Source organism: Ostrea edulis, chromosome 1, assembly GCF_947568905.1.
Source record: "Ostrea edulis chromosome 1, xbOstEdul1.1, whole genome shotgun sequence".
Lineage (NCBI taxonomy): Eukaryota > Metazoa > Mollusca > Bivalvia > Ostreida > Ostreidae > Ostrea > Ostrea edulis.
Window position 1 is genome coordinate 69,013,213 of NC_079164.1, and position 144,179 is coordinate 69,157,391.

Below are 144,179 nucleotides of genomic sequence, written 5' to 3' on the forward strand. Positions count from 1 at the left end.
CTTGCTCATATCATGTTCTGCAACTGGATTTGATTCCGGTTTAGATTTCTCTCTCTCCTGCATATCATTTAGAATTCTTCCGATATTGGTAACGGTATATTACATGTACAGATTGAAATTAAACATTTAGGATATATTTTTTTTTAAAAATCGGTTTAAATTGACCAATGGTATGGTGTGTTCCTTTGATGTTCAGCAGCTGATATACAGGTAGCGGTTTTCACACTTTTGAATACTAATGAAATCCATTCCCTATACATGTATATCAAATGGAGAAGAAACTGTTAATATTCAACACTTTAAAAAAGGATAGGTGTTTGCCCTTATTCTGCCATAGACAAGAACGAAGTCTGCAGATATTAACCGCCTTTTAATATTGCACGATGAAAGTGAAAGTGGTAAAAGGTTACAAACAAAACAACCATAAGTTCACAATCATGACAAAACTCATACACATAATTATATAACATGTAAATACATGCATGGTATCCTCCAAATGAAATATGAATTCATTTGATATCTTAATAATTTCAGGTATCAAAATATGTAAGGGTAATTATGCTGATACATCTATGTCACTAATGGTGAACCGTAAAATGTAGGAATTGAATCAGTAAATATTTTACAAGAATGAAGTATGTTAATTGCAACTATACCATTAATTTCTTGTGACTTAATGATCATTAAGTTGACTCATTAACTAGATACATATTTGTATGCGTTTGATTGATACAATTCGATTCGATGGGCAATAATTCGTAAATATAAACAAGAGATCATAATTGAAAATACAGATAAGTCAGGAAGATAAAAGACGTAAAATTTACAAATAAATACAAATATATATTTGCACCGTGGTGGACCAAAAAGAAAACATGTATATACAAGAAAAGCTCCAGTTAACATTTCTGGCGCGAAAAAAACCCCATGTAACTCCAAATACAAAAGAGTTCTATACTCGATTATATTAGCTCGGTTGAAAATGTTACACGTATTAATAGATTTTACTATGAACTCCGTGATATCCATGAAACATTCATAACATTTATAACACCTGATTCCACCTCTGGTGTGTCCAGGGGTCCGTGTTCGCCCAACTCTTAATTCTGTATTCCTTATAGGAGTATGAGATTAATCACTGTTCGTTGTCTTCACCTTCTCATGCAATACGTATGATGAATAGTAATTTATTTCCATCAGAGAACCTTCCCCTACTAAGAGTTCCAGTCATTTCTTTATTACACCACACAAAGTCTTATACACATAGATATAAATGACAAATAAACAACTCAATTTTATGATAAAACGGGATGACATTCCCATTGTCAACTTCCTATAGTGTTAACAGTTTCCACACCAATCGTTAGGTTATTATTTTTTATATTGATTTTGATTATGGATCACTCTGTTTGCCTGAATTAGACAAAAGGGTTCATGACATGTGTGACCGGTAAACACAATGTTGAATGCTTTACCCCTCCTAGACACCTGGTCCCACATCTGGTGTTTCCTGAGGCCCATGTTTGTCCTGTTCTCGACATTGTTTTGTTTATAGGCTTTATGAGAATTTATTTGAACATATTTTATTATATATATGATCAATATACAAAAGGATGGATTGGATCTAACAAGGTACACTGTACCCGTTCCTCTCCTCATACTATTAACTAATATTATAGTCATAGAATTACACAACGAAAGGTGAAGATAACGAACAGTGATTTATCTCATAACGCCTAAAAGGAATACAAAATAGAGAGTTGGGCAAACACGGACCCCCAGGTATACCAGAGGTGTGGTTAAGTGTCTAGGAGAGGTAAGCATCCCCTATCGACCGGTCACACCCACCGTGAACCCTGTATCTTGATCAGGTAACAGGGTTACTGGAGTCAAAATAAATGTGCCAAGAACGGCCTAACAATCGGCATGAAAGAGGTCAGACAGCATTTAACCCAATGATAGATTGTCTTGGCATACTAGATCATCTTAACGGTCATAGGATTTGCGAAATGCTGACTTTAAACAATACTATTGAACCCCCATTTAACATCAACTTGTTTGTCAGTAGCTTGTCTCGATTTAAAGACTGGCCATACGTAGAACAAGCTCTTTGGTATCAAACCATTTGAGAGATATAAACATCATCTGTAGGTAATAATGGAATATTGCTATATACACTGTAGATGTAGATATGGAAAGTTGACCATGGAGAAGCTGAAATCATCCCGTTTGTCATTAAGATGATAAATGAAGTAGTATAAAAACATGTCATTAGATGTAAAACTTATACGGTACCAATTTTGATGCACCAGATGCGCATTTCGACAAATAATGTATCTTCAGTGATGCTCAGCCGAAATTTATGAAATCCGAAATAACAATTATAAACTTGTAAGAGCTATTTTAGGGAAAACAAAGTGCCAAAAAGGGGAGTCAAATTCGTCTAAGGATAAGAGCTATGCATGACTGGGGGATAATCCTTAATTTTGAAATGAATTTCTAAATTTTATCACAGCAATTAAATATACATCCGTATTTTCAAGCTAGTAACGAAGTACTTAGCTACTGGGCTGTAGAGACCCTCGGGGACTAACAGTCCACCAGCAGAGACCTTCGACCCAGGGGTCATAATGTAAAACATAAAGTGACATTACTCCATGATACAAGATGCGTGTCAATTATGATAGCTTCATGAAGTCTTAGACTAGTTAATTTTTCAAAGAGGGTGTTTCTAACATTTGAGTATCGTTTACATACAAAGAAAACTTATAGACATATTCTTTCATAACGCAGGTACAGTTGGGAGACACTATGATATTTTGTCTGTACATATTTAGTAAGCACTGTTTTCATTTAGTGTGAATGAAATTGATACTGCGCTATTCAAGTAAAACGTATTCTGTAGGCTTCCGTTTGGGGGTCGCACCGCAAGCAACATGGAAGAAATAGAACAGCGTATAAGTACTAGAAAATATCAAAGTCAAATAAGTATTGCATATCGGAAAAGAAATTTCAGGAGGCAATGCAAGGGGTTCGTGGTCGATGAGTCGTAACGGCAAGCTGGTGTTGGACGACTCAGCACTGGAAGACGCTACTGAACAGCATACACACCCAGGAATAAACAAAACGTAAGCGTAGAAAAAAAAAAGGGTACATATACATGTAACGTCGATTTTAAAAAGAAAGTTCGAGTTGACACAATCTAAGTTGTTCTTGGTACTCTGAAGAGTTTCTAATGAGAAGACCTTTGATGTGGGTGTGTGTGTATGTGTGTGTGTGGGGGGGGGGGGGGGATAAGCCTGGCAGAATTTGAAAATTCATTGTTGTGATATCATATTCAAAATGTCAAAATACCCGAAAAGTATCTTATGATTGCATCATTTTGTAATGCATTTCTCAATAATGTTCTGGGGAGGACCCATACCTCCCTCAACTTATTACTTTAAACAATAATGAAATACACATAGATCCCCCGACTCTCCATCCTAATTTTTGATTAGCTTCCAATGTAGTCGTAGAATCTACTAATAATTACACAACACGATGTGTGGTGAAAATTAAACGACGTCTTGGAATAAATTATCTGACCGAAACCATGCTAAAAATGAATAATTCGTCCCCTCAAAATTATTTTCGAACAGGAAATTTATTTCTTAAATGTATATTTACATTTTATTTCAGTTTTATTTTAGATTGATAAACTGCTAGGGCTATGGTATACATTCTATAAACATATAATTCTTTAGCATGGTGAGCTATATTTGTGTTTTAGTGTAATACCTTGGGAGATTGAAAGTCCGTTGTAGACTTCTTTAGGAGAGCGAGGGACATTTTGAATTTTTAATCAGGACGGCGAGAGAAAATTTGTAGTCGTTTATCGCCATTCAATGATACGATCCCGAGTCTATGTGGAATGAAACTTGTTAATCAATCAACCCTTACATTTTGTCTCACTTTCACATTGCAAAGCTAGGAATTATGGGGATATTTTTGATACCAGAAACAGAAATGGATGCATGGAATGGAATATATATATATAGGGTTTTTAAAAGTTGTAATAAGTATATATATAAACTTTCCAAGAAAAAAAATAGAGGACTTGCTAATTTTTTATACAGTTGACATATACATTTGTACACCCATCCCTCCCTATATAACTTTGTATAAATTTTCTTCATTATTTTGGACTTAATTGAGAAATTATGGGAATAAATTATAATCCATACGCTAAATTGTATTCATTTTACTTGTAAAACCATAAATTTAGTTTTCATTTTCATCATTTTGAAGAACAAGTATGTTAATAGCAAGTGGCATTAATGTTGCTTACTCAAATTATACTTGTAAACATTTGTTATTGAACGAAGTGGTCAGATGACATATATAATTATTTGTGCTATTGACTATTGGTATACGTTCTGTAACACATTGCGAATATTCATGATTATTTAGTTTGGTGGTTATTTCACAAATTGCTGTCCAGTTGCTGAATTGGAAGGTAATTTATATGATTAATATAATTTTTTAAAAATATTCATTTTTCTTATTTCATATTTACATGTAATATGTCAAAATTTGCAATTTATTTGAAAGATATTTATGCGCTTTAATTGTATCAGTATTCTTATAGGCGCGCATAGTCAATTGAATACAAACTAGTTTTAAAATACATGTATGTGAGAGTCCGGTTTGAATGTTTTGTATTGGTCGTAAATAATTATATGTCTAGTTTAACTCCGATCAATGGTCTGAGTTCAAAATACTGCGGACCAATAGCATTTACTGAATTCTAATTAATTATGTAAGTCTTACTACATTTGTAACCCGTGCACTATATAAAGTAAGAAACTCGGCCAAAATCCCCACTCAAAGCTTTATATAGAACAGTCGATCTTGGGTGGTTTATTTCGATTCCCGCGATGTAACGATATCTTTCACTTATAATACTGGGTGCCTGGTAAAATTTACATTTCATTTCTCTTGTTAAATAAATGTACAGGTAGTCGTATCAATATTCTTATGACCATCGCTTACCGTAAATGTATATTGGCTTTGTTTTGTGTGTGTGTGTGTGTGTGTGTGTGTGTGTGTGTGTGTGTGTTGTCTTGTATGCATGTTTGTAAATGTATTTTCGTATTTTCTACGTTTTTATACGCCCCGTCTTAAGACGGGACGTATTATGGTATGGCGTTCATGTCCGTCCGTCTGTCCGTCCGTCTGTTAGCTTTTTCGTGTCCGACCCGTAACTTAAATACTACAAGGCCTAGAATCATCAAACTTTGTCTGTAGATACATCTTGGGTAGAAGGTGTGTCGCACATTAAAACCAGGTCACTGTGACTTTTCATTAAGAAGATATCCGTCTGTCCGTCCGTCTGTTAGCTTTTTCGTGTCCGACTCGTAACTTAAATACTACAAGGCCTAGAATCATCAAACTTTGTCTGTAGATACATCTTGGGTAGAAGGTGTGTCGCACATTAAAACCAGGTCACTGTGACTTTTCATTAAGAAGATATCCGTCTGTCCGTCCGTCTGTTAGCTTTTTCGTGTCCGACCCGTAACTTAAATACTACAAGGCCTAGAATCATCAAACTTTGTCTGTAGATACATCTTGGGTAGAAGGTGTGTCGCACATTAAAACCAGGTCACTGTGCTTTTCATTAAGAAGATATGGCCATATATGGCAAAAACTTGTCCGGCTCATAACTTGAAAACTATTAGACCTAGAATCACCAAAATTGGTCAACTAATGCATCTTAGGTAGAAGGTGTGTCGCATCCTACTTTAAGGTCACTGTGACATTTAATTAAGGTGATATAAAAAAAAATGTTTTAATGGGTACAATCTATACTGTTAACAATATGTGACGGGCGTATCATGTGCCGTGGCGGTGCACTTTATTTCGTCTTCTATTCTTCAAATAATTAATTTGTCAGACCCCGAGGAAGTTTAGTGTTGTTATTGATTGATTGTGCACATATATTGTTTAACGTCCATCTCGAGAATAGTTCACTCATAGGAGACGTCACCATTGCCGGTGAAGGGCTGCAAATTTAGGCTATGCTCGGCGCTTGCGGCCTTTGAGCAGGGAGGGGTCTTTATCATGCCACACCTGCTGTGACACGGGGCCTCGGTTTTTGTGGTCTCATTCGAAGGACCGTCCCAATTAGTCGCCTCTTACGACAAACAAGGGGTACTGAGGACCTATTCTAACCTGGATCCCCACGGGATATTTGTGTTCAAACTCCGTACAGCGTCAATTTCCCGGCATAATCATGTTATTCGCTCCGCGGAACGAATTAGCATGTATTCTACGTACTTAATTTTAGCATTTATTCCGTAAATGTGAATGAATGATTTATGCTTTTATAAACGGAATAAATAGCATGATTTAAGAAGTCAATAGTTAACACGTAGAAACCAAGCATGTCAAACTAATTCGCTCCACAGAGCGAATAACATGATTATACCGTTCGCTCAGGGTGTTATGATCCACCTGCAAACATCTGGTACTATTTCTAGTGTTCACCACTATATATATTATCGCGTATGTTCTTTGTCTTGTATATTGTATCATTTGTTTGTGTTGAGAGAGAGAGAGAGAGAGAGAGAGAGAGAGAGAGAGAGAGAGAGAGCACCAAAGGGATAATTATTTCCCAGGCAAACAAAATTTAATCCCTCAAAAGAATTTACTGTCCTTTCCTTCGTCTCTCTTCCCCTGGAGATTAATCGTCTCTGGGCTACAATGTATATATAACTTTATCAAGATAACAAGAAGGGTTTTGTACTGTCCAAGTAAAGAAATTGCCAGTTCAATAGTACATTGAATGTAAAAGTTGGGGAGGTTGCGATTTAGGAAAATATAATCCCTCCCAAACGTAGTAATAATCGAAATTAATTTTGATAATCATTATGCAAAAGAACAATAGAAAATATTATTGCAATTAAATATTCATCTCATAAATCACTTAATGCATTATGTAGAAATAGAATGATGAAATACAAGAAACCATGATTTTATTTTCATGAATTTTGGCATTTAAATTTATTCATTATCCAGAATAGTTCCCCTCTCATATTGCTATGTAAAAAGCGAGAAACTCTCCGACAACCACTGAGTCTGAGTAAATTGATGTTTGACATGCAAAGTCTTTTGAAAGCATTTTATCCATTCAAGAATATGATATGAATAGTGATCATGATTTTGGGCGATTCAGAGCTGGAAGAAGCACTGAACAGCACACACACTCAATCGTATGGTGGGCACTTAGGAATAAACTTAACATAAGTGAAAAGGGGGGGGGGGGTTACAAAAATTGATCGTTAAAGAAAGTTCGGTGTTGAACACAATCTAAATTGTACTTGGTTGTGTTAAATCTGAAGAGTTTTTCAGGGGAAGACCATTTGATTTGAGGGGGGTTAAGGTTGGTGGTAGAGGTGGGGTTTAGGTTGGTGGGAGTGGGTGGCAGAATTTGTGAATTCGTTGTTGTGGTATGATATTCAAAATGTCAAAATTTCCTAAACGTATCTTATCACTCTATCATGTTGTACTCCGTTTCTCAATAATTTTCTGGGGAGAACCCATACCCCCTCAACTTATTCTTTTAAACAGTAATAAAATACATATAAATCCTCCAACTCCCCACCCAAATTTTTGATTAGCTTCCGATGTAGTCTTGGAGTCTAGTAATAATTACAGAACAGAATGCTTGGATCTCGTCCATAATCCACATTCTCCAACCATTTGTATGCTTGATTAAGTTGGTGATTAAGCTGCTGTTTATAATGAATAATTAATTAATCTGGTCTTGTACCTGGGAATACATTATCTGACCTAAACCATGCTGAAAACAAATAATTCGTCCCGTCTAAATCCCCACTACACACACCAGGATCAAAAGTTCATCCTTAATGCTTTAATCGCCCTATTTTGGGAACATGGCCCGCGACAATGGAGTTTGAAATTTTGCGACAGTGTACCTTCCCTTTGGGAAATTCCCATACTTATTATCTATTTTAACATGACCTAAGATGTTTTCCCTACTCTCCCAATACAAAGGTCTAGAGCCACGAACGACAAAAATCGGCTTTGCTACATAAATTGAAAATTTTCATCTATTTTAAAATCAAAATATGACATTTGAAATTTACAAAAATGTATAATTTATCAAGTTCAGACTATTCTGCACTATAGACTTTTGAAGAGACGTAGGGTAGAAATGATAATAGATGTTTTCTACGTCAACATCACGTTACATATTTGACAATATGCAGATCAACGTTTTATGGACTTTCGAAGAGGCATAGGCTAGATATAACAAGAGTACCACAAACGGTACTTGTAACATACGCTCGTTGGACCTGTAAGCACATTATGCCCCCTGAATTGATGTCAAATACATTCCTAATAGAAAAGCCTTAAAGTAGATCCTGGTGCACCAACCTATCTGACATGTGCACTAATTATGTGTTTCTCTGAGAGGGATGTTGTGACAAAATGTTAGTACAATATCTGTATATATGATGAGAAAAAGCCCAGAAAACTATTTGTTCTACTTTTATCCTTAAAGTATGTCACGGTACACCAATCAAATTGAAATGTGACTGAGTATGTACTTCTCTGAGAGGGAGGTTGTGACACAATTTCAGGGCCATATCTGTATTTATAACGGAAACAAATCTGGAAAACTGTTTGACCTACTTTTACCCCTACAGTAGATCATGGTGCACCAATCGAGATGAAATGCAAACTGAAGTTATATTCTTCCGAGAGGAGGCTTGTGACTAAATTTCAAGGTAATATCTGTATTCCTAATTAAAACAAGGTTTTGTCTACTAAGTGTGTCACTTTGTAGACAAAACAGTACGGCATTGTGAAACAATAGTCACCCTCCACTTGGCAAAAGGTGTATGTGTACCAAGTTAAACGGTCCTAACCCCAACAGTTCACTATGTGTTGATATTACGACCTTGATCTCTGACCTTGATTCCCGTAGGGATCCGGGTTAAAATAGGTCCTCAGTACCCCTTGCTTGTCGTAAGAGGCGACTAAATGGGGCGGTCCTTCGGATGAGACTGATAAAACCGAGGTCCCGTGTCACAGCAGGTGTGGCGCGATAAAGATCCCTCCCTGCTCAATGGCCATAAGTGCCGAGCAAAAGCCGAAATTTTGCAGCCCTTCACCGGCAATGGTGACGTCTCCATATGAGTGAAAAATTCTCGAGAGAGACGTTAAACAATATACAATCAATCAATCTGACCTTGACGAACAAAAGGCGTCCTCCACTTCAAGTCTTGGCATGAAAAGTATGCTTACAAAGTTTGACAGTCATAGACCTAATTGTTTGGACCATATTCTGCCTACAAGGTTTTCGTATTAACTGATACTATGACCTTTGACCTTGAACAAACCAGGCATCTTCCTCTCATGGTGATCAAAAGTAACAAGTTGTAAAAGATCCTGGAGCTGACGGTTCATTTTGCAATTTTGCCAACAAGGTTTGGACAGACAGACCAAGCCATACCACAGTACGTACCTCCCATCTTTGACGGGCGAGTAATGATAGGCCTAGATGTTTCCAACGACAACATGTTAGATATTTGACAATGTGCGCATTATACGAAAACCATGTACAAATAACTGGTAATTTACTTAATGATATTTCTACGAGTGTATGTAATGGTAATAATTATTAGCAATCTGATTAAAACTAATTATGCTCTCTTTTACAGACATCTGATGACGTTCCGATAAAGTTCATGTTAGGGGTCAACTGACCAGTGAAAGCGCTAAAGTCAAAATTTCAGAATGAAACCTTGATTATCATTAACATTTCATTTAAATTTTATGATTATTTCAAATAGGAAATTCATCAATTCAGTTTATATTCATTTATGCATATTTGTAAAAGCCATAAAACATGAACTCTAATCGATAGCAATCAGATTTCTATTGGAATAAAGAGATTTGTGATATAATAAGACTGTGTATTTGCCAAATACGTCATTACAAATGATCGTTTAAATTATGTCTCCGGTCAAGCGACACGTGGGTTCACTGTATTTGAGAAACATTTTGTATAATTTGGGTAATTTATTCAATGTTGAAATATGCCCCCACCACTTGACCTAAATATGGACTGAACGGAAAACCTTGTATATTTGGGGCATTCTTTTTTTAAAATGATTTCTAAGGGTCATTTTGTTAATAAGGATAAAAAAAAAACCAATCACGCTTGGGTCAATTTTCAACGTTAACAATTTACCAAACATTCGTTGAAAAATGACCCCAGGGTTGTTTGTCAATGGGGTCACTATTTAATGTTACACTGGTAGAGAAAGGGTTTGGCTAGACAACTCTAACATTTACAGTGCATCACAAGGTTGACAATGTATAAAAACGATGTTAAGGTAGTACTCTACATCGTCATAATGGCTGACTTCCTTTAAAAACATGGATGAAAAAATCGATATCAGCAATATTTGACTTTTCCTTTTCTGTTTATATACCTAGCCGAGTAGCTCAGTAGATTAGAATACCGACTGCTGAACTGTAGGTCGCAGGTTCGAGTCCAGCTGGGGTTTTAAATTTTTTTCAGATTACCTTCTACTAAAACTGTATTTTTTGACAAAATAAAGTAAATTTGAACTCAAAATATTGTTGTACATATCCTTCACTTTTCATCTACATCAAATTTCTCTGGTGTAGCATACCTCCTTAAAAATACATGTATTGAAGCGTGGCGATTTAGATCATTTCTATTCAAAGACAATTAACAGTCGTGATACGTGTATGTAAACATACTTAACACAACTTAACACTTGGTATTTGTAGAGGAAGGAGAAGGTACGCTTAACATATGAATTTGGCCTAGTAAAATCAAGAAAAATAAAGTAGATGACAAACTTTTACCTATCGAAGTCATGTGGGGACCCTCTCTTTACATAAACACTCCCAATTTTACCCGCATCTTTATATTTTTGTAAAATTGCTCAAACACAAACCTTGAAGTTTCCGTGAAGATGACAGAACACAAACAACAGCTGCTAACAATTTCTTTTTTCTTTTGTGTAGATATAATATGTCGAGATCAGAGATAAAGCAAACGGTAAGTTTCTATGTATTTTAGTTTTACACAATCCGATTAATCTTGGGATTGTGTCTGGTACAACTACAACTGTGTATGTACTAGTGATACATTCTCTCCTATTTAGTACGCATAATTCAAATAAATCACATAGAATATGTATATGCATTACTTCACTTTAAAACTGGAACTGGAGGTCAACAGTTTAACCCTTTCTCTACCGGCACATTTTAGAAGTTTTTAAAGACTAAACGACAATATTTTTACATCGAATAAAATCTGCATGTATCACGATTTGGGATGGGGATATGACATATAATTTTGTTAGGAATTGGACAGGGAATAATTTCTTATAAAGTTTGTCAAGGTATCCCATGACCTCAAAGAGATCTACGGGGTCAAAGGTCATATATGTGCACATTTTTGCAATATTTTTTGTCTGAAATATATATATTACGACCCCTCTCACTAGATTAGAGTCAAAAATAGGAAATTCTTAATGTATGACCTGATGTGCCTTTGAAAATACTACAAACGCATCACAATCAAATTAATAAATTTCATTGACAAACAAATATTTTTGGTTGCTAAGTAACAACACTCATAGTACAATTTTGACCATAATTTGCCTTTCTACATACATTTGACACAATTTAAACACAATTACATTGAGTGATGATTAGTAAATGTCACATTATTTTAAAAATATAATCTTTAAATAAATCTTAATCATTTTAAAAGGTTTTTAACAAAAAATATGATGAAGAGAATTAAGGTCAAAGGTCATAAAATGGAAACTTTGTACTTTATATACATTGTACATATCCATCATTTTCTAATAATATGACGTTTTGCCATTATGTTCCACTAAATAGAATAAATATTGCAACATTAAAACAAAGATCTTAATTGTTAATCTAAAATAATTTAATTTTTTGCATTCAAATATATTTGGTTGCTAAGCAACAGCAGTTACAGCACCTTATCAAATGTTATCAAAAAGTACTACCCGTTTTTCCTCTGTAAGTTCAACGCATACGAATGTTCAAGTACTTACTTTCAATCACTAGATTTAAATGTACTTGCATCATATTTAACAAAAATGTTCTTATATTCAACCTCTTAAAACTTATTTCTAGACATCATTCCTGATACACTGTACTGGGTTGTTCCAAAAGGGGCATGCATTGACCAATATCTGTCTATCGACTGGAACTTCACAGCAAACATGTATAAGATAATGCACAAAAATCTGGAAAAAAAGAATTTCTTAATACTTTGCCATAAATACTAATGTATTGTCAGAGCTTTTGAATGCTCAATTGGCTCTGTAATTGTTTTCTATAGCCAAGGCCCTCATTCTCTCACCAGAGGGGGCGTTACGCAAGCTTCACATACACTTCTCAATCGGAACACCTCGCCCTTTCCTCTGTTTCATAGCCAACTGACACTTTAATATGTGCATATTTACCATTTAGCTGTTTGTCTTTTATTTCACAAGTTTTATCGTATTTTTACAGCCTTTCTTACTTTTGATTCCATGTTTACATTTAAATCTCCACCACGTGTATATCCTACATTCATACGCATATTATGAAGTAGTTCCAAATTTATGATCAGAAAACGGCGATTTTACACAATTTACAGTAAGCATCAATTTGATTGCACCAAAAACATATCAAAATATGACTAAATATTTAGTCCAAAACATAAATGTTGGATCAAAGAAACTTTTACAAGATTTCTGTAAAAAGCCGTTGACAGAGGTGTAGTGCGAGGAGCGCACGGAACTCTTGGTAGAGAATGCCAAGGCCCTCTGAAAATCACTAGTATGCATTAATTACTTATGAAATTTTATCAGAGGTAATTGTAGTACACATCTAATAAATGTGTTAGACGCACAGCAAGATTAATTTTGGTAAAGATAATCTTTTTATTATGCATTTTATTATTCGTTTTAAACTGAAAATCACCGTCACAATATCGGTACTTTAAAACTAGTAATACCTGTACAATTCCTCTTCAGTGAGAGGATGCGAACTTCCTTGGGAAGTATAATGACAATCTTTCCCCCTAGATATGACCATCTCAGCATAATGGTTGGTGGCAATACAGATGGAAAAAACCAAATCTTCTGTCAAAAACAGCTTCCTAAAATCTGCAGTTTTCTGAATAATCGGGTCCAATATCTGCAAGGAAATTGCAAATAAAATGAGTATTGGCCACCATACCTTTTTTGTCAGCATTTAGAAAACTTGTCATACCTTATAATTAGAAACAGAATAATAATTTTCCATTTTTTGTCTCTTTTGTATGTATGTGATACCTAGCTAGTAATGCCGTAAAAAAAAAAACCAGTAAAACATGCATTTCAGTGTACCATGATGCTGTGATTCCATTTGTGAATGTATTATCTGGATTTATTTATTATTATTTATTGTTAACCAAATGTATACAGATTTAACCCTGTATTCAACCTCAAAGAGTCATACCAACTGAATGTCAAGTTGTCACTCTGAATGAAATGTCACAGTTCTTGGATCAGGTGTCCCTGTGTCCTTCACATCAGCATCCTTCCATCGCATGCCGATGTAACATTGTCAATAGGTGTTTTATGAAGTTACATGTAGGTTGTGTAACTGTTATACACCAATATTCGTTTTGCTTTTTAAAAAAAGCAGAAAATACCTGGCTGATTATTTTATACATATGTGTATATTGCTTTAGTGTATCAAAAGGTACTGAATTTACTAAAAGATGACAATAGTTTTCACCACTTTATTGTGCGACGCGCGTCGATCGCTTTTAGCGACGACGTTTTGTCGCTAATTTTAAAGCAAACCGCGCAGCATGTCCCAATTTTATTTTATCGTAATATAAAAACTACCGAGAATTATAACACGAATAAGGGCCCATCAAAATGGAAATGTCCTCTACTTTTACAGGCTGTATTTACTTTCCCCTATTTCCATATATAAATATAGGTAAAACGCCGATATGTTTAAACATTGAGAAATAAAATCGTAAGAAAACGTACATGTGCAAAAAATTGCTATTTTCTTAGAACTTTGCCAGGCATTAAAAATAATTTTATATCTTCTGAAAGCAGGGAATATATGCTTTTCAAAAATATAAAAAAAAATATTGAATTCATAAGGAAAATAAAAAAAATCATATCGAGGGGGAAAATGACCTTGCGAAAAAGCGTTGCGTCATATTTAGACGAAACCATCCTTCACTTTAAATGCTTTTTTTTTTTTAATTTAATGGCTTTACTTACTTTATTGATTTTTACATAGTCAAAAATTAGAGGAAATTTCCAAAAGTATGATATATAGATCATATATCTTATGACCGTAGTTTCAAAGATTTAGAGGCACTCCTTTTGCTTTGCCCTGTTTTTACGCGCCACCGGTCAAATTGACCGGTACGGTAGAGAAGGGGTTAAGCTATGTATACCTATTGAAATCCCATGCTATCACCTTCCTTCGTTATTCACAGCACTCGAAATGTGTGCCCCGTTTTCCCCTCCCTTTGTCTCTTGCACCTGTCAAACTTCTCCTACCATAAAAGGTGAAGATAACGAACAGTGATCAATCTCATAACTCCTATAAGCAATACAAAATAGAGAGTTGTGCAAACACGGACCCCTGAATATACCAGAGGTGGGATCTGGTGCCTAGGAGGAGTAAGCATATCACATATTATCGTGATAATTTCTATAAGAAAACAAATCTGAAACTAAACAATTGCTTGATTTTTTATGGCATTGTAATAAAAAGAGCCGTTGCACAACCTCTAGCGTACATACTATGATTAATCTATAATGTTACTATGTCTTGAAAACATTATGGTTTTAAGAGATTGATCACTGTTCGTTATTTTCACCTTTATAGGAGTTATGATATTGATCACTGTTCGTTATCTTCAACTTTCATAAGCGATGTGAAACCGGATGCTATGCGAAAAAGTCAGCTTCCCATGCATAGGTACACCGGGGCGAATAGGAACATCGCTCGTCCTTATCCGCCAAGTAGAGTAAAAAAAATCAAAGTACTGGAATAACTGAAAAGCGCGAAGTCTGTCTGTAATGTTAATCGCATTTTATCACTATATTGTGATCAATGAAAAATGAAAATAACGGTACAGTGATCAAATTCATTACTCCTATAAGGGATACAAAATAGAATGTTGAGCAAACATATGGATATACCAGAGGTGAGATCAGGTGCCTTGGTGAAGTAAGCCTCACCTGTCACAAACGTCGTGAGCCCTATATATAGATCAGGTAAACAGAGTAATTCGTAGTTAAAATCAGTGTGCCAAGAACGACAAAATTTGTTATGAAACACGTTAGACAGAATTTTACCAAATGATAGGTTGTATTGGCAAACTAGATACATGTATGTACAGTGTAGATCATTATAACGACCATATAATTTTCGAAATGATGACTTTAAACGAGACTGTTGAAATCCCTGTAACATCAACTTGTTTGTCAGTAGCCTGCCTCGATTTAAAAACTGGTCATACACAGAACAAGGTCCTGCGTATCGAATCAGTTGAGAAATATAAACACCATAATTATGCAGGTGATATTGGACTCTTGTTGACGATTGAGAAGCTGAAATCATCTCGTTTGTCAGAAAGTTGAGTTGTTAGTTTTCTGTTAATATTTATTTTCAATAAGATATCTAAATATGAAGCAGATATGGAGAACTATGTGATGTCTTTTCTTACGTGTTCACAAGGATATATCGAATCGACAAATGACGGAAAACGATTATTGTTAATCGGTATATCTAAATATCAGGTTGAAGGCTACCGCAAGATATCTTTCTTCTTATGAAGAAGCTTTTAAATAAACTGCTTAATAAGAATATTGAATTAGGTCAGCTAACAAAGGAGCAAAATTGGTGTCCATGGGAATTCCAACATACTGTTGGAAGACCTGATCATCAAAGACTAGGGACATACTGTCAATGAGGAACTCCAGCATATTTTTTTCAACCTCAGAGTATTTGTTCGTGGAATCAGAGTGGTGTTTAACAAAGTAATTTTTGGGATGACTGATCACAAGATACGAATATTTCTTATTTTCATTTTTGCTGACAAAGCAACTGTCTATGATGTCAAAGTCTAGTTTTGTCGAATGCTTTAAATGCCAGTGCAATCGGAATAACCCTTGTATCATTTACGCTGTAGCCAAACCCTCTTTTGAAGGTAATTGGTTGTGTCCTATAGATGTGCGATTATATTTCAGAATTTTCATTTTCATCCGGGGGGGGGGGGGGGGGGGGGGGAGGGGGGCAATTATGGGCCAAAAACGTTTTTCTGTAGCAAAACCTTCTCCCCATAACCCCTGTTACAATTTATGTAGTGTTCAAATTATCTTTTGGGAGATGATTGATGGTATCTTGTAGATGTGGAATAAGTGTCGGAATTTTCATTTTCACACTGGGGATCGAAAATATTTTTCTACAAAATCCTATTTTCTAGAACTCTTCTTACATGTGCATAATACACAGTAGCCAAATCTTCTTTTGGAAGATGATTGGTGGTGTCCTGTAGATGTTCAATAAGATTTCAGAATTTTCATTTTCAATCTGGGGCCCGAAAAACATGCCTTACAATTTACATGTTCGCCAAATCTTTTGTAACATGATGTCGGCGTCCTGTATATGTGCAATACATTTTTGGAATTTTTATTTTCATCTTGGATGCTAAATGGGAATACAAAACCATAGTTCCCAGACCTCTTACATTTTACGCAGTAGCCATAGGCATATCATCTTTGGAAGGTAAATGGTGGTGTCCTATTGATGAACAATAAGGTTTCAGAATTATCATTTTCATCCTGTGGGCTAATTGGGGGTCTAAAAACGACATTTGTCTTTAGAAAAACCTTGTTCCCATAACCCCTCTTGCATTTTATGCAGTAGCAAAATGATCTTTTGGGAGATGATTGATGGTGTCCTTTAGATGTGCAATAAGATTTCCGAATTCTCTTTTTCACTTTTGGAAAAACGATGAATAAAAATCTGGTGTCCAGTTGCATTGAGTCGTGTGCAACAATAATATATTTGTTTTAAGGGTTGAAATCGCAACCATTTTAAAGACATTTGAACAATAAAAAATAACGAGTTGGGATGAGCCCCGGGCAGTTGCCCATCAGAATACATACTGCATTTTGACATACATGTACATGAATGCAGCAAAAATATACATGGTATATAGTAAGTTATGTGGTAACTATTGTGACTTCTTTGCTAGTTAAACAAATACGACGGAGATTTTATTTAAGACAAACGCTTGCGTGCGGGTATTACTGTCTGATGATAGCATCTAGTTATAAAGCTGTTTAATGCTCTCTAGCGTGTTTCATATCAATTGTTACGTCGTTCTTTACATACTGGTATTCACTATGAATTACTCCGTTTACCTGATCAAGATATAGGTCTCATGGCATGCGTGACGGTCAATGGAGGATGCTTACAACTGCTGGGCATCTAAATCCCACTTCTGATGTCTCCAGGGTCCGTGTTTGTCCTTATGAAATTGATCACTGTTCGTTATCTTCACTTGTTCACAGTATCTCTGTACTCGACATACATGTATTAGTATTATCAATATAGTGTGTTTAAATTAATCTATCAACTGTTGTTTGGATTAGAAACCCAATTTTATATTTGCAGAGTCCTGACAGGGGAAACAAATCACCTACATGTACCGACCAGGAGTGTCATGAAGAGGTAATATATAAGTATTTACATGCAACACGAGCCTCCGAAAGAGAGTCAACCTCAATATTTTATTAATAGCGTCATTTCCATTTTAAAACTTATCTAGTATTCCCAAATTCATATCCAGATGTATCTTAGAGTGAAATGAGCTTTTATTTCATCTGTCATCAACTTAATTGAACCCATTATTTCCTTGTGCAGATACATTGAATACATGTGATATATTTGGTTTGATGATCTTTTCATACTTTTCTTTTATCAATACATGTATATGATAGGCAACAGGAAACTTGCTCCCAGCGCAAAATGACGGAAAACAACAAACATGGAAATCGAATAAAAAGCATTCGAAGTGCTACGAGTTTTTGTCTCGAAATGGACTTGTTATCAGTGTGTTGGCCGGGGTGGTAGTTGGAATAGTCTTTGGGCTGAGTCTTAGAGTGGTGGAACCTTCAGATGATGCCATCACTTGGATCGGTATGTTCGAAAATGAATATGAAAATCAAACATGCCATATTTTTGTTTCAAAATGCCAAAGGTATGAACAAAAGCACTATAGATATGGTATCATATGTTCTCCTTTTTAAAAAAAATAACTTGGTGTACGACAGCTCTGTGTATGCTATGTAATATGCAATATAAAATAAAACACACATAATCATGTTACTTAGATAATTAAAATATATTCTTTGGTTTGTTAAATAAGAAAATATGAAGGTCGCAAAGAATGCCCCCCCCCCCCCCCCCCCCCAAAATGCATACCCCATTTAACAAACCAAAGAAAGACATTTTATTATCTATATTTTCTTTATTTTCATTTGAATTACTTTCAAGGACTCAACAATATATTTATTATTGACCTGTAATTTTTATTAAAACGTAACGGCTGAAAAATCACCTGACCGTATTTGGTAATGAGTTCCATATTTGGGCGATGGTAAATGGAAATAGTCCAAGAAGGAAAAACTCTTAAGGTTATAAAAATAACATTGTGTCGTAAATTAATGCGTTTTCAATATTTCTAAATTCAATGAAAATGTGAAAAACATTTATCCGAAAATATTTTCCTACACTTTCAACAATGCCCAATGCGATGAAAATAGTTCGTGGAATGTCCATATTAACATACTAACTGAATTGAAACAGAATGTGCCCTCATATTTACAAATGACAAGGATATACAACTCACTTGTTTATTGACCACTCACGGTATCTTTTTAAAATGAAAATATTTAATATTTTTAAAGGGAGCAATAATCTATATGCCTACGTTATTGGAGTAGTAATTTGATCAGAAGAGCTGGACCACTTCGAGTTGACAAACGCGGATCGTTGATTCTATAATGTTAATTACCGCAAAATAAAACTACTGCAACTTCTTGAAATACGCTGCGTTTTGTCTAAAAGAAAAACGTTCTTTACTACATTAGGAAATATGTATCCTTAATCTGTGCAAAGCCTAGGTGGGTTTATATAATGTTCGGGAGTGTACATTTCATGTAACTGCCTATTTCAATCAATTCTAAACAATTTTTATTTTCGAAGGTATACCGGAAGAAATCTACATGCGATTACTGAAAATGACCATTCTTCCTTTGGTAATATCAACTATTATCACAGGTATAAAAAAACTATACACATTGTAAATCAGTTGATTAATACCAACTTTAACATCAGTTTAAAACCTTGAATATTGCAATGAATAACTTTCTTGAAATGAGGTAGACTTTATCATTTGATAAAGCGGGCATGCAGTAGCACAAAAGTACATGACTTTCCATGTCGCCTAGTAAGAAGTTAAAGAACACTATAATTACAACAGAAGACATCCTTTGGTAATGATGTCTGAGTATGTATCTCTTATTGACATTAACAGGAACAGCCTCCATGGATCCAAGGTCGAGCGGTCGGATAAGTGCCATGTCCATTGGTTATATTGTAATCACGAACACAATAGGCGCCATTATTGCCATAGTAGTGTTTTTGGTTATTCAACCAGGTATGAAATATCTCGAACATTATTGCACCTTTTTCTTAGGTTGAATGTGCCTGTGTGTGATTCCTTGTATTTTGTTTGTATTTTACAGTGTATCTATGTTTCATTTCTTAAATTTGCACTCATCTAGTGATTCCCTGCATATACATTATTGTTTGTTATAAATACATTCTTGTTACAGATGCATTATTGTTATAAATACATTCTTGTTACAGATACATTATTGTTATAAATACATTCTTGTTACAGATACATTATTGTTATAGATACATTATTGTTACAGATACATTATTGTTATAGATACATTATTGTTATAGATACATTATTGTTACAGATACATTATTGTTACAGATACATTATTGTCATAGATACATTGTTACAAATACATTATTGTTTTTATGGATACATTATTGTTACAGATACATAATTGTTTGCTAAATGGGTAAATTGTTTATTTGTGAGACAGGTCTTGCCGTCCGAAATATTGTTTTGAACATATCGATAGTATATAATGAATTAGAACCATCTCCGATATCAATACTGTTGACTATTATTACATAAACACGTAATTCTACTAAAGTATAATTTATTGTATTATTTTGTAAGGGTTATTAAATAATGAGACACTACATTCACTTCATATTTGAAATACTATCACAAGTAAGCATTCGATGATAACGATATACTACTTTCAAGGTCAGGATATACAAGTTTCCGACACTGAGTACAGCGATCTTGTTCAGACAGACATACAGACCAGCGACATGTTTGCTGATATGATCAGGTAGAGACCATGTATATGATGTGTTTGATAATGATATTGAATTTTGTTATCGTTTAAGATTTGGCTCCACAATTACTTACCCTCTTAACGCGCAAATTGGAAATAAACTCACACACAACCATAGCGATAAACCTTTGACATTGAGCATAGAAAGGTCAAGAAATTCATATAATTTTTATCTTGGGATATCATCATAGTTTGCACATTAAAAAAGTGAAGATAACAGTCATCAATCTCATAAATTCTATAAAGAATACCAAAAAAATTAATTTAGGGCAAAAACTTAACCCTGGCAACACCAGAGGTGGGATCAGGTGCCTATGAAGAGTAAACATTCTCTATCTGTTGTACACATCTGACATGAACCCTATCAGATATCAGATTACCAAATACTGCATTAATAGACGTGTAAAAAGTCAGAAACATTCACAAGCCAGAAGTTACATGACTAGTAATTTACTAATACTGTAGCACATAAGAAGATATCATCAAAACAGCAAAAAAGTAGAAAATTATTTCTTTGATAATCATTGTATACCGTTCTTTCACATAAGGCCATAACACTAAGAATGACACATTCTCGTTACAGTATCTTCTGTACTGTACGATATAGCATCTCAACATTACATCGATAATTCAGTAAACATACGTATCTCTAGTTATTGTAGATGTAATATACAATAACTGATACTTTATATCCATTTTAATTACTTACATTACTTGAATTGTGTTTGATTTCAGGAATTTGTTTCCAGATAACATAGTTACTGCATGTTTCCAAAAGGTAACTTCTTGATATATTTTTCACATCAGTTATTGTACATTACATCAGTCTTGTAGACCAATCAGCGTGTGAAGTGCATAAATGCTAGTAAACATTTTTAAATTATTGGTAATGCAGAAACAATTTCACTTCCCCTTACAATTTGATCAATGATTGTTTTGAAAGCTATCACAGGTTGTATCAACTATCACAGTTTGTCTCAACTATCACAGCTTGACTCAACTATCACAGCTTGTATCAACTATCACAGGTTGTATCAACTATCACAGCTTGTCTCAACTATCACAGCTTGTCTCAACTATCATAGCTTGTATCAATTATTACAGCTTGTTTTATCTATTGCAGCTTGCCTTTGATATTTCAAATTGTCAACACTATAGCAGTTTGTCTCAGCTATTACAGTTTACTTTAACTATTGCAAATTGTTTCAGGTGTCACAGCTTGCCTCGGCTATTGCAACAAGCGTTTGCTATTGCAGCTTGTCGTAAAAATATTGCAGTTTGTCTTGGGTTTTACATGTTATCTTTGCTATTACAGGTTACCTCATGTATTGAAGCTTGTTTCCTCTTTCACATCCCGTCTCATCTATTGCACCTTGACTCAACTACTGCAATTTGTCTTAGCTATTCAAGACAATGTTTCTGTTTACTCCTCAATTACCCAACTCTAAACTGAATCTGCGATCTTTGGACATAACATAGACCTCGAGACCGGCTGCTGGTAACGCTTGCTACAGTATAGTATGTAATGTGATGTTTTTCTCCTTGCATATTCTGCAGACTCAGACAAAATACACCCAAACCACTCGAGTCGTCATCGTGAACGGTACCAACAGTTCTATCCCGGTTATCCATAAATATGTTTCCTCTACTGGTGGATCAAACATATTGGGTTAGTACAAAGAGGTTAACGACAAATTTTGTTTAACGCAACTATGATACGGATCAAACTGCTGGTTTCCGTGAAAAGTTTGCTGATAATCAATTTAACGTATAGATGAAAATAAATAATCCACCCCTAAACGTTTGTCTGTAATCATACTTTACCTCCAGATCATGTCATTTGTAACTTTTATCTTAATTCTTTTTTAACATTTTGTGAAGAGAAAATTATATAGAATAAATTTGCTGATGAAATATGGATGAGAAAAGTAAAGGTTCACAGTCATAACAAAGGAAAAAAGAATAATAAAAGTCATAGTGAGTGATATAATCCTAAATAAGTACTATTCAAATTCTTATTATCAAAGTACATGTAAATCGTATTGCGTATGTTGCAATGGAAATTACTTTTGAAAATAAAACAACGATTTTACAATTAATGCAATTGTGTTGTAGGAAAGTATAAACTTGCATATATTTAGTGACAGGTATATATATTTCTACCACACACAGGGCTTATCATTGTTTGTGCACTGTTTGGTATTACCGCTGGCAAGCTAGGGAGACGCGCAGATCCTTTCACCGAGTTCTTTGACACTATATATATCATGATCATTCATCTCTTAAACTGGATCATTTGGTGAGTTCAGTGCGATCTTTCATGTTGATCCAATCTAATGTTAACTGGGTGAATTCAAGTATGCATGTGATTATGTTTAGTTATCTATATATATGCGAGTCCATTATGAGTCCCACGTTTATATCTTCAAGATACGTGTTTTATAAGATTAGATATTGAACGAGTTTTGCTATGCCATTATAACATCATATTTTCTATATCGTCGATTTCCTACCATTAAGGTTTTGTGTGGTCTTTAATACATACGTATATTACTCATGAATGAAGGGATTGAAATGATTAACTTTTCGCTTCCCTATCTTTTTCCCATAGGTCAACTCCGGTTGGAGTTGCAAGTCTCATTGCTAAAGCGTTGCTGAGTGCGACCGACATTGATAATATCTTCAGAAGTCTGGGTATGTTTGTGCTTGCTCATTCCATTGGGATCGTTTTTCATCAACTGGTCCTCATTCCCATCGCTTATTACATAGCAACAAGGAAGAACCCTCTCGTCTTCCTCGGCACGTGCCTCCGACCCTGGTTAACAGTTTTTGGACCACCAAGCACGTAGGTTTTTTTTATTGTTATCGTTTAAATGACCACATCTTTATGCGACTTGTTCACAAAAAGTCGGCATATTTTATCATACTTGTAAAGTTAAGTTTAAAGTGTTTAAATCGATTGTTTGTATATTGTCGTCCCTTTCGAGAATTTTTCACTCATATGGATTCGTCAAAGTGTTAGAAGAAACTCCTTTTAACCTTTATTATCTTAGTCTATAAGCTAATTTCCCCCATCTTCAGTGCTTTGTTGTGACAAAGTTTCACAAAATGCTATCGACAAACATTTTGTTTAGTGAATAAAGATGAATAAAGATTTTAGCACTTCGAGGAATGTCACAACGCCCGTACATACAATAATACAAAACGCGTAATGTTAACAAAATTGGAATTGAAAATTTGATTTTGGGAAAGTCCTTTCTCGATACATAATATCTTGTCAAATAACGGGAAATGGTTTTTTGTTTTACATTTAATCTAATCAGTATCCTATTTTGCCTTTTTCATTAACTTTAAAATCATATCTACTACGGGAAGATACCAAAAAAATAAAACTCCAGATAATTGGATCCATCCTCTTTCTATATGTATTTATCTCTATCATTCAGTTAGTCAAAGTTCCAGATGTTAACTTCAGAAAATACATGGTGTGTCTTCATATTTAGTGGAATATCGTTTTAAAAAACATAAAGTCATAAATAACATAAGTTCATGACCTTTGGTTTAACATGTGTCAAACAAAATCTGCTTCTAAAGAGTAAGTAAACTCTGCTTTGTTCAATTCAATTTCTTTAAAACACTATTACTCTGTAAACATTGATCCCGCATATAAATGTTTAAACTAATTCAAAATATTATCTCACTTTGCAAATTATTCATATAAGATAAAACGTTTTAGAAGTTTGATAAAAAAAAATATATTTGATAAAAAATTCTTATATGAGATGAAAATTGATATATTATCATTATATGTTGTTAGGGCAATCGGCATCCCAGAAATCCTTAGAACCCTTGATGAAAAACTACATGTGGACACCAGAATTTCCAATTTTCTTGTACCAATTGGAGCCTCCCTTGAACGTTTGGGGAGCTGTATGTTTATCTGTCTATCGGCTATGTTTCTGGTTCAGCTGGAGGGAATACCACTGGGTGCATCTAGAATAATTTTCATGTACATATTCACTATTCTGTATAGGGATGAGATCTGTTAAACTTCAATGAATGAAAGTAAGTATACTCATGTTCTGCCTTTCCTGAGCTTTCGCTATGTAGATTTTCATTAGAAAAGCGGATTTCCTGCAAACATCAGAAATTGACTCATTCCCATGCGTTTGTCAAAAAAACCAATTCCCGGTCACGTGACGTCTAATTCTCTCCTTGTTTTAGCCATTGAAAACGTTCAATAGGATGGCTCAGCAAGATATATCGAGCGAGAGGACAGTTGAAATAAAAAAAGAAAGAGTCAAATACACTATATAATCATAAATACTGATTGTTTTATTCATGCCAGAATTAAGAAATATCCCATCAGGCACATCAAGTTTGAATCATCACTGATTCAACATATTCATTCCAACGTCGAATGTTAAATGTTAATAACGAGGTTGGTTTTGGATGCAAGGTGAAGACAACGAACAGTGATCAATCTCATAACTCCTACAAGCAATACAAAATAGATAGTTGGGCAAACACGAACCCCTGGTAACACCAGAGGTGGGATCAGGTGCCTAGGAGGAGTAAGCATCCCCTGTTGACCGGTCACACCCGCCGTGAGCCCCATATCCTGATCAGGTAAACGGAGTTATCCGCATATAATCACCTCAGAATTGATGTGATTGATGTGAACTGTTTATGTCAATATATATATATATATATATATATATATATATATATATATATATATATATTCAAACCTCGTTACTTCGAACTCGATGGGACTGAGAAAAAAATCGAGATATCCGAGGATTCGAGATATTGAGGGTACAATACTTAAGTTAAAGAATAAGTGGTTGAGACTTCCGAATCACTTCGACATATCCATGGTATTCGAGATAACGAAGTTCAAATATACACATATGCATGTATATAAAGCACAGAGAAATTCAATTTTTAAGGATGCCCACCCACTTCCGCCCCTACTAAGGTTGGACTCATGACTTGCTGAACCAAATCTCCAAGCAACATTAAATAGCCCGCTAGACCATCTAGACAAGTCATAAAACTTGATTTCGATGACGATGGAATTTTCGTCATGCTGCCACACGCCACATGGTCAGAGAGAATGGAAATAAGATATAGTCATTTGACGTAAATTTAAGAGGATCATATAAAATACACTCTGCATTGGAAATATTGTATAAAGGACAAAGAATGCAATGAACTCTAAAATAAACATAACTACCCTGGGGGGTCGAAAAACTACGGGTTTTTTTCTATTTAAAAACCCTGGTTTCCAGAACTCCTCTTAACGTGGCCAAATAATCATTTGAAAGATTATTGCTGGTATCCTGTAGATGTCCAGTAAGTTTTCAGATTTTTTTTCTTCTTGGGGGCAAAATGGCGTTAAAAACAGACGGGTTTTTTTTTTTACCAAAAAAGTCTGGTTTTCAGAACTCCTTAAATTTTACGTAGTAGTCAAACCGTATTTTGGAATTCATTTGTGGTGTCCTACATGTATAAATGTTCAATACGGTTTCAGAATTTTCATTTTCACCCTGGGGACCAGTTCGAGGATGAAAACGACATTTGACTATATAAAAACTTGGTTCCCAGAACTCCTCTTATATTTTAAGCAGCAACTAAATAATCTGTTGACAAATGATTGGTGGTGCCCTTCAGATGTGCAATAGGTTTTCGGAATTTTCTTTCTCACCTTAAGGGGCAAATGGGGTGGGAAGAAGATGAACAAAAATCTGGTGCTCTTTGAATTGTGCCATGTGCAACAAGAATATATTTCTTATCCATGGAATCTTAGCCAATTTTAAAGATTTTTTAATAATCAAAAAATGATGGGGGTTAGGATGCCTATGGAGTACTTGCCCATCAGAATACTCGATGCATCTTGATCTATGTCACAGGAATATATATGATTTAGGGGTCAGGATCTCAATTGTTTTAAGTATATTTCAACAATTATGAAATAGGATTTTGGATTACCACTCTGAAGTTGAAATAAAAAAAATATGCTAGAGTTCCTCATTGACAATATTTTGGTGGTCTTTGGTGATCAGGTCTTCCAGCTGTCTGTTGGAATTCCCATGGGCACGAATTGTGCTCCTTTGTTAGCTGCGCTGTTTCTACATTCATATGAAGCAGAATTTATACAAAAACTTCTACGTAGGAAGAAAAAAATCTCTCGCTGTGGCCTTCAATTCGCCATTAGATATATCGATGACGTTTTGTCTATTAACAATAATAACTTTCATTCATATGCCGATTTGATATATCCCTGTGAGCTCGAAATAAAGGACACCACAGAGTCGTCCACTTCTGCTTCATACTTAGATATTTCATTGAAAGTAGACATTAACGGCAAACTGACAACTCAACTGTATGACAAACGGGATGATTTCAACTTCTCCATCGTCAACTTCCCATGTCTATGTAGCAATATTCCATTATCACCTGCATATGGGGTTTATATCTCTCAACTGATTCGATACGCAAGAGCTTGTTCTGCGTATAGTCAGTTTTTAAATTGAGGTCAGCTACTGACAAACAAGTTGATGGTACAGGGGTTTCAACAGTCTCGATTGAGGTCAGCATTTCGCAAATTGTATGGTCGTTATAACGATCTAGATCATCAATACAACCTATCAAATGCTGTCTAACGTTTTTCAAACCGATTGTTAAGCCGTTCTTGGCACACTGATTTTGACTGCGGATAAATCCGTTTACCTGATCAGGATATAGGGCTCACGGCGGGTTTGACCATTCGACAAGGGATGCTTACTCGTCCTAGGCACCTGATCCCACCTCTGGTGTGTCCAGGGGTCGGTGTTTGCCCAACTACAGCTGTATCTATTTTGTATTGCTTGTAGGAGTTATGAGATAGATCACTGTTCGTTATCTTCACCTTTCATACTAGAGTTCCTGATTGACAATATATTCGTGGTCTTTGGTGATCAGGTCTTCCAACAGTCTGTTGGAATTCCCATTGTCACGAATTGTGCTCATTTATTAGCTGACCTGTTTCTACATTCATATGAAGACACCACAGAGTCGTCCACTTCTGCTTCATACTTAGATGTTTTATTGAAAGTAGACATTAACGGCAAACTGACAACTCAACTATATGGAAAAACGGGATGATTTCAGCTTCTCCATCGTCAACTTCCCATATTTATGTAGCAATATTCCATTATCACCTGCATATGGGGTTTATATATCTCAACTGATTGAATACGCAAGAGCTTGTTCTGCGTATAGTCAGTTTTTAAATCGAGGTAAACTACTGACAAACAAGTTGATGGTACAGGGGTTTCAACAGTCACGATTAAAGTCAGTATTTCACGAATTCTATGGTCGTTATAACGATCTAGCAATTGAGTCTAATGCTGTCTGATGTGTTTCATACCGATTGTTAAGCTGTTCTTGACACACTGATTTTGACTACGGATAACTCCGTTTACCTGATCAGAAAATAATTCTCACGGCGGGTGTGACCGGTCGACAGGGGATGCTTACTCCTCCTAGGCACCTGATCCCACTTCTGGTGTGTCCAGGGGTTCGTGTTTTCCCAACTATCTATTTTGTATTGCTTATAGGAGTTATGAGGTTGATTACTGTTCGTTATCTTCACGTTTCACAAGACACTTACCCAACAGAATACCCAATGCATCTTACATGTAATATATGACATTAACAGAGTATATCATTAGGTTTCTATTGTGGCTTCTTTGCTACATGTAGTTACGCAAGTACAACATAGAGTATATTTCAAAGCAAAACTTGCGTGCGGGTATTACTGTCTTATTACAGCATCTCTTTTACAATGTCTTTACTACGTTAAAGATTTATTGATCTATTAGCGTTTGATCAACAGAGAATTATGGCTGTTTAACGTTTCAACCACAATGTCACTTGTTTTCAATGGTGTTTGCATATTGAGAGCTTTAGAAGTTGGAACTTGGCATCAATATACATGTAATGTATACATTTAGTTGAAGCATATCACTGGGAAATATAGTTCTCGTCTCGAGGAACTGGAATCTTCCTACCTTCCACAATTATGTACATGTATATTTGTATATGCTTTTAATTGTATACTGACTTTTCGAAAATACTACACTCAATCCTTATGTTGTTTTTAAAGATATTTGATAAACGCTGTATATTGGTATTTCGAAATACGTTGTATTGTTGACTTAAAAAGAGAAGAAGAAAAAACGTTGCAATACGAAAAATCAAAAGATTCTAATACATTCTTGTTCTAGTTTATTGTCAACCTTGGGTTCCCTGGCAGTTCCCGCCGTCCCCAGTTCCAGTATCGTCTCCATTCTAGTGGTTTTGTCCTCACTGGAAGTTCAAGTCCACAGTATAGGTCTACTGATGGCTTTGGAATGGTACAAGTAAGTCCTTGGTTTAACTATTAATCCTTTTCGCAAATGTGCTTTTTAATCCTCATAATTTATTATGCTCTTTCCTATTTCACTAATTATCCATGAATCCATTATCTGTACATTTTAGTGACCGTATTCGGAGTACCAGCAACACAATGACAATCATCGTTGGAGGTGTTATAATTGACAGACTATGCAAATCTAGTCTGAGATCAACTGCGTTCCATAGCTCGAAGGAAAAATATACCCGGGAATCAGAGGTCCGCGTACAAGTTCAGAATGGAAATAATTCCACAAAATTTTTAAAACAGGGCTCATCTTTGTGAGAAGAACCAGTGAAAAACAAAATTCATTAAGAATGAAATGTATTATTTATTAAATTGGTAAATTGTCAACACTGTTTTATACTGGTAGATTTGAAAGTCTTTTGACCTTGTTCACCCCCATGGAATCAAGTTTCATGCTAAGTGCTGTGGATACGAAGGAATATCTAAAATCAGCCGTAATGTGAATCATTACCATGTTTTCTTTTTTTAACATTCATTATCAAATTATAATCACAATACTAGATTATTACATGTCCATAAACATTTTCATAAAATTAGACCTACCTGGAAAAAACGTCGATACTTGTATACCATAAAAAAAATAAAACCACTCATTTGGTCTAAATTAGGATTTTCCTTTGTGGTAGGCCTCTCTTAAGCATTATTTTCTATGTGGTAGACATCTATTTACGCATTACTTTTCATGTGGTAGGCCTCTGTTTAAACACTATCTTTATGTGGTAGGCCTTTAATCAAGTATTATTTGTTATGTGGTAGGTCTCTATTTAAGCATTCAATTATCATATCTTGATATCTTACATGTGTATATCTACTGTGCTATCAATATACAATTATTGACTGTTTAGCAGGGAGACATAACAAATTATCAGGTCTGAGTAGGGTCATCACCCTCGGGCGCATACACAACTGTCTAATACCTTCAGAAAGATTTTTTTCTAAGATTCTACAATTTGCAAATAATCTCTATATTTTCATTCCGAAATTTTAACAAAACCCAGTTGAAATTTTCTTTTCCTCATAATTGTGGGTGAACATAGGTAAACTTAAATTAAGATGGCAAGGAAATAGAATACAACGTCATGTTGAGCGCCGTTGACTAAAATCAAAATCAGTGTGCACATGTTTAGGCATGTATTGATAAATTCGTCTATGAATAATGATGATTAATGAACACCAAATACTGCAGAAGGATTTGAAAACAGCAGTCTTTCCCCAATTCCCATATGTATTGTCAATTTAATGTGGCTTTCAATTCCTGATTACACCCGTAAACATTTTACAGAGTCCACAAGCACCTGGCGTTTATTCCTAATTACACCGATAAACATTTTACAGAGCACACAAGCACCTGGCGTTTATTCCTAATTACACCGGTAAACATTTTACAGAGCCCACAAGCACCTGGCGTTTATTAATAATTACACCGATAAACATTTTACAGAGCACACAAGCACCTGGCGTTTATTACTAATTACACCGGTAAACATTTTACAGAGCACACAAGCACCTGTCGTTTCGACCAACACTCCTTTTGATCCTTCCCCTTTTCTTTACAATGCAGAACAAAACCATTAAGAATTTTTTCCTATAAATATTCATGGATTCTGTATCTATTAAATTCATTTATTTTTCAATTCCGAGTGCTATTTTGTGCTGGGTTCTATACCTATTAAGTCCATTTTTGCAATTTCCAATGCCTAATCAAAGAAGAAGTTGAGAAACAAATTCCTATTAACAATCCGGGGATACTCACGTTAAACAGGATTTTCTACGTAAATGAGCTCTGATTACTTTCCGGTTGACGGAATTCAAGTGTAGCTCGATTGGTCGCTTCACTTATATCCCTGTGCGAGTTCGACAAACTATTACGATCTTGCATTTTATCTGTCCATGCTATAACATTCTCTCCACTCTCAAACAAACACTTAAAGAAAGTCGAGATTTACGGATTTAGTGCGTCCGTCCAACTCCCGTCTGTCAGCGCCATTTGGGCCAAACAAATTGGTGTGGATAATCCAACCCATCGTCGCAAACCATGGTTTTGAGTCCACTCACGTTCTCGATGATGGAGAGAATCGAATAGAAGCATCGAATAGAAGCACCCGTGGGTAACCGACGATGAATCAAACTTGGTACACAGCTGGTTTCTAATGATTCGAGGAAGAAACATATTATCCATGGCAATAGGACATGGTCGAACTTAAAATTCATATTGGATAATGATAATTATGTAAGCACAAAACAAGATAAAAGCAATACTGAACTGGCTAAAATAACCAAACTTCATACACACATTCAACCATCATAGATGGGTTGTATAATATGGTATGCTGTTGTGATTCTGTGTCTGCCTGTTCCTTGTGTGGTTATCAATCCTCAACTTGTTGGGAGGGATGTGATCGGTAAACAAGGCATGCATACTCCTCCTAAGCACCAGATTCCACCATGTATGCTCCACTCTTAATTTTGCGTTCTTTATACATGTAGAAATTATGGGATTGATCAATGTTATTTTCTCTTTTCCATAAAGAGTATTATATTAGTCCTAAGGCTTGAACAATCTAACCTGGTATACATGTTTCACGTGGTGAGAATTAAGCGCCTGTTACATGTATTTCTCAGGGTTGAAGGTTAAAGTCATACTTTCGTGAGTACTGTTTGTTTTTATGAAATGCTTTTTCATTATTTTCTTACATAATATGTACTACCATAACCACTTTTGACAAAAGAATAATTCATTCATTACAGTACAGATTGGACGGGTGTACACAACTGTAGTTTGCAGCGTGAGCGTTACTCTTATTGAAGCGATTATTTGAAAATAAATATTTCATTACATATATGATTTAGTGTAATCACAAGAAGTTTAGAATTGATATATACAATTAGATGTCCTACTAACCAGTTAAGGGAGACAAAGACGCAAAAACAAAGAAAAGGGGTTTCGGTGACATGCCAAGTCCTTGCAGTAAGGTCATACAATCTTATACAGCACGTATGTGTACGTGGTTCTTTATCTAACCAAACTCTTTCTGACCAATGTATTGTAATGGCTAAAATAGATTGAACGGAGACCTCAGTACAGGGGGTTGATGATGAACACATCCATCTTTGCACCTATTTCAATATCTAATTAAGACGTGGAGAGTATTATAGAAGTTTTAAATTATCTTTATAGAACGAGATTCAAACCCGGTCACGGTAGCGCAGTGGTATACCGTTCGCTTCGTAACTGGAAGTTTACGAGTTTGAGCCCCGCTCGCGTCATGGCCGCGTCAAACCTAAGACGTAAATAAAGGTAATGATTGCTCTTTCGCAAAACGCCTGATATTTAGAAGCGAGAATCACGGGTCTTTCAAATATGACCTTAAAAACGGAGGTTCCGTGTCGAGACAGGCGTTGATACGATAAAGAACTTGAGCATTAAGCATAGCTCAAAATTTGTGGTAATTCACCTACCGTTGGTGATGTCTCAATATGAGTAAAACATTCTCGAAGGGAAGCAAACCAATAAAACAAAACAAAACGAGATTCAAAATCCTGTCCAAGTGAAGACGGTAAAATTAAAGAACCACTTCATTCAAGATAGATTATACTTGGGGAAAAATAATACAGATCCTTTTTAAAGAAATGTATGCTAGAACAATACGGGCGGGGGCCTCTAATCCGCGTGCCCAATGTTCCCGAGGGAAACAACGTGGGTACTACGGATAAAATCATGGGAACAGTCGCTGTAGCAAATATTCCTCTTGAACGTGATGATATAATAATCACTCTCATCGCATGGGCAACCTCAACAGGAACCGAAAATGTTCGAGATATAGGTCGCCTCAAAGCCATGGATTTATTATTTCATCTCGTTAAAACCTCTTGCAGATTCAAGCATGCTCCGATGGCAATTGATATAGCTTATCAACGGAGATTTGACCAAATACTGTGACCGTATTATGCTTCACGGGTGGTAGCTGTGCAGTACTTGTGAAGAAAACTTCTTCCAATGTCGAAATCAAAGTGTGGTACTCAGACAACCACGTACACTTTATTCATAAGGAGACAGAGGTCATGTGATGTAGGATCTTCAAAACGCCGATCGGTGTGTACAGTCCCATAACACTACAAGGTATGTACAGAAAATGACACCTTATGAATATAGTTTGTGTATATCCACGTTGTCTTCACACTTTTCAATGTTGTTTTCACATTTCTCAATCATTATGTTGTTTTCACACTTTTCCATGTTCTTTTCACACTTTTCAATCGTGCAGATGGTTATTATATTTGTGTCCTGCCTTTGTTTGAGTATTTTTTGGGATCAAACAATTTATGTGCAAATTTACTTTTCTGTGCGGGTACAAATTAAGGTATTCCATGTATAATGAAAGCATAATGAACAATTTTGAAGGATTTAGATCAACATAAATGTTTATTGTTAAATAATGATGAAAGTGAAGAAGATGAAATTTACATGACTGGTAAATGATTAGAATCTGACCTTTTTGCACTTAAAACTTTTTGGAAGAGTTATCTGCCCTTTGTAAAAATTAGAAACATCTAATTTTCTAAAAATGTGTGTGGTCAATGATTAATTGTATTTCATATTTTCATTAAGAGAAAGTGTTTATAACTTTCTACCAAGAGATTTGTATGAAAATTTAATTTCTTTTTAAAATATTGTAATAAAACATGCTTTTCCCATATACTTCAATGTTAAATTCTAGGTGAAATAAATCAAGCAGTAAACAAAATTTTTCAAATTCCTATGGTGGATTATTTTTATTTGATGAACCCTTCAAAATGATACCATTATTACAAAAATTTCACCATCCATTTATTAGATATGAAATATGGTCAGTATACATTGAATACCTTAATTATACTTTTTGTCACACAGAGTAGAGATTCTGAACCCAGTTGCCCAGTATCATAGTGCATCCTGGCTTTAAAAAACGTGTATGCTAAGTTACTTCAGTTTTGTTTACTTAACCAAACCGGTAATCGTGAAGTGGTAACAGAGGCATGTCCGTTATCGGACAGGTTAATGAACGGTATTCTTCCCGGATGTCTCTGTGTATTATATAAGTAGTGTATGTAACTGAAGATAACATTGAACTATTCCACTCCGAGAAACCATTGTCAACTGAGATGCAGCTATTTGGACATATATAAGTAATTCATGCACTTGTCACAAACAACTCATTTTAGAATAGTAATGCCTACTCAACATCGTTTTAAGTCAGCATCTAGCAAATTCTATGGTCTTTATTATATTGATCTAATTAGCAAACACAACCTTCCATTGGGTCGAATGTTATTTGACGTGTTTCGTATCAATCTTTAGGTTGTTCTCTACATATGATTTTGACTACGTATTCTTCTGTTACATGTAACCTGATGAAGTTAGTTGACCCATAACCCATGTGACTGGTCAATAAGGGATACTTCCTTTCGTAAGACACCTGATCCACCCCTGTTGTGTCCATGGGTCCCTGTTTGCTCTGTTCTCAATTTTGAATGTTTATTCGTTTTATGAGATTGGTCATTCCCTTTTCATTTAACAAATCATTTGTTCCCCATACCAGTAAAACTGGTAACCATTGAACTTAAAACCAAGAGAGGTTAACCCTCTTACTAGATTGTGTTCTGTGAAGACAAAATACACCATATGAAAAGCAAGAGGACGCGCATCTTTTTTTGTTCTGTGTAAATATCATTTAAGTACATGAAATTAATCATATTTCTGACAAAATATTTCAATTTGATGGTCTAAACACGATTGATTCCCACCTCTTGCTTCGGAGCATTGACTCATTCATATTCGAAATGAATTGTTTAATTAAGGAAGTTAGCTCCTGGGCTTTTGAGCACAAGCAGGATGCTACAACTAAGTATTTACTGGTTCAATGTTAATCCCATTGGTGGAAACATATTGCATATCTATTACTGAACTCTATCCAGATGGGGAAAATTGATGTCAATTCAAATTTTGAAAGGGTTTGGCAGGAACTATATTCCTTGGTGAAAGGATTAATTAATCAAAAAGTTCTAAATCTGCATGATATTACAGTTTCGGTTTCATCCAATTTACACTGTATCCTCTATTTTTATACTCCTATACGTGTATTTCAGGTTTTGGGTTTGTTTTTATTTTTTTATAATTTATGATGCAAGTAGTTCAGACTAGAAACTAGTTTAAATGTTGTAATTTATTAATTTGGTTGATATATTTTTTCCAAACAGAACACCGAATTATAAAAGAGTTTAAATTAATTTACTTGAAATGTTTTATTTAAAAAAATCAGTATTTTCGTCAATAATTTCAGAATTTAAAAAAACCCACACTTTTCAAAGTTCCATTTTAAATTTTAAAACAATACCTTGAAATTATGTGAAATTTTAGAAATTGACATTACTCCTAATATGTCCTTTTAAACTCTCAAATTTGATAACGTGTTTTTCGTATATCAAGTGCAAAAAGGTCATTATTCATTTCCATTACTGTATGATTGATTGATTGTATCTTGCTTAACGTCTCTCTCGAGAATTTTTTACTCATATGGAGACGTCACCAAGACCGGTGAAGGGCTTCAAAAGACCTTTGCTCGGCACTTACAGCCTTTGAGCAGTGAGGTTCTTTAGCGTGCCACACCTACTGCGACACAGAATCTCCGAGGACCCGTGACATTCACACCTGACATTCACACCCGATGCTGAGCGTTTGGCGATGGAACTGTCACTACCTGTTTAAACGACTAAGGTCTGTCACGGCCGGGATTCGAACCCCGGCCTCCCGCATACTTGTCGAACGCTCTAACCACTTGGCCACCGCGGCGGTCATTACTTGTATGAAGCTTGTTTTTTTTTAATCTGTATTGATAGTATCTATTTTATGTAATGATTGATTTGTGTTCCTTATGTTGTGTTGACACCAACAGACAAATCAAGTTTAATTGAATAAATCTTGAGTAAATTTTAAGTGCAAAAAGGTCATGTTTAGAACATTGTAGCTCAATAACAAGCATTGCAACTCCAGTTTTTCTTTTTAATTTCACATTCTCCATTAATACTAGCTGTCATTTTGGTGTCGAATTATTATTATTATTTTTTTTTTTTTTTTTTTTTTTTGCAAAATTGTGAATTGCCATTTCAATGACAGAAAAAAATAAGGTTTATAAACTTTTGTTATCAATAATTGTGCTAGAAAACTTATCCAGAGGCTCTGAATGAAGTAAAATTACATTGTCTTCCCGTACAAAAATTTATTTCTATGTACTAGTAATGCTATACTGTAAACCAACTTTTACTCGCGGCTACTTTAATTTGCGATTCACATGTGGTAAGCTGATTCACAGCGAGTAATTTTTGCGATTGAGCCTTTTTCGAGCCTATGACAAACATTCATGGACTAGTTCGCGACGAGAAATATTATTTGGACGTAAAATAAAGTTAGAAGAGAAATAAAAGTTGGTTTACAGTATATTCAACAGAATCGAAATCTTTATTTTGATAAAATTGTAAAGTTAGTTTTAATTTTATCAATGGCTATGGTTAAAGTTACATACAAAACTATCACTACAGCACATTTTTAGAGCAAAATAAATTTTTCCGATTTAGAGCTAATATTACTTTAATCTTTGCTGAAGTCACTTGTGTTGGTAAGTAACTAATGTATGTCCATGTTTCATGTACGTTTCCAACTGCCAAGTATTCTGACATGAGTTATACATGACAAATGTCTCGATTCTGTAAGTTGTAAAACTTTCTTCTGGTCCTTTAGATTTTATCAATAAGATATTTTCAAATCCTTAATTAAGTGACAATTTTACAATAATGCAGTGAAGGCTTATCATTGGTATATTACTTTTGTGTAGTCCATTATGCCCGATCATCATTGTATAGACGAACTTAAAGGTATATCACATGTTGAATATCTATCGGATATGTACACAATGTACGCTCGATCTTCTGAAATAGGATCTCAACCATCTATTCAATATCAAGGTACGTAAACTTTAAAAAGAGTTTTTATTCAGGGACGTATTGAGGGCCGGCTAGATGACTCTAACATTCCAGTGTATCACAAGGCTGTATGAAAGCACTGATAAAAAAAATAAATGTTTTGAAGCGTGGCTATTTAAATAATTTCTATTCAAAGACAATTATCATGTCATAATAAGTGTATGTGAACATACAATTTAAAACTCTTTTTAGTCGTTCAACTGACGCAGATTTTTATTTTGGTAAAATTGCCCAAGCACAGATAAAGCTTGAAGTTTCTATATAGATAACGGAACAAAAACAGCAGCTGCTAACAAGCTTTTTTCTTTTGTGTAGATATAATATGTCGAGATCAGATTTAAAGCAAACGGTAAGTTTCTTTGTATCTTAGCTTTGCTCAATCAGATAATGCATGATTAGTCTTGGGATTGTGTCTGCCATAACTACAAGTGTGTATGTATTCCATTTTCTCCTATTTAGTACGTATAATCTGAATTTTAGGACGTACATGTATAACTATATCCTCATGACCATAACAGTTTATGCTGGAAACAGAAATTGAATTAGAGAATATGTATATACACTATCTGGAATTGGAGGCCAACAGTTTGTTTAGTTATGTATACCTATTGAAATGCTATCACATTCTTTCGTTAACTTGTGACCCATGTTTCTATCCCTTTCTTGCGCATCTGTCAAATTTTTCCTACCATATCATATTTCATCATGATAATGTCTATGAGAAAACAAATCACAGATTAGATATTTGCTTGATTTTTATGGCATTATACCTTACAAATGGATTCGGTGCACTAATTATAACGTTAACAATATGATTAATTCATAATGTTACTATGTCTTTAAAACACAGTTTCAGTTCTAATGATGTAGATCAGAATTATATATAATTGTGTAAGGAGCTTTTGCATAATATTTTATTTTGGTTTGGTACATGTAGCAATTTTCGTTTTGCCTTTGTCGGGCAACTACGGTAAACAAAATTTTCTGAATTTTTTTCAATTGTATAACATGTAAAACTTATACGGTAACAATTTTGATGCACCAGATGCGCATTTCGACAAATAATGTCTCTTCAGTGATGCTCAACCGAAATGTTTGAAATCCGAAATAACAATGAAGTTTTAGAGCTATTATAGGGGGAAACAGTGTGCCCAAAAAGTGGAGTCAATTCGTCTAAGGATAAGAGCTATGCGTGAGGGAGATAATCCTTAATTTTGAAATGAATTTCTAAATTTATAACAGTAATTGAATATACATCCGTATTTTCAAGCTAGTAACGAAGTACTTAGCTACTGGGCTGTAGAGACCCTCGGGGACTAACAGTCCACCAGCAGAGGCCTCGACATTCAGATTAACATTACATTGAAATTAACAATTTATATCAAAATAATTCTCGTCTCAGCCCAGTAATGTTTATGTTTTCAATTTTCAAGAAGAAAATCATTATTTAATGTCCTATCGATATCAGTTAGGAAATATCTTAGTAAAGCACCAGTATATTTTGTTTTGATTATACGAAGAAAAAGACTCACTTATTAGTGCATTCTATTAAGTAGCGTATCTTAATGAATGGCGTTGCATATTATATTGCAATTTTCTAAATTTTGTCCATAGATACATGTATTTAAGACCCCCACAATCCGTCTGAATCAAATTTCTCTTCTCGTGAATCATTTGAACTTTTTATCATTCTCTGTCATTTACTAAATTTGGAAGCCGTAGTGTAGTAATAGGTCGCCTCCCGGGTTCGATGGATATTCTAGTGCAGTTAAATGTCACCTCCTGGGTTCGATGGATATTGTAATGTAGTTAAATGTCACATCTCGAGTTCGATGGATATTTTAGTGTACTTAAATGTCGCATCTCGAGTTCGATGGATATTGTAGTGCAGTTAAATGTTGCCTCCCGATTTTAGTGGATATTATACTTTTCGGGTAGCTAAAACATTGTATTGACCTCAAAAATTAATCTCCATCATTGTGCATTGTAAGCCATTTGAATTTTCATTATATCGCACTTTCTAAAGAAAGTTCGGGTATGTTGTTGTTACCCGGGTCCGTCCGTCAATCTGTCACACTTTCTTCTTCCATAAACTCCTCTTTTATTTGAAGCAATAACCCATTAATCTTTTGAAAGATGTTCTGTAGATATGCAATAAGGTTTCAGAATTTTCATATTCACCCTGAGCCCCAAATGGGGGTCGCAAACGACGTCATTCCACTAAATCTTGGTTCCCAGAATTCCTCATATATTTTACACAATAGCCAAAATATCTTTTGCAAGGTAGTTGGTGGTTTACTATAGATGTGCAATAACGCTTCAATCATCTTTTTCATTTTCACCCTGGGGTCAATTGGGGTTGAAAAATGACGTTTTTCTATAGACAAACTTCTATTATGTTTTATACAGTAGCCAATTTTATCTTTTGGGAGATATATGATTGGTGACGTCCTTTCAACAAATTTTCTGAATTTTCTTTTTCACCTTTGGGGACAAATGGTGTGTACAATGATGAACAAAAACCTGGTGCTCAGTACATTGTGTTATGTGCAACAAAAGTATATTTGATTTAAGGTTTGGAATCTCAACCATTTTAAGGATATTTAAACAATAGAAAAGTGGGGTTGGGATGACCCTTTGACAGTTGCACATCAGAATACTCAATGCATCTTGATATATGCAGCAATAATATATATGGTATAGGGTATGTTATATGGCAATTATTGTGGTTTTGCTAGTTACACAAGTACGGCGGAGAGTACATGTACATGTATATCTAAAGACAAACACTTACGTGCGGTTACTGTCTTATGACAGTGTCTAGTTATACATGTACAATGTATTTGCAAATACAAGTTGTTTAATGCTCTGACGTTTTTCATACCAATTGTTGGGTCGTTCTTTACATACTTATTTTGACTACGAAATACTCCGTTTACCTGATCGAGATTTAGGCGGGTGTGACGGCCATTAGGGGATGCTTACAACTCCTGGACATATGATCCCACCTTTGGTTTGTCCAACAGTCATGTTTGCCCTTCTCTTAATTCTGTATCTTTTATAGAATTTTTTTAAATTGATCATTGTTCGTTATCTTCACTTGTTCACATTTTTCCAGTACTCGACATTTTAGTATTATCAATAGTCATGTGCATTGATTAAATTAGACAATATTTATTGATGATATAGAATCTATTAACTGTATATGGGATTAAAGACCCTAACTAGAACCCCAATGTTGTATTTGCAGTGTCCTGAAAGGGGGGACAAGTCACCTACAAGTATCGACCAGGATTTTTGCGATGAGGTGATGTATAAGTTTTTACATACGAGCCTCTGCAAGAGGGTATCTTATTTCAATTCATCAGAAATGTATAAAGACATTCTTTGAAACGACATTAAAACGGTCAACTTCAATATTTAATCAAAAGGGTCATTTCCGTCATTTCTATTTTGGTTCCAATTTGAATTGTCCAGCTTTTCCAAAATCATATCCATATCTATCTTTAAATGAAATTAATTTTTATTTCATCCTTCTACGAATATTAAGTCAATAAAATCCATCTACAACTTACAAAGTTAAATGAAACCATTATCTCCTGGTGGGGATTCATCGAATACATGTGATATATTTCGTTTGATGATCATTTCATACTTTTCTTTTATCAATATATGATAGGCAACAGGAGAATTGCTTCTGACACAAAATAATGGAAAACAACAAGCATGGAAATCGAATAAAAAGCATTCAAAGTGCTACGAGTTTTTGTCTCGAAATGGACTGATTATCAGTGTGTTGGCCGGGGTGGTAGTTGGAATAGTCTTTGGGTTGAGTCTTAGAGTGGTGGAACCTTCAGATGACGCCATCACTTGGATCGGTATGTTTGGAAATGAATATGAAAATCAAACACGCCATATTTTTGTTTCAAAATGTCAAAGGTGTGAACAAAGGCACTATTTTAATGGTATCATGTTCTTACTAATTTATTATATGGCAGTCCTGTGTATGTATTACTGTGTAATATGTAACATAAAATAAAACATGTATAACCGTTAGCGGGTTAAGTAATTCTTTCTACAATGTTTGCGACCTCATCTCTCGTTTAACAAACCCAAGAAAGACAATCAATTTTTTTGTTTCTGCATTTTAAATATGAATACTTTTGAGTACCTAAATTTAGATATTCTTAACCTGTAAGTCATTTAAAGAAGCACACCAGAAAACATATTTTACTACACCGTAAACAGTACCGCGATAGGTCACGAAGTTCTTAGAATGTCCATATTCACACGATAGTAAAACTGAAACAGAAAGTGCCTTCATACTATAGCAAATGACATGCAATTAATTTCAATAGAAATTAGGTAGAATACACGCATTTAATGAATATGGTTAAATGATTTTAAAAATAGATATATATGTACAGTCCCTTTAAATGAAAAGATACAAATCAACATTGCAATCAAATAGCAAAATGGATGATGTTTGGAGTCGTTATACCCAGTTAAAATAATTGAGATTTTCCGAAACCAAAGCAATACAAACTCTCTTGATCAGACATATATTCGAATCTGAATCCTATAGAAAAAATATGGTCAAGAATTACTCTGGAGATATCAGATAATGCCGATACAAAATATAGTTTTGGGTAAACCTATACAAAAGCACAAATACTCGTTGACAAGAAAGTGTTGCCTTGACATTACAAATAAAATTTTGATTTTAAAGTAGTGAAAAAAGAACTTAGTTACTGATGCAATACCTTAATCAGAAGAGCTGGATCACATGGAGTTGACAAACGCGGATAATTGATTCTCGCAAAAATAATTAAAAATAATGCAGAGTTTTGAATTGCGCTGTTTTTGTCCAACAACAGGTTTTATGCTTCATGTAGCAAAATTGTTTCCTTAATCTGTGCAAGACTTTTGTGGTTTTATATAGTTTTTAGGACTGTACATTTCATGTAAATGGCTGTTGTAATCAATTCTAAACAATTCCTTTTAATTTCAAAGGTTTACCGGGAGAAATTTATATGCGATTACTGAAAATGGCTATTCTTCCTTTAGTAGTGTCAACTATTATCACAGGTATGAACATTAGATACATTGTATAGTAGTTGATTAATGACAACTATAACATAGTTTAAACACTTCCAATCTTACAATGAAATAATTTTCTTGAAATAAAGTAGACTTTTATGTTGTGCTTATAATTACAAGAGAAGATATCCTTTGGTAATGATGTCTGAGTATGTATCTCTTATTGACATTAACAGGAACAGCCTCCATGGATCCGAGGTCCAACGGTCGGATAAGCGCTCTATCCTTTGGTTATATCGTAATCACGAACACAATAGGTGCTGTCATCGCCATAGTAGTCTTCTTGGTTATTCGACCAGGTATGAAAAATCATAAAACCTTTGTTTACTAGGTTGAGTGTGCATGTGTATGATTCCTTGTATTGTGTTTGTTCGTTTATTATTTACATTTATGTCCTAATGGATCATATTTGCACTCATGTACATACGTCTAATTTCTCGCAGATACGTTATTGTTTGTTACAGAGACACAATTCTGTGTTAATTGGGTAACTTGTTTATTTGTGAGTCACCTTCATTATGTAAGGGTTAATGTACCTATATCTCTAATCCTTAAAAGTAATGCGCCGAGGCCCATTACTTTTAAGGAATGGAGCTCTGCAAGTACAATGCACCTTAGTATTAAACCTGTTTAAAATCCACTTTTACTGGTCCCTTGCTGTAAATGAATGGACACAATGGTCGTTCAGTTGTAAAGAATTGGGGAAGTCTACGTGATGTTTTGAGTGTAAAAGTAATGGAAAGGTAATTCGAACCGACTACCAAAATCAATAGTCAGTTCATGTGTGAATATCCTCATATCAACCAAGCAGTGATGAGGACATTTTTCTTGATTTAGCGTCATTATAAATCCGATACTACAGAGATTGATTATGATAGGGATAATTTAATATCGGATATACTTTGAATTGCAAATTTCAATACAACAATCAAAATGAGTCGCAATCGCCCCAGTATTAAGTTATAAGCGATGTAGACGATTTACTTGTTTTGACGGCAGGGAAGGTTGAAAAGGAATGTCGTGTCCGCAAGCCAAAAACAGAATAGGAGATCTCAGACCTACAATCAAAATAGAATATCGTGTCTACAAGCCAAAACAAAAAGACAATAAGATAACAAACGGTGATCAATCTCATAACTCCTATAAGCAATATAAAACAGATAGTTGGGCAAACACGAACCCCCGGACACACAAGAGGTGGGATCAGGTACCAAGGAGGAGTAAACATCCCCTGTCGACCGGCCACACCCACCGAGAGCCCCGGTCTGGAGATATCAGAACTACAATCAAAACAGAATATCGTGTCTACAAGCTAAAAACAAACTGACACGGAAATCTCAGAACTACAACCAAAACAGTTTAGAATAATCATAATTCTCATTTTATTTCAATGATTTCTTTAAAAATCTAAATAAGATATAAAACTGGATAACTGACTGTAAAGGAGGTGGAAAGAAGCCGTGATATTAAATTTAATTGTATAAAACATATAAATTACTGTTGTGTGTGCTTTTCTTTTCGAGTTTGCACCCGGAACTATGTCGCAATAGCATAGACCGCAAATACATTTAAAGAGTGACAAACATACCGCAATGAAATGTCTAAAAACCGTGTCGATATAAGTCATATTATTGTTGCTATAGATCAAATGACGAAGGATGTCATATGAAGCAGAATTTATTCAAAAACTTCTACGTGAGAAGAAAAAAGCTCTCGCTGTGACCTTCAATTCGACTTTTAGATATATCGATGACGTTTTGTCTATCAACAATGATAGCTTTCATTCATATGTCGATTTGATATATCCCTGCGAGCTCGAAATAAAGGACACCACAGAGTCGTCCACTTCTGCTTCATACTTAGATATTTTATTGAAAGTAGACATTAATGGCAAACTAACAACTCAACTGTATGACAAACGGGATGATTTCAGCTTCTCCATCGTCAACTTCCCACATTTATGTAGCAATATTCCATTATCACCTGCGTATGGTGTTTATATATCTCAACTGATTCGATATGCAAGAGCTTGTTTTGAGTATAGTCAGTTTTTAAATCGAGGTCAGCTACTGACAAACAAGTTGATGGTACAGGGATTTCAACAGTCTCGATTGAAGTCAGCATTTCGCAAATTCTATGGTCGTTATAACGATCTAGTTCGTCAATACAACCTCGCATTGGGTCAAATGCTGTCTGACGTGTTTCATCCCAATTGGTAAGCCGTTCTTGGCACACTGATTTTGACTGCGGATAACTCCGTTTACCTGATCAGGATATGGGGCTCACGGCGGGTGTGACCGGTCAACAGGGGATGCTTACTCCTCCTAGGCACCTGATCCCACATCTGGTGTGTCCAGGGGTCCGTGTTTGCCCAACTATCTATTTTGTATTGCTTGTAGGAGTTATGAGATTGATCACTGTTCGTTATCTTCACCTTGCATGTGACGTTTATTTTGAGAAGAAAAAAAGTCAACGGATCCGAATATTCCCAAGAAACGTGGTACAGTTTTGTTATTTGCTTAAAATTGAATCTGGATACCCTAGGACATAACCACAAAGTCTTGGTTGATAATGATTTTTTGCAAATTAGAAACATTTTGGACAATGCAATGTAAACAAAGGCAAAAGGCAATATCGGTGATGCAAAGAAACAGGTGTTACTAATAAAGGAAGATGAAGAAAACATTCTGTGGTTCAGCGGGGTCTTAGGTGGAGAAAAGCTCCTGTATACAACATTGTACCAACATGTTGCATTATGTGAAGGCCAGAGGATCGGAATTAGCGAAGATGGGACCGTTTTCAACTAGGTGTGTGTGAGAATGAACATGGGGAATTTCTATACATCAAAAAACAATCAAGGAGGAATCAAAAATAGAAGCGTTGCCAAAACGGGTATTCGAGCGTATGAAAAAAAGGAACTACCTGACCGATGTATCGTTAAATATCATGAAAAATATGTGAGCAAGTACCCCGATGTAAATCTATGTGACTCGTTTTATCCCCGTCCACTTTCCATACCAACAAAAATCCAATGGTATTCTGCATAGCCCCTCGGCAGGCATAAGCTTGCAAATGTGTCCGACCTTTGCAAGCAAGGAAGTTTACATGGATTTAGAACAAAACACTTGTTACGGACATCAGCAGCTACTCGACTTTATCATGCTGGTGTAGACGAGCAACTACTTTCCGAGGCGACTGGCCATAGATCGAATGGTATCCGCAATCGTAAACGTACAACCGTGACACAGAAACGGAATCTGAGTGAAGTTCTCCAAAGACACAAAGACAGTGGTACTGATAGCAATGGTCACAAATCTGATGATAAACTTCATGTCACTGGAAAATTAGTGTAACAGTAAATAAAAACTAAAATTTGTGCATTTATCAAATTTGTATCAATTACGTCTTGCTTTTTGTACTTTAGAAGCATATCTACATAGAAAGATTTACCTACTCTCCGAACGCTCCATTCCTGACAGCTGATGGAACGTTCTACTCTCCGAACGCTCCATTCCTGACAGCTGATGGAACGTTCTACTCTCCGAACGCTCCATTCCTGACAGCTGATGGAACGTTCGAACAAACGAATGGTGTCATGGGTGGATTTTAACGTGGAGTCCGAAATATCGTTTGAAAAATATCGATAGTGTATAATGAATTAGAACTATCTCAGATATTACTATTGTTGACTATGATTACATATGTATATGTAACTCTAGTAAACTATTATCTATTGTATCATTTTGTAAGAGTAATTAGAAAATGAGACACTACATTCACTCAATATTTGAAATACTATCACATGTAAGCATTCAATGATAACGATATACTACTTTCAAGGTCAGGATATACAAGTTTCCGACACTGAGTACAGCGATCTTGTTCAGACAGACATACAGACCAGCGACATGTTTGCTGATATGATCAGGTAGAGACCATGTATATGATGTGCTTGATAATGATATTCAATTTTGATATTGTTTCAGCCTAGATTCGGTTTTACAATTACAATATATTTACCCTGTTAACACGCTAATTGAAAATATACTCACTCACAACAAGAATGATACACCTTTGACTGTACGTATAGAAAGGTCAAGCAATTGGAGTAAATTTTATCCTGAGATATCATCATAGTTTGCACAATGAAAAATTGAAAATAACAAACAGTCATCGATCTCATAAATTCTAGAAAGAATACAAAAATAAAGAAGGGCAAAATGACCCCAGGCAATACCAGAGGTGGATCAGTTGCTTATGATGAGTACTGATTGATTGATTGATTGTTTTACGTTCTGTTGAGAATTTGTCACTTATATTGAGACGTCACCAGCTAAAGCTGAATTACCACAAATGTTTTAAGCCTACAATGTGTGCTTAGCGCTCAGAGATGTAGCAGTGAGGGCTCCTGCCGCGACCGAGGGCCTCTGTTTTAAGGTCATATTGGAAAGAGCCGTAATTCTCACTTCTAGCGTTTCACGAATAAGAAATCTCTACCTATGTTTTATGTCTTCGCGACCATGGCACGAGCGGGGCTCGAACTCACGAGCACCCATTACGATGGGGAAAGCTCTACCACTGAGCTACCGCGTCCGGTCCCTTGTGAAGTCTTCCCTGAATGCCGTATACACTTGGCGTGATCCCAAATACTGCATGGATAGACGCGTGAAATGTCAGACACATTCACAAGCCAGACATCACATCACTAGTGATCACTAGTGATTTACTGATAAGTTGTATTACATAGGAAGAAAGCATCGAAACAGAATACATAACTTGAAAATTATATTTTTGGTATTCAGTCTATTTCATTATTTGAATTGTGTCTGATTTCAGGAATTTATTTCCAGATAACATAGTTACTGCATGTTTCCAAAAGGCAAGTTTTTTGTTGCATTTTTCACAACGGTTATTGTACATTACATCAGTCTTGTAAACAAAACACCGTGTGAAATGTAAATGCTAGTATACTTTTTCAAAATTATTGATAAGGCAGAATCAATTTCATTTCCTATCAAAATACAATATTTATCTCAATTATTGCAGCCTGCATAATTTATCACACCTTTTGTAGAAACTCTTACAGCTTGTATCAACTATTGCAGCTTGTTATCAATTATTATAGCATGTATAAACTATTACAGCTTGTATCAACTATCACAGTTTGTTTCAACTATTGCAACATGCATCAATGCAAGGTGAAGATAACGAACAGTGATCAATCTCATAACTCCTATAAGCAATACAAAATAGATAGTTGGGCAAACACGGACCCCTGGACACACCAGAGGTGGGATCAGGTGCCTAGGAGGAGTAAGCATCCCCTGTTGACCGGTCACACCCGCCGTGAGCCCTATATCCTGATCAGGTAAACGGAGTTATCCGCAGTCAATCACTACAGCTTCTTATAACTATTGCAGCTTGCCTTTGGCATTAACTATAGCATTTTGTCCCAGCTTTTACAGCTTGTCTCAGCTACTGCAGTTTATTTAAACTATTTCAAATTTTATCTGGTGTTGCAGTTTGCCCAAGCTATTACAACTAGCGTTTGTTATTGCAGCTTGTCATAAGTATTGCAATATGTCTTAGCCGTTTAAGCGTGTCTCGGTTATTGCAATATTGCTCTTTACTTCTGGAATACCCAAATCTGACATGAATCTGTGATATTTTGACATAACAGACGTCAAGGCCGACTTCTGGTGACGCTTTCTATGAAAGGTGAAGATAACGAACAGTGATCAATCTCATAACTCTTATAACCAATACAAAATAGATAGTTGAGCAAACACGGACCCCTGCATACACCAGGAATAGGATCAGGTGCCTAAGAGGAGTAAGTATCCCCTGTCGACCAGTCACACCCATCGTGAGTGCTATATCTTGATCGTAAGTTATCCGTAGACAAAATCAGTGTGCCAAGAACGGCCTGACAATTGGTATGAAACACGTCAGACAGCATTTGACTTAATGACAGGTTATATTGGCAAACTAGATTGTTATAACGACCATAGAGTTTGCGAAATGCTGACTTAAACGAGACTCTTGAAACTCCTGTACGATCAGCGTGTTTATCAGTAGCCTATCTCGATTTAATAACTGGCCATACGTGGAACAAGCTCTTGCTTATCGAATTAGTTAATAGATATAAACACCATATGCATGTGATAATGGAGAATATTGCTACATATACATGGAAAGTTGACGATGGAAAAGCTAAAATCATCCCGTTTATCATAAAGTTGAGTTGTTAGTTTACCGTTAATATCTATCTTCAATACAATATCTTTCCTGTGGGATCCGGGTTAGAATTGGTCCTCAGTACCCCTTGCTTGTCGTAAGAGGCGACTAAATGGGGCGGTCCTTTGGATGAGACCGCAAACGCTGAGGTCCCGTGTCACAGCAGGTGTGGCACGATAAAGATCCCTCCCTGCTCAAAGGCCATAAGCACCGAGCATAGGCCTAAATTGTGCAGCCCTTCGTCGGCAGTGGTGACGTCTTCATATGAGTGAAATATTCTCGAGAGGGACGGTAAACAATATTCAATCAATCAATGCAATATCTATGTATGAAGCAGAAGTGGAGAAATATGTGGTGTCTTTTATTTCGAGTTTATAAGGATATATCGAATGGACATGCATGTATGAATGAAAATCAATGTGAGGTTTCCTGCAGACTCAGACAAAATACACCCGAACCACTCAAGTCATCATGGTGAACGGTACCAACAGTTCTATCCCGGTTATCCATAAATATGTTTCCTCTACTGGTGGATTAAACATACTAGGTTAGTACACAGAGGCATACGCAAATTTTCGTTTAACGCAATTATGATACATATCAAACTGCTGTTTTCTGAGAAAATTTTGCTGGTATTCAATTTAACATACACGTGAAAATAAATAATCCGCCCCTGAACATCTGTCTGTAATCTTACTTAACCTCCAGATCATGTCATTTGTAACTTTTATGTTAATTCATAACTTTTTAAACATTTTGTGAAGGTAGATAATTATAATATCAGATAAATTTGATTAGTAAAGGGTGAAGATAACTCCTATAAGGAATGCAAAATAGAGAATCAGGTACACACGAACACCTGGATATCCCAGAGTTGAGACTAGGTGCCTACGAGGAGCATCCCCTGTTGACCGGTCACACCCGCCGTGACCCCTATATCTTTATCAGGTAAACGGAGTTATCCGTAGTCAAATTCAGTGAGCCTAGAACTGTCATACGGTCTGAGAATCGGTATGAAACATGTCACATAGCATTTGACCCAATGATATGTTGCATTGGTCATTATAACGACGGTAGAATGTGCGAAATGCTTACTTTAAACGAGACTGTTGAAACCCCAGTAAGATAAACTTGTTTATCAGTAGCCGCAGAACAAAATATTGCGTATCGAATGAGTTGAGAGATTTAAACACCATATACGCATATGCAGATTCCACTTCTGATATGTCCTGGGATACGTGTTTACCCAACTCTTTATTTTGTATTCCTTGTAAGAGTCATGAGATTGATCACTCTTCGCCTTTCATGCGGGTGATAATGGAAATGTAAATTATGAAAAATAAGTTTCACAGTTATAACAATAACAAACTAATGAAAGTTATAGTGAATGGTACGATTACAAAATGGTACTATTTCAACTCTTTTTATATAGTTCCGTGGGGATCTGGGTTAGAATAGGTCCTTAGTACACCCTTGCTTGTCGTAAGAGGCGACTAAATCGCGCGGTCCTTTGGATGATACGGCAAAATCAGAGGTCCCGTGCCACAACAGGTGTGGAACGATAAAGGTCCCTCCCTACTCAATGGCCATAAGCGCCAAGCATAGGCCTAAATATTGCAGCTTTTCACCGGCGGTGGTGACGTCTCCATATAAGTTACATACTCTCGTTAAACAATATTTAATCAATCAGTTAATCTTTTTATATAGGGACATTTAAATCGTATTGTGTATATCGCAATGGAAAGTATTTGTGAAAATAAAACAATGATTTTACAATTAATGCATTTGTATTTTAGAAAAGTATAAACATACATTTAGTGACAGAAATATATTTCTACCACACACAGGGCTTATCATTGTTTGCACACTGTTTGGTATTACCGCTGGCAAGCTAGGGAGACGCGCAGAACCTTTCACTGAGTTCTTTGACACTGTATCTATCATGATCATTCATCTCTTAAACTGGATCATTTGGTGAGTTCAGTGCAATCTTTCCTGTTGATCCAATATATTGTTAAATGAGTGAATTCAAGAATAAATGTGATTAATTTTAGTGGTTTACATTTATTTAATTCCCTTGTGAGTCAGGAGTCAGACGTTTATATTTTTAAGACACGTATGTATAATAATTGATATTAATCAATTTTGTTATGCTATTATAACATCATAATCTCTATATGGATGATTTCCTTCCATTCATGTTTTGCATGGTATTTTATACATACATATATCCCTCTGGAATGACGGGATTGAAATGATTAGCTATGTACATGTTTCTGTCTTTTCCCTTAAGGTCAACTCCGGTTGGAGTTGCAAGTCTCATTGCTAAAGCGTTGCTGAGTGCGAAAGACATTGATAATATCTTCAGAAGTCTGGGTATGTTTGTGCTTGCTCATTCCATTGGGATCGTTTTACATCAACTGGTCCTCATTCCCATCGCTTATTACATAGCAACAAGGAAGAACCCTCTTGTCTTCCTCAGCACGTGCCTCCGACCCTGGTTAACAGTTTTTGGACCACCAAGCACGTAGGTGTTGCTGTTTGAATTATCGCCTATATAACCACATTATTATGCGAGTAGTGCAGAAAGAGTCGGTATATTTAATGATACTTATAAAGTTATGTTTAAAGTGTTTAGACGAAACTGCATTTAAACTTTTGGATTTTGCCCTGTAAGCTAATTTTCCCATACACTTCAAAACACGCAATGTTATAAATAATTTAGATTGAAAATATTATTTTATGAAATACATTTCTTGATACATAATATCTCGTCAAATAACGGTCTTTTTATTTACATATACAGTAATCAAATCATTATTCTTTTTCCCTATTTCAATAACTTTCAAATCCAATCTACTACCGGAAGATAACAAACAATAAAACTCCAGATAATTGGATCCTTCTTCTATATATATACCCCCATCATTCAATTATTCAGATTTTCATATTTGGATTATCTTGTATAATTCTTAGAAGGTACAACATCAGTAAATTCATTGTGTTTCCTCATATTCTGTGGAATATTTTGAAAACAAAAAACGAGAATAAGAGCATAAAGCCATGCCGTAAGTTGAAGACAGTGTGTCTCAAACTTTGGGAAACTTGTGTAACCCAAGTACATGTAAAACTTATACGGTAACAATTTTGATGCACCAGATGCGCATTTCGACAAATAATGTCTCTTCAGTGATGCTCAACCGAAATGTTTGAAATCCGAAATAACAATGAAGTTTTAGAGCTATTTTAAGGGGAAACAGTGTGCCCAAAAAGTGGAGTCAATTCGCCTAAGGATAAGAGCTATGCGTGAGGGAGATAATCCTTAATTTTGAAATGAATTTTCAAGCTAGTAATGAAGTACTTGTATGTTTTTAAATTTTTTGGAAAGAGTGAACTCTGCTTCCCTCAAAACTCTATTACAGCATTGAAATGGATCTCGCATATTAACGTTTACAATGATTCAAAATGTTCACTTTCTAGTTTATTCATATAAGAAAAGATGGTTTAGAAATTTGATAAGATTTTAATACATTCGATAACGAAAAAGTCATATATGCGGCGAAAATTTATATATCACTATTTTATGTTGTTAGGGCAATCGGTATCCCGGAAATGCTTAAAACCCTTCATGAAAAACTACATGTGGACACCAGAATTTCCAATTTTCTTGTACCTGTTGGGGCTACCCTGGAACGTTTAGGGAGCTGTATATTCATCTGTCTATCGGCAATGTTTCTGGTTCAGCTGGAAGGAATATCACTGGATGCATCTAGAATATTTTTCATTGGGTAAATGTATATCTTCACTGTTCCATATAGGGATAAGATCTGAAAAACCACAATGAGTAAACGTAAGCAAATCAAGTTTATGCCTTTCCCAAGTATTTTGATGATTAGAAAAGGCCGATGTTCTGGGATCATCCGAAAATGACACATTTCAATTCGTTTGCCCAAAGAACTAATTCCCGTTCACGTAGGATGGCTGCTTAAGATAAGTCAAGCGATAGGACATTCGAAATATATAAAAGTGGCAAATACTTGATTGTTTCATTCATGCCAAAATTAAGAGTCCCGTGGGGATCCTGGTTAGAATAGGTTCTCAGTATCCCTTGCTTGTCGTAACTAGGCGACTCTCTCACAAGCTACACGGTCATTGAAAATGGAAATGAGCGTAACAGTCATTTTCGTAAATTTAAGATGAACATACAAGATACACACTTCATTTGAAATATTTTATAAAGCACAAAGATTGCAAATGAACTTTTAAATAAACCGCCCTGGGGGTCGAAAAACGATATTTTTTCTTTGAATTGTTAATCTTACGAAAGGTAGATGGTGAAGTCCTATAGATGTTTATTAAGGTTTCAGAATTTTCATTTTCACCCTGGGGGACAATTGGATGTTTTAAAAACCTGGTTCCCGGAACTCCCGATTCTCTTACATTTTATACATTAGACAAATAATCATTTGGAGGGTGATTTTGGGGGTCCTTTAAATGTACAATAAGTTTTAGGAATTTTCTTTTTAAACTTTAGGGGCACATACGGTGTAAAATGACGAACAAAAACCTGGTGCGCAGTACAGTGTGACCCCATGGCACTCAATGCATCTTGATATGTGCACCAGGAATATATTTGATTTAGGGGTCAGGACCTCAGTTGTTTTAGATATGCTTCAACAATTATGAAATTGGCTTTGAGATGACACCAGGGCACTCGTCCAACATAATACTTAATGCATCTTGATATGGTATAGAGTATGTTATGTGGTATCTATTGTGGCTAGCTGTGATGGAGAAACTTCTAACGTAGTGTCATAACATATACCAGACGAGAAGTGGCGTAAATCAAATGTGGATTCTGAAACATTGTAAAGAACTTCTGGTAATTAGAAATCGCAAAACTTTTCTCAAATCAACATCAAAATTTATGATTTTTCAACACGTTACATAATCACGATTAGTTAAAGACCGTTTTAGGATTTTTGACATCAGAAAAGGGAAATATTGGGTCAAATCATGTCTGACTTGTTTCATACCGATTGTTAGGCCGTTCTTGGCACACTAATGTTGACTACGGATAACTCTGTTTGCCTGATCAAGATATAGAGCTCACGGAGGGTGTGACCGGTCGACAGGGGAAGCTTACTCCTCCTAGGCACCTGATCCCACCTCTGGTATACCCAAGGGTCCATGTTTGCCCAACGCTTTATTTTGTATAGCTTATATAGGAGTTATGAGATTGGTCACTGTTCATTATATTCACCTTTCATTCATATCTAGTCATCAGTCATTCAAATAATTTACTTCATTAAACACCACACTGATTCTTCGTATAAGTACTCTGAGGATTTTAAAAATATACTTCAGTTCCTCATTGACAATATGTTCATATTATTTTGTGATCAGATCCTCCAACAGTCTGTTGGAATTCACATGGGCACAAATTATGCCCCTTTACAAATTGTGCCCCTTTGTTAGCTGACCTGTTTTGATATTCTTATTAAGCAGAATATTTTCAAAATCTTCTACATGAGAAGAAATGATTTCTTGCTGTGGCCTTCAACTCGACATTTGAATGTAACGTTTTATCTATCAACAATGATAAAAAAATTCATATATATACGATATATCCCAGTGAACTCAACATAAAATACATCACAGAGCCTTCCACATCTGCTTCGTACTTAGATATTTCATTGAACATACATGCTAACGGCAAACTAACAACTCAATTTACATCGTCAACTTCACATGTAGCAATACTCCTTTGTCAACTGATTCGATGCGCAAGAACTTGTTCTGTGTATGTTCAGCTTTTTAATCGAGGCAGGCTTCCGACAAGCAAGTTGATGTTGCAAGAGTTTCAACAGTCTTGTTTAAAGTCAGCATTTCGCTATTCTATGCTTGTTATAACGATCTAGTTTGTCAAGACATGTCATTTGTTCAAATTCTGTCTGACGTGTTTCATACCTATTTTGAGGCTGTTCTTTATACGCTGATTTTGACTACGGATTACTCCGTTTACCTAATCGAAATATATAACTCACGGCGGGTGTGACCTGTCTACAGGGGATGTTAACTCTTAGGTACCTGATCCCACCTCTGGTAAATGTATATCCAGGGGCCCGTGTTTGTCCAACTCTTAATTTTATATTCTTATAGAAGTTATGAGGTGGATCACTGTTCGTTATCTTCACCTTTTCTATCAACGTTTGATCAACGTAGAATTATGTCTTAACAGTGTTTGCCTGCTGAGACCTTTAGTAGTTAGAGCTTGTTATCAATATGCATATAATATATAGCTGACGCATACCATTGACAATGCTTGGGAAATAGTTCTAGCCTCGGGGAACTGGAATATTCTTAACAGTCATGGCCTCAGGGATCTGGAATATTCCTAACTTCCTCAATTGTATATATGTATATGCTTTTAATTGTATATGAACTTTTCGAAATATACGACTCACAATCCGTATGTTTTTAAAATAGATATTTATTAAACTCGATATTTGTCTTTCGAAACAAGTAGTTTTGTTGTTTCAAAAGGAAAAATGTTGTAAGACGAAAAATCAAAAGATTGTAATACATTCTTGTTCTAGTTTATTGTCAACCTTGGGTTCCCTGGCAGTTCCCGCCGTCCCCAGTTCCAGTATCGTTTCCATTCTAGTGGTTTTGTCTTCACTGGACGTTCAAGTTCACAATATAGGTCTACTGATGGCTTTGGAATGGTACAAGTAAGTCCATGATTTAACCATTCATCATTTTCATACGTTCGTCATTAAATGGAACATATTATGTTGTGGCGCTGTCCGTGCGTCTGTACGTCCGAGGTCAAGTTTCCCGGACCATTATCCGTAACAGATGCAAGTACGACTTTGAAGTTTGGTCACAATGTCTTCCTCCCTCAAGAAGTGTAAGAGTGAGTTTGCATTTCAGCTGGATTGGTTCACCTTGACCTACTTTAGGGCTATAAGTAGGTCAAACAGTTTTCTGGCATTCTCTTTATAGATACAGAGATTGCCATGAATTTTAGTCATAAGCTTCCTCTCGGAGAAATACAAGTTCGGTTTGAATTTCAGCTGGATTACCCGTCCGACCGTAATCTACATTAGGACTACAAGTAGGTTACACTGTTTTCCCGACTTTGTTCATTAAGGATACAGATATTGCCCTGAAATTTAGCCACAGGCTTCCTCTGGAAGAAATACAAGTTCAGTTTGTATTTCAGTTGGAGTGGTCTGTCCTTGACTTACTTTGGGGCAAAATTTAGGTTAAACAGTTTTCCAAGCTTTTTCATTATGGATACAGATATTGACCTGAAATTTAGTCACATGCTTCCTTTCGAGGGGAAACTAGTTTATTTTGCATTTTAGCTGGATTGGTCTGTCCGTCTATCTGTGTGTCAGTCCAATGTAATGTTTTCGAGACATTTCCCCGGAATAGATGCATGTACAGCGTTGACATTTAGTCACAATTTCTTCCTCAAGAAGCTTACGACTGAGTTTGCATTTCAACTGGATTAGTGTACCATGACTTACTTTCGGGCTAAAAGTAGGTCTAACACTTTTCTGGACTTTTTTACGTTGTGGATACAGATATTGCTATGACATTTAGTCACAATCTTCCTCTTAGATGAATACAATTGCAGTTAGCACTTCAGATAGATTGGTGAACTATGACGTACTTTAGAGGTAGAAGTAGGTCAAACAAATTTGTCAGATTGTTTCAGTATGGTCACAGGTATTGCTCTGAAATTTTGTCACAACCTCCCTCTCAGAAAAATACATAATCGGTTTACATTTCAACTTAATTGGTGTACTACGACCTACTTTAGGGCTAAAAGTAGATCAAATGATTTCCAGGACTTTTTTCATCATAGATAGATATTGCACTGACTGTTTTGTCACAACCTCCCTTCCATAATATACATAATCGGTTCACATGTCAGATGGAATGGTGCACCATGACCTACTTTAAAGCTTTTCTATTCACAATATGTGCTGTATCAATTCAGAGGGCATAATTAATATGCTTCCAGGTTGACTTTCACTTTACGACGGGCCGTTGTACCGTTTGCGGTACTCTTGTCTCAAATGTGCTTGTTTAAAATATTGACAATTTATAATGGGATTGTTCTTCCCTCATTGACTGTTCGTTTCATAAATCCATGAATGCATTATCTGTACGTTTCAGTGACCGTATTCGGACTACCAGCAACACAATGACGATCATCGTTGGGGGTGTTATAATTGACAGACTCTGCAAATCTAGTCTGAGATCGACCGCGTTTCATAGCTCGAAGGACAAATGTACCCGGGAATCAGAGGCCCAGGTGAAAGTTGAGAATGAAAAAATGTCCACAAAGTTTTGAAAACAAAGCTCGTGTTTTATAAAAAGAACCAGAGTGAAAATGATTGAAAATGAAATATACTATTTATTAGATTGGTCCATTTTCTAATCTGTTTTGTACTGGTAGATTTGAAAGCCTTTAACCTTGCTCATCTTCTTGAAATTACGTTTTATGACATATGGTTTCGATAAGAACAAATATTTCATATCAGTCGGGATCTGAATCGTTACTGTGTATGTTTTATATTGCTTAACCAGATATCCCTGATTAGAGTCAAATCATTATCAATCATTTTACAATCACAAAAAATGATAATATATTTGTGGGATAAGTAAGTGATTTCTTATACGATTAGAAAGTGAATAGTTGTAGGATAAGTGAGTGATTACTTGTGGGATAAGTGAGTGATTACTTGTAGGGTAAATAAGTGATTTCTTATTAGATTAGTAAGCGATTGTGGGATATTTGAATGATTATTTGTGGTATAAGAGAGTGGTTATTTGTTAAATAAGTACTTCTAAGCGATTACCCGTAGGTTAAGTGAGTGATTACATTTTGGATAAGTGAGCGATTATGTGTTTGATAAGTGAATGATTACATGTTGGATAAGTGAATGATTACATGTTGGATAAGTGAGCGATTATGTGTTTGATAAGTGAATGATTACATGTTGGATAAGTGAGCGATTATGTGTTTGATAAGTGAATGATTACATGTTGGATAAGTGAGCGATTATGTGTTTGATAAGTGAATGATTACATGTTGAATAAGTGAATGATTACATGTTGGATAAGTGAGCGATTATGTGTTTGATAAGTGAATGATTACATGTTGAATAAGTGAATGATTACATGTTGGAAAAGTGCGTTGTTGCTTCTTGGATATGTGAGCGATTGCTCATACTCGTATAATTATAGTTTTGAAAGCTGTATTTGAAATACATATACTTAAATGTATCCCATACATACAATATGTCACTTGGATACCTTAACACCTTGCACTGGTTTGATGATTATAAATATTTGCTTTTCGTCTCCAATAAGTGTGATAATTTTGATGTTGATTAGACTTGAATTACGTAGTTATTGCATGTACAACATGTCTGTGTATGTCTGTAATACTTTCTATTTATTTCGGACGGCATTTAAGATCGTATAAAGTCAATATTTTGATGTTTCACATGTTTACCTTTCACTGTTACGTGTAATTCAGTACACCCGCCATTTTGTCAGTCTTCTCGAACGTTATTTGTTTTGGGTTGTTGTTTTTTTTTTTTTTTGTGGAATTTCATTGCGTATGAAGCGTAATGCTGACTTATCACATTGAGCGTTTATTTTTAGTATTCTATTGGTTTGACAGCCTTATATAAATCGTGATACTGGAGAGATTGGTTCTTATGTTGCTGGGGTCGGTCTTTTGCATTTATGAAGAACTGTGTGTTCGTTTCTATTCATTTACGTAGAGTAGTGTCAACATGCAGTGAGTAAAACAAACACATAGAGTTAGGGAACGGTTTTTAGGAAATATATTTTTCTTCACAAAATGTAGATATCCTATCAGAGTTGAGATTTACTTCGGTTCAGAGTAGAATTGAATATCCCTTACCTGAACATTTTTCATAGTTAGTAGTTATATATTTAGACAAACTCAACATTCTACATGTAAGGTGAAGATAACGAACAGTGATCAATCTCATAACTCCCACAAGCAATACAAAATAGATAGTTGGGCAAACACGGACCCCCGGACACACCAGAGGTGGGATCAGGTGCCTAGGAGGAGTAAGCATCCCCTGTTGACCGGTCACACCCGCCGTGAGCCCTATATTCCTGATCAGGTAAACGGAGTTATCCACAGTCAAAATACTTTATTTAAAACTGCATTACTTTGAGGTGTGTGTAGGGGTGGGTGGGGCGCTGGTGTAGTACATTGTATGTTTTCGACAGTATATAGAAGCTCGTTAGTGTCCTAACTTTAGACTTGTCTTATTACGGGACATATTTTTCGTAATTCTGGTCTTTTATTTTGGGTAAATCTTACATTCCTCCCTGGTTATATTCATTCATTTTTCATGGGGAAACTTATTATTTGTTATCAACTATTCTTAAACCATATGTATCTATGTTATAATAAATTCATAAACTTTACACGTGTTTTCATTTCAAGCAAGGTGTTGAACATAATCCAGGAATCACTACCGAACCTAAGTACAACACAGAATTTATCATTTATGTTGTATAAGTTATTCTTTTGACAGTGACTTCTTTTTATAAAACAATAGAACTTGTACTTTGGGAGAAGCTAGACTTATTTCAGTCCCAGAATACACACAATATCTTCCCCTTACATTTTGGTGCCGTGTGGATCGGGATTCAGGTTACATTTTTGGTGCCATATACACACTGCCTTCCCGTTAAATAAGAAATATCCATTGTTCCAGACTGAACGAAACTCAATTATCACACTTTTAAGATTATATTATAAGCACTATGAAACAACCACTCAGAAATTATAGATAATAACTTCATTTTTTCTATTCAGTATCTTTCGATATGTTAAAATATTTCATATTCAACTACGCAACCATTTCTATATCTGTTACGAAGGACGGGAGAATTATATTGCAGATGTATTGAACAAAACAACGCGGAAGGAATTATGGCAATAGTGACATCATGTCTCTTAATCGACATCAATATTGTTGATATTGACTTCGGTGAGTTTGATCGATATCAACATCATTCTCTTTTGATGTCGATATTAACATTAGTGTCTATCAAAGTCAATGTCAACATTAGTCTCTATCAATGTCGATATTAACATTAGTGTCTATCAAAGTCAATGTCAACATTAGTCTCTATCAATGTCGATATCAACATTAGTGTCTATCAAAGTCAATGTCAACATTAGTCTCTATCAAAGTCAATATCAACATTAGTCTCTATCAAATCGGTCGATATATGTTCAGTATCATCGATTTCAACAGATGTATTGTCTCGGACATGCGTTATAATTTTGATCAAAATATACCCCGCATTGAAACGAAAATTGAAACACAAAAAAAAAATTCTCTATAAACCTTGACGAAATGATAAATATGAATTACAACAAAAAGCTATAAAAAAAAAAACATACACAAAATACTTGTTCAATGGAAAGCAAGAAAATCAACCCCGATTGGCAAAATTGCTGTCATCAAAACACTAATTGTGCCAAAAATGAACCATTTGATATTAACTCTACGTAACCCTTCTGATGAATTTGTTAAGAAATTTGAAGAAAAAAAAACTATTTGAATTTCTCTGGGATGGTAAAAAAGATAAAATAAAAAGGGGAACAATTATACAAGATTACAAAGATGGTGGCTTAAAATGATAGATTACACCAACTTTATTATTGCACTTAAATCTAGTTAGATCAGAAGATTAATCACAGCTCATAATTCTAAATGGAAAATGTTGTTAGAAACTGAGTTTGGAATTTCAATTTCAGGCGTTCTGAACTTTGCCTAAAATTACTTAGAGTTGTTAAAACACAAAACAAGTAACAGATTTTGGATCGATACTCTGTAAAGCTGTATTGATATAAGTAATGCAGACAAATATAATCGTCAAAATATTGCATGTGATCATCTGTGGTATAACCCAGATCTAAAAATTGATGCATTACAAATACCCTGTAAAGAGTTCTCGAAGGATAATATAATACACATTGGTGACCTATGTAATATGAACAATTCATTTATGTCATTTACAGAATTTAAAGTAAATTTCCTCCAGTTTTCAGGTCTTTTTACAGTAATACAGAAATATATACAACAGAACAATAAGATTATTTCAAAAGATTACAATGTCAGGTATCCCTCTACTATTGAACTTGATATTCACATCTAAGAAAGGTTGCCAAGCTATGTATAATGTCCTTATCTCAAAGAAAAAAATCCAACTTCTGAAAATAAATCGATTGAAAATGGTATCAACTTTAGCAGAAAAGAATAGGATACTATTTATATGCTTCCTTTTAAAACACCTACAGAAACAAAATTGCAGTGGTTTCAATTCCAAATGCTTCACAGATTATCTGCTACAAACTACTACCTGAATATATGTAGTATCAAAGACTCTACATTATGCTCTTACTACAATCAATTGCCAGAGACATTAGATCATTTGTTTCAGAATGCTATCTAATAAAAGATGTTTGGTTTGAGGTAGAACATTGGTTAAAGTCTACATTAGATATTGATATAAACACAAGCAGAAATTCAATTTTGTTTGGTAAATTGAATAATGTTAATTTACACCGTCTTGAAAATCTTATAATTCTAATAATTAAATGCTATATTTATGCAAACAAGTTCACCCCTTCAAAGAGGTTGAGCTTTGAGACCTTAAAAAAGAATGTAATTAGTCAATTATATGTTGAAAAATTTATTTTACTGAAAAATTGTTAAGTACAACGAACTCAACAAATATTTGAAAGATGCCTTACAAAAAATTGAACATTCATCATCAGCTATGAAAAGCCCTGTTTCTCTCTATGTATTACATCTCTTTAAATGACTTTCTCTTCCTTCCTTTCAAACTCTTATCTCTAACCTGTCTTTTCTTCTATAAAAACGCCCAAAACTTTCATATATATATATATATATATATATATATATATATATATATACTTTAATATCATTTATTTAACTGAAAATAATATATTATGTGTATATGTGTACATGTATATGTATTTATGACTGTATGTACATGTGTGTGTATATGTATGCATATATATGTACATGTATGTATATGTTATTGTTTGCTTTTGTAAAAATATTGTGAATATGAAGGTTAATAAAGAAATATTTTTAAAAAACTAAAAAAAAACATTAGTCTCTATCAATCTCGATATCAACACCATTCTCTTTTGATGTCGATATTAACATCAGTGTCTATCAAAGTCGATATCAACATTAGTCTCTATCAATGTCGATATTAACATTAGTGTCTATCAAAGTCAATGTCAACATTAGTCTCTATCAAATCGGTCGATATATTTTCAGTATCATCGATTTCAACAGATGTATTGTCTTGGACATGCGTTATAATTTTGATCAAAAATATACCCCCGCATTGAAACGAAAATTGAAACACTTTATGAGTACGGTTCTCTCTCTGGAAAATCTTGTTTGAAACGTTCGTGACGCTTCAAGCATAGGAAGCACTTGAATGTACATGTATCTAGTGTCCACCAACACAGGTCACCAGACCGACCAGAACATATATTTATCCAGGTCACAAGTCCGTGATGGTACACAGGACACTAGACTGACTTTATATTCTTTATATTCAGGTTCACATTTACCTATGACGGTGTAAAGAAACAAACATCAGTATATCTCATTGGGTACATTCACGATAGTTCTCGTAATCAGGTTTTTTTTTTTATACTTTCTACGTTATGCACCAAATAAATACCACTTCTCTTTCGTATGTATATTACCTTTACTTTTAAAAAAAATGCATTATTTTTCTAGACCGCTTTTTAAATTGCAGACAATAGTTTTATCTGAAATGATTCGAAACGGACAAGGTGTTGAATTTAAACAAAGTTTCTCAAATGGAACGTTCGCGCGGTTAAAAGATAGAAAATCCCATCTCCTCATTAGCTTTTTCCGCTCAAGATGAACATAAAATCATCAAAGTGCTACAAATTTTTGTCTCGGAATGGCCTTATTGTCAGTGTGTTGGTTGGTGTGGCGGTGGGATTTGCCTTAGGGTTTGGACTGAGAGGAGTGGGACCTTCAGATGATGCTATCACTTGGATAGGTAAGTTTAATATTTCATGATAATGCTGTAGCAACGAATGTGTGATAACTGTTTGGTTAATATCTAATGTTATGTATTTATCTATATGTAAATAACAGGTCTCCCTGGGGAAATATACATGCGACTGCTGAAAATGTTACTGCTTCCTTTAGTTGTGGCCACGATCATAACAGGTAAAATGTAGTGTCACAACTATAAACACACCCACCCACGTTTGTAAAATTTGTTTACCCTTATTAGTTACATGTATTACTTTACTGCTTATTATGATGAAAGTGTCTATATCTATTTACAATCATTTTCAAATTTCGTTCATGTGTCCCCAGGAACCGCGTCCATGGATCCAAAATCCAACGGCAGGATCAGCGCCGTGAGCTTCTGCTACATCCTGGTTTCTGTGGCGATAGGAGCGATCATTGCCATTATCCTGTTCTTCGTCTTTCAACCAGGTATCCTCTTTTCCAGCTTTACGATTCTGTGAGGAGTTGCCATACACGATCTGAGTTCCATGGTATACAGCCAAATTTAGTCCCATCTTAGATGTTGATGGTACAGGGATTTCAACAGTCTCGATTGAAGTCAGCATTTCGCTAATTCTATGGTCGTTATAACGATCTAGTTCGTCAATACAACCTCGCATTGGGTCAAATGCTGTCTGACGTGTTTCATACCGATTGTTAAGCCGTTCTTGGCACACTGATTTTGACTGCGGATAACTCCGTTTACCTGATCAGGATATGGGGCTCACGGCGGGTGTGACCGGTCAACATGGGATGCTTACTCCTCCTAGGAACCTGATCCCACCTCTGGTGTGTCCAGGGGTCCGTGTTTGCCCAGCTATCTAATTTGTATTGCTTGTAGGAGTTATGAGATTGATCACTGTTCGTTATCTTCACCTTGCATGTTTAAAACAGAGAGAGTGATCTTTACTTTATGTATATTGATATCATATTATCATTACGATATATATTAGTGTACATATGATTCACGCGATGTTCCAATCAATGACCAAAATTATGGAATACCGAGTACTCCTGCGTCCTGTGGTAACTGGTAGTCGCATGCACTTAACACAAGAGCGATTGTAATAACATATACCGGTCTGACCAATATTCATTCGTTCACAAAGTCAATATCAACATTGAGATAAGATTGTCATCATCATATGTTCGTTTGTTACTTTGTTACAACATGCATTCTAGTCTACCGCTATAAAAATGATCACGACAATATAATATATGCACACTTACATTTTAGGCAAGGGTGTAGAGATAGCTGCCGCCGATTACAGCAACTCTGTACAACGTAACATCAGAACCAGCGATATGTTTGCCGATATGATCCGGTAGGTATTCCTGTTTTGGTTAATTTACTATGCTTTCAGCTTCAATTACCTTATTTATTTTTTATAATTATGTTATTTTCTTGCAGGAATTTTTTCCCAGAAAACATTGTCACTGTCTGTTTCCAAAAGGTAACCTATTTGAACCTAAGATAAGTTTTTTTCTTGATGCAAGGTGAAGATAACGAACAGTGATCAATCTCATAACTCCTATAAGCAATACAAAAATAGATAGTTGGGCAAACACGGACCCCTAGACACACCAGAGGAGGGATCAGATGCCTAGGAGGAGTAAGCATCCCCTGTTGATATTCTTATTTTTAGTGAAATTGTTTGGAAAATTGAATCTGTGTGACAAAATATTAATAAGAACTGACACTACGAAAGATGCAACACATCTTCATACCTTAGTAAAATATCTTAAATTTTCACCAAAAAATGGTAAAGGGGAGGGACAGAGTATCACGTGTCTGTTTCCTGTTCCTGTTGTAGTGATCACAAAGTATGAACGAGGACATTTCATAACCGGAAAAAGTACTTAGGTAGCTAAATGATTGATAAAAATGTATTCTATATACATTTTCCTTAGAATCCGCAGTAAAAGACAGTTGTATGGTGTTAACGTTAAAATAAACATTTATTATTGCAGTCTCAAACAAAATACAGCGCGTCAACTCGAGTGGTGTTGGTAAATGGAACCAATAGCTCCATCACGGATGAACATAAGTTTGTCTCATCCACAAGTAGTCTCAACATACTAGGCAAGTACGAAATATAAAATAAAACTAAAAAGTATTTGATCCAGACATAACACCATATACAGAATTCAAATGATTCTGTTTCTGTCATTAATTGTTGCAGGCCTGATTGTTGCGTGTTTGTTCTTTGGTATTACGGCCAGCAACCTCGGGGAGAGGGCGGAACTTTTCATCAAGTTTTTTGAAGTCATCTCTATTATGGTGATGTACATCATGAATTGGGTCATCTGGTTAGTTATGCTGAACATCATGTGAAAGGTGTCTCATGAATTAATAATCAATATTTTTAAGGATATTCGAGATGCATTCACGTTGACAATAGGTTCACACACATGTACATTCAATGTGTTCAACAAACAGCATCAACCTCTTTACAGTATTTAAATATTTGATATGTCTAGGGTGAAAACTTGTTGGTCATCTAAAATAAATTTCAAATTTTAAAATGAGTTAGGTATTGCATTTAAAATCTGTAGAATGTAACTTACTTCATTTCAATTCATGTTTTAAAATGCCAACAATACGAAATAAGTATACTTAATCTATGTGACCTTTCAGGTTGACCCCAATCGGAGTTGCAAGTCTGATTGCTACAGGGATATTGAAGGCGTCTGACATAGAAACAGTCTTCAGTAGTCTGGGAATATTCGTCCTGGCTCATTCCCTCGGAATCGTTTTTCATCAGTTGGTCCTCATCCCGGTCACCTATTTCATCACAACCAGGAAAAACCCACTGACTTTCATGGGGTTCTGTCTCCGCCCGTGTTTATCAGTGTTTGGTCCCCCAAGCACGTGCGTTTGGTTTCTCTTTCCTTTATTTATTTGCCATTTATCTGTATGAAATTTAAACTTCGTTAACCTGAATCCCATTTCACTTAAGGTTATTCCATTATCATGGATATCCTCTTTCACACCCAATGTCAATCTGATTAAAATACAGATCTCTCAAATAGCATACAGCGCTCTGCGCTAATAAAAAGGTCTGTACTTTAATCAGATTGCACCCAATGTATGGAAGACAAAACGTTTAACACTATTTTCATACCTGCTGTGCTTATGTACTATCACGTGCCAGGTTATGCAATATACATTTGTGGTCATGTAATTGGTTTTATTTCAGAGCTGTGGGTATACCAGACATGCTTAAAACCCTTGGAGAAAATCTCCATGTTGATAGCAGAGTATCCAACTTCTTCGTTCCTGTGGCGGCGTCACTTGCTCGCTGTGGCAGTTGTATATTCATTTGTCTATCGTCTTTGTTCTTGACTCAGTTGGAAGGAATGTCAATTGATGCGTCCAAAGTGGTGATCATCGGGTATGAGCTTCTTAGGGGGAGAGGAAGGGTGGGTGGGTGGGTGGGTGATCCATTTAAGATGTCTTGTTTTTCCCTCTACATTCTCCATATAATAAACATATATAGAATATGAATTTATCTTTACATCTAAAGTAACGGTATATATTCAAAACAAAATACATACACAGTACGTCGGCCAGTTCTATGGTTCCTTCAAGTCTCAAAATACAGTTCTGTCGAATTATGATTACTGTATTGGACTACGTAGGTGTTGTATTTTGGTGTGGGCATTCTATATTTTAGCGTATTTAAAATTTAGCGCAGTCGGAGCTGATGCACTATTTGGAGTAATCAGGATTTAGGGTTTTTTTTGGATGATAATGGATAAATAGAGAATTTCATACTTTAGTACAACTGTACATTAGCACTTATACTTCACTGTCAAAGCCTCTAGAATATGAATCCCGCTAAGATTAATACATGTACAGTATCTCTTCAAAGAAAATAAGAGAAGGAATGCATTTACGATGATAAAAAACGTTACTTAAATTGGTGATTGATTTATGCTACTCACAAACTGATCTGTTTCAGTCTGTTGTCAACAGCGGGTGCCTTGGCGGTTCCACCCGTTCCTAGTGCCAGTATTGTATCCATCCTGGTAGTCCTCACCTCGGTGGACATTGAAGTCAGCAATGTTGGTCTTCTCATAGCCCTCGAGTGGTACAAGTAAGAGTCAAAAACAGCTATACTGGGTCAGTGGTACAAGTAAGAGTCAAAAACAGCTATACTGGGTCAGTGCGTGAAGTTGGAGATTCCACATTGCTAGAACTCAATTCTCTTATTGGAAAATCACAGATTCCAGTTTCAATGTTTCCCCCACTGGTTAACAGAAAAAAACACATTACTCTAGAGCAAGATTTCCCCAATCTCTCCAATCTGTATAGAATCAAATAATATCTAGAAACGTTTGAAATTTCTTACTTGAAAACTGACCTATTCGTTATTTGTGCATTCATTGATTAATATACATGCTGTAGTGCAACAATTAAAATCATCTGATGTATGCATGTTATTGAGTTTCTACCCCTGTGTCTGTCTGCAATGGTTCATGACAACTGATCTTTTTCAATGATAAATCCAATGCATGTGAGTCTTGCCAGGGCTCAATATACTGAAACATGACTCAATATATCGAAACAGCACCCAGTATTCGATACTTCAAAACATGACCCAGGACTCAATATACTGAAACATGATCCAAGAGTCAATATATCAAAACATGACTCAATATATCAAAAATGACCCAAAACTCAATATATTGATATATGACTCGGGACTCAATATACTGAAAAATTACCCCGGATTCAATGTATCAAAGAATAACCGACTTCAAATATCAAAATGATTCATGACTCAATGTATTGAAATATGACACTGGACTCAATATATTGAAATATCACCCACAACTCAAGATAGTGAAACATGACCCAGGACTCGAAATATCAGTTGATTGATAGTATATTGTTAAACGTCTATCTCGAAAATATTTCACTCATGAATGACAAATCACACAATTAATGATATACTAAGGCATGTTCATCTTTTATAATGTCTTCCTCCAGCATCGTGATAGGCCTTTATTTGGTAGAATGGATAACATTACGTTTGACCTGGTATCCACTGGCCGGCCTCTCTCTGAGATTGCTACCGAGTTGTCTTTACCAGAACCTTTTGATTGTGGTGCTGTAGAAAATGTAAATTTTTTGTGCAAGATTGGTATTTCAAATTAAAACCTTATTCATTTTTCAGCGATCGAATCCGTACAACTAGTAACGCAACTACAATCATTCTAGGCGCATTGATCGTTGAGAAACTTTGCAGGTCGAGTCTTCAAGTAGCAGAGGATCAAATTCCAAAGGAAAAGCCGATATACGAATCAGAAGTACGCGTGCTAGTTGAAAGTGAAAAATGATTCCACAGAACTTCGAAGATTTTTAAGAACGCTGGCATGAAAGATACATATTAATATTGTATATTGTGACGTCATCTTTCGTACCTCTACTCCGTATTTATAATCATGATAACTTAACATTAGAATATAGATAGCTAGTAGAACTACAACGTTCTTAACATTTCTTCAATCACAAATTGTATCTGGCCTCCTACGATATTTTTCTACCTACGACGGATGACATAGGATTTTGAAAAGCATGAGTAAAGCAGGGATCTGTGGTATCAGCGTTTATGTCCTTTGATATTGACTTGACTCGTCCGTTTATAAAATAGAGAAGATTGTTGATACTGTGTTTACTGTAGAAAAATACGCGGCCGTCAGACGATGGTGCGCAATGCAATTTTGGACTTGAGAGATTCCATCACATAATCGTGTCGGATCCATGCGAATTTTGCAGTTGCGGTACTTGGCCCTTACTGTTCTAGACGCGTCTGCAGACTTGATTAGAGTAAGAAAATATTTATTCGATACATCGGGGCACATCAAATGGCCATAATGCATCCAACAGCTGTTGAAGAACACAAAGGCGCCAACATGATAAATTCAGCGTCCTTGCAGGCGCCGCAAGATTTTCCCAATTTTCCATCAAATCTGGCCTCGATGGGACTCGTTATCAATATATCAGCAGACATGTAGCTGCACCATTATGAGGTGGTGTACAGTATACATTGTCATAGAAATCAGAATTTAACTACAATGTATCATAATATGTGGACATGTAATTACAAGTATTTACATTAAAATATCTTCATTCTAATGAGCTTTATGTTTTGTCTATATCCATATCTACTAATTGTCTCTTCTGTAAACTAAGAAAACTGGTCGTATTGACACCAAATTTTTACTAAGTTGATGTGATGGAACAAATAGAACAAAAAAAATCATTACTGTTTAATTCAAATCAATTGGTACAAGGAATTACCTGTAAATGTTCTTACAGTCAAAATCGTGGCCTTTGGGGAGCTGCATCAAGACTTTGAATACTATTTTGTCGTGCAGCTGTCGTACGATATCCGATCATTACCCATAGGTTTATTACAAGGTGTATGGGTGCCACTGGAACGTCGTTCGAGTTGATCTATCTGTGGTAGATTTCTAAAACTGATGGAAACCTTGCGTATCGCAGACGACTGAGGCATCCATGTGTGACAGTTTGCATGGTCTAGTTAGGTTTTGTACATCACAGTTATACGGCATTCCAGAACAGTATGTCGTACGAAACAGAAGTGGTTTGCAAAGAGATGTGCTGCCATGAAAATAGCCTAACCAAAACATTTACGCCTAAGGGGTGGAACAAGCTTAAACTCATGAACATGTAAGTCTACAATATCGTTATCCGTTGCACTGTGTGTGGTACAGCACAAAAACGGCCGTCCTGTGAATTTTCCCAGATACATGTACCAGATATGCTGGTTACATGTTAGTCTCGCTATCCTCACACTCTCGCTCTCGAGACTTTCGCGGAAAGCGAGAATAGGTACATGTACCAATGTCAATCAGATCACTCGCTGGCAATTGCGGTTACGGAAATAGCCGAGTAATTACGATTGTTACCAATGTATTCGTGTAGACCCGCTGTAGGTTGAGCTTAGAAAAACTCGTATGGTATCCAATAACTACGGTGTCTAAAGTTCTGCGGTATGCAGTGGCGCCATTCTACCTAGAGGCGCCAGCAGGTCGCGAACAGCGTCAATACCCAGCAGGACTGGACGCCGATTGGGTGGAACCCATTGTGTTCAAAGTCCATTGTCTACAAATCAATAATAATAGAAAATTATTATATACATGTACTTGCCCAGTGCCCGGCCACGGAGTATTGGGCGCCTTACAAATTGCATGCAAAACATGCATATGCTGCCATATACTGTGTACAGACTGCAGTTAGTATGTATCATTGTAGACAAGTGTAGTCTTTGTAAATATTCGTAAAATGCTTAAACATTTGGAAGGAAGATCGCGATTTAACAGTACTTGCACTACCGGTACCTTTAGTTTCGAACATTTTAACCCCCAAAAAAAAACATGTTTGTGCCTGGACGTATTTGGGTTTTTAAAGATGCTATCTAAGATCGCACCTCTATGAATTTTTCTTGACCCGTCCCCGTGCAAGTCTGTTTCGGGGCTGGGTTCTAATTTTGTGCCGAATCTAAAGGAAATTTACCTATTACGAGTATAAGTATTTTACTCCGATCTTCTGGCGGTTGTTATTTGCTGCCTCTTGTGTATGAATGGTTAACGCTCGTGTTGTGTTACACGTGTTTGCCGACGCATCGTGTTTGTTTACAATTACATGTACGATATCGTCTTTAAAATTAAATGATGTCACGTCATTAATTTCAACAATATATCAACTTGAAAATTACACATAATAAAAACTGACATTCACTGACATAGTCAAAACACATTTCCATTAATTTCTGTGCGCATTTTTCTCGCGAAATGCGCTGGAGAGACAAATTATACTTAAGATGTATATATATTGTTAGTACCAATAAAGCAGGATTTAGAAATTGTGGTTTAAAGCATTAGTACTATACTTGTCTTTATGTTTTCTTTTCCTGCTACAAGTGAAATGAAAAATGAATGATACATGTAATGATACCCTAAATCTTGCATTCAGAGTCCGTGTATTTAAGGTAGCTTGTAACAGATATAATAAATGTAACAAATCTGCTTTTAAAACCAATTCTAGATTTTCGAAGAAAGAAATTTGAAAATTCTTTTGGCTGGTAGAGGTAGTTATATCCAGCTGATAGACTGACTGATTGATTGATTGATTGATTGAATATATATTGTTTATCGTCCCTCTCGAGAATATTTCACTCTGCTGATATAAAAAGAAGTGAAAAATGTGAAGATAACAAACAGTGATAAATCTCGTCAATCCTAAATAGAATACCAAACTGAGAGTAGGGAAAACACGGACCCCTGGACACACCAGAGGTGGGATCAGACAAACACAGACCCCTTGAAACACCAGAGGTAGGGTCAGACAAACACGGACCCCTGGACACGCCAGAGGTGTCAGAGCAATCGATAGTCAAAATCAGTTTGTGTAGAACGGCCGAACAAATTTGTAAGTAATTAGTATGAAATACGTGAGACAGCATAGGACCTAAAGCCAGGTTGTATTTGAAAATTAGATCATTATATCGATCATGGAGTTTACAAAATGCCAACTTTAAACGAGATTGTTGAAACCCCTGTAACTTCAACGTATTTATCAATAGCCCGTCTCGATTTTGTAATTGATGATACTCAAAACATGCTCTTGCGTATCAAATCAGTTGGGAGACTTTAACAATATATGCAGGTTATAATGGGATCTAGAATATGGGAAGCTGACGACGGAGAAGCAGAAATCATCCCGTTTGTCATTAAATTGAGTTGTTAGTTTGCCGTTAACGTCTTTGTTCAAATTAATATCCAAATATGAAGCAGATGGGGAAGACTCGTTGATAAAACGCCGGTGGTGAATGAATTAACTCCCTGGTTTCCTTGTGAGCTGTTGAAGGTTGTTGCAAAGTTTGTCCCATCTTGTAGTAGACTCGTACCTTGGACATCCATGACTAAACAAGTGTAGAATATGTCATCATAGCAATGTTATGGATTATTTAACTACTTCAGTAATGCATTGATATGATTTAATTGACAGGGACAGATACACGATTACACGTTCCTGGTACTACAGCTTTACTATAGTATCGTTCGATGTATATTGCGTAATTTGCAAATTAACAAATAAAAAGAAAACATTGGTAATATTAAAGAAACAGACTTTAAAACAACTGCGATGTTACCGTAAGTTGTTTCCTTGATATAGTCGGTACTTTCGAAATGTTGAAAACACACAACACTGGAAGGTGAAGGTTGCCACAACTTTCCTGGCTTCTGATCACGCTTAATAGCAATAATCCAGAGCTTCCGAAGGGCATCGTCTTTTGGAAAACGATGTCCTCCCCTGTTTGCGCACCCAGGCACACAACAACATGACGAGGGCATACTACAATACTTTAACTGTATGAAATGTTTACGTATTCGTTTGCTTTGCTAATGGAATCTATTCTGAGCTAGGACCCCATCGGTAAAGGCGCCACCTACTTCCGCCGCAAGGGAAACAACTGCAAAAATGAATGCCATTGTAATGTCTAGTTGAGGACATCAGCAACATCAGGTAGAACCTTTGCGAGAAATGTGTCACAAGAATACCAAAACGGATCAATCATATTGCCGTACAAATAACAGACTCTCTTAATATAATGGAACAATGAAAATCATCTGATATATGTATGTTATTGGACTGATTCAAGTTCATGACATCAGATCTTTTTCAATGATAAATCAAAAGTATGATAGGCGTCTTGCCAGGGCTCAATATACTGAAACATGACTCAATATATCAAAACATCATCCAGTACTCGATACATCAAAACATGACCCAGGATTCGATATAACTTTATGACAAACGGGATGATTCCAACTTCTCAATCGTCAACTGCCCATAGTTATGTAGCAATAATCTTTTGCGTATCGAATCAGTTGAGAGATGTAGACACCATATGCAGGTGATAATGGAATATTGCTACATAAATATGGGTTGATGATGGAGAAACTGAAATCGTCCCGTTTGTAATAAAATCGAGTTGTTAGTTTGCCGTTAGTATCTATTTTCAATAAAATATCTCAGTCAGAAGCAGATGTGGAGGGGTTTTTTCGAGTTCACAGGGATATATTGAATCGACATGAATGAAAATTATTATTGTCAATAGATATATTTAAATATTGTGTTGAAGACCACAGCAAAAAAAGTTTCTTTTCAATTAGAAGCTTTTGAATATATTCCGCCTTATTAGAATATGAAAACAGGTCAGCTAACAAAGGAGCTGAATTCGTGCCCATGGAATTCAAAAAGACTACTGTATGACCTGATCACCAAAGACTATAAAAATATTGTCAATTAGAAGCTCCAAGATATTTTTTTTATTTCAACTTAAGAGTAATTTTGCGTGGAATCAGTGGTGTTTAACAAAATATTTTTTTGGATGATTGATCACTAGATGATTATCTCCTTTTTCCATTTTGTTGTTGAAGAAGCAACTGTCTGTTGAAAATTCATACGTTTTGATGTTGTTGATTTGAGAAAAGTGTTGTGATTTCAAATTTCCTAAAAGTTCTTTAGAAGTTTGTAGAATTCACATTTGATTTACACCTCTCGCATATGCTGAGGCACAGTACTTTTGAAATTTCTCCTTCACAACTGCTAATATTTTTGTGAGGTGCAAAGATGGGGCTTGACAGAACATTTACTGGATCCAGTAATGCATCTTTGTTTATAATGAATTTTGTGAAGTTTAGGAATTCAGTATACGTACGGCAACTCATATTCATCCACCCCAATGACTGCGATATCAAATGCACATGTGTCTAAAACTGAAGCATGAATTTTAAGAATTTCATCTTTTGAATGAGTACGATTACCAAATGTGGAATGAACGCCAAGTTTGTTTAAAATACAATTGTAATAATGAGCCTCAGAAACAAAGACAATGTTGTTACAAGCTTTGTCAGCTGAGGACAAAACATATTTCTCATGCCATTGTAACCTATCTAATTCTTTTATCACTTCTGATTTACTAAACACAGAAGGATAGATGGTACATACATTTCTTTGGATCTGTCTTATAGAGAATTTTAATATTGTTCGTATACATGCTTTTAATCCATTTTGACAAGTTATCGAGTTCTTTTTCATATTTAGCCCATCATCTAGCATAGTCAATAAATCATGAATTGTACTAACATATCAAACCATGACTGAGGATTTAATATATCAAAACATGACCCAAAACTCAATATATTCAAATATGATACAGGATGTAATCTATTGAAATATGACTCAGAACTCAGTATACTGAAACATGACCCAGGACTCAATATATTAAACTATGATACAGAATCCAATCTATTGAAATATGACTCAGAACTCAGTATACTGAAACATGACCCAGGACTCAATATATTAAACTATGATACAGAATCCAATCTATTGAAATTTGACTCAGTATACTGAAACATGACCCAGGACTCAATCTATCAAAACATGACCCAGAACTAAATATATTGAAACATGACCCAGACTCATTATAATAAAACATGACACAGGACTCAATATATTGAAACATCCAGGACTCAATGTATCAAACCATAAGACTCATTATTTTGAAACAAGACCCAGGAGTCAATATACTGAAACAAGACCCAGGACTCAATATATCGCATGACCAGGATTCAATATATCACATGACTCAGGACTCAATATATCACATGACCCAGGACTCAATATACCACATGACCAAAAACTCAATATATCACATGACCAAGAACTCAATATGCTAAAACATAACCCAGGATGAAACATGACCAAGGGCTCAATATATCACATGGCCTAGGACTCAATATGCTGAAATATGGCCATGGCAATGCATAACTTGGGATTATACATGGCTTCCTTCGAGATAGTGCTTATAAATCCAGAATATACAAACATACATCACAAGCAGCATCAGAAGCATGCACATCATCCATGAAAGTCTGTTTCATTCAGACAACCCAGTGAAAGGAATACCTGTAAAAACTTAAGCCCATTCAAACTCCTCAGAATTACCAATCACCTGCAACATCCAAAGCATGAGTGGTAGCAGTTATAATGATTCCTAACCCCTACATCTACATGGGGACTGGGAATGCACTTAATCCATAATGCGGACCCAAAACATATACATGTAGGTCACAAGCAGCATAAGAAGAATGACTGGTGATGAATCACTCCAGGACTTGCAAGTTTCTATGAAATAAGCCCTTTCACGATTAAAAAGCGCCCTCTTGCGGCGCATGCGTATAAACGTCACTGAGTGGCAACGCAGACTTCAGAGATTCTAGAAAACTTGAACGTCAACAATCTAAGGTATTTATACATGTATGACTCATTTAATTGTTATGAGGTTTGCTTTATATGTTGTAAGAAAATATGTATTATCACAAGTATGTATACCAAATGTAGGATTGAAGTGTAAACCAAAGGTGACATAATTTTTACCAACATGTAGGGAAGTAATATTTTTTAATGAATATGTTAAGTATCCAATAAGTATCAATATTACATTATATTTTTACACAACCCTAACATCCCAACCAGACCAGGTGGTACAAAGTTTTCATAGCAATTAAAAATGCACAACTGTTATACATATATACATATTTTTTATTTTCCAGTTAAGGAACCTCAAGGGGCAACATGTAAATATATACAAATACTGTACATATACATATACAAATAAAGAAAGAAGAGATTACATAACACATAGTTGCATCCAAATACAGTGCCATATATTGTTCAATATAAATTTTCCAGTCCAGTTATATTTAGAATAGATGGATCTTCAGAACATAGTATGTAAATGAATTTTTGTTCATCATTAGTAAAATATATAATTTTGTGGCAACCAATCAAAGGTTGTAAATTCAACAGCCTTACTAATATGAATCACACCAACTTTTCTGGGTAATTGGAATCTCAAAAGAAATAAAGTGTGAGATGTATACTATTGTATACAGGTCACAAAATCAACTGGACCTTTCACCTGGCTTTGATACTGAAGAAAACACATTTTAAATTTTTGCAAAAAGTTAAGATGGCATTATAATGAAATTTATATTTTGATTAAATTTTAAAGATCTGGCCCCAGGATCATGAAATATCTTAATTTTAAGTCAAAATCTGAATATTGTGATGAAATGATTGAGAAGTCGATCATTCCAAAATAAAATTGCTATTCAATATTGTTTCATTGAATTTCTAGTGTCTACAAATTAAGAGTTTCAGTTCAAAAATAATGAATGTTTTACATGTGATTGAAATTTTGACTTATTGCAATGTTCTCAAAAAGTGATATTGTACTAGCACCTGTATAAAGTATTCAATTTCTACTTTATTGATGTCTTATTCTCTAATTGCTATTATTTCATTCTCAGGAGGCTCATGAGAAACAGAGGGATGAAAATGTGCAGGAGGAATGCCACAAGAGGTTGTCGTTATATATGCATTCCAATTATTGTGATATACCTTCAGATCATGAACCAGATCATGGAAATGAGACTACAAATGTCATGAAAACCAAGGATGCAGGTCAGTTTAAAAAAAAGATGTCACTCGGATTTTGTATTAATAATCAATTTCCTCTATGAAGAATGCATTGGGTTTTTATGTACAAGATTTTAAAAATTCTTGTGCACTATGTTATATATATATATATCAGCCAGTGTTTCAATTTTTTTTTTTAAAAAACACACTTCATAAAAGACTTTTGAGGGTTCTGCAATATGTATTGTGTTGCATCATATTGAAACCCTGTCATAAACAATTGTATCAAGATATATTTACATTATGAGCTATAGAAAATGTCAAAGAAGTGGTGATGATATGAGTTCTATAATTATAATTACAACATACTCACATAGGGTAGCTCAAAAGTAATACAAATTTATGTACATTCACACACACACACACAGATCTTGGCATGAATTTAATCGTGATATTTTCATAGTTAGATTTAATTTATTTACTTATAGGTACTTTGTGCGACCCTGACCCTCTTTCAAAAGAGAATGAAAAACTGCAGGAAGAGTTGCGGGAGACCAAACGTGATCTACAGAGAGAAAGATGGGGAGTTCACAGGATAGCAGACAATGACAGCCTGACAAAGTTCTATACCAGTCTTCCAACCTTTGCAATGTTTCTCTGGCTGTTCAGCTACCTGAAGGATAAGTGTGAAAGGATGACCTATTGGACTGGGGAGAGCCATACGTTGCCAGGGACAGACAGGACAAGAGCGCGTAGGTCCCATCTCCAACCCATAGATCAGCTTCTTGCTGTCCTTATGAGAAACCGTTTGGGTCTTTTTGTCCAGGACATTGCAGAGCGGTTTTGTATAGCTCCTAGCACATTCTCGAAATATTACACCACCTGGCTATGTCTTCTTCATAAAGAACTGAAATTCCTTAATCCATTTCCAGCCAAAGATGTTGTTCAGCGCACAATGCCCTCTCAATTTAAAAAATTTCCTAATACACGTATCATTATAGACTGCACTGAAATATTTATTCAAAAATCATCCAGTTTAACAAATCAGTCATTAACATTTTCAAATTACAAGAATCATAATACAGCTAAATTTTTGGTTGGCATCACTCCATCTGGTATTATATCATTTGTTTCTGAGGGGTGGGGTGGAAAAGTCTCTGACCGACAAATCACAGAAGAGTCAGGCCTATTGGACCTTTTAGAACCAGGTGATAGCGTTATGGCAGATAAGGGTTTCACGATAACAGATTTGCTTAAACAGAGAGGATGCTATCTTAATATCCCCCCTTTTTTACGTAATGACCATCAATTTACTGTGGAAGATGTATATAATACTCAGGAAATTGCACAGCTCCGTATACATGTAGAGCGCAGTATAGGCCGAGTAAAAAACTTTCATATTTTTGATGGTGTTTTGCCATTGTCAATGATACCACTTGTCAGTAAGTTATTTCAAGTATGCTGTTGGCTCTCGAATCTTGATGTACCCCTTGTGGAAGATAAGTAAAATTCCCCTTGTGGTATACATGTAATACAGTAAAACCTGATCAGGTAAACGGATAAGGTACACTTAAGTTTGATTACAATAAATTGTTTTTCGCTGACCCTGGAAGTTTGCTATAACCATGATTTACTGTACATGACAAGTATTTACCTTCAAATAGTGACCCTAAGCTTTACTCGGTTGTATACTGGCTTTAACAATTTTATCCATGAATTTAATGTGATTACATTGGGCATTATAAACAGAATACCTTAAGGTTGCTCACTACACTAAAGCTTATACTCTGTATGACACCATGTCACAAGACGGCGATTTAAATGTTTTGTGACATTATTTGTATCGATCGATTCGTTTGTCTATCATTGTAGCTCAGTGGTTAAAGCATTGGGCTGGTGAACAGCATATCTCAAGTTCAAATTCCCCAGAATTTCTTGTTTAAATGTGTTGAAATATTTTTTTTTAAAATCATGTTTTTATCCAAATTTGCCTTTTTGGCATATATACTTATTGTAAGTCATCATATCTTCATATCTTTTATAATTAAATCAATTCGTGCTAATTTGAGAAACTATTTCTGGGTGTAGTGAGCCACCTTAATGGTCAAACAAAGTCTGGTTGTCTGACAATATATCGTTTTTCCATTTTATAGCTTTCAGAAAAGCCAAAAAGAGTATTTTGCATAACAAAAATGTTTCAGACAAGTCTTTTTCATTTATAAGCAATATGATATACCATTATCTGTGACCATGATTCATGTACACTCACATGATACCTATTGCATTCAATTTCATAATACTTGTTTTATGAATACTGGATACTCTGTGAAATGGAAATTAATTTTGATCATAATACACTGGGAATATGAATTTCATATAAAATTGAACAAGTTTTGGCATCATTGAAGCCACAAATTCTGGATCAAATAGAACCCTATCAACACATATATTGTTGGATTTTGCCGCAGTCCAAACAACAAAATCGCACCATGGGGCACTCATCAAGGCCATTTCTCCCTGTACTGGGCATAATACTTGTGGGATGACTTAACTTTGGTCCTTCACTAGTATTTTCAAGACAAAAGCTCTTGTCTTCCATTGCAAGGATATCTGGTATTTCCATGGCATTTACCAAAGTACCCTTTATGAAGTATGGGCATTTTATTTCAAGCACGCCTGTGCTGTTCTCTTCTGTTACCCTCCCGTCACTGGATGCACCTAGAAAAGTATGGGTACTGCAGAGCATCAATCCAGTAGGGTCGATTCTAAAGCTGTCCCCCAGTACTTGTTTCATCATAGAGTACTTCACTCGGGCTGTGTCCTCGTGATCTATCCCCCACTGTACAGATGCTGGCATGTTTGTGTACCTAATTCAAAAATATCAGAACATCAAGAATTAACTTATACTTAAGGTAGCTCCACCCTCATGTTACTTATACAAAAATATTATAAATAAATATTAATTGAAAGTGGAAAACTGTATCCATTTCCACTTGATATGGCTTGATTTAATTGGTAACCAAAGAAAATGTGTATGTTGTCGCCTTCGTAGATGTCAGACAGTATAAGTCAAAATCAGAAAATCACACATTTTTGTAAAGCAGAATAATCAAAAAATTTCATTAGAAATAATTGATTAGACTCTATGAAAAATATAAATTTTATCACTATCAATAAATAACCAATTTTTTTTATATTATCCAGTGAATAAAATTCCTCTGAAAGTTATATTCCCATCAAGTGCAAAGTAATTTAATAAAAATTATTGCAAAAACATATGATATCACATCTGGGATCAATCTACCATAAGAAGTTAGGTGGTTGTGTCTGGTAATATAACTTGTATATACTGATGCATATGTTTTTAATTTGTATTATGTTTAAGTAGAAAAGGTGATCTTGTTTACTGAATTTTTAAAAACAGAATTTAAGATGCAATCTTGTAAATGTTACATGCATGCATGCACATATGATATCTTTGTTCAACATACCTTTCAAGGTTTGATCCCTCGACTATCTGTCTAATTAGAGAATTGGAGTTGTTACCAGCAGATAATACATCCCCAAATAAGGAGCTAGTTATCCTTCCAATGTGTAACTGCTTCCACATTTCACACTTTCTCTGCTCCTGTGTATACTTCTCTATGAACATCACTAGATCCATGTCAATGGAAGGTGGGGGCACTGGGAAAAAAATGTGTTGATATATGAACCTGTTTTATATTACTATGTGGTGGGTCATATGTTACATTAAGCAGTTCCTTTTTATTGTACATTCATTAAACTTGGTAGGAAGGAAATTTATTGCAGGTGGTAAATGGTCATGTAGAACTTTCAATATCAATTTGTTCTGTGTTTGATACTCACAGTTGCCAACAGTAAAAAGCATTTCTTCCATTTTCATGATGTAGGGGTCCTTGGTTGTCACAATTTCTTCTTCATGTGATGCCATAGGGACAGGGTCTGGGATATTCCAAATATGCACCATCCCTGAAACAAACATATATTTAAAATATATTTAATATATATACATGTTGATTATAGGATCCAATCAAATTCAAATCTTATGATTCATTATTAAATTGTTTTGTTTTTTTTAGTCAAGTTTGTTATTACTGGTGTATTATTTATAATTGTTATGTCTATGATACAGTATATTTTAAGTCATCTAGATCTCAATTAGATATTTTTGCAACATATACAAGTATGATTGCTTTTTATTTTGTCAAATGTATTGTTCAATTTTATACACTTGTTATAATTATGTTTATCTCAAGATAAAGAGATCATATTACTGTTTACATAGTGTTAATTTCCTTAAATAAAGAAGTCCAGTCTGAGCTGTCATCAATTGCCAGATGCTTTATCTTACCTGTTTTGGGAAAAATTTCCTTAAGTTTCTGTAGGTGTTGCAATGTACGGTCAAGGTCAGGTATCCTATCCATAGAATGTCTGGGGTCAAAGGTTGTCTGTGGATGAGGAGCAGGCTCAGTCATTGGATCATTTGTTGAGTCTGTTGAAGGTTTTCTATGTGCAAGTGCAGACATAGGTTGTGGTTTTGCATTGGCTCGTGGTGCTTTCCAATGACACAGGACTGATGTGCAACTCGGTGGTTCCTCATCACCATCTTTCATATTGCTTAATGCAAATAGCAATGCTCCAATATGACTGCAGGCCTGTGCCAAGCTAGAATTAAATTCAAATATACACATAAACTTACAGTATGGGTTAGACTCTACTGTGACTTTCAAAAGCAAAAAAAAATTAATAATAATAAATTAAAAGAAAAATTGATTATTGAATGTCATAATGTCAATTCCTTATGGATATTAACAGAGACATTCCTTTTTAGTTTCTTAAAATCTGAAATAATAGGAGAAAAAAATGAAACTGATGAATATCCCTACTAACAATCCAGGGTACAAATCAGAAGGAAAATGTAAGTATTTTTCCCCACTAATTTTCTGTATTGCTTTCCCTAATAGACTCACCCTATGGGACATTGACAATATGTAGAATCTATGGAGATTGGTGTTGCATGTCCTCTTTTTGTCGCGCAAATGTAGACATTATACTCCTGCTTTTTCATGGAGGCATAACATCTTGCTCTTACATACACTGTAGAATCATCTACCTGTAAAAGAAGATATATAATTAAATCACATGTGTTTTGATACTTTTTCTTGATTTGAAATATTTTGCTAATGATTGACATGCTCCAATTGTGGTGAATTACAATATTAAAAAAAATTGGGAAATTACTAGTAGAGGTGGTTTTCATTTTACATGCTGCAGACATATCAAAGGGGGAAAGGGGGGGGGGGGATACTCCCCTTTTTTCAATTACATTGTATTCATTTTCAATTCAAAGTCTGTACTTCTTACATGTATATACATATGTAACCTATATCTTTCACCCCCCCCCCCCTTTTTAAATTTTTTATTGTAAATGATTCCCAGGCAGTGAAGATATTGAACAGTGGTCAATCTCATAACTCCTATAAGAAGTTCAAATCCGACTGACCCACCCCTTTTTAAAAGGTGTGCCTTTATGTACAGCACATGCTTTATAAACAATGATATCATTAGTCTTAAACTTAATTGAGTATGCTGTTTTGCATTTTCAAAATATATAGTGCTTAATAAAGTCAATATAATAAAGTGATGGACAATATGGTATACCTGTGCACTGGACACTTCTCTCACATCACCAGCATCGTAGTGCTTCACAGCTCTGTCCATCCCTTTAAAATTGTTTATATTGTTGCCGGATTCTGTTCTCCTTGAAATCATGAATTCGTAAATAGTAGAAAACGATATTTTGAGACCCATGGGTAGTGATTTTTGGTAAGAGACCGAATTAAAGGGAGGGAGATTTTCCTTTGCTTCAGGAAATATGGTTTCATTTTGTGATCGAAAAACGACTGGTGTGAGGGAAGAGACGGGAACTTGTGCATCGAGAATTTCACGTATAAGTTCGTCTTTTCCTTTCTTCGTTATATTTATTGACAAATCTTTTGCCAACTCTTTGAGTGCTCCAACTCTCAACTTCTTCAAATGTCCGCGCGTCGCCATCTTTATGTAACTAACGTAAATGTAAACAGATGCCGTTGCCACTCGACGTGTCGAGTGCGCATGTGCGGAAATTATCGTGAAAGGGTCTATAGGGACAGTTCTTAGCAAACTGAACCCACTCCATTAATTCAAGACTTGTAAAATATGAACAACTAGATTATATTTAAAAAGTTTATTTCATTCAGAACAAGACTAAAATTATTATGGCCATGTTGATATGTATCTATATCATTATAACATATCTGTACCTGTAGTTCACTAGTATGATTTTGCAATTAATAAACAAAGTAACAGTCATACAAATTCTGGATATTAATCATAACTGATATTACATTGTAAGTCCATGTACATTGCTGTACTGTAAATTCATAAATATATAGTCATTTTGCGATATTAAGTACTCACGTAAAATATGGAATCTACAGTACATTGTATTACAACATTTACAGTCCTTCTTTTCTTATTTCATATTAAAAAATCATTCAAATTGAATAAGTAAATAATTTAGGATTTAGAAGTATGAGGTTTCAGTCGCTTATGTGTCTTGTCCACAAGGAGTAACTAATCCGTTTGGCAGTTATCCTGAAACAAAAACAGAGTTCATGTAAATGTGATGCATATTTACTGCAAAAGTTTGTTATCCGAATGTCATAATTACATTCAATTTATATTCTTTCGAAATTCACACATATCACAATTAAAAAATTACGTTACATTATATTCGTATGAGATTAGTAGGTGTAGCATACAATGGTGAATTGTGGTATTTCATATTTAGACTTTTGATTTCCATTGACTCGGATGAGAATTATCAGTATCCTACAGATGAAACCAAAGGGGACTAGAGGTTATTTCCTGTACATTTATTTGATTGTCAGTGTGTTCCATTTTGTTTTTCTTACTATTTTTCTTAATACTTATTGCTATGTAATTTCCAAATAAACAGCAAAAGTCAAGGTCGGATCCATATTAAGTGATAATGAATTTCGAAAATAAATCAACCATTTTTTCAAGGACATCTACTAGTGAAAATTTCAAGACTATTTTTCCATGGCAGATATTGTCTTGAAACTATGTTCAGGATAGTGATCCTGCATTGCATTATTGAATCATGATATTTACTGATGTTAGTTGAAACTGGCATTATCTCATACATCATTCTCCACGGATTTTCATATTTGGTATAATAATTAACTTATCTACAAAATGTACATGCATTTTCTGATTATTCAAACAATACGTCAGTTTTGAGATAAGAGCTCTCCTGTGAAGGAGGTCCATTTAGTAGAACTTTGAGTGCCTAAGTGGGACAGAGCTCGAGTGGACCTATAGTCAGTGAGGAAGACAATAAAATGTATTAAAACCGGTTTCTTTTTAAATATGTAAATGTAGGAAATACAAAATACTATTGAAAAAAATGTTTTACTAAAGTAGAGACATAAAACAATGTCATATTTGAAAGTAACATCCTGGATATGATAACTATGACCAACGAAATTACGAGATATAATAAGAATTTCATGTATTTAATTACTCCCTGAATACTTCTCACTAACTTAGTCTGTGTATCAATTGAGTTCAGGTGATGAAACAGCGTATGAGAAAAATACTAAGTACATATACTTATGCAGTGATGAATATTTGTTCCACTCCCGCATCTGAACAAGTTGTTTTGCGCCTTACTATGTACGAGAGTTCTTCAAAGGGAAATAACTCAAATGTATCTCGAAACTGGCGTATTGCAAGTTAAATTTCATGTATTTTCTAAGGCTGGGCTTTTAGAAATAGTTGTTAACTTGATGTACAATAATCTTGCTAATGATTGAATAGTAAATATGTACACTAGATGAAACATTAAAAAAATTAGCAATTCATCAAACTGCCTCCTTTCAAATTACACATATTTCCAGAAAGTTGTTTAAGTAGTAAGGTCCCTAATTATCACTTGCCTAGAATACGTGTTGTCAAAAAAGAGTGTGTATATCCCAGTCTGTTTGGCCGTCAGTTCTCCACGAACAGCCTGTTTATGCGAGTCACATTTGCATGATGGCACCAAATGATGTGTCATAGCTGGGTCAGGTCTCTCAAACTCCATGTATGTAACACTGAATACCACATCCTATCACCAAAACAAGCAGTAGAGTCAACTGTCTACTGTAGGAATATAAGCCATGCATACAGGGATCATATACTAAAGATACTTCTACTTTCACTTTTATCACGGCATCATTCAAAAGAATGACTTTGATAAAAATCCGGTATTCACAGGTACAACTCCATGTACCATAATTAACCTCCATGCATTGAAAGTTTACATTGTTTTCAGAGCCGATTACTTTAAAATAAATATACCTACATATACATGTGCATTAAAGCAACTTTTGAATGATGTACACATATCTGTTTTTTTTTTTTTTTTTCAAAGCTATCGCAAACTACATTATAACAAATTAAATCACTCTAAAACACTCAAATGAACACTGAAGATTCCTAATTATATGCAGAGAGGCGTCTATCGCGAAATAAAATTACTTCCTTTTAATTTTCTGTTGCTAAAATACATGAAAGAATTCTTGATCAAAATACAACACATGAATTCATGTTCACGCACTTTGACATGTATGAATCATGTTGTGTAAAATAAGGAATCTACACTACATGAAACAAACCTTGGGATGAGATGTAAATTCCCAACACAGCACTGTATTTTGTTTATCAATGACCACTGGGACGGCATAACTCTTCCCAGCCTTGATCCAAAATTCACAAGAGTTATTTACTTCCCCTTTCTCTAATTCCTCAGCATTAATTGTGATGCCAGTCGTCACACTAAAGCATTTTAAAAAACAAGAAAGTAGCCATTTATCATTTTACTTTTTGAAATGCACATGCATGTATTACTGGTAATCTCTTGAAAAGAAATTGATAACTTGCATTATGTACAATACATCTTTTACAATTCTCATCAAAATCCTAAAAACCATGATAAGTAAACGCAATAATTCAAGGGAATATTTAATTATAAAAATCAAAATACATTTGTGAAATTTAGTGCCCCTGTTTTGCTGTAAAATTCTTATCTTTGATATTGTAGCATGGAAAAATAACTACATGCAAAAGAGCAAAGTCAACGTAAATAAGTTTGAAAGAAAAAGAAACCATGCAGGTTAAATAGTATACAAATGAATGTTTACATGCAGTAAATAAAGGATTCATTAACATCAATGAATAGTATTCATATCATAAAGTGTACACACAGAGTATGACTGCAATGACTGTCTATTTTATGATGTATATTTCATATAACGTTGTCAGGCCTGATTTATGAAATTGTAAAACCCATCTAGGGGGTCAAAATGCATCATCATACCTATGTGATATATGTTGTTATATATATATTTTTCTACTTATACCCCACACTGGTTGTTTATATATATATATATATATATATATATATATATATATATATAATATATATATTATATATATATATATATATATATATATATATATATAAAACATCATCACTTTAAAATAATTTAAATGACATTTTTTCCAATTACAACGTTGTCCTATTTTTACTGCCTTTATCAAGTAACAAACAGAGGCTTATTTGACAAGATCATATCAACTAAGGCACATTACATATATTTTATTTATTCTGAGTGTTGCCTACTTGGGGTCTGGATCCCGATACTGGAATTCCTCTGATGAAGCACTCTGTGATCTGGCGATCTCCTCGTTACTCACCAAGTGAAATATCTCGTCCTTAGACAACCCCTCATTTCCATCCCTTAAAACATCAGTGCATACATCAGTACAGTCTGGTCCTCTTAAAATCACATGCAATGTCTATAGTAATGATTCTTCATGTGCATGTCTGAAATCTACGTGTTTCACGTTTGAAATGCAGCAGACGTGAAATTCTCTCAAAGGAAAATAGTATGCATTCTCTGAATCAGTTGATGTGGTATGAGAAAAATGATGAAACAGACGGCAACTTGAATACATATTTCACATCCCCATCAATCCAAGAATCATAGCCCAAGTACACAATCTGCAGAATGCACTACTGTATACAGGGAGATATTTACCCATTTTATTTTTGCTCTTGTAAGTGGGCAAATTTAGACTGGGCAAAATTGTTCTCTCTTTTTAAACACAATTGTGTCTGGGCAAATTTAAAACAAGGTGAAACCATTTGCAAAGGGCAAGAAGGGCAAAGAAACATGGGGCAAAAATTAACCCTGTATACAATATAAAGAAACTACAACCACTGAATAATACCATCTTTGTTATCTGTTGTTCTTACCCCACACTTCCTTTTTTCACCCGTTTGATCTCGTCTGTTTCATTTTGTCCAACTACAGAAATTGAAATATTGGCTGCCACTTGACCTGGTATCACGACCTCGTCTGGTTCAGGTCTATCGACATCGCTCGTCTGTCTCTCCGGTGCAGCTGTTGCTCCTGGGCTTTGCTCTCCAGAAGCTTTGCATGGGGTTGAGGTATTTTGGGGAGGAATGTCGAAAACTGATGGGGGTGATTCATTCATTAAAACTACAATTTCATTATTGCTGCAAGTCTCAGTTTTACACCCAGTATCCTCTTGACCTGCAATACAATAACAAAGTCAGCAATTTACACCAACAGATTATGCAATTCCTGCATTTTGCTTGATATTTATGTCATATTTCGTTTAGTTTTGCTTCTTTGTTATATAAAATACAGCATGAAAAGTTTTAAGCTTGATGCCAAGTTTTTGTGTCATTCTATTATGACATTACAATAGAAACCTTCCCATTTTTATAATGCTCATTTAGCTGCCTCAAAATCAGTGAATTAGCCAATCAAAACACATCTAGTGCAACAGTTCGGTAATCTGCTGATTGTTGGTGTCCAAATAAATACAGCCTGACCAAACAAATACATTGTATGATGTATTGCATTCTATAATATTTACATCATCAATGTTTTTGCCTTTGATATCTTTATGTTTGCCATTTTCTCATGAATGCATTGCAGTTGTGAACAAAATGCAAATGTATCTTGATAATATAGAACTTTTTTTTTTAAAGCTGAGAATCCTAACAGAAATTACATTAGAATGTCAATATAAACAAGATGTGTTTGTGAAACACAAATGCCCCCGATAATGGCCAATTCCGAAGATGGCCAAGGTCACAAGGACAAATATCTTGGTACCAGTAGAAAGATCTTGTCACAAGAAATGCTCATGTACAATATGAAAGCTCTAATTTTTACCATTTAGAAGTTATGACCAATGTAAAAAAAAAATTAAAAGTAGGTCAAATGTCAAGGTCAAAAGGTTTAGTACCAACGGAAAGGTTTTGTCACACGGAACACTCATGTGAAATATCAAAGCTCTATCTCTTACTGTTCTAAAGTTATTAGCAAGGTTATAGTTTTCAAAAAGTAGGTCAAACTCCAAGGTCAAGGTCAGAGGGTAAAAAATGTTGGTACCCACGGAAAGGGCTTGTCACAAGGAATACTCATGTGAAATATCAAAGCTCTATCACTTACTGTTCAAAAGTTATTAGCAAGGTTAAAGTTTAAGACTGAATGACGGAATGACAGAACGACGGAATGACAGACAGGACAAAAACAATATGCCCCCTCCCCCGATCTTCGATCTCGGGGGCATAAAAATAGATTTCATGCATGAGAGTTTGAACTGCAACACTATATGCTGGCTGGCATACTTTTCATGAAGTACTAGTCTAACGTGCTTCATGAAGTATGCCAGCAGAAATTTATTTCTCATTTGAAGGCACATTAGGTAACTACCAGACACAGCTGCAGTGTTAAGGACTTGAGCAGACGTCTGATCCTCCTCGCTTGAGTCCTCTGCACCGTCATCCTCCTGTAGTCTGCTAATCATGGAGGAACTGAGGTCATCAGATTGTACATACTTCTGGTAACAATGGTTACAGGCACGGGATTTCTTACTGGAAATAGATGACAGCATGAATATTTCAATACCATATACTCTGAAATATCACTTAAGTTTTCTGCATTTACATGTAGTTGTTAATAATTGATTATATTAGTACATTCTACAAGCAATGCATTGACGTAAGCCTTATGCTAAAGCATTTCTTTGTGTAGGCCAGTTCTGAGATTGAGTGAATGTTGTCAGGCATTACTCTCAACATGGTGTTGATCATATTCTATTCATATCTGTACATTCACATTCCTCCTTGTTATGTCGGTAACAAACTACGCAGTTTCACTGTATTGCACTTCTCTAATAGGATCTGTGACATGCAGGTGACCCTTCAATTTTACATTAAAGTGTATATATACTCTAGAAAGAAGAGTGTCACAAATGTAAATATAAGGAACACAGGTCTAGATTGTTTATATTTACATGGGAGATATAAAACAATAGAAGCATGGGAAAATTTCTGCCGATTATATGATTTACCCTTCCATTATTTTTATATCTCCCTAATACAATAAACCTATACCTAAATGTATATTCCTTAAGGAGGTATGCTACACCAGAGAAATTTGATGTAGATGAAAAGTGGAGGATATGTACAACAATATTTCGAAGTTGAAAATTTTGAAGTTTACTTTATTTTGTCAAAAAATACAGTTTTAGTAAAAGGTAATCTGAAAAAAAATTAAAACCCCTGCTGGACTCGAACCTGCGACCTACAGTTCAGCAGTCGGTATTCAAACCTACTGAGCTACTCGGCTAGGTATTTAAATGGAAAAGGAAAAGACAAATATTGCTGATATCGATTTTTTCATCCATGTTTTTAAAGGAAGTCAGCCATTATGACGATGTAGAGTACTACCTTAAGTATATTATATTTTCATGCAATAGTCAATGTAAGTGAATCTTTAACAATATCAAAGTGAAAGTAAAAGACTAGAATTAGTTTGTAATTATAGGTTATAGACTTTGTATGGGAAAATATGACGACTGAGTTTTTTGGTAGCGAGGTCCGTCCGCGACAAAAAACGAGGTCGTCATATTTTCCCAAACAAAGTCTATAACCTTTTTATTATATACTTTCAATTTCATTTAGAAACTAACAATAATTTTAATTTTAACAATTTCTTTATTGGTTTAAATGAGTAAAAGATGAAAAACACGAAAAATTTGAAAATTAACGGTGTAGAAATTTGATTGTGATGTAATGTTTGCGGGCCAGAATGTTTCCGGATATATATCGTGTGATATCTTCCCGTAAACATTTAAAGCAAAAAGAAGAGATAAAATTGAAAGTATATAATAATGCCAGATACATGTAGTTGCAGCTGGATCATGAATCAAAAGCATAGGCAAATTGAGATGTAAAGCAAACAATTAATAAAGTTCCCATAAGCCAAGGAAGTAATTGTACGTAATATTTTTACCCATCATGCCTAGTAGGAATAAGAGAAAAGTAATTGCAAAAATTTTAAACTGTTAAAATATTTAACATCCCACTTCATCCTTTTGAAGGATCATGGGTTACTATTTCTCATCAATATTTTACAATGTGTAATGTTCTACGAGTATCAGGCCATTTCGAGATGATTTATGAATAGTCTTTTGACAGACTCATCAAATTATCATCATAAATCAAACACAGCAAAAGAAACTGTCTATGAAGCATATAATGCAGGAAATTGTACTAACTTGTTAAACTCAAGAACACCTATAAATCTGAAATGAGGAGAGGATTGAAGCTAAAATAGTCGTATGAAGTGTAAATTCATGTTCCTCATTACTCACACAATTCATTAGTCTGTATAATTATGAAACTTAAAGCCTACCTGCTGTGGGTGGAGTCAACATAATTGTTGCTGCAGTTGTGACAGAATACTTGACCACACAACCGGCAATGGTGCTGGAATGAAAACAACTTTCACTGAAAAGTGGGATGAAGGATAGATGCAGGGACCATCTCAAAACATACAGTATACTACTGCATACTGTGGAATCATTAGAATTCGTGGTGGCTCAATTTTCACGGAATTCGTAGGTACCCCTCACCCACGAATTTACATCCTCAACGAATAAAGACAACTAGTATACAAGAATCTTACAATTATATAAATCCACGAAATTACGTCCCCACGAACCCGTAAAAATTCAAAAATCCACGAAAATTGGCCCCCACGAATTTAAATGATTCTACAGTATTGGAAAATGTTTGCTTCCGTTATTTTTGTCCTTACACCTTGGAAAAATGATTTTGTCCAGATTTAAATTCAACCAAAATTGTTTCTTGCTACTTTAAAGTATTGAAGGAATTTATATTCACCCAGTGTTGAATTTTCGCATTTAGGATAAGAGAAAAATATAACCTTGTATACAGGACATGTAAATACATGGGGGAATTAATGCATCAGATTGTGAATGATACATGTGCCTGCACAAATCACACATACTGGTTTTATCTAGATTCTATCAAGACAGTTTCACCTCAAAAATCAAGAATTTTAACCAGATTAAAAACAAAGCAGTTCTGCAACAATTTGAAGTAGAATCCAAAACATGCAATCCATTTCTTAATCAGTTGAAGCTCACAAACCAAAAGTTCTGGAGGAATGAGTACATGCACTTACTGTATGCTGATCATGATAACATTAAAAACCAACTCTGACAATACACAAACAGGTACCAGTGTAGTCCACTGAACTACATGCTTTTTTTTTCTATGGCTGCAATTTTGTGGTTTGTGTCAAAATTAGGTGCAAATTATGATTTTTGCAGAATATATATATTTACAAAGAGTTTTGTGGTTGAAGGTAATTTACAAAATATGCATTAAAAAGTCATCCTAACTCTCTCAATATACTGTAGGTGCCCTTATGTAGGAATATGGCACTACATGTGTTCTAAAACATTTAAAAGTTTGTTTTATGTCAATTGTGATTTAATTGTAGGAACAAAAGATTAAAAGGAATAAAAAATACCACAACATGCACCTTTCTAACCATAAATGTGAATTCTGCTTTGCAGCCCATGCAGTTGGTAACTGTTTTCTCATCAATCCATTTCGCAGATGACTGCATTTTCTGTTCGTATGTTAAACGATCAGTCTGCTGCCAAAGTGTGTCCTTCTCCCTGTATCAAAAAATAAATTGGTAATTCTAGATTCACCGTTCACAAACTCGAAAGATTTCTTTTTGTTTAGTCATTCTGAAATGGCGAGAAATAACAAGATCAAAATAGGATTGCAAATCACATAAGAAATTTCATTTATGGCTGATTGACTTGCTTGACATTAAAAACTAAGGAACTTGCACTGTAAGTAGAAATATATTACTATCAACAACATTTAGTGTTGCCCATCATACACTGACAAAGCACCTGATACACAATATTCAGGAAATTGGTCCGTAGTTTCTATAAGAACGTCTTGTCAAATTTTGGTGCTGAATTTGTGTAATACATGATTCAACAAGGACCTCCTATATTTTTCTGGTAAAAATTAATTTAAAATCAACAAGTGTCTGTGTCTAATACCAAATATATAAATATGTTCTTTAGCTTATTGCCATTTTTATTAGATGAATACTGAAATCTATAAACTATGATAAGGTGGGAAATCAATTATGCACTGCAGTTGATAATGGTCAGCCTGTCAATAAATACTATTTGACCACATGATTTATGACATATTGTTTAAACAAACATGGAATTCATAGAATCCCTTTAAGGCCAACATTGACAAGGTGTAAATGTCTGCAAATCAGACTGATTGTAGATCAAGACTTCATGACACATCATTTCTCTTTGTTGGTTATGCTAACATATCATGGAAGAAATTGAACTTAATTTGCATTAATTTATTTTGAAATATACTTACTTTGTAAGTTGAACAATTTTCTTTTTCAGCTGTTTCATATCACTTTTCAGTTGTGAAATTTCCTTGTCCTTGCCCTCCTCTATAGATTTCAGTTCCTTGCTCTTGTCTTCATCCCGTGCCTTCAGAAAACATATCATACATGTATAAAGAATTTTGTCAGATCTGCCCAAAATTTAAAGGCCCATCTCTATCTGCTCCAACACTCGTGAGGTTTCAGAATTTTTTATTGAAAACTGTCACACAATATTCCAGCATTAAATTCACTTTTAACATTAAACAGCAGATGATGACAAAAATGACTTCTGGTAAGCTTAACATGCATGTGTGTGTAATCAGAGTGCAAAATTTGGATACTGTTGAATATTTACATTCACTGAATCTTTTCTCATATATTTCACTGAATCTTTTCTCATATATTTCTTTTGAAATTGACATTGCTTTCATCATGCAGTAAATACATGTTTGTTGCAAACTAAATCATCCAGTTTTCTAGTTCCACCTGTCTGCAAAATCATTACCAAATATGGAGTGTCATCAAGGTCAAAGGGTGCATTGACTGTTCCATTTAACGTAACAAATTGGTCAACCATATGATATTTTAGATCTTAATTCTAGTTTATATTTTTGAATAATACATAAAAATATAAATGTAAACAATAAAATGTCTTTCTTTGTTGTTTCATCAGGTGATGAAGGTAGCATTCATTGCACACAAAATTGCATATTAAGTGGGTTATGCATTTTTTCTGCAAATGCTAGCTACCTTCATCATCCGATGAAACAGGGTGATAAAACAACAAAGAAAGCATTTTATTGTTTATAATAAGTAAAAACTGTATCAGTACAGTACTGTTATTTATAAAGCTATACCCTCACCTTGAACTGTACACATAAATTCTCTTTTAATTCCAATTCTTTTGTTTTCTGGAAAAAAAAGAAATGGAATACATATATTGCTATTAAACTTGAGTATTCCATAGTTCATGTAAATTACACATGTGTGACAAATTCAATTCATTCATATTATGCTTATTTCACTTTTAATAGTATAAGGAAATAATCAAGCATTATGCCCCAGTGCATTTGATATGGACAAATTTTTAACACAATTTTACCTGTGTTAAATCCTCTGTAAGAGTTTCTTTCTCTTTTTCCAACACCAGTATTCGAGAGCTCATCTCTTCAAGCTATATATAAGAAACACATTTGTATTGTATATCCACACTGTTTTCAATTAATGTTGCCTTACTGGCAACCTTGCTGGCAAAATCAAAATTGATTTACGTTAATGAAGTTGCCAGTTGGCAATATGCACATCCCAATATCAGCAATGAAGGCAACAGCAGCAACACACGCACCAGTATTGATGGTTTTCATGGAAGAGCCCATAGTTTAATATTTCAATCTGACAACATGATTAAATGGAACTACATATTATTTGTAAGACATGTGCTTCATCTGTTTTCCATCAGACATTAAATGTCCAATTGTTTGGCACTTTTTGGATTTCAATTTCCTTCCTCAAATTAAAGCATTTTCAATTAACAACTGTACCTGCTATTTTGATATATTTTTATAACATATAAAGCAGTTAAAATAGATCCAAAACTAAACATATGAAATTTGTAACTTCAAAATATAAGAACTCTGGCATACTTAGTATATGCTATCACTACAATATGGCATTTTATCAAAAAATTCTATTTTTACATTTTCAAGATATCATATGATGGTGTAGACTGATATAAAATAAACTTTTTCTGCCACATTATCATTTTACATTATTTAATAAGACAAGAGTGAGTTTGCAAACAAACAATTCATTATGTATTTCATATATCTTCAAAATGAAATTACACAAAAGAAATTTGTATGAAATAAAAAACAATAATCCTAGAAATGTTGGTATATATTCTGATCATGATTTTACGATCATTCTTAGACCAACTACTGGGTAGATTGAAATTATAATTACAGCAATTCTCATTCTGTTTTATAGAGAATCAATGTAGTAAAAATCATCACGTTTCTGTAATGGTTGGTCACAAAACTGTGGGGAGAAACCATGAGGATTTCTGTAGTTCCTAGTTTTTATTTCATCTAAACTGGACCAGAAATGACTTAATTTTTATTTAGAAAAATGGTTTTGAACGAAATTTGTATAATAAAATATTTTATTTGCAAACCAGCACTTGTCTCACCATTGTATATGCCTGGCATATTTGAAATTTATTTTCTGCCTAGTCAGTACAGGGATCAAATTATTAATTTAAAGTATGCATTCTTTTTCAATAGTTCATGTAGTTTGTAATATATTTTCCAACTCATTTATCTATTTTTATTTGAATTCATACCAAATGTAAAAATCATAAATAATTTGAATAATCTGCTTTAAATAATCATTCCAGTAATGAGTTAATAGTGATTAATTATGTTGTTTACATCTCATCAGCTGTACCCTAGAAATGATGACAACTTAATATAGGTGTTAATGGGTAGCTACAGCAGTAAGGACTTTATTATTCATGAAAAAGGAGACAGGTACTTTATCAATACATACACAGTATCTTGTAACGTGATTTCCAATCAATTGACTATGTAAGCCAGACAACTCGGATTGAGATGATGCTTCTTAGAACATAAAAGTTATTTAGTGTAACAGGGCCCCTCCCGGGCAGTCTGCATTCTAAATCAGTCATTTAAGAAATAAATTTTATATTTCTATTTTACATTCTATTTTCATGACGTTATGAATTGTGACACTTTATGCCTGCATACTTCACGAAGAGCGTTAGCACGCCATGAAAAGTACACTGACGTGAAGCATTGTTCTTCATACCCTCATGCATTTTCAAAAGTGATATTTATTTCTTATATAATTGTATATTTACATTCTATTTTCATTTCTGTTGGAGAATTCCCAGTCGTTAAAAGAGACATATACTATATTCATCAAGATTCATACGCACATCATTCACATTCATGAGGAAATGGCTACCATTTCAATTGGTAAAGAGTGTTATCAGGCAAAAACATTGGAAATGTACATACAAAATATAAAAAAATTGTCGTTTTTTCAGCGATAAGGAAACCTTTGTCTTAAACAAGAGCTGACATTCTGTGTACCTGTTTGTTGCTGTCCGTACTTTCCATCTCCCGTTCTCTTTTCATGGATGAAAGTTCATCCTCTAATGCCTGTATCTGCGTTGCTTTTTCCTGAAGTTTTTCCTCATTATTTTTCAGATCATTCTCTTTGGAAGCATAGCTCTGATACAAAGCAAACATTTCACTTACTATACAAAAAAGATACCTTTTAAAATGTCAAATTCAATGTACTAAAAATCACTGCATGCAACGTATATATTGTGAAATCAATAGAACTCGTGGTGGCTCAATTTTCGTGAAATTCATGGGTACCCCTCACCCATGAATTTACATCCTCTACGAATATACAATATATATTATATATATATATACAATATATATTACAAATATATAAATCCACAAAATTACGTCCCCACGAACCTGTAAAAATTCAGCAATCCACGAAAATTGGCCTCCAAGAATTTAAATGATTCTACAGTATACCGTATAAGCAGAATTTTTTAAGCGAGGATTTAATTTTGGCATTAATAGCGAGGATGCCGAGATCACAAAAATTGAATATCGCTAACATTTTATTCTATATCGTACAGGTACAGCTGTAGGTAATAATTATCTTTCTTGGAATTATGAATTGCTAAAATTAGCTCTCCCTAAATATATATACCAATTTTCATGGAAAAATCATTAAATTTGTGTCTCGCTAAAAATTCCACTTACATGGTACATGCAGCCAGCATGAACATGGCATGTTATGATAAGAGTATGTACTTTGCTTGTTATATAAAACCATTAAATGTAAATACCTGCAAAGACTTCTCATGTTCAATTTGATCTGAGCTTAACTGAAAGTTTAGAGCTCTAATTTCTTGCTTTAATGATTCATTTTCAGAGTTTAATGTCATTTGTGAGTTCAGCTCTTCTTCTTGATTCTGCTTCAGCGATTGGTTTTCTGTCATGGCCTTCTCTAAGGAGCAATCCAATCTTTCAATATTCTCAGATTTCTCACTCAATTCACTTTCCAGCTCCCTTACTTTCTCCCGCAGTGAACCCCTTTCTGAATCAATCTCCGAAACTGTCTTTTCTAAAACAAGACAATTATTCTCCGCTTTCTGTTTTTCAATTTCCCATTCATTGTCTTTTCTCCTCTGTTCCTCTTCCAGGTCAGTCAATTTTGCTCTAAGTTTACAACTTTCACTTTCCTCCAGTTCTTTAAGTGTATCCATTTCTTGAGAAAGTTTGGTATTCTCCCCTTGTAACTTTTCAATGTTCTCTAATAATGTCTTCTTTTCTTCACTGAGTTTTAGACTTTCATCTTGAACATTCCGTAGGTTAACCTCACTGTCCTCCCTGTGTTTCTCAAGTCGACCAATCTCTTCCTGTAACTTAGTTAACTGCACTCCTAATTCGTGTTTTTCACTTTCCAATTTTTCCTTCTCATTATACACTGTTTCTAACTGTGAAGAAGTGTTTTTCAGCTGTTCTCCTATGTTTTGAAGATCACTTAGAGCTTCTTCTACTTTCACTTTTAAATCTGTTCTCTCTGCCTCCTTTTGTTTTAAATCTGTCTCAAGTTCTTTAATGTGTTTCTTTTTCTCCTCTTGCATTGATGAAAATTCACACTCCAAGTCAAACAATTTAGTTTGTACAACCTTTTTCTTTTCTTCTATAAGTGATTTCTCCTTTTGCACTGTCTCGATGTTGTTTTGAAGTTCACTATTTCTTTTAGCAAGTTCCTCCATTTTTCTTGACTGTTCCCCATTTTCAGATGAAAGGGCATCATACTTTTCTTTCCACAACTTAGCCTCATTTTGAGTTCCTCTAACACTTTCCTCTAATGTTGACACAGCGCTTTGGAGCTCACTAATTTTCTGTGACTGAGAGGACACAATCTTTTCACCCTCTTTAATTTTCTCTTCCAAAGACTTTTTAACTACTGTGTTGTCTTCATTTGTTTTACAGCTTTGCTGTAGCTCTGCCTCCGTTTTAGACGACTTTTCTCTCCAAGCTGCCATCTCACTATTTCTTTCAGTGATCTCTTCCTGTAAATTCTTAATTTGGGTCACACATTCCTCCCTTTGAGTTGAGATTTTCTGTAATTCTATCCCAGTATCAGTCAATTTTTCTTCCAACTCCTTCATTCTTTTTTCCATGTCCGACACTGTGCTATCCTTCTCCATTATCTTCTGTTGCAGATCTTCAGTTACACACTTTGAATTTTGGATTTCCTCCTGTAAACTATGTTTTTCCTTTTGTAATTTAGATATTTCAGCAGTTTGATTTTTAATGGTTTGTTTGTTTTCAGTTAAATGATTTTGAAGAGTCGAGTTTTCTGAAGAAATATCATGTAATTTACATTTTACTGCATTGATATTGTCACATAATTTTCCAACGGTAGAGGAAAATTCAGAATTCCCTTCAACAGATGGAGCCTGCAAAAAGGAAATTTAAAAGAAACTTTGTTAATCAAGATATAGACCAAAAATAATAATTTTATTATAACAATTAAAATTACTCAACATTTAAGTATATCTGAGTAAAGTTTGTTCTAAAATGACAAATTCACTTCATACAACCCTTTAAAAGAGGTCTGAACAAAAACTTTCAGTCAGAGTTATTATACAATGTATCTAAGATTTCTTACACACTAAATCATTGTATACTTATGCTTGCATTTTCAAGGTCCTATAAAATGTCATTATAACTACGTATATATGTCCATGTATATTCTGTGTGGCAACCATATGTATGTAGTGGGGGTAGGGAGTAAAGAACAAAAGTATAAGTGTGAATAAGTTTTGTTCATTTTTAACTGTACAGAATGTGTACATGTAGTTCATTAAATGTGAGTACAAAAAATCACCTTCCCAATCTGATTTTCCCCCTCCTCCGATACAACCCACTTGATTGAATGAAGCATATTCTCAATGATTTTATCCTTTTCTTTGATAACTTGTAGTTTTTCCTCCACCAGTTTCTGGTTTTCTTCCTTGGAATTACTCACTAGTTCATTTTTCTCATTCACATGTTTTAGTTCTGTTCTTAGATTTGAGCATTCTTGTATAAGGTCATCATTTTCATGGGAGAGGTGTGATATTTTTTCATTCAGTTTAGAGCAAGTGCTTGTTTTCTCTTGTAATGATGATTCCAATGCACAGGCTTTAGTTTGACTTTCATGTAACTGTTCAATTTTCTCTTGAATAAGCATCTTTTCAGCATTTAATTGTTCATTGAGGTCAGAAATTTGAGAACCATGTTCATTTTTCATTTGTTTCACCTGGTTGGTAATTTCAGATAACTGTTTCTCTTTCTCATCCATGCCTATCTTGTTCGAGCTCAACTCAGATTCTACACTAGCTTTCTCATTCTCAAGCTGCTTGACTTTTTCTACAGCCCTGTCATGTTTAGCCACAAAATCGCTCAGTTCCGTTCTGATTTCTTTTAACTGTTGTTGATGACTTCCCCTCTCTATTTCCGCATTTTCCTCTGCTTTCTTAATCTTTCTTTCTAAGTCATTAACATTCTCACTCCATTTTTGCTCACACTCAGCCTTCTCTTTCTCTGTCTTTTCAATCTGTAGCTTCCTTGATTCACTTTCTTTCTTCATCTCTTCTAACTGCACGTCTAGTCGGAGTTTCTCCGCTTCCACTTCCTTTAGAGACCCCACCAGTTCCTGCATTTGATTCACAGAGTCCATCTTAGCCGAGGCTTCGTTATCTTTATTGGCAATCATTTTCTCCACTCTCTGGAGCAGCTCCTGATTCTTAGACTCCAATATTTTTATTTTATTGTCCTGACTAGAAATTAAATCCGACTTTTTCGTATCGCCCTCTATGCTGACTGAGAGGTCTGACATCAGAGTTCGCACCTACAATACAAAAGCATTTTAGGAATAACTCTTTTGAAAAACAAGAAAAATAATAATTTGGTGATTCTATTTGCCTCCATAACTGAAAATTTGTTTATCATGCAAAGTTTAGTTAGGGAGATCTGTTGCTGCTCAAAGACATGTTCATGCATGCATATTTTCACATGAACACAAATTACTCCGGTATTTTGAGTATAAATTGTAGGTTTGTTATTCATGAAAATAAGCATTTTAAAAGATTTTCCAATACATCCCAAAAGTAATGCTTTGGATAGAACGAACTCAAATTTAGATCAAACCAGATTGCTTGCCTCTTAATATCATACAAACACACATACTCATAGAACTTCTGATGCTCATGCTAGCCATCAAGCTCCAGTATGTAATGTTTTAAAAATAAATCTAACCTCAAACTAATTGCAAAAGAATTAACTTTTAAAATATTCATTTACAGGATTTAGGATACACAACGTATTGGTAAAAAGCCATTAAAACAGGGGACATTTTCTGAGTCAATTCAAATTCCTATGGAGATATCATTGATAAGGGACATGACTTCTGCTTCTGTGGGATATTATCTTGAATTTGAACAAAAATTGAGGGAATGCATTGGAAGCAATCATATTCACAACTGCTCATATACATTTTTTTTTTATTTGGCTACTCAAAAGGTACAAATCTTTTATTGTGCTCTGTATTCAAAATCTCTGACTTCAGGTGATTAACAATAAATTTTATGTTTGACAGTCACAGCAGGAAAATGCATTTCTATACCTGCATCTGAAGATCAGCATTACTCTTCTCAAGCTCAGTAATTTTAGTCCTGAGGCTGCCATGACTGTCTTGATGGGAGTTTTCCAGTTTATCCATTTTCTCTTTAAGTGAATACTCTGCCTCCTCCCTTCTCTTTAGATCCTCCTCCAAGCTCCTCTTTTCCCTCTGGTGAACCTCTTCCTTCATTTTCATCTCCTTCTCCTTAGATTCAACTTCTAGACACATCCTATCATAGCTGAAACGCAACACAGAAAAGTTGAAGGGTTTCTTTTACACATCGTAACTTTTCTATTAATTCAAAAGGCAGCAGTTAAACAAAAATTAATTGCATAATCTTCATACATGTATATACGAGAAGCAATCTATTTAATAAACTAACTATCATCACTTTTCATCATCCTGATTCTTATACTTCAGTGTTATGACAAGCTATGAAATGTTCTAACTACAAGGACACTGCAAAACAGCACATCATCTGCATTGTTCATTGTTTACAAACTATGACCATTAAAACTCAACGCTGTCTTCCTTCCTATAAGCCATCTCTGTATAGTATGAGATTAAAATCAGGACTGGTACTCTTTATGTGGTGCCCACATAAGCATGCACACTAATAAGAGCAAGCTCAAAGAAGTACTCCTGTAACATTGTTGTGAGGGGGAGTGTCCCACCTTCTCTGCAGTTCCTTGTTTTCTGTGGTCAGTGTCTCGAGCTGTCCTTTCAGTTCGCTGTGCTGTCCCTGTAGTACCTCCATCTCTGACTTGGTATGGACCACAGACTGCTGCAGACTCTTCTTCTGCTGTTCCAAGGCATCTATCTGGTCACCATACTCCTGTCGAAGGCTGTTCTCTACGTCAAATGACTCACTGAATGACTCCCCACGGTGATCCTGCTGTAAATGTGCAAAATATATCACTTTGTTTTGGTTCCATGAGGCCACATAAACAAGTAAACAATGAGAAGAATCTGATGTTTAACATTCTCCACAATTTTTTAAGTAATGGAAAAAAAAAAGACAATTTAAATCTTTAAGAATTTTAAGAGTGTCATTTTCTAATGAGCATGTATTTGTATGCATGCACATTGATGACACTGCCCATACTGACATACTTACCTGTGAACTGACATACCTACCTGTATACTGACATACTTACCTGTGTATTGACATACTTACCTGTGTACTGACATACTTACCTGTGTAATGACATACCTACCTGTATACTGACATACTTACCTGTGTACTGACATACTTACCAGTGTACTGACATACTTACCTGTGTACTGACATACTTACCTGTGTACTGACATACTTACCTGTGTACTGACATACGTACCTGTATACTGACATACTTACCTGTGTACTGACATACTTACCTGTGTACTGACATACTTACCTGAATACTGATATACTTACCTGTATATTGACATACTTACCTGTGTACTGACATACTTACCTGTGTACTGACATACTTACCAGTGAACTGACATACTTACCTGTGTACTGACATACTTGCCTGTGTACTGACATACTTACCTGTGTACTGATTTACTTACCTGTATACTGACATACTTACCTGTGTATTGACATACTTACCTGTGAACTGACATACTTACCTGTATATTGATATACTTACCAGTGTACTGACATACTTACCAGTGTAATGACATACTTACCTGAATACTGATATACTTACCTGTATATTGACATACTTACCTGTGTATACTGACATACTTGCCTGTGTATTGTGTATTATGAGGCTGTTTACAATGGGTTACCTGTATTGGTATACTGATGAGGCTACTCATGCTGTCTGCACGACTTGGTGGATTCCAGCTGTAGTTACCTTGTTGTGTCCTCCTGCAAAACATGAAATATATATAGAGATGATGAAATACTGCATGTTTTCAGATATCTCAACACAAAAAGAAACATACACAAAAAACCTTCGTATATGGCTTTCTTAATATTAATTCTGGGCAGAAATGATCCAACACTGTTCATTCAAAAAATATATTGAGTCTTCTAATCAAAATCAGAACCTTTGATCCACTCACTTATTTCACAACACATTTTGAAAGTTGGCTGGCAATTTAAGTAAGAGGATCATGTGTCTTTTTAAAACAGCTACACAAGCATATACAACCATTAAGTGTTGGAATGTAAATATTGCAATAAAATTACTGATAAACTTTTTAATTTCATTCCTTCATTTTCTATTTTGTGCAGTAACTCTAATATTTTCTTTTCCATGAAGATGATAATAAGCATCATTACTTTGCAAATGATGGCCAAGCATTGTCCAAGTCATAACCCCTAGCAGCAAGGTCAAACTGGAGTTCACTGAGGTCATACAGGTTACTGATCAATGAGCTGCTTTTGTCATGATTTAGCCAGAGTGACTTTGGGTGGAAATAATCACTACAAATATAAATAAAGTCTTGAGAAGAAGGTTAACACTCAGAATGATTGATAATTCATTGACCAGATTTCATATAAGAAAATGTAATCATATAGTTTTCTTGAATTGGATAACTCTGATTGATCATTAGTTCACAGTAAGTTTCCTACTTTCTAAATTATTACAGTTTGAACAAAATACACTTCTTTTAAAAACATTTGATACATAGTAAATTCTAAATTGATAATTTGACAAGTTTTAGTCTTTTTGAATTTAAAAATTACAGTAGATTCCTTATAAGCATACAACATAACATAAATACTTATTTTTACATACAAAAAAAAACCCCAAACAAACAAAACACTGTGAGAATGCACAGCTGTATGTGCTATATGTTTAAGGTCTTCATGAAAGGATAGATAAAACTTATGTAAAAGCAAGACTTTTGTATTCATGAATAATACATGTACTTTAATGCTTCTCACAAAATAACAATGAATCTACAGATTTCTATCAATTGCTGAAGCCTCAACAACATATAAGATATTTCTACACAGTAAATATCTCCTGAAATCATGCATTACTAGATGATGGTTTTTCATTCCTTTATATTACATGCATCTTTATTATAATGTATACACCACATGCTCTTACCAAACACGATTTTTGTAGGTAACAGGCTGGAGTATTTTCATAAGGTAATCCAATTGAAAGTATTTATAGAGTTAAGTGCTTTTGGTTAAAATAGTTGTACTTTTGCATTACTAGTCTATAGGATATGTACATCACAAAAATAACTCTTACCAAAGCATAGTACACCAAAGCATACATAAAAGCATACAAGTATTGCATTGACTGAAAATGCCAGTTTGAGTACCTTGTAACTTTTCCATTCATAACACAGGCCTGAATGCTGTCAGCCATTCTGTTGTGCATCAAACAAAACCTCAGAAAAGCCCTTCCTTTTCCTAGTGATGTTTTGTACTGAAATAAAAGTGTTACAGAACATTAACTTTATTTACAATGTCAAGGCTTGTGAACATGTAATTTCTCCCAAGACATTATGTATTTGCACAGCCCTGCAATTTCAGCATGAATGTAGCGCTTTATTCACAGAAACAAAACTTATCAAGATATGAAAATACGCAGTACAAGCCTCCATTACATGTATGTTTTGTGATTCTTAACTCTTATATCCACATTCCATCCCATTGTTGACCCAATGATTTTATTGTATTCAATATATACCATCACTAATCTCCTGAACACTCATATCACATATTTAATAATGCCATTATTGATTCTCACAAACACTTACATCCCAAATATATTTAATTCAATCATTGAACTCCTTAACACCTACATTCCCGATAGTTTTGACATAGTTAATTGATCCTATTACTGATCCATTAACATTTACATTGTCAAAAGTTTTGATGTACAAGTAATTAAAACATGATCTTTAATCACTGATTCCCTTAACACTTACATCCCCGATAGTTTTGACATATTTAATCCCATCATTGATCCCCTTGCTGGATCCCAGACAGTCACAGATATAATCCCAATAATCCTTCTTCTTTCCCAGTATGGTGTATTTATCTGTTTAAAGATAGGAGTCATTGTTAAACAATGTAATGTATTTCCATGAAATATTGAGGCAATAAAAAGTCATACATATATATCGTATAAAGTTCGTTTGTTTGTATTTTACATCATGAAGATATGTTCAAAATACCTGAACCCAGTATTTAACATGAGTTAAATTTAACTGACAATTGGATATGGCTGGGTATTTTCATGCCATTCCTTATAATGAGCTTGACTGTATTTAGAAATAATTGATGACATTCCAATTTTGAAAAATGAAAATACCTTTCATATCAGCTCTTAACAAGTATTCCAGCTTGGCACAGAATCTCTGAAGTTGTTGATTATCATCAGTCAGTGGTTGGTGATTGTCTTCAAAGTCTGACTTCATATCAGCAATACACTCTGATCAAATTACATGTAACAACAATGAATATGTTGTTTTGCTCAGTTTATCAACATTGTTATAGGAAGTGCATATGTACTACATAGCTACTTTTTGGGTGCATTGTCCTTGCAGTATATGTCTACCACGGGTCCTTGTAAAAATAAATCCAGAAGTTAAATCCTCCGCTTTTGAGCACAAACCGTGCAAGGTGCTATATCTGTGTAGGTACTGATTCAATACTTGTTTCATTGGTCCAAACATATTACAGCTGAGCTGTATACATAAATGTATTGCTTGAACCTATCTAGTTGAAAAAATTTCATGTTGATTCAAATTTTGAAAAGGTTTAGAATGGATTGTATTTTGTGATGGAAGGATTGCGCATGTTTAAACAAAAAGTTCTAAATCTGCACAATTTTACAATTTCTGTTTTCTCTTACCCTACCTGATATATCTTGTACAATCTTGTCATTCTGAGGGTAGGACACCTGAGTGGGGGATGGTGACACCTGCTGCCCTGGGGAGGAGGCAACCTGCTGTTTACCTCTGGTAAAGGGCACAACTGGCACAGACATGGCTACCTCTGCTGTCGAAAAGAAAGTGTTACTTTATATAAATGTATATATGTCTCTAAAGATACTCAAATCCGTATGTATACCTGTAGATCTACAGATAGAGTAGGTGATGACAGCTAGTACGTCATGCTATAAATTTATAATTCTAGTCCTTCAGTCAGTGGTAAAAATGGCTAGTTACACTTACTGACTTACACTAACTTAAAAGTACAGGGAAGTATAATACATTTTATTGCATCAAACATACAAAGACATCCTAACATTTTGATGAAATACAGAAATAGCGTACAAAAGATGAACTTACTACCACGAAATTATTGTGTAAATCTTCTATTAATCCTTATTTCCACAAATGATGTGATACAGAATCAAGGTCGAGGAATACATAATGCAGGACATTTTCAACGTTCACATGATGCTTATTTTGCTGGGCGTAACCCTTTCTGACTAAACATCAAATATCTATTATTACCTGTATATTTCTACTCCTGTAATAATAAAAATACGAAATTACATGTTGTAAAATAAATATTGTTTACGTCTACTAAAAAACTGAAAATGAAACTCGTCACATGACCTGCCGGAGTTGATTAACTCGTTCTTTGAATGCTTAAATTGAAAGTACAGATAATCAGTCGTAACTATGTTGGATTTCCCATTACTGTGGAAATGAAACATGGATGGTGAATGTTAAGTCAAATTAATGATGCTATGATCCAAGGTGAGCTTGTTACATTAGATTGATTATAATTTCAACGTTTACGGTTTTGGGGGAGAGTCTATTGTGGGGAAGGAGTGGTCTTCCAATCGGATAACCTCGGGTCTATTCCTTTCCCATCTCCACCACTGGGAAGACCGTCCTATAGAGTATGCCTGTTTGGTGTGGGACCCGTACTATACTGAAGACATAACAAAATTAAATGGTTCAGAGACGGGTAGCTAGATAAACACGGGTAAACACAGAGACTTCTCTCGTGTCAGTGACATGATACGCCACCTATGATAGATACACTGTTCTACCGTTAGTGATGATGTCTAGACTTGCTCAAGTCTCTATATAAGTATATTTTGTACAGTATTTATTACTTTATCATTTCGTCCAAATTTTACCGTGTTTCAGAAATCTAAATTTTTGCTCTCTATCGTACTTAAATGTCATGTTCGATGTGATATTTATCAAGAAATAGAAAAATATGTTTCCTCAATTATCTCTCCTTCCCTTAATCCTGTCCACTCACGTTGTTTGAACCTCAGATGCTCATATGATAAAGATCTGAGTTTATTCATGCAAACCATCATTCCCAGAACTAGGGTGAAACCACAATGAATGTTTACGTAGGAATATATGTAGATATATTTTGTAAAAGTTTTCTTTTCAAAAGCCAGAAGGGTACAGTTTGTCAAATCAGTATGTATAAAGCATCCTCATTTAGTGTAGATTCAAGTTTGCCTATACTATACATATTGTGCCTCCCGTGGTCTTAATGAGGCAGAGGAGTTTAGGGAAATTCTTCTCAAGAAACAATACTGATTTGTCAAATTGATTATGATATTATGCTAGAGCTCTATGGAGATTTATCGTTCCCGTGACCAGAGTGGGACTAAAATACCATGCTCATACACAACATGTATTTATGCCTCTTTGACAATATATATGATGAGCATTACTAAAAATAAGTGCAACCAGTATTAACGGTGCAATACAAAAATGTATTTCTTTTCGATAGAATGGAGTCCAAATCTTGGCAAGATTCTCTTTCGTTAAAAGAGGCACTTTTGCGCATGCTGGAGAATGAGATATCCTATGACGTCATATTCCATATTGGTGAGAGATCAGATGAAGTTCGCAGTCATAGTTTTATTCTGACTGCGCGTAGCCATGTTTTTCAAGCTATGCTTGAAGGACCAATGATAGACCGTGATCCAAATGGAAGGGTGTTAGTTTCTTTACCAGAGGTGGACGTAGAAATGGTTCAGTGCTTTCTCAGGTTTGTGTATAATTTTAGTCAAAGATGTCTTAATGGTTAAACAATTACGATCATGTGAGATCAAGTTCCAAAAAGGGTTTATTTTCAGAACAGCAGGAATCAAATATGATACTTTATTCACGTACTTCCATATTTGTAATTTTGTAGATATCTGTACACAGACGATATTGAACTTTCAGAAGATAACGTGATGCCATTGTTGTATTTGGCCAGAAAGTACTTGGTTCAAACCCTGATTGATAAATGTCAGAATTTTATAAAAGACGCAAAACTTTTGGAACCCGAAAACTCGGTAGAAATATACCACCAAGCTTTCCTGTTTGATCTAGGAGATCTGATGGCCGACAGCATGAAAACAATCAATCAAAGAACAAAACAGTGCCTTGAATCCGACTCCTTCCTGACACTTCCACAGGAGTGTGTTCGAATGATCATTGCAGACGATCATCACCAGGTGGAAGAGGATGTAATTTATAAAAACGTTATAAGATGGTGCGAAGAAGAATGCATAAGAAGAGGTGTAAGCGGAAGTGACGAGGTGATCCGCGAGATTTTAGGAGATATTTTATATGAGATAAGATTTCCAAATATGAATATTGCTTTCTTTCAGTCGTCCATCGAGAAGCGACGTATTTTGACGGAAGCTGAGAAGAAAGAAGTAAAGGATTTGCTGAAAGGTGTGAATAGGAATACCTACCGAGGGCTGTTTAAATGCAAACCCAGGAATATTTGTCAAAGAGTGATGAGAATGGAATTACATGAAGAAGAGATGGTGCTAGACGACATAGAAAATGCAATTGCTTTTGAGTCTTCCGTAGAATGTGTACTACATGGAATAGTAACTTATGGATTAAGTCATGCAGTAGCGAAGTTTACATTCTACGTTAAGGTTATGGATGACGAGGATAAAATTTTAGTAAATGAGGATTTTTGTATGGAGTCTGATTCAAAAACTCAGTTATACAATGCCAAATTTCAAAAAGCTGTAGAGGTTGTGCCAGATCGAAAATACCGTGTCAGTTTGACTTTGGACGATACCAACTGGTCGTGGAAAGGAATATATGGTCGCCATTCAGTCCCTTTTAAGGACGGTGAGGTTAAATTTACAGACTGTAGTGGAGAAGCTGAGGAAACCGGCATGCTGGGAGGCCAGATTCCCGGATTACTTTTATCATGAGTCATCAACAGGATCTGGGAATCCTCTGACTATAATTGATTACACTCTAATCAGTTGTAAATACGATTTACGGAGTCATTTCTAACAAATTAATGATACATCGCATTTTAGAAGCCCTTTGGATGCATAAATAATTATATATTTAATTATAGCCTGTTGATGAAGACTATCCTTGGTTTTATCGCACCCAATACAACGAGGTCCGAAGTCAATATTATACTATTGGTTGGTGTGGGAAAAACGCCACGGTTTGAACGAAGTCAACCTACTATAATTGTTGCTTTATTTTTCTTCAGATCCATTTATGGGATCATAAGGTTTTCACAATTGTGATATTCTTTAGTAATTAATATTTTTCAGATATAATTTGGTTAACAGGACTGTTAGTCCCCGAGGGTCTCTACAGCCCAGTAACTAAGTACTTCGTTACTAGCTTGAAAACACGGATGTATATTTAATTGCTGTGATAATATTTAGAAATTCATATCAAAATTAAGGATTATCTCCCTCATGCATAGCTCTTGTCCTTAGACGAATTTGACTCCACGTTTTAGCACTCTGTTTTTCCCTATATAATAGCGCTTACAAGTTTATCGCTATTTCGAATTTCAAACATTTCGGTTGAGCATCACTGAAGAGACATTATTTGTCGAAATGCGCATCTGGTGCATCAAAATTGGTATCGTATAAGTTTTACATTTATACGATATTTCATGATTGATTTGAAAATATAATTCTTCTGAATTACAATCCAAAATGATAAATAGAGTGAACATGAAATTGTACTGGAAAACTTAATTTGATGGATGTACGAGTTGTTAGTAGGCAGGTTCTGCATATGACAATCGGGGGAGCCTGTATGTAATATATCCATGTAAGTATATCAAGAAAGCAGCGATTTGTGTAATGATACAATCTAATTAAAATTAGATCCTTTGACCCGCTCCCGTATATCACTACGATCAAAGGATATAATTTTAATTAGATTGGTAATGATAATTATATGTGTTGATGCATGCCGACTACCTGGTCAAAACCATGGTGCTGAGTTCAAAACTGACAGTAACTGTATATTGGTTAAGAAAACACACCACACACCTTGGTTTCTATTTTGTTGTTTTGCCGCGTTGACTGATCTTATTCTATTCAATAAATGCATCTGAAAAATTAAAACATGTCCAATTCGTTAATCCTTCACATTTATCTATTCAAAATTGGATCTTATTGAAGTCATGAGGAAATTCATCCATTTAGAAAAGCATTTGAAAAGTAATTCTTTGTCTCGAATATGGCATCTTCGCTTACCGGTACTACGAAGAGGTTCCTATCCTTTTTGGTGACTTCCATACCTGTAGCTCAAGTAAGCTTGAATCATCGGGTGACCTGAAGATCTAATATATTGAACCTCCAATTGTTTGCAAAAATTTATTAATATACATTCTGTATGTTGAATTTTTCAACTAATAGAAGATAAACATTCTATTCTATTGGACAACATGGTGAATTGAGAGTTGACCATCATCAGTTTGGCAGGAAATATCAAGGCCCCCCGTTGGTATTCATTGCTGCTCGAATTCTGTGATGCATGGATCCCTTTTCACAATTTATTCGTGCAATAAGGATGCTCCGTCACTCAGAACAGTTGTTCAGTACGCAACTTCCGAGTTGTCCAACAGTTGTTTCTCTTTGTTAACTCGTGTGCACGGTGAGACGCAAAATATGTTTTCCTACCCACGCGGTGGGCACAAATGCTTATCGCTGCATTCATATATTGTCTAAAGGATGATTACGATCTGTCATACCACTACCAGAATTGCAGGGAAACACAAATTTAGTAAGTTTATGAGTATGTGATAATAAAATAGCTCAAACTAATGTCGATAATCACCATCTAGAAGCACTCATGTCGAAGAGGAAATAAAATAATAATTTCATATTTATGGTCTAATTCATATAACTTATTCTTGATATGGTCATTTGATGTATACCAACGGCTGATATAAAAAAAAATTACACTTTCATTACTTTTATCATTATCACCATAAACTGTCTATAACATATCTAAAGGGTCTACATCATGTACCACCCTAATCTCGGCTGAGATTCGGCTTGTTGGCTGAATTTTTGGACTGATGCCTTCACCGAATCTCGGAGCAGTCCTTCATAGTTCATGTCTGGAAATTTACTTTCAGCTTCGGCCGGTTCTAGCAATTAATGTCCACTTAGATGTAAATTCCATAAAATATACTATTACTAAATTTTCCGTTCAAATGATGAGTTTCACGGCACAATATTTTAACTCCCGAAATTGAAGAGTTCCAATAGTTTGTTTTTTAAATTAGCGATATACAAGACGGTATGTGGGGATACACTGTATCAGTAACTAGATAATACAGACTACAGGAGCTCTTCAATTTCAGGAGATAACGATTTTGTGCCATGGAAGTCATCATTTAAACGGAAAATTTAGTGACACTTCATTTTAGGATTTTTATACCCAAACGGTAAGCATTGCAAAGTTAATAGTGATAGAAAGTTAGTTTGATAGTCAAATCACTTATTTGAAGCGAACAGTAGTGTCACCCAAGTGCACATTAATTGCTTGAACCGGCTGAAGTTGAAAGTAAATTTCCAGACATGAATTATGAAGGACTGCTCCGAGATTCGATGAAGGTGTCGGTCCAAATATTCAGCCAAGCCGAATCTCAGCCGAGATTAGTACCACCCAGAATACTGAACCAACCTCCATCTCATAAGAGCTGATATCTCGGAAATTGCGTATTATTCTCCGTGATCTACTGTTACTGGTATAATCGAAATACACATTGACATCCAACGGAGTTGTAAAGCGTGAATCTTAACTCGCCAGAGAAGAATACTTGACGTCATCTTTGCAGAAAGGAAGCATATTTTGACGATGTCGTTGCAACCATAGGAATATGGCGTCACGTCTATAATTCCCACTTCAACGTGACGCGTCTTGATAGCTTAGAAGCAGAGACATCTCAGCATAGCTGTAATAATGTAGCCCTCTTCGACCCCCCCCCCCTCCCCCGAAGACGTCAGAAGAAGAAAAAAATCGGGTAGGGCTACATTATTAGGGCTCCGCATGAAATGCGGGAAGCCCTATAGTAATCGCATTGTCTGTCTGTCCGTCAACACTTTCTTCGTGACACGATAACTCAAACTGTTTTATCGTACAGTTTTCAAATATTGTACAGAAATAATGTACAATGAGAGGAAGCCGATAGATTTTTGGGTCATTTCACTTTGTCTGTATGGCATAATCTTTGGTAATATGAACACTTTCTTTGTGACACAGTAACTCAAACAGTTTTCATTGTACAGTTTTCAAATTTTGTACAGAAATACTTTTATTGAGAGGAACCCATCTATAGATTTTGGAGTCATGTCACTTTGTCTGTTTGTTTGTCATCATCTTTCTTAATATGTATACGGTGTAACCGTTGGGCCGAGCGAAGCATGTACGTAACTCCGTGTCCCGAGTGGTAATCATAATTCCGTTAAGTACGGTAGATTATGATTCATTTATAAATATATATTGAATGAAATTTCCTTGCGCTAAACACCCAGTAACATCTCAATATTTAAGGAGTTTATATGGGGACAACAGTTTTACATGATCCGCCTATTCATTGAACGCGGGAAATAAAACGCAAGGCGACGTAAACTGTGCATTGTGACGTCACATTTAGCCTCGACTTTTTTTTTTCTTTTTCAAAGCAAACAATTATAAACAGCAATAATGCATTCCGTATGCAATGAAAAAAGGCCGTTAAAACCAAACAAAATTAACCAATAAATTCAAAATGGTAAAAAAGTAACCGTAATTTTATCGTATATTCTTATTTTTACATGATGTTTTAACAACTTTCGATCGGGATCGGGATACGAAATAAAATTTCTTATATCCGGTTGCAAAATTACTTTGGTGTGGTCCAATCAATGTGGTGTGGTCCCCCCCCCCCCCAAGTGAAATTGCTTCCTACGGGCCTGTATGGTCATTGGCGTGTCCCAAGTGATAGTCATAATTCCGCCTATTCATCGAACGCGCGGGAAATAAAACGCAAGGCGACGTCAACTGTGCATTGTGACGTCACATTTAGCCTCGACTTTTTTCTCTTTTTCAAAGCAAACAACAATAATGCATTCCGTATGCAATGAAAAGGGCCGTTATAAAACTAAACAAAATTAACCAATAAATTCAAAATGATAAAAAAGTAACCGTAATTTTATCGTATATTCTTATTCAAAGAAACTCATGAACTCGTTCATCTATTTAGTCGTCTTACGATTTTATATGTAATTATTTGCTGAAATCTGTTACAATGATAATTATACTATTCACTTTGAACAAACTGAGTATTTAAATTACAAATTGCACGTCAGAGTCTTCTATTATTGGCATTCAAAATAAAACACGAATAACTGTTGAAGCAGGTAATGAAATAATAAATGGCGGCGCCCATATGGATCACGAAAAATTCAGTGAACGTATATAGAGATTATCTCTTTTTCTGTTGCTGATTTTGACTTTTTCTTTTACATACGTGTTAGGCCCGTCTGAGCTTCGCTCGGTATTACTGTTTTTCTATTTGATGATTGGCTAAAAACTGTAACAATAATAATCATACCATTCATTTTTAACAAACTGGGTGTTTGAATTACAAATTGCACGTTAGTCTTGTATTTTTGGCATTCAAAATTAAAACACGAATAACTGTAGAAGCAACTAATGAACAAAGTATAATGGCGGCGCCCATATGGATCACAAAATTTTTAGTGAACGTATATAGAGATTATCTGTATTCATTTGCAGATTTTCTCATTTTTTTTTGTTTTACGTATACGTGTTACCTTTAGAGCCTTGCTTCGCGGACGAGCCTTCGGCCCGCCCGAGCTTCGCTCGGTATAAAATGAGTATATCTTAATATTCATTACTGTTATCGAGCTTTCGTCGGTGAAAATCTCGAAATGGCGTGTTTCACTGCGCATGTTGACGGTAAGGTTTACATTTTCTACGTGAGTATTTTGATATTTGCTTTGTGATATTTTAAGCGCATACGGCTAGGAATAATGGAAATTTTCTCACCTATGTATGTAAAGACATATTCTATAGATTTCTAATTTTGAAAGTGTAGAACACTTTTATCAAATGACAATGTGTTTGAGAACACTAAGAGCCCCAATGTCAGAATTTCCTTTTCTAAGACATTAATATGTCAAATTCATAATCCTTTTCGAATAGTATGTACCATATTTTGTACCAGTTATCCATTTGAATCCCCTATTACAATGGGATTAAGTTGCACTTTTGTGAATGAGTGTGTGTCAAACACAAGTAATTTAAATTTTCATCAGTCTCATAAATATGCTTCATGATTAATTTTTCAAAAATTTGCATTCCAATGTATCTTTGAATATTATTAATTCTAACATATATAGCAGCCCCAAACATTGCTATATCAAATACAGATGGACAGTCACTTTCCTCTAATAACCCTCAGCGGGGCCCTTGCTGACCGTGTCAGTTTTCTAGTTGCAGAACTTGCAGTTAATCTCAGCACACCTCATCTTATTCTTATGTGTTCCTGTTGTCTTAATATTATTTTTGATGCAGTTTTAAACTGGTCGCACAAGTGCTACAACCTCATGAAACGGTCCTGACGAGACATCGTAACCTTCGGCCGGCAAGTTGTACCAGTCAGTCTCTTAACTAAATCGTTTGTATAACGAGATATTATGCTTTTGTGGACATTCGGAGCTCTTGTCAAGTAATTGCGCTGTCTTTAATGTGTTCATATATTCCAGGCAATATGCGTCCTTCACACGTTGCTTGCTTGGGAATGTGTGTGATATGCAATTCAAAACTGCTAACAATAATAATGTAACTTATATTTGTATCTACACCCCTTTGATTTTTTTGTTTTGTTTATATATTCCATGTAAAATAACTTTATTTTCGGTACCAAAGTTTCTGACCTTGTGTCCTTGACCTTGGAATTAAACTTGCTCTAGAGCAGGTCCAAAATAGCCGTATAGTGTTGATCAATATAACATATTATGTAAAGTATTTCATTAATATGGACACTTTCTGGGGCATTTATATTTAAGAACATCTAGTTTTATACTACTGTGAAATATTAGAATTTAGCTTAGATATGCAGCATTACTATAGAAACGTATTGTGGATTTCACAACCCTGAGGGGTTGTGTTTAGTGATACGTTTTAACTCAGGTGACCGATAAGGCCTGTGGGCCACTTGGGTTTTTTTTTTTTTTTTAGATGAATGTGTCTCCTCTATCAGCTCATAAATTTCAATTCTGGATGAAAAACATATAGTCTGGACGCCTAGCAACACTTTCAAAAGATAATTATAATTACCTGTTGGCCGTCAGTCACCATGTATATTAACTACCGGCGACGCGCAAGCTGCATAGGAAGCTGCACGTGTTCTACATCATGTGATAATAAGTAACTACATGCCATATGTTAGTGGAAATGTGAGTCTGATTAATGTAAGCTTGAACTGATGAATTGAAAAACCAAACCCCACTGTGCCACGATTAGATATAGGATTTTGAAGAATGGGCAAAACTACCACTTTAGTGCTTTCATCATTTCATATTTTAAATTTTGTTGTATGTCAGGAGTTTTCAGACATTGTGAAGTACTCCGCCGGATGCTCCTCCCACCTCTGAAAAACGATGCCTTTAGGAACTGTGTATTCCTATTTTAAGAAACACGAATAGTCGCATTTACAAAAGCCACATATGTTTGACTGTAATAGTGTTATGTAGTCTGGTGCGAACATTAAACTCTAATGAGGTGATACTAGTGCGAGGTAGATCGATAGTACATCAAAGTACTTTCTCAGATAATGATGCGGTCAACACGTCTGGCATCACAACAAAGAATACAACTAAATTAAGCATTAACTGTAATGGCCGTCGTGTTGCTAATCATGCCGGGAGTACTGTGGTCGATACCAATTATCAGTATATTCTTACTGTGTAGAAATTTGTAAAATTGCGAATGTTTTGGAGCTTGAGTTGAAGAGAAAGAACAGATTAAGAAATCTAAGGGCACATGTAATCAGACTGAACACAACACGGGCGACATGTTAAATATTACATATGTACGTGAACCTACAGTGAACATCTCTAACGATGTGATTTTATACTTAATTGATGTCATATGAAGAATCAAATAATCACTTTATCGATCGTTTTCATTTCCATCTCACATATTGAACGAAACAGTTAATATCACAATGATAAACGACTTGACCTTAAGTGGAAGGTCATTTGAACTGGTGGTCTGTTTTAAATACATGTCTGTTGTTGTGATGCACTGTACATTGAAAATTCAGCACATCTGTTTGATAAAGGCAGTAATTAATTTTGATTGCTGAAACGAACAATGCCACGGAGTTCTTTAGGAAAGTTCGTTTTAAACATTTCATCTTCATGTGTCTCAGGGAGGCTTTGAAATGTGTTTGCCTTGTATCAGAAATTCGATATAAACCCCATGGTTGTCAGGACTGGACAATAGTGGCCTTGTTCGAATCGCGTACGTGTTTTATTTTACCGAAGCGCAGTTTGAAAATAAAATAAGTTGTGAGTAATGTGTATTTATTTTCTCTACAAAGAGATTTGTGTAACCAATTTCATATAGTTGTTATAAAGCCATTATCCGATGTTCTTTCTTTTCACACCCCCCCCCCCTTATTTTGTGTCTTCTGTATATAATGTTTATACCTACAACTTTTTATTACCAATACCACATTAAAATGTATACTATTTGATAAATTCATACGATATTATAGTAGAATTAATGATATGCTGCCATCTAATGAATTGCCTATTTTAATGCAATGATCAAATTATTACATCCTTTGTGTATATTATGTGTTCTGATTTTTGTATGACCTCGTACCTTCTAAAGAGAGGATTTTTATAGGCAGTGCCTGCTGTCCGATCCTATTATGAATTATCAAAATTAAATACTGCTTGAATTAAAGTAATGTGTATGTGATTACATTCATGACTGTTAGTCTGTAATGTATATAAAATCATCGCCGAATGACTCGACGACATACGCGACGTTCCTCAATCATTTGTATTTTTTATGGGCGACGGAAAGGGCAAACAAAAAACAACAAAAAACACACACACACACAAAAACACCCAAAAAACAAAACAAAAAACCATATACATGTATTAAAGAGAAGATAGATACTTGATAGAATTTCAATGACCATAAAAACTTGATAGATGACATTAATTAGATGCTTAAATAACGGACCATTTTGCAAAACAAATATACATAAAAGCAAAATTAACGATATGGTACGTAACGAATAGACGTAATTGTTATCTATGCAAAACGAGCAATACGTAAAACAAGAGGCCCATGGGCCACCTCGCTCACCTGAGCAGCAGTTTCTTGCGATAAACAAGCTTTAGTAAAACTGTCATTATACAAGCAGCTTGGTTCAGGGGAAAAAATTCAAAGGTAACGACTAATATTCATTAATTATCAAACTTGACTCCAAATTCATCAATTACCATATGCCCTTATAGACGGATATGGCCTTTCATATTGACAAATTTCATCTAAGTACATGTATTCTTTGTGCCAAGTTTGGTTCCCTATACATTCGCAAGTAAAACTTTGATCCCCTATTGTGGCCCCTTCCTAACCCCAGGGGTCATGAATTTTTACAAACTTGCATCTCCACTTTGACACAAAGCTTTCATGTAAATTTCAGCTCTTCTGGACCAGTGGTTCTTGAGAAGAAGATTTTTAAAATTTATGAGCCCACCTTATTTTTACATTTTTATACCCCCCGAACAAAGTTCTGGGGGGTATATAGGAATCACTCTGTCTGTCTGTCTGTCTGTCCGTCCGTCCGTCCGTCTCTCTGTCTGTGCAGATTCGTGTCCGGGCCATAACTTCTTTGTTCTTTGACTTAGGCATACCATATTTGGCACACAGGTAGATCACCATGAGACGATGTGTCGAGTACCTTCATGACCTCTATATGACCTTGACCTCAAGGTCAAAATTAAAGTTTTTTTTACAATATATTTGTGTCCGGGCCATAACTTTTGTTCTTTGACATAGGCATACCATATTTGACACATGAGTGTATCACCATGAGAAGATATGTCATATACCTTCATGACCTCCATATGACCTTGACCTCAAGGTCAAAATTAAAGTTTTTACAATGGATTCGTGTCAGGACCATGACTTCTTTGTTCTTTGACATAGGCATATCATATTTGACACACGAGTGTATCACCATGAGACGATGTGTCGAGTACCTTCATGACCTCTATATGACCTTGAACTTTGACCTCAAGGTCAAAATTGATTATAGGGTTTTGACATAGTCATACCATAAGACATGGGTGTATCACCATGAGACTATGTGTCATGTACATTCATGACCTCTTTATGACCTACATGTAGACCTTTGATCTCAAGGTCAAAATTATAGGTTTATGCCATGGATTTGTGTTCGGACTATATCTTCCATTTTCTTCTACAAAGGCATACCATATTTTTACACTCAGGAAAGAGATAATTTATACCTATTAACAACACCCTTTGGGAGATTGGGGTAAGCGGGGGGTATTCTTACTGAGCATTGCTCACAGTACATCTTGTTGTGATTATCTCCCCTTTAAATGGGCCATGGCCCTTCATTTGAACCCCTCCCCCTCCTTACCCAAGGATGTTTAGTGCCAAATTCAGTTTAAATTGGTGTAGATGTTCTGGAGAAGATGAAAATGTGAAAAGTTTACGCCAACAGACAACGGACAAATTTTGATTAGAAAAGCTCACTTGAGCCCTCAGGTGGGCTAAAAACAAGACAAACCACTTAATACTCAGGAAATGATAATTTATGCACATTAGTGTTATTTTGCAAATAATTGACCATAAAATCAAGATAAACGGTTTCTCGTCACTCATATTGAAATCCAGATACATAAGTGCGAAAAGAGTAGACAAAAACCTAAAACGAACGGACGCGTAAACAGTCGTAGGGTGGCGCCCCATGAATTTTTACGTCACATTTTTTTTCTTTTTGGTGTGATGTACGTAAACTAACTCAAGGGCCTGAATCCTTCGGCACCGGCTCTGGGTAAGACACCACAAATTTTGACATTTGCAAGGTTAAGGCGTTCAATGTTCCTCAATACTGGCAACGCCTGAAGTCATAAAGTAACGTTTGTCTTTTTTTTATTTATCTATTTATTCATTTATTTTGGGGTTTTTTGTTTTTGGCATTGTTCATGATTATCCGAATGACCTGTGAATTTAACCTTTGATGCCCGGAGCTTGGTGAAGGAACATTCACTACGTACATGTATGTTTTCTTGAACGTCTCGAGTTTGACGCGAACAGGACCTCCGCCACGCGAAGCGATGATAGATTGAAAATCTTTTCAAGCTTGAACAACATTACTGAAGAACGATTTATTGAGTAAATTGTAGGAGCTAAACACTTTAAACTTGTTTTTTAATTGTCAGTTTAATGAAGTATGGAGATATATATTAAACGATTTGAATTTGTTTTACAAATGCTTGTGTACTGCCATTTTGTTCATTATAACACTTACTTTCACGGCCAAGATTTATAATTACTCTAAATCTAGCAAGAACGTGGAATCTTTCAGTCATACGGTGGGTTTTTCAGTCCAACTTTTCATTCAACAAAGGAAATACACTAAATAAAACACAAATTCAACACCGGTAACTAGAATTTACTCAGACTGATGGCGAAACATCATAAAAGACATTTTAAACAAGAAGTACATGCAGGGATATCAATTCGTGAAAAGAGAACTAATCTCCAACATAGTTTGGCAGTGTTTTTATTATAAAAGTAACAAAATAAATATTTCATAGAGCCTTCACAATGTATACAACTACAATCAAAATATGTTCATAGGAATTTAACAATACCAAATAATATCTGATGAGGTCTGCGCGGTCAAAATCAATACCGAATTACTATATGGTAGTACAAGAGTGGGAAATAAACTACACAAGCTATTAAGGTTCCCATTCACAAACGATCTTTTAACAATGGCAACAATTCTATCTTGCAGTCTAATCAGTATAACACTGCCTTAAATCTACATGGTCATTTTTATAGAATCACCATACATGTACATCAGTGTGGTTTGTCCCTAACAATAACACTGGACTAACTTCAAAATGGTTTTATGAAACGCGACTCCGCACATTTTTTGGAACGTTTTGTCTGACGGATAAAAACCGTTGAAAATGAGGAGATATCCAATCACAAATTCACCATGAGACTCAGTCATTAATACACATTTAAATTCCATCAAAGGCATCTATAGCCATTGTTAATATTTGACATTTCTTTCGACAGATTTTTTTTTTTTGCTAAATGAATGTGAAATGATATCAGGCTTCGTTCTTTACATGAAGTATACATGTACATGTGCACCAGTGGATATTTCATACACATTACAAGGCATACTTTGGCATTTGATATGAAAAATAAAATCTTGCAGGGGAAATCGAACTATTCGTGTATATATACATTGTAAGACGTTAAGCTACAATGTAAATGGAATCTTTCACCATACTTCCTAGTATAATGAATTGTGCGGTATCGTATTTTGTAATTTCTGAGAAATTGCGAAGTGTATTGTACATGTAGGTAAAAATAACTGAGTACGGTTAATTATCTGAGTTTCATACACTGTTCTGTGATATTATGCTATTAATTAATATTTTATTATAGCAGTAGTTCAACAACAGTAAAAGTAAGAACTTGTATTTTGTCCTAAACAAATACGATGATCATTTCAAGCACATGACAGGATTAGAAAGTCATCAATTTCAGAAAATGCGAAGAGAGCTTTCAGCATCCTATCAAATTCAATCTTTTATAAAGTAACGCTTATCTAAACTCACACACATGATTGATATCACAAATTTCTCTCGTTTACCACAAAGGATTCCGATGTATTTAAGTGCTCGTGGTGTTATCAAGAATGAACGAAATATCAAAGGATTACATCCTCGTCGTCGTCTTCCGCTAACAGTCTTAACCTACCGGAGCGCTCCTTTAACCGAGATCTTCCATAGCGACACAGTCTAAGACCACTAGAGGTATAACAACATTTACGACAAGCAAACCGATTATTGGTCTGGCAACAACAGCAACATTTGGTACAAAAATAGACACTCATGGCAGTGATGATGAAGAAGAAAATCCCCGCAAATATAGCAACAGTGACGTAGTGGAAAGGGAGAGGACACCTACAGCTCAGGTGATTACTGAACCCCTCATCACACTCCCAGTTCTCAATCCTAGCTCCGTGGTTGTGCTGAATCAGCCAAAATTTGTCAATGGTTGTGTTGAAGTCTACAGACACTTGCTCAAATAAGAGATGGGTCTCATTAATGACCATCAATCGTCCATAAGAGTGGGGACTTGCTGTATCGGCTCTGAAGGCGGACCAAGGTTCTGAAAGTAAAGCATACAACTGCATGAATGTTTTGATCACGTGACATGGATCCCACACGATCATGTAAAACTTCTGTGTGCACTATTCGATAAATCTGTACATTTTGACAAAGACTAAATTAAAGTTTTAATTTTGAAATATGCTACCTAAACGCTGAGAGTATAATTCAAAATACATTTATAATCCCCTAAAGTAGACGGAGATTTTCCCCGGCGTGGCTGTCATTTCCCTGACTGCAGAACTCTTACTTGGTTCTCCCATATAGTCCACGTTCTCTCCACACCCAGCGGCACCTGAGATCACGTGGACAGGTGCCCGTGGATCCATGTAATTCTTGGCAATGACCTGATAGTCGTACACCGGCCAGAGACGCTCATACGAGTGTTCATGGGCTTGTAACACAAGATCCACTCCCTGGGCGTAGAATAAATCTTCTAGACTGGGGATAATAAGACAGATAAAGAATCAAATGCTATTTGATTGCAGTTGCAATTTGATCGATACAATACAATTATTGATATTCTACGTTAATACGATGCTTTAGGTATCCGAGAATTTTTAGAAAACATTCATTGAGCTCGGAAAGCAGTTATCGTAGCAACCGAGAACATGTCAATAATTGTTTTTGATTTATGATTAAATGATTTAAAACATAGAAAATGGCTACTAGTGACTACGAAGCGATACCTGGTCGGCCACCTTTGTGTACAGATAGACGCAAGACAGTCGAGAGTTATTAGACACGCTAGTTTGACTAAATAACTGAAAACATTGACACCGGCTACTAAAACATGTACAACTTACCAAATGATATTAAAGGGACATGGGCACGATTTGAGCTGGAAAATTTTCAATTTTTGTTTTTATTTTTAATGTTTAGAATGCTTAGCTAAGGTATTACTAATGATCAGCAAAAAATTGAATGTCAATATTCAAGGTACATGGGAGATACAGAGGTCACAAGTCTTTGAACTATGTAAACAAGGCTCGCGTCATGTCTTTGTTTACATAGGTTATATACACTAGTAAAAGTTTCGTTTGAAGCATTTTTTTTTTTTCAATTCTTAAGTGGATTCTTAACACAATTAAATAGTTTCTAGTGTTTAGCACATCTAATTTTGTTTTAAACACGCTATTTTCTATTAAACAGTCTAATGTAAACAAAAACATGGCACGAGCCTTTTTTATATAACAAAGAATTGCGAGTGCTGTATCTCACTTATAACTCAACAATTGATATTCAAATTGTGGTTGACCATTAGAAATACTTTAGTTAAGCATTGTAAACAATAGAATTAAAACATTTTTAAAAAAATTGAAAATTTTCAGCTCAAATCGTGTCCATGCCCCTTTAAGAATACCTATTTAGTCTTCTTTATATGAAAAGGTGAAGATAACAAACAGTAATCAATCTCTTTTCTCATATGAAGAATGTAAATTTCAGAGCAGGGCAAACATGGACCACTAGACATACCGGAAATTGGATCGGGTGCCTATGATGAGTAAGCACCCCCTGTCGACCCACCACACCCGCCGTGAGAACCAATATCTTTTTCAGGTAAACGGAGTAATTCATAGTTAAGACCAGTGTGTATAGAAAAGCCTAACAATTGGTATGACACACGTCAGACAGCATTTGACACAATGACAGGTGGTATTGCAAAATTAGGTCGTTATAACGACCCTAGAATTGGTCTGGTTCGATGTTGCAATAAATCAACAAGTGTTACTCGAATCGCGGTAGCTCAGTGACGGAGCGTTCGATTCATAACCGGAAGTCTCCTAATGTAAAATACATTGTATACAGCATGCTTAACAAGCAGTTCTCCAGATCCGGGAGTCTCCTAATGTAAAATACATTGTATACAGCATGCTTAACAAGCAGTTCTCCAGATCCGGGAGTCTCCTAATGTAAAATACATTGTATACAGCATCCGTAACAAGCAGTTCTCTAGATCCGGGAGTCTCCTAATGTAAAATACATTGTATACAGCATGCTTAACAAGCAGTTCTCCAGATCCGGGAGTCTCCTAATGTAAAATACATTGTATACAGCATGCTTAACAAGCAGTTCTCCAGATCCGGGAGTCTCCTAATGTAAAATACATTGTATACAGCATGCTTAACAAGCAGTTCTCCAGATCCCATCGTGATGTTACAAAGTGCATTATTCTTAGTTTTAGTTAATGAATGAAAATGTCGCCAGAACATTGCATAAAACTGTGTACTTATACTTGAAACCTGTATAAAAACTGAACACTTTTCTAACATCTGTTACCTTTCTTTGGGGTTTTTTGTCTGGTTTTAATTTATGGTTCGTATGAATGACTTTATTAATTGACAATTTATGTACTGTTAAGTACTTCAAGATAGGAATACAAGTCATCTGTAACATTATCCATATCAGTTAAATATAAAATCAATATAAATTGAAATGTATTTAGTGCGAATAAAACCCGTTCCTTTCCGTAGTTTGTAAGCTAAGATAACAATAAAAAAATCGGGCAAATATACTATATTTTATTAAAATCAAAATAAGAATTTGTTTACATGCGGTAAAACAATTTTATCTTCATCATATTCTGCATCATAAATTCATTAAGCAAGTTAAATGTTTGTATAAAAGTTTACTAGGCATTTTACAAGAATCTTAAGCTTGTAATTTCAGCATTGAGAGAGGTGTTAGCGTATCAGAGGATGAAAATAACAGTCTAACACAGGATTTGTATGCCCCCTCTCGTGGCAAAACTTCTGTAACGCACAAATATTTACACACGATACAGTGTATGTGTGTGTTGACATTGTTCACGTTACAACAGGGAGTGTGATATTTATAAACAATGATGATTCATGATTTTTATTAAGTCAACAAGTTGAGCATCTTATGTTTGTTTTATTATTTTAACTAACAGACACTGCGTGACCGCAGCACTCCAACCATACTGTTATCTTATTATTCATATTAATAAGATGACCTTTTGATTCGATTCAAACATAAATTCTATGTCGTTTTGTCATTTCATATATCATGAAATACAGTAAATCTGTTAATTCCTCTTACTAGGGTCATAAACTTCACCTTAGTTTACATTGATTCTGTTTCAAATGTATGTATGCCTATTTGGTTCGATGTTAAAAGCCAGACCAAACTTTTGTCAGTATATTATATCAAAAGTGTATAACTTATATAGCTTGATATAAAACATGTTTTATATTCCTAAGATTGATTGATTGATTGAATATTGTTTAACGTCCCTCTCGAGGATATTTCATTCATATGGAGACGTCACCACTGCCGGTGAAGGGCTGCAAAATTTAGGCTTATGCTCGTCGCTAATGGCCTTTGAGCGGGGAGGGATCTTTATCGTGCCACACCTGCTGTGACACGGGACCTCGGTTTTTGCGGTCTCATTCGAAGGACCGCCCCATTTAATCGCCTTCTACGACAAGCAAGGAGTACTGAGGACATATTTTAACCCGGATACCCACGGGATTATATTCCTAAGATAATATCTTAAAACTTGTTTTATATTTATATTGTTACGAGACCTGAGTATTTATTTATTTCATATAGTGTTGCTTATGCTGTGTTGGCACCAATGTGATTAAGTTACTACACAAAATGTTCCTGCTACTTTTTGACACTAGTATCACACCTTCTATATGACGTAAAGCAAACATGTGTCCAATTCTGAAAGGTACAAACTCTGACCCTAGAATCCCATTGAACTACAGAGGTATTAGTTTGCAATGTGTAGCACCAAAGATTTATAACTCGATTTTAAACAATAGACTCATGACATATTTAGAAAAAAAAAAAGAACTTTTAGTAGATGAGCAAAACGGTTTTGAGCAGAATAGATGCTTGGATCATATATTTACCTTAAATAGCGTTATCCAGAATTACAACTCGACCTTTGTCACGTTCATTGACCTACAGAAAGCGTTTGATACCATTGATAGAGAATTACTCCATTACTGTCTACTGCACAATGGAATTGATGGCAACTTTTACAACAATATTAAGTCACTACATAGTTACAGAATCGTGTGCTCGGTTGAATGACTTATACACAAATTGGTTTCGATGTAACATTGGAGTTAGGCAAGATGATGGTTTATCTCCTACATTGTTTGCCTTTTTTATAAACGATCTAACAGTAAAACTGAAATCTTTAAGCAAAGGAGTTCAGATCAACAATTATAACCCAAGTCTACTTCTATATGCTGACGACATCGCCTTGATGAAAGGTGAAGATAACGAACAGTGATCAATCTCATAACTCCTATATGCAATACAAAATAGATAGTTGGAAAAACACGGACCCCTGGACACACCAAATGTGGGATCAGGTGCCTAGAAGGAGTAAGCACCCCTGTCGACCGGTCACACCCGCCGTGAGCCATATATCCTGATCAGGTAAACGGAGTTATCCGAAGTCAAAATCAGTGTGCCAAGAACGGCCTAACAATCGGTATGAAACACGTCAGACAGCATTTGACCCAACGATAGGTTTATTGACGAACTAGATCGTTATAACGACCATAGAATTTACGAAATGCTGACTTCAATCGAGACTGTTTAAACCCATGTACCATCAACTTGTTTGCCAGTGGCTTGCCTCGATTTAAAAACTGACCATACGCAGAACAAACTCTTGTGTATCGAATCAATTAAGAGATATAAACACCATATGCAGATGATAATGGAATATTGCTACATAAATATGGGAAGTTGACGATGGAGACGCTGAAATCATCTCGTTTGTCATACAGTTGAGTTGTCAGTTTGCCATTAATGTCTACTTTCAATAAGATATCTAAGTATGAAGCAGAAGTGGACGACTCTGTGGTGTCTTTTATATCGAGCTCACAGGGATATATCGAATCGACATATGGATGAAAGTTATTACATGTATTATTAACAGACAAAACGTCGTCGATATATCTAAATGTCGAATCGAGGCCACAGTAAGAGATTTTTTCTTCTCACGTAAGAGTTTTTTAATAAATTCTGCTTCATGTGAATATAGAAACAGGTCAGCTAACAAAGGAGCGCAATTCATGCCCCTGGGAATTCCAACAGACTGTTGGAAGACCTGATTTCCCTTTGAAAATGATATGCAACACATGTTAAACAACGTCAACGACTGGTGTAGGAAATGGTGACTACGAATTATAATGCTAAAATCCATTTTTTATCCAGTCAATGAAATTTTTCTAAAAGATATATTTCTATCATGCGCAAAGTTTTATTTTAAAAAGATTTTTGCAAAAAACTATGATATCACATGAGGATCAATCGATCTTAAAGTGACATATAGGTCCGTTGGGCCGGGTGTAATATTAACATGTACAAGTATCTTACTGAAATACAAAAGTTGTAATTACACATGTCACTATGATAAAATATTTACTTACTATATCTCAACAAGCACTATGACCCCAGGTTTTCTCTATAATTTCACGATTCCTTTCCAATTTAGAAATCAAAAATATACTCCCGGGAAAAAAATGACAACGATCCAGAATTCAGGAGCGAACCTCTTTAATGACTTTTGAAAAGACCTTCGTACTTGAAACTCCAAGGTCAAGATCACAGGATAAAAAAATGTCTTGTCACAAGGAATGCTCATGTAAAATATCAAAGGTCTGGCACTTACTGTTTAAAAGTCATTAGCAAGGTTAACATTTTTAAAAAGTCAGTCAAACTCCAAGGTCAAGGTCACAGGGTCAAAAATGTTGGTACCCACGAAAAAGGCCTTGTCACAAGGAATATTCCTGTGAAATATCAAAGCTCTATCTCTTACTGTTCAAAAGTAATTATCAAGGTTAAGGTTTCAGAAAGAATGACAGACGACAAAAACAAAACAATCCTCCCCCCCCCCCCTCCCCCCTGATCTTCGACCTCAGGGGCATAAAAATGACGGTCTAGCGGTACGATTATGTGAAAATGAAAAGAAAATTGCCATCAACGTGTGGTAAATTCTGTTAAATTTCAAGTAAATAAATTCAATACCAATGTAAATGTCTCGTCCAAATATGATATAAATTGAAAAGTACAAATTGAAACATAAATTTCAACTAGATTTGCCCATTTTCGAAGATTTTTTGTTATCAATGAGTGCTGCTTTAGCCTCAAAATAATAGCTTTCCCTTCAAAATATTTTTCTAAACTTTTGATTTGATATAAGTTTAATGATGTATCAAACTATCAAAAATTGAAGATGATGAAAACCTTTAGTTACAATTAATTCCCATAGAGCTATAGTGTAGAAATCTTTATTTGGACATTCGATTGGTTCAGATTCAAATCAATTCTAGCCATTGTAGATATAGCTAAATACAATATGATACGAATATTTTAAAGTCGCTATCATTTCAAATGTCAATATAGAAAGGGGGCAGAAAAACGTTCAGATGATATTAAACAACTTCATTGCTGATAAGCAGCTATTTAAAAAAAAAAAACCACAATCAATGAACATATGTACGTAATATAAATGGATTAATTTTGACAAGTGAATCTAATCAAATCCATGAAGTGTCTGTAATGTGGAATTCAGAGTCTTTCCGGCGGCGAGTTTTTCTCCAACAATAAAGTAAATGATTAGATGTTACTGAGTGATATAAGCTTTACTTGTGTCGGACATGCAACTGGCTGACGGGTATCTCGGTCATTCAGTGCATCTAATTCAATTTCACTTGAATACTACATATCAACAGCACGTGCTTCACCGTATTATGCCATGTATACAAATAAAGAATTAAAGTTCTAGAAATAAACAATCGTTCATACTAATAGAATAAATCGCAATGAATGGAGCCCTGTACCAATGCACGAGTACGTGTAATATTCCTGTAAGTCATTTACCGATGTGTAAACAAAAATCGAAATCATAATTATATTTAGTCGCCTGAATTTAATAGTTGTTGTACTGGAACGGAATTACAAAAAGAAAAGAAAAGAAAAAAAGATATCAAAATTACTGTATCGCGTGTAGTGCATATGGAAGTAATTTCTATAATTGACACAATTACCTTTACAGCAGTCAGTATAGCGCGGAATAGAAGTAATTAATGCATCGTTTAATGAAGCCCTATACATGTACGTTGTAGTAGCCGTGATGGCCGCAGCGGCTTTCTACCCAGGGTCATTTACCCACCTTCTAGTAATTGTACGCACAAGGGAGCTTAATAGCTTCTTTCTCGTATAACAGGTATCAATGAAACCTACCGGGATCTTTTAATTTTCATCAGACTTAATATATCCGATAATGAGTATAATACGGGAACTTGGATTACTGGTTCGTTGGGTGCATTCCTATATCCACCAACAATATTCAAGGTTGAGCACTAATGGAAAGATTCGTTCAAGCACTGAAACCATATTCATGGATGATAACTGGATTTGCGATAATAAAGCATAATGCAAAACCTCAATTAACAGTGTAAAGCATTGGGCGTACAATCAAATTATATTTTCTGCCCTAGGACTTCTCTGAAAGAAGCCAAAAAAATTATGTTATATGCTCTTGTCCATTATCTTGAATGTACGATACTCGTAATCATAATTGTACAATGATATTTCCAATGGCACATGGTCAGAGGCCACGACTCAATGTTCATAATTAACCAAACTAAATATGGCTATGTATGTCTAGTCGTCAGGCAAACTTGCATTTGTGGCGCTACTTAAGGAATTTCCGCCTATGTTAAACGGCCTTGGTCCAAAACATCTGCATGTGTAATTTGAACAAATTTTATTGTATATTACATACATCTGTGTCAGCATCATATGTTATGATTGAAGTCTTTACGTCGTGAAAAAAATGTCATAATCGACTGAACTCTAATGCAATATCTTCTGACTGATGAAAATTCCCTCGTAACAGTATATTGTAACTCCTTTCAGACACAGACACAACTTTAAATCTTTCCTTCAAATCATCAATGAAGGGCATACTTTAAATTTTACATGTACATATCCTAATTTACTTTTAATTAATAACTTTAATTGTTGCTTCTGTTAAGAAATATGTTTCGCATGACATGCTCTTTCCTGATGTTTAACGTAACAGCTTTCTCTCTATATGTTTCAGTCCATTTCTTAACAGATTCCAAACTATATAAGCATGAATCAAAAACAAAACAGACGGAATTCACCAGTGAACCGGTTTTTTAAGTATTGCAATGTAAATGTTGACTATCGATTTTTTTTTTTTAAAACATATGTTCAAACTATATACTGTAAGATTTTATTCTGATGGGTACATGTACGTTTTTGATAAAACATAAAGGAATATGAAAAACAAGAGACCCATGGACCACAGCACTCACCTGAGTCACCTTGTCTCTGCTGTTCTTCAGAAGAATTTTAATATATGTGCCCTCTTTAACCCCATGAAAAACTATGATTCCATATTATGACCACAACCTAGCCGCACGGACGTGGAGTCCTGTCTTAATTGAACGTGAACCTACATAACATGGAGTCCTGCCTTAATTGAACGTGAACCTATATAACATGGAGATGCCTTTAAAACGTGACCAACATGATCTCGCTGTTCTGGAGAGGACCACTTTTTTGAAAGATTGTTCCTCTATATTCATATATCATGCAAGATTGTATCCCGGAATTTAGCCCCACCCTAACCCAGGGTCCATTCATTCAGAATGTTTGCATATTGATGATTTAATGTGACCCTGCTACTCTTGAAAATAGTTTTCTTTTTTCAAATTCCCCATACATTGTATTGTAAAACCCATTTAAGGCAACCCTTGTCAGATAAGAATTTGTACTACATTGGAATACTTGAATATCAATGTATCTAACCTGTGGTCCTTCGTAAAGAAACAAATTCAAAGATTATGAATATAAACTCCATGTAAACCTTTAATCCTCTATTGAGGCTGCATATTATCCCGGGTCATAATTGGAAGAAAATTGAATCGGCAGTACCTGAAGTTTGCATAATAACGATTACAAACCGTGGCTCTGCTCGTCTTGCAGAGTTAATAGAATTCCCTAAAATATTACCAGGTATAAATTTGATCCCCTACAGTGGTCCCACCCTACCCCGGGGTCATGGTTTGAATAAACTGAAATCTGCATATGACTATTCATGGCCTTGCTGGCCTTTAAAGATTTCCCCCTATAAATTCTCATAAAAAACTTTGTTCCCTTTTGTGAACCGCCCCCTTACCATGATTTGAACATTTGAATCTGTATTATCTTAGGGTTCTTGCATATCAATCTCACTAATCATGCCCCTGCTGTTCCTAAGAAGATCTTTTGAAGATTTTTGCTGTAACACCTATGTAAAACTTTAATGTGGCCCCGCTCTACCCCTGTGTCCTTGAACAACATTCAACAAATATGGCTTTGCACTACTTACCGATGCTTGTCTAAACACATGACTATTCGATGCCTACCTGTCCATAAGAATAAAACTTTTTAAAGATTTCCTACTATACATTCCCATTAAAAAAAAATTATGCCCTATTAGGGCCCATCCTACCCCCAGGGGTCACAAATTGAACAAACTTCAATCTGCTCTATCTGGGGATAATTGCGTATATCAATGTGACTAATCAAGGCCATGCTGTTCTCGAGAAGATTTTAAAAGATTTTCCTACATGTCTCCATGTAAAAGTTTAATCCCCTATTGTGGCTCTATCCTATCCCCGGGGACCATGATTTGAACAAACTTGAATCTCCATCCATTAAGGAAGCTTAAAGTTTCATTTCTGGTCCAGTGGTTCTTGAGTAGATTTTTAAATGACCCCCACTTTATTTTCACTATTTCTTCATCCACCCACCCCCCACCCCCATGGACACTATATTTTCACTATTTCTTCATCCCCCATGGAAAGGGTGTGATCCCTCATCTGAACGCTTTTGAATCCCTTTATCAAAGGATGCTTTCTGACAAGTTTGGTTGAAATTGTCTGATAAGTGCAAAGTTTACAGACAAACTCACAGACAGCTAGACGGACGTCGGACAACAAGTGATCAGAAAGGTTCAAATGAGCTTATATTATAGGGGAGCTCAAATATAATTATTTTCACAGAATTATAATGATAAAGCTCTATCCTATGAACAAGTAAAGATAACGGTGATCGATCTCATAAATTTTATAAAGAATACAAACTTCTGAGAAGGGCAAACACAAAGCTCTGGACATATCAGAGCCTAGGAGGAGTAAGCATTCACTGTTAACCGGTCACACCAGAATTGATCAGATAAACGGAGTAATCCGTACTACGGTAGTCAAAATCAATATGTAAACAGCAATTGGTATGAAATATGTCTGGCAGCATTCGACCCATTGGCAGGTTGTATTTGTTTAGATCATTATAACAACCATAGAATTGTCCCATGGGGATCCAGGTTAGAATAGGTCCTCAGTACCCCTTACTTGTCGTAAGAGGCGACTTTAGAAATAGGGTGGTCTTTCGCATAAGATCGAAAAAATCGAGGCTCCGTGTCACAGAAGGTGTGGTACGATAAAGACCCCTCCCTGCTCTAACACTAAACGTCGAGTATAGGCCTAAATTTTGCAGCCCTTCACCGGCAATGGTGACGTCTCGAAATGAGTGAAAAATTGCGAGAGGGGCGTTAAACAATTAATCTATCAATCAGCCATAGAATTTGCGAACTGCTGACTTTAACTGACCTCTGTAATATCAACTTATTTGTGAGAAGCCTGTCTCGATTTAAAACAAATCATCATACGCAGAACATGCTCTCGCATATCGAATCAGTTGTGAGACATAAACACCACATGCAGGTGATAATGGAAAAGTGTTACACAAGTAGCTGAAGTCATCTCATTTTGATAAAGCGACTCAGTTCTTACTTGGTTAAGAAGTTATGACATAAAGGTTGTATTTTTCACCATTTTAGTTTTCTGAGAATTAAACCGCTTTAAATGTAATTATAGTCTGTAACCCATTCTTGCATACATTGTACCCGCCGTTTACAATTCGCCGAAGGCCCACTACTCTGGTATGAGAGAATGATAATGGTGATTAAAAATAATTAGGTTATAAATGGTAATATTTTCTTCATAGAATTATAATGCGAGATTTCATTTCTTTTGATATACATGTAATACATAAGTACCGCAAGGAACTATTTAGGGAACCTCTTTTTTCTTACATGCACTTCCTGTTGTGAGGATCCGTAACGTGCAAGGAAGACATGACAATAACATTAATTTCTTCGCAAATCGACAGTTTCTGGTCCCCAAGAGGGAGCGGAGCGAAATATTACTCACCCATATTTAACCCAGTATCCTAGGATCCGCCCGGTACAGTCGTCTACGTTTTTGTTGGAGCAGTACATCGGTCGGTGACCCATGGCGATGACCCAAGGTCTTCTAAAACGGTTTCGGTTGGCCTGTTTTAAGTCTTCTAGCAACCAATCATATTGTTTGCATACGTAATCTTGATTATCAACGAAAAACACCTCTGTTGAATAGCTAATAAGAGAATCACAGAAATACACGATTATTGCTATCAATATGAAATACGGTATTTGAAGTATTTTTGAAACGGGGGTATTAAAGCAATAAATCAATAAAATCATAAAGATGGTATTTTATGAAAACAGTGGGTTATACCTGATAAAATGGACGGGACCGATATCTATGCTGTACCAGAGTCTATCATAACGCATTGGCCAGTCAGCATTAGGCATTGAAAATCTCACTCGGTAGTGGTGCATATCTTTCTCCAATTCTATATCACAAAGAAATTCCAAAGACTCGTATACCATCAGTTTACACAAGCTGGGTTAAATCTTTTATGATTGACGAGCCGTTTCATGTGAATACAAAGCTGATTTCTTGTCATCTTTCAGGTTTAGTGTTGAAAGAAAACGAATTAACTTTTCGATGCTACATCCTTTTTATCAGAAAATTTATACTCTTTGAAACATGTAAAGAAGCGTGTCTCCCCCCAGAATTTTAGCATCTAACATTGAGAATGGGATCCATATTCGAAAGTTTGTCCAGGAATAATTTGATCATTAACCTTTAAAAGTAACTTTGGGACTTTATGTCACTGTAAAAACCATCATATTAGCTACACTCAATAAACCTAAAATGTAACTATCACTTAAATATGCTCAAGTCTTATATGGCAAGCCCTTTTACTATTTATTCGAAAAATAAGATACCTCTTTAAATTAAAGAGATATCTCTTATTTTAAAGAGATATCTCTTTAAAATGAGAGATACCTCTTAATCTTAAGAGATATCTCTCTAATAATAGATATCTCTTTCACTTAGAGAGATATCTCTTTCACTTAGAGAGATATTTCTTTAAGTGAAAGAGATATCTCTTACACTTAAAGAAATATCTCTTTCACTTAAAGAGATATCCCTTTCACTTTAAGAGATATCTCTTTCACTTCGAGAGATATTATCTTATACTTTAAGAGATATCTCTTTCACTTAGAGAGATATCTCTTTCACTTAAAGAGACATCTCTTTTACTCTGATAGATATCTCTTATACTTTGAGAGATAGCTCCTTCACTTAAAGAGATATCTCTCTAAGAATTGCTAGAGAGATATCTCTCAAAGTATAAGAGATATCTCTTTAATCGTTCAAAAAAAGATATCTCTCAAAGAGAAAGAGATATCTCTTTCCAATATTTCTATTAGTTTGAATACTTAAGTAGTTCTCCCTAAAACGGAAGCCCGCCAAAGCAAATCTTACCATGATGGCTGGGGTGTTGCTAAAACATGGGACGGAACGGAAAACGGAAAATATTTTATGCAATGATGTTATGAGGAGGTCAACATTTTGCAAAATCAAAAGGCTGATTTTGAACAAGAAGTGCAGAAATTACAAAGAGAACAGGAAGTCATTCTCAGAATCCATCATTTCATATTGATACCTCATACTAATGCATTATTATGTATTTTTACACGGTGTATTTTGTGGATGAATGTACTAACAGGCGCTTGCTTAATAATTTGCATAGTACATTTTAATGAAAATATCAAGTAAGCGCCTGCTGGCACCATCTTTTCCCCCGGCTTTGTCACCCCCCCCCCCCCCCCCGATTTTGACAGTATGTTGTTTCACAAATGAAGAAAAAATAAATAAGATAACATACTGAAAAAGACTTGAATTATAATTCAACCCCTTTCAAATTATATTACTGGTATGGTAAGAAAGATTTTATGAGCCCATCCAATGAATAAAAGATAAAAGGCACACCCCCTCCCCTCGAAAACATCATTGTAAAAGATAAAATTATTTTTTGAACAATTTCCCCCAAACATAACCTTTTTAAATTGAACGTGCTTTTAATCGAACTACATATGTTTAAGATAACTGAATTTGAATTTAGTTCTACACCTGGTACAATATACATTTATGTATCACATCAAATTTTAAAGCGAACGAGTCCGGTGAAGGAAATAAACCCCGTGTGTTCTTTTCATTCTCTACCCATTGGTGTCACAGCTCGCTAACACCTCTGTCATTGCCGAAATTTCGAAATTCTTTTAAAATGCCTTGTAAATTCTTATACTAGCGTTTAACTAAATTCGCTTAATCAATTTATTACGCAAAATTTTAAGATAAAGTTGTTTTATCGCTTGTAAACAATTCCCAAATTGTTGATTTTAATGAAAATGACAACCCCCCCCCATTTTTACCGTTATCTTATCTACATTAATCATTCTAATTCTTAAATTTCGTTCCGTTTTGTTTTCCGTTCCGCGTTTTAGCAACACTCTGATGGCTGCAATCCCGTGCGAAGATTTTGCTTTAACCGCATGTGAAATGTATACAAGTATAGGTAACAAAAAAAACAAAGACAATAAATTGATGAAATATACGAGCTAGACTAGATTTCGCCTCTCGGCAACTTGACAATGTTACCCCAACCACCTCTTCAACCTTTCCCACCATTTGTACACTAGAAATATTTTGCTTGGTTAAAAAATAGGGTTACATCATTTCTATGACAATGCAACAGGGAGAAGTCGTTATGATCACCGGGGGAAAATCTAAAGAGATATCTCTTTAGATTAAAGGTATATATCTTTAAGAAAGTTTAAAGAGATATCTCTGTAACTTAAAGATATATTTCTTTTTACATCGATAGAGAGATATCTCTTTACGCTAGAGAGATATATCTTTCTCTCTGAGAGATATCTCTCTAGCTTTGAGAGATATCTCTCTAGCTTTGAGAGATATCTCTCAAAGAAAAAGAAATATCTCCCAAGCGTTAAGAGATATCTCATTTGTTTAAAGAGATATCTCTTTTGGTTAAAGAGATATCTCCTTAGCGTAAAAAGATATATCTCTAACTTACAGAGATATCTCTTTAACCAATAAAGATATCTCTCTTATTTAAAGAGATATCTTATTTTACGAATGAATAGTAAAAGGGTTTGTCATAGTTTTAGAATTAAAAAGAACGTGGTTTCTGATTGATTATCATTATGTATGCAATGTACACATGTACACGGAAATTTACTGTAATATGGTCATAGGTACAGGAAACCATTTCCTAGCTTACAAGTGTGTATTTCCAAACGAGTAGAGTGTTTGTACGTGAAGAGAAACACTAAAAACAATTAGAAAATCACTTCACATTTCTATTATACAACTTCCTACACTCCTTTATTTCCGGTGTATGGGACGCTGAAGTTATGACATTATTTTCTATAAGCCTTTCCGATATCTGGTGGTCTCTTTAATATCGTATTAATCATATTTTAGTGCTCATGATACACTGATTTCAGAACAGTGCGTCCATCAGTCCCCGTACTTCATTTCTTTTTGATCTTGTTGTTCAAAAATTTTCTCATCTGCTTAAATCAAGGGTTTGTGATCCACCACGATTACGAACCCGTGACTCGGGAAGATGGAGCTTTCTGTCAGCGGTTGGCGAATATATATATATATATATATATATATATATATATATATTTGCATGTAATTTGTAATTTCGTCTAGAGTCAGAATTATGTAGTTGATAGGTAGAATTTGTAAAGGTTATATCGATATTTTTGTTCGATGAAAAAGTTAACATTACGAACAGTGATCAATCTCTTAATTTTATAAGACATACAAAATCGAGAATAGGGCAATCACCAGAGGTGGGATCATGTGCCGAGGAGGAGTAAACATCCCCTGTTGACCGGTCAATGCTAAAAGATTATAATTAAGATATAAATGTACTTTATATAGAGCTTAAGTTCATTACACATTGCGGATGAACATCTCCTATAAAATACTGAATATATTTCAAATTTAATGAAAACTTTGATGATGATCTTACCGTGATTTCCCGGAGATGTCATGTAAGGAATCATGGCGGCTACTGCTTCTATTTTGCGCATAAATTCGTCTCCTACCTTTTGCCCATGGAATTATATAAAATGCAAATCAATAACAACACGATACAATAAGTTCGTTTTCCTTCTCAAGAATCGGCTATCGTATTCATACATGTACATGTACCTTTCCACCGTTGGAATGTAGATCATAACCAAAGTCGCCTATGTGCCATATTGCATCGTATGTATTCGTAGTAACGTCTTGGAGCAAAGCTGGGAAGGTCGGGATACCACCAACTGCACCGAGATCGCCGTATAAGATAAAATTGGCAGATCTCTCCTGAAATTACGAATACTTTCTACATATCTTTATAAAATTGCACAAACAACACATTATGGTTGTACAAAAGTTCTAGGATTATAAGTTATAGATTCAATGAAAAGAAATTAAAACCTCACTACGGTGTATAGGGTTCATTAGTAGTTTGAATAAAATGGCTGACGAAAGCCTAAACATAATTTGTGTCAAAGTTAAATGATTTCTGTTACAATTCAATCAGCAAATGATGTTAGATATGAATTTTTGATCGGTGATAAATAAAAAGGAAAGCTAGTATGCTTCCCCCAATACAAAGTTATTCTGCAGTAATATTTCTGCATCAAAATCGAAGTTAAAGATTTACCGTGGCGCCCTCTGGTGTCTTGAAAGAGAACACCGTGCTACTGGCATGTTCCTTGTTCTGTGTACAATGGACCTGGTAGAAGTATCGTCTGCCGGGGAACAGTTCCTGCATGGATGTTACAGAAAGTTAATTTTGATCATGCTTAGTCAAAGAGAAATCATTAAAATTTCAACAACACAACTTTATAATAAACGTGATAATTTCAGCTTCTCTGTCGTCAACTTTCCATATTTACATGTAAGTAGCAATATTCCATTATCACATATAGTATTTATGTCTCTCAACTGATTCGATACACAAGAGTGTGTTCTGCGTTTAATCAGTTTTTAAATCGAGGCAGACTACTGATTACTGTAATAAGTTCATGTTACAAAGGTTTTAACAGTCTCGTAATGTCAGCATTTCGCAAACTCGGTGATCGTTATAACGAACTAATATTTATTATTACAACCTGCCATTAGGTTAAATGCTGTCTGACGTGTTGCATACCAACTGTTCTTTACGCAGTTTTTTTTTTTTACTACGGATTACTCCGTTGACCTGATCAAGATATAGCGCTCACAGCGTGTGTGACCGGTCGGCAGAGGATGCTTACTCCTCCTATAGGCACCTGTACCCACCCATGGCATGTCCAGGGCTCTGTGTTTGTCTTACTATTAATTTTGTATTCCATTGTATGGGGTATGAGATTGATCACAGTTCGTAACCTTCACTTTTTCATACTGCACATGATTATGATTAACCACTCAATATACTTTATTTACATGACAGTTTATTGTATACATGTATTTTTAAATTTTAATACAATTTTCATACCCGAAGTTCAGCTCTGTGAATGATTTTTAAAGCATTCCAACTGTCTAAATTCAATGTTGATACTTGACTGGTGGAACTATCGTTCATGCGACCCACTGAAGACCCATAAACCACGTGGCATGTGGTCTGTGATTTGCAGGACCACATGACCACCATTATGTCTGTGTGGTCGCCAAAACTGATGTGAATCTGTTCTGGTACATCCACAGCAACGATACCTGCCGAGAATGCAAAGAACAATATTTCTTAATTTAGTAGCAAAGTCAACAACATGATGCAAGCGTCTTTCTACGCTAGCGTGTGATTAAGAATGACCTTTAAAAGGTTTTAACATCGAATTGATAGCATATACGAATTTCATATAAATGTCATAAAGTATTCCAGATCTGCAACTATTCGGTATGCAATCATACATACACGTGTAAATTGCATTGGTAGAGACATATTATTATAGTTGCCAATTTTTACCGCGTTATTAAATGCGCTTGTAAAGATAATTGAGTGCGATATGAATTTCCGGAACTAAATGGTCTAAGCCTTTTCGGTGTGATAATGCATGCTCTTTATAACAAGACAAGTTCTTACATCTTAATTAGCTTCCAAACATCAAAAGTTGTTTTTTGTGCCTGCCTGAGGGGGAGAACTAAAAATCAATACAATTTTCGTTACATCAACTTCCCTTTGTGCGAATACAAGCTGTAAAGGAAAAACCGGATTGCAGTTTCCTACGTTATGAAAGGGCCATCTCGAAAGGTAACCAGAAAGGTAATCAGAAGTGTTCAAATTAACACCAAACAAAACCACTTTAAAATACAGTCATTAGTAGATACATTCAAGATAACAAATTCCGTTGCGTCTTGAAACTTTAAGTTTAATCATGTTCATAGAATCTGAATTATATTTCAGTAAAAATGGAGTTTGAGATGTAATTTGCTGACCCCTCATTTTGTATGACTGTGCTTGAGTACGTCCAGTATTTATTTGATGATGACCCCTGGCACTGCTACGGCTGATTGTAATCAGGAAAGCTCGCGCATTACCCGCGTGCCAGCAGGGTTCAATTCAAATAGGTTAGTAATCCAAATGTAATGGGACATACTTGTACAGTCATATCACACAAAATGAAAATATTCACTGGATGGAATTATTTATATTTGTATGTCTGTATATAGTGGATAGATACGCTATATTTCTCCTGGATCCACACCTTCCTTGGCCATGAGGCTCAGGCAAACACTCTGTCATGAGCTGATTCGAGTAAGAATATCACGAGTGGAAGAAATAGTGTGGACAATAGTATGCATTATCGAGAAAGGGTTGCCGTGGTTATGGGTGGTTTGAACAATCGAAAAAATTCTTATCGAGGAAATACATTTTTCTTTCTCAGTCAGTGTAAAAAAAAATATTGAGCGGTTGTACAGTGTACACCTTAAGTTTCGTTTCATGAAAGTCAATTAGTAATTCTTAAAATTCATATTCTATACTGTATGTAAGGAAGTTCGTCAAAAATAAACTTATATATCAAGAACTACTCGAAAATTTAAAATAGAATTACTTCAAGCGTAAAGTTAGATTCCTCTTACTTTTACCCCTGAGTTATTCTGGCACGTGCGGGAGAGGGGTGCGTGTGATATCTGTACATATCACATTATAAAAGCGGGGGTAAATGTCAAAGGAATCTCGGATTATTCAAATTTGATATTCCTTTGCGTTCTGAAACAATACACTTTATCACCCTTTGCACACTTTGAAGGAACTCGTCACGAATATACATGTACAGTGTACAAATAGCTTTTTCCCCTTTTTATGAATAGCTTCCTGTAGTTCGGACTGACAACGTAAACAGCATATAGGATACTTCCTGATTGTTTCCAGATCCTTGTAAACCACATGACAACGGAAAAACATCTCTATACTACCAGGTACTGTACACCATCCTCACTCGCACGGAACTCTAAGTAGAGAATGCACTATCGTCTCTGACACTTGGAAAACCACAAACGCCTGTAGCCCCCCCCCCCCCCCCCCTCTCATTTCATTTTTTAAATGACCCTTATGCAGTACAATACATGCGAGCCGCTGTAAATAAGTCTTCACTTCTGAAACATTCTATGATATTTCAAGATCGACATTTAGAATGAAGCTCAATAACAAGTTATTCTGATTGACATTTTGACGGATGATCCCCAATCGTTTTGGAAGTCCCACTGATCTGTTCATTCGCGTGTGACAGTAAGTGAACTCTTTATCACTTTACTCTAGCAAAATTTTAAAGAGTACCTTTGATTCTTTTTTCCTACTGAATACTGGTTTTCGACTTCCCCCTGTCTCGGCTATTCCCATCAACATAAACGTCCCTCTTTATCTCCCCGTCTCCTAACACTAAAGAGACTAAGTTCTATGGAATTCATGCAATTTAGGTTATGTGGAATTAGAAAAAACCCAGTGAATTGTCATCAATAATTGATATCGAGTGCTAATTAAAGCTATAGATCTCTTGCGCCAAATAAGGATTAATGTCCGCCTGTACGTGCGACACATTTGATCTTCTTCGACACCTGCCAGGATTACGTCTACCGTTAATAAACAAGGATTCCAGAAAATCTACGGATTGCATATATATATGTATATATATATATACATATATATATATATATATATATATATATATATATATATATATATATATATATACATGTGTATATATATATATATGTGTGTGTGTGTGTGTGTGTGTGTGTGCTATTCTTACATAAAAGTACATACATGTGACGATGAAATGCGAGGAAGTGGGAAGTATATAATTATGATGTTCCTCCGTCGTTGTCTCGATGAGCAATATATATATTTAAGAAACGACTGGTAATTGTCTCACACCTACAGGACCATGCTTATCCTTTTCATATTACCCACACTGCCAATGATTAAATTCTCTTCTATCATTTCCCATGAAAAATTATTACGATTTTGACGACATGTTGAAGTTCATTTCACACGCATGTTGTACTTTTCATTGCAAATTACATATCGCAGTTAATCTTTTTATCAAGAGTGTCGTACCAATTTTTATGAAGTAATTAGAAACAGATCTCATATCAGATTTTAAAAAAAATTGTTCGTTTGTGGAGTTTTTAATTCACTTTTTTTTTCTTATGAAAAACTTCCTTTGGAGTTAAACTTTTTCCACGAGTTAACGATGCTATTTATATTGCTGTACAATGACAAAACTCTGGCATACACGGGGATAAATTAAACTAAATTAAACTTACCTAGAAATGAAAATACTCCTAAAATTACTGCAGTACCCAGGGGTCCCATAATGATTTAACACCACAACCCACAGCGATACATAACGAAGACTGTCAGAGCTTCACAGGTGATCAGGCCTACATGCTCTGTATTGACGGCGAGGATGAGAGGAAGTGAAAATATGAATGAGACAGCGCGGGGACTTGACATCGATTACGCGTTCTGTAGCCGTTTACGACAGAAAACGTTACACAGCTGATGGGATCATTACATGTATAACACATGTACGTTTTCTGGTCACCTTTCAATATATAACTCAACCGTGAAGCGTTTTGTAAAATAAAGAGATGGCCTCTACCATAAGGAAAACTGGCTATTAGCTGCACATATGTAACATTTCAAATCTTTAACTTTCTGAAAGTTTTTTTTTTCACGAACTTTTATCACAATGTACGATCTTGTTATTACCTAATGCATGTGATATTGGTAAGGGGGATAACTTGTAAGTTGTAGGATAAAATATATTCCAACCAGACCAGCATCGGTAAGTCAGGTTTGAGTTTTTATTTAGCTTTAGTTATACTTGTAGTTATTGTATTTGATACGTTTACAAATTGTAATGATAGTCATTTCCTCATGAATGCGCTGTAATTGTGAACAATCTTGGTAAATATTACTTGCATTTCTATTTTAACAACTAGGAATTCTAACAGAAATGAAAGAGAATGTAAATATGAAAAATAAACGTCGTTTTTGAAAATACATGAGGGTATGAACTGCAACGCTTCACACCACGCGACCGCACGGCATACTTTTCATGAAACGCGTTAGTTAAATTAACGCTTCATAAGAACTATGCCGGCGCGAAGTGTCGCACTTCATACCCTCATGTATTTTCAAAAATACGATTTATTTCTTAAATAAATTTTATTTGTAACACACAATTTCATTGGCTGAGCACGCAGAATTATTTTAGTTTAAATTAGATAACATAACTTGGAATGGGGATACGCTCCCTTGACATCCCAAGACGGCACTACTTTTTTTTCTAATTTTGCATCGCAGCACAGTTAAGTTGTAGGTCTTCTATGAAATAGAAAGGAAAAAACCCCACCAAACAAACAAACGGAACAAAACGTGCACCATAAAAAAGTTACTTTTTTAAAAGAGTCTTTTTACTTGATGCCAAACATGACGTGCATTTCCTTATAAGTCACACAATTTAAAACTAGCTCTAATACACAATGTCTTGTGCTAAATAATGGTATATCAAGTGATGGCAACTTTTGCTGCTTCCGTATAAAGTATATTTTCATGGTGAGGTGGTGGTTGCTTTATACACGCCTATCAAAATCATACAATGCGCCTTGTTTTGCAAAATGTACCAGATGACGTCAAGTCACATAGCTTAGATCTGTGATTTTACTATGTCGGATTTAATTGGCGACAATACTGCATGCTATGGTAAGCTATAATTTTAGTTTAAAACTTTTATAAAATCATACCCGCAATTTATAGGCCTATTGCATTTTCTAGTACATGGTGTACCTGTCCTATATGGTGTCCAGATAGGGCCATTTGCAAAAGCGTGACTGCACGTTAGTCACAACACGCCGTCACGCCAACAAGCAACGCGCCTTCGCGCTCTCACTCCAACAAGCAACGCGCCTTCGCGCAGACAAGCACCGTGCCATCGCGTCGTCACGCCAACAAGCAACACGGCGCGAAGGCGTATTGCTTGTTGGCGCGAAGGCGCGTTGCTTGTTGGCGTGACGGCGTGTTGTGACTAACGCGCAGTCACGCTTTTGCAAATGGCCCTATCCGGACACCATAGACCTATGTATATGTATAGAGCTAGATTTAAACTTCCCGGTACTTTCTGTCGGAGCGACTTCAAAGACGATATTGCACTGCGACGTAAACATTAGGCCTACATATCGAGATTCGTTGTAAGCTCAACGTTGTGTTTTTGATAAATAAAGTACATGCTCCGGTTATGCGAAGAACAAAGACGGCGGCCTTCTCGGTCGACGCTTCGTGCTAAGTGAATCCTTGCGTGACGCAAGTAATTTTATTTATCAGTTTTTACCTTTTTTACAAGTTTATCTTTTAAAAATGATTAGAATGCTAGCGCCATATCTATTATCTACTATGTAAGTAGCGGTCGTAAGATATAAAATTTCTACCATAGTAATTTAAATTACTTAAAAAGTATAGATTTTTTAAAGACCTTTATTTTCTGCAAGTAATGTTAGGGAATTTTATCGGTTGGTTTGCATTGCATACATGATAGAAATACAATATTTGCATAGTGGGTATAGTACATATAATTACATTGTAATACAAAGTATTCAATTTTAAAATAAAATAATTCGACGCATACATGCTTATGACTGTTTTGATACATTTTACGGTATCTATAAATTTTGAAAATGCAATGTAGTTTACATCATATTATGTATAGTTTAGAATTGTATAACTTATGAATATTCTACATTGCAAAGAAAGAATGTACTCATTAAGCATACTATATGAGAGCGATTGTTGGGTTGTTGTTGGTGTTTCACTCCCCATACCCCCCCCCCCTTTCGCCACAAATTTACAATTAAGGTATTACTGGCATATATAAATGATATGGTTGAAAAAATTCAAACCCGCCATATAGCATATTGAAATAAAAAATAACGTGAACAAAACTCCAGATTTGGCACCCAAATTGAAAATGGCTGAGTATTTTGGCTAATACAATGACTTTCACATATGCCCCCCACCCCCCTCTCGGAAATCCTGAACCCGTCACTGTTTATCATTATTTGTATATCATATCAGCCTAGTGGTTTCTTCCCACCTTTATTGATGGGAGCTTTTAAATTGAAAAGAAATACTGCTAAACTTGATATTGATGAGGCAATATCACAATTTAAGAGAATCAGGCTTATTGGCAAAGTAAACTTCTTTTTTATGTAAAAAGTTTTAATCATCAGGGATATAAACGTGAACGAGACTATTGTTCTATATAACTCCCAGAATGTCGCACTTTGGCACCCAAGCATGCGCATTAGCTGCAAAAACACTAACGTATATATACATGTATGCTATCGCCCTACTAAGTCTTGTACATTGTAGTTTTGTCTTTTTGCATTAAATCATTCGAAGAGAAGCTAATATTGACCTAGATATTATACGATATGTGACAGGGTGATATTTTTGTAAGTAAATATTATTATGAAATATTTTATTTTAAAAAGCTATTACGATTAGTATATGAACTTGTTTTTAATATCATTTAATATACAACTTGATAGTATGTAAATATCTCTTAAGTTACTAGTATTATAGATTATGAGATCATAATGGTCAGTAATAGTACCTATGGAAATATTTATAAAATGTATAGGGTTTCAACAGTTTCGTTTAAAGTAAGCATTTCGCAAATTATATGATCGTTATAACGATCTAGTTTGCCGATACAACCTGTCATTGAGTCAAATGCTGTCTGAAGTGTTTCATATGGATAGGGCAATCGTTAGACTGCTCTTTACACACTGAATTTGACTACAAACTACTCCGCTTACCTGATCAAGATACTAGTACATGTATAGGACTCACGGCGGGTGTAACCGGTTGATGAAGGGGATGCTTACTCCTCCTAAGC

General features: G+C 35.2%; 7 protein-coding genes and 2 long non-coding RNA genes across 21 annotated transcripts; 4 read left to right on the plus strand and 5 right to left on the minus strand.

Annotated features, from left to right (window-relative positions):
* The first annotated feature begins 11,061 nt into the window (after positions 1-11,061).
* On the plus strand, positions 11,062-58,932 carry LOC125683890 (excitatory amino acid transporter-like). Of its 2 annotated transcripts, none has more exons than XM_056158325.1 (13): positions 11,062-11,107; positions 40,349-40,405; positions 40,778-40,976; positions 42,112-42,186; positions 42,375-42,497; positions 46,039-46,126; positions 47,035-47,077; positions 48,871-48,982; positions 50,283-50,409; positions 50,729-50,962; positions 52,029-52,223; positions 55,035-55,169; positions 56,629-58,932. In XM_056158325.1, exons 1-13 carry the CDS (start codon positions 11,081-11,083, stop codon positions 56,804-56,806), a joined length of 1,593 nt encoding a protein of 530 aa, XP_056014300.1. In that variant the 5' UTR covers positions 11,062-11,080; the 3' UTR covers positions 56,807-58,932. The 2 variants fall into 2 exon arrangements, with proteins under 2 accessions (XP_056014300.1, XP_056014298.1); XM_056158323.1 differs by lacking the exon at positions 11,062-11,107 and adding an exon at positions 37,309-37,447.
* On the minus strand, positions 11,996-13,420 carry LOC130052668 (uncharacterized). Its single transcript, XR_008801049.1, has 2 exons — positions 13,094-13,420; positions 11,996-12,338 (listed from the first exon to the last, which is right to left on the minus strand). It is a non-coding gene; the product is annotated as an uncharacterized LOC130052668 (long non-coding RNA).
* A 2,599-nt stretch (positions 58,933-61,531) lies between the features above and the next one.
* Positions 61,532-68,766, plus strand: LOC125683882 (neutral amino acid transporter A-like). Of its 2 annotated transcripts, none has more exons than XM_056158339.1 (11): positions 61,532-62,601; positions 62,700-62,774; positions 62,928-63,050; positions 63,859-63,946; positions 64,033-64,075; positions 64,593-64,704; positions 64,805-64,931; positions 65,260-65,493; positions 65,822-66,016; positions 66,587-66,760; positions 67,805-67,946. In XM_056158339.1, the coding sequence occupies exons 1-10, from the start codon at positions 62,457-62,459 to the stop codon at positions 66,723-66,725; spliced, it is 1,281 nt and encodes a 426-aa protein (XP_056014314.1). In that variant the 5' UTR covers positions 61,532-62,456; the 3' UTR covers positions 66,726-66,760; positions 67,805-67,946. The 2 variants fall into 2 exon arrangements, with proteins under 2 accessions (XP_056014314.1, XP_048781345.1); XM_048925388.2 differs by having other exon boundaries at positions 61,537-62,601; positions 66,587-66,721; positions 67,805-68,766.
* On the minus strand, positions 64,555-65,458 carry LOC130052669 (uncharacterized). Its single transcript, XR_008801050.1, has 2 exons — positions 65,253-65,458; positions 64,555-65,122 (listed from the first exon to the last, which is right to left on the minus strand). It is a non-coding gene; the product is annotated as an uncharacterized LOC130052669 (long non-coding RNA).
* Positions 68,767-74,918: 6,152 nt separating the features above from the next.
* Positions 74,919-80,505, plus strand: LOC125683874 (uncharacterized). The gene is made up of 3 exons (XM_048925378.2): positions 74,919-74,973; positions 76,041-76,194; positions 76,638-80,505. The coding sequence occupies exons 2-3, from the start codon at positions 76,107-76,109 to the stop codon at positions 77,654-77,656; spliced, it is 1,107 nt and encodes a 368-aa protein (XP_048781335.2). The 5' UTR covers positions 74,919-74,973; positions 76,041-76,106; the 3' UTR covers positions 77,657-80,505.
* On the minus strand, positions 78,587-82,270 carry LOC125683869 (uncharacterized). The gene is made up of 5 exons (XM_048925367.2): positions 81,141-82,270; positions 80,522-80,835; positions 80,017-80,139; positions 79,641-79,833; positions 78,587-79,016 (listed from the first exon to the last, which is right to left on the minus strand). The coding sequence occupies exons 1-5, from the start codon at positions 81,446-81,448 to the stop codon at positions 78,587-78,589; spliced, it is 1,368 nt and encodes a 455-aa protein (XP_048781324.2). The 5' UTR covers positions 81,449-82,270.
* Positions 82,271-82,381: 111 nt separating this feature from the next.
* Positions 82,382-105,352, minus strand: LOC125683828 (FYVE and coiled-coil domain-containing protein 1-like). Of its 10 annotated transcripts, none has more exons than XM_056158368.1 (24): positions 105,228-105,352; positions 104,626-104,766; positions 104,078-104,197; positions 103,692-103,804; positions 103,080-103,186; positions 102,079-102,222; positions 101,580-101,661; positions 100,475-100,692; positions 99,804-100,038; positions 98,025-99,029; positions 95,968-97,593; positions 95,186-95,326; positions 93,175-93,246; positions 92,936-92,983; positions 92,060-92,178; positions 91,176-91,314; positions 90,018-90,091; positions 89,881-89,907; positions 88,032-88,192; positions 86,537-86,837; positions 85,901-86,017; positions 84,894-85,053; positions 84,174-84,343; positions 82,382-82,806 (listed from the first exon to the last, which is right to left on the minus strand). In XM_056158368.1, the coding sequence occupies exons 2-24, from the start codon at positions 104,753-104,755 to the stop codon at positions 82,752-82,754; spliced, it is 5,364 nt and encodes a 1,787-aa protein (XP_056014343.1). In that variant the 5' UTR covers positions 104,756-104,766; positions 105,228-105,352; the 3' UTR covers positions 82,382-82,751. The 10 variants fall into 10 exon arrangements, with proteins under 10 accessions (XP_056014343.1, XP_048781276.2, XP_048781280.2 ...); XM_048925319.2 differs by having other exon boundaries at positions 100,475-100,695; XM_048925323.2 differs by having other exon boundaries at positions 100,475-100,695; positions 104,626-104,763; positions 105,228-105,347.
* On the plus strand, positions 105,323-109,093 carry LOC125683815 (BTB/POZ domain-containing protein 6-like). 2 transcript variants are annotated; one of them, XM_048925289.2, is made up of 3 exons: positions 105,323-105,476; positions 106,483-106,743; positions 106,891-109,093. In XM_048925289.2, the coding sequence occupies exons 2-3, from the start codon at positions 106,484-106,486 to the stop codon at positions 107,918-107,920; spliced, it is 1,290 nt and encodes a 429-aa protein (XP_048781246.2). In that variant the 5' UTR covers positions 105,323-105,476; position 106,483; the 3' UTR covers positions 107,921-109,093. The 2 variants fall into 2 exon arrangements, with proteins under 2 accessions (XP_048781246.2, XP_048781256.2); XM_048925299.2 differs by lacking the exon at positions 105,323-105,476 and adding an exon at positions 105,574-105,708.
* A 9,611-nt stretch (positions 109,094-118,704) lies between these two features.
* On the minus strand, positions 118,705-140,700 carry LOC125683806 (acid phosphatase type 7-like). The gene is made up of 9 exons (XM_048925278.2): positions 140,545-140,700; positions 137,276-137,493; positions 136,460-136,564; positions 135,961-136,116; positions 135,779-135,854; positions 132,094-132,211; positions 131,749-131,952; positions 120,714-120,904; positions 118,705-120,464 (listed from the first exon to the last, which is right to left on the minus strand). Exons 1-9 carry the CDS (start codon positions 140,591-140,593, stop codon positions 120,001-120,003), a joined length of 1,581 nt encoding a protein of 526 aa, XP_048781235.1. The 5' UTR covers positions 140,594-140,700; the 3' UTR covers positions 118,705-120,000.
* Positions 140,701-144,179: the final 3,479 nt, after the last annotated feature.

What these genes read in the sequence shown, in the direction of transcription:
- LOC125683890 (XM_056158325.1), top strand. Translation starts at nt 11,081, where the DNA reads ATGTCGAGATCAGAGATAAAGCAAACG. An exon ending in GATCAGAGATAAAGCAAACG is followed by an intron (nt 11,108 to 40,348) that starts GTAAGTTTCTAT and finishes TTGTATTTGCAG; the next exon opens with TGTCCTGAAAGGGGGGACAA. An exon ending in ATGTTTGCTGATATGATCAG is followed by an intron (nt 46,127 to 47,034) that starts GTAGAGACCATG and finishes GTCTGATTTCAG; the next exon opens with GAATTTATTTCCAGATAACA.
- LOC125683882 (XM_048925388.2), top strand. Translation starts at nt 62,457, where the DNA reads ATGAACATAAAATCATCAAAGTGCTACAAATTTTTGTCTCGGAATGGC. An exon ending in ATGTTTGCCGATATGATCCG is followed by an intron (nt 63,947 to 64,032) that starts GTAGGTATTCCT and finishes ATTTTCTTGCAG; the next exon opens with GAATTTTTTCCCAGAAAACA. An exon ending in ATCATGAATTGGGTCATCTG is followed by an intron (nt 64,932 to 65,259) that starts GTTAGTTATGCT and finishes GTGACCTTTCAG; the next exon opens with GTTGACCCCAATCGGAGTTG.
- LOC125683874 (XM_048925378.2), top strand. Translation starts at nt 76,107, where the DNA reads ATGCATTCCAATTATTGTGATATACCTTCAGATCATGAACCAGATCAT. An exon ending in CATGAAAACCAAGGATGCAG is followed by an intron (nt 76,195 to 76,637) that starts GTCAGTTTAAAA and finishes ATTTACTTATAG; the next exon opens with GTACTTTGTGCGACCCTGAC.
- LOC125683869 (XM_048925367.2), bottom strand. Translation starts at nt 81,448, where the DNA reads ATGTCTGCAGCATGTAAAATGAAAACCACCTCTACTAGTAATTTCCCA. An exon ending in TATTGTCAATGTCCCATAGG is followed by an intron (nt 80,836 to 81,140) that starts GTGAGTCTATTA and finishes ATTTAATTCTAG; the next exon opens with CTTGGCACAGGCCTGCAGTC. An exon ending in GCTTTTTACTGTTGGCAACT is followed by an intron (nt 79,834 to 80,016) that starts GTGAGTATCAAA and finishes TTTTTTTCCCAG; the next exon opens with TGCCCCCACCTTCCATTGAC.
- LOC125683828 (XM_048925319.2), bottom strand. Translation starts at nt 104,755, where the DNA reads ATGTCTGTGCCAGTTGTGCCCTTTACCAGAGGTAAACAGCAGGTTGCC. An exon ending in GCTTGGCCATCATTTGCAAA is followed by an intron (nt 101,662 to 102,078) that starts GTAATGATGCTT and finishes CATGTTTTGCAG; the next exon opens with GAGGACACAACAAGGTAACT. An exon ending in GTGAAAAAAGGAAGTGTGGG is followed by an intron (nt 86,018 to 86,536) that starts GTAAGAACAACA and finishes TGATGTTTTAAG; the next exon opens with GGATGGAAATGAGGGGTTGT.
- LOC125683815 (XM_048925289.2), top strand. Translation starts at nt 106,484, where the DNA reads ATGGAGTCCAAATCTTGGCAAGATTCTCTTTCGTTAAAAGAGGCACTT. An exon ending in ATGGTTCAGTGCTTTCTCAG is followed by an intron (nt 106,744 to 106,890) that starts GTTTGTGTATAA and finishes GTAATTTTGTAG; the next exon opens with ATATCTGTACACAGACGATA.
- LOC125683806 (XM_048925278.2), bottom strand. Translation starts at nt 140,593, where the DNA reads ATGGGACCCCTGGGTACTGCAGTAATTTTAGGAGTATTTTCATTTCTA. An exon ending in TACATTCCAACGGTGGAAAG is followed by an intron (nt 135,855 to 135,960) that starts GTACATGTACAT and finishes CATGGGCAAAAG; the next exon opens with GTAGGAGACGAATTTATGCG. An exon ending in GGACTATATGGGAGAACCAA is followed by an intron (nt 120,465 to 120,713) that starts GTAAGAGTTCTG and finishes CTTTACTTTCAG; the next exon opens with AACCTTGGTCCGCCTTCAGA.